The 118,703-nt window shown below is 42.1% G+C and overlaps 5 protein-coding genes and 1 long non-coding RNA gene across 11 annotated transcripts; all 6 read right to left on the reverse strand.

The window, feature by feature from the left end:
* Positions 1-2,943: 2,943 nt before the first annotated feature.
* Positions 2,944-5,320, reverse strand: LOC139615084 (uncharacterized). The gene is made up of 3 exons (XR_011687221.1): positions 4,455-5,320; positions 3,845-3,908; positions 2,944-3,657 (listed from the first exon to the last, which is right to left on the reverse strand). It is a non-coding gene; the product is annotated as an uncharacterized lncRNA (long non-coding RNA).
* Positions 5,321-6,758: 1,438 nt separating this feature from the next.
* On the reverse strand, positions 6,759-28,275 carry ankdd1a (ankyrin repeat and death domain containing 1A). 6 transcript variants are annotated; one of them, XR_011687222.1, is made up of 16 exons: positions 28,135-28,275; positions 27,178-27,281; positions 25,717-25,815; positions 24,552-24,650; positions 24,336-24,440; positions 23,406-23,504; positions 17,108-17,206; positions 15,306-15,404; positions 15,113-15,211; positions 14,396-14,494; positions 14,216-14,314; positions 13,488-13,583; positions 11,930-12,131; positions 10,821-10,952; positions 9,863-10,715; positions 6,759-7,385 (listed from the first exon to the last, which is right to left on the reverse strand). XR_011687222.1 is itself a non-coding variant. In XM_071472908.1 (16 exons), exons 1-15 carry the CDS (start codon positions 28,166-28,168, stop codon positions 10,654-10,656), a joined length of 1,527 nt encoding a protein of 508 aa, XP_071329009.1. In that variant the 5' UTR covers positions 28,169-28,275; the 3' UTR covers positions 6,759-7,385; positions 10,645-10,653. The 6 variants fall into 6 exon arrangements, 5 of the variants coding, with proteins under 5 accessions (XP_071329009.1, XP_071329008.1, XP_071329007.1 ...); XM_071472908.1 differs by having other exon boundaries at positions 10,645-10,715; XM_071472907.1 differs by having other exon boundaries at positions 6,759-10,491; positions 10,645-10,715.
* Positions 28,276-30,313: 2,038 nt separating this feature from the next.
* plekho2 (pleckstrin homology domain containing, family O member 2) lies at positions 30,314-56,403 on the reverse strand. The gene is made up of 7 exons (XM_071472905.1): positions 55,839-56,403; positions 43,058-43,207; positions 42,631-42,753; positions 33,842-33,946; positions 33,657-33,755; positions 32,872-33,189; positions 30,314-32,785 (listed from the first exon to the last, which is right to left on the reverse strand). The coding sequence occupies exons 1-7, from the start codon at positions 55,845-55,847 to the stop codon at positions 31,520-31,522; spliced, it is 2,070 nt and encodes a 689-aa protein (XP_071329006.1). The 5' UTR covers positions 55,848-56,403; the 3' UTR covers positions 30,314-31,519.
* Positions 56,404-59,895: 3,492 nt separating this feature from the next.
* On the reverse strand, positions 59,896-65,830 carry fgf19 (fibroblast growth factor 19). The gene is made up of 3 exons (XM_071472968.1): positions 65,339-65,830; positions 65,156-65,259; positions 59,896-61,665 (listed from the first exon to the last, which is right to left on the reverse strand). Exons 1-3 carry the CDS (start codon positions 65,547-65,549, stop codon positions 61,345-61,347), a joined length of 636 nt encoding a protein of 211 aa, XP_071329069.1. The 5' UTR covers positions 65,550-65,830; the 3' UTR covers positions 59,896-61,344.
* A 9,222-nt stretch (positions 65,831-75,052) lies between these two features.
* On the reverse strand, positions 75,053-82,507 carry fgf4 (fibroblast growth factor 4). Its single transcript, XM_071473000.1, has 3 exons — positions 81,715-82,507; positions 80,165-80,268; positions 75,053-78,904 (listed from the first exon to the last, which is right to left on the reverse strand). Exons 1-3 carry the CDS (start codon positions 82,109-82,111, stop codon positions 78,728-78,730), a joined length of 678 nt encoding a protein of 225 aa, XP_071329101.1. The 5' UTR covers positions 82,112-82,507; the 3' UTR covers positions 75,053-78,727.
* Positions 82,508-86,666: 4,159 nt separating this feature from the next.
* On the reverse strand, positions 86,667-92,256 carry fgf3 (fibroblast growth factor 3). Its single transcript, XM_071473001.1, has 3 exons — positions 90,360-92,256; positions 89,594-89,697; positions 86,667-89,332 (listed from the first exon to the last, which is right to left on the reverse strand). Exons 1-3 carry the CDS (start codon positions 90,601-90,603, stop codon positions 88,949-88,951), a joined length of 732 nt encoding a protein of 243 aa, XP_071329102.1. The 5' UTR covers positions 90,604-92,256; the 3' UTR covers positions 86,667-88,948.
* Between the last annotated feature and the right edge of the window lie 26,447 nt (positions 92,257-118,703).

Consider the following 118,703-nt stretch of genomic DNA (forward strand, 5'->3'; position numbering starts at 1 on the left):
AAGTTCGCCTCCAGCCATTTATTTTCTATCTGACAGGAAACGTAGAGTAATAATCCTGAATGTGATTAAGAATGAGTCCATTACTATGGTTAAATGTTAGAAATACAGTGAAATCTCAGCTTCCGCCATTCTCTTTGAACTTTCCGGAAACAGACAGACAGAGGGGGGCGCTCCACTGCAAGTTAGACAGTGTCAAACTTGCAGTGGAGCTTCCCCCTCGCTGTTTTCACATAATGGTATGATCCTATATCCTCACATCTGATTGGCCGCGCTGCTGACCAATCAAAACAAAGTTCTGCCTTGAGCAGAGCTCAGGCTGAGCACTGAGCTAATCAGCGAAAGGAAAAGAACTGGGAGCCGACTCCTCTGATTCACTACAAAGCATCGGCTCTCAGAGACGCATCTTTTCTGCATGACGCATCACTGCGGGCCACAGGCTGTGCGGGATCCGCACACGGACTCTCAGACTTTGAACCTCCTAACCTTATCAGCGTCCTTCATCATTCCACCTGCACCTCCAGCTTTTAACACACAATAAGGACACATTTTCAGCTGCTCCGTTTGTTTTACTCGGCAGCATTAACGTTAAGCTAACAGCTAGCTAGCTCCTCCAGTTAGTTTCCAGAGAGAAGTTATGGGTTAAGACAGTGGCTCCGCTGCTGTAAACATTATTGAAGCTGCTGCTCCAGCAGTGGCGGATGATGATATGGGCGATATGGTCTGCCGCAGAGGGCGGCACGAACGCTCGCAAAAAAAAACAACAAAAACGAATATGTATTATCTTTTACGTGTGCCAACATAGACTGTATATAAAAATGGACGCCGGGAATGAAGCCAATGCGGAAGTGCCTTTAAACCTGCATTCTATCAAATGACCATCAGGGGGCGACACCACTGGTTGCAAAAAGAAGTCCGATTGTATGGAAGTCTATGAGAAAATGACCCTACTTCTCACTTGGTTTATGACCCCAGTAAATGTTTTCATAACGAGTTTATGGTCTCAATCGCTAGTTTCAAGTCTTCTTCAATACAACACGATGTTCATTTTTAAAATTATATTCCCATTTAATTTAAAATAGACGATAAAGTAGTGTATGCAATAGGGCGTGGCTAACGTATGATTGACACATTGTGGCTTGTCAATCAAGAGCAGACCCTTCTCACAGAACCAACGATGCTGAATTAGCCGTGAACTTGTTTTTGGGTGAAGTGTTTTCGTCCTGGAGTTTTCCACATACAGTTACACAGACCTTCCATCGTGTTTTCAGTGCGTGAAAATTAGTTTTAACTTTTTGTTCGCCTAAAATGTCAGTGTTGTTCTGGTTGAACCAAGAGACACTCTAAGGAATCGACTGTTCATCCGGTAAGTACATTTTATTTTTAGCGTAAGCGTGTTTTCGCTAGCCAAAATTAGCATCCCAATTTCCAATTGATATCGTAGTGTAGATAAATTACAAATGCACCTTGCTAACCCAGCTGGCTAGCTAGCGCTAGCTGATTACCAAGCGTTTTCTATGCTAACAGGACCGGGCTCTGCCGGGATGGTGACCTGTGTTTACTCTAGAGGTGTTAATACATGTTTGAATATAATGTTAAAAGCCCAACTAAAATGTGCATATAACTAATGTTAAGGTACCGACGTTATTATTGTGTTTCTGGAACACGGGAACCAGTCGAAGTGAACTGTGTTAGTGTGTTGGGCTCATATTGAGCTCCATTAATGCAAGTTCTTAAAATGTCAGTTTGGATGTTGTGAAAGTTCAGGTTAACTTAACCTTAACATAATTTAAATGTGGTTAACATGTAGATTGCACATTATGCTGACTGGAACAACAGAAGCCAATACTACATCTTCTGAATAGGTCCTCAGTTCACAAGCGGCAGATAGTAACAAAAGCATTTACCGGATCTGTCCTTTTTATTCGACCCAGATATTCTTATTACTGGACAATCAAATATACTCATAATTTGAAGGACCCTAGAGATTATGTCGCCCTGAAGTCAAGTGTTAATTGTGGTGTGTTGATGTGTTGTGCACAAAAGACACACGTTAGAGTCTCTGTGTAGAAGTTCTGTTCATTCACTCCCATCATCACAATACAGTCAGAAGTTACGTATAATACACAATGTAGAAAATAACATTAGGACATAACATGTAGCAGTTCATTCATCTAATACTGAACTTCAACTGAAGTAGACATTCATGCAGTTATCCTGACAGCTGGTTTATGTATGTGATAAACTGATCCATCATGTCTGAACTAGTCTTTTACTGTGATTTGAAAGGTATCCACGCTGAAAACTGAAGGACCACTGCCAACAGAAGGAGGACCTCATGTATGGAGCACAGTATTCGTTTCCATTCATCTGGCTGTGGAGAAAGGAGGCTGCATGGACAACATCCTTAGTTCACAAATGGATGGTGATGATGATGTCGGAAAACCACTTCCAGTGGAAAGACAGACCAGTTCTGTAGAAATTTGTTTAATATTCTTTGTCCTTAGTGTTACTCTAGTCTTACTTTAGTCACCACTCTGACAAATGAAAGTATTTCCCAATTTTACATTTAAAGGATCTTCACTGGACAACAGCTGGCACTGTCCAACCAGAAGTGTAACCAGAAGCAACATGTGACTCCTGTAACAGATGTGTGCTGCTGTTACCACTTCAGCAATATTCCAAAATCTTTGGTGTGTACTGAAGATTTGACAGGGAGATTTCAGAACAGTCAAGTGAAGACAGCAGTAAAGAAATTTTTATTTTATGTCCTTTTATGGTTTTTCTTTTGTATAGTGAAGTACAGCTTATGCACATTAGTTTTACTCATATCTACTGTTACTGTCATTGAAATGTGTTGAATGTGCTTTTCTAATTTGTGATTGTAGTTTTGTTTATGGAATTTTAAATAAACCTACTGTGATTAAAGTCTTTTTATGAACTACAGAAGTATTGCCTGGGTTTTCCAGATTTACCATACACCTTGTGATGACTTTAATAATACAGTTTGGTGAATGAGTGTTCAGTGTCATTGAAATTAATAATACATAGTACATAAAGTACATAAAACACATGGAAAGCACAAACTAAAATATCTGGCTTTTGATCCTCCATTGTCAATGTTCTAGGACACTAACATTTGATCAATTTTTGTATTTATATTGTTTATTGAAGCTAACATAGAAACAGCCTTCTAATTACAAATTCTGGCAAAACCTCCATCAGTGCTTTGTTGTACAATCTGTGCATGTTGCTATTGTCAAAATCTATACCAGATATAATTCATACCATAAAACCATCAACAAACTTAGACCAAGAGATTCATAAATACTTTTATTGCACCTTTTAAAAATCATCAATTTCAACAAAATCATTAACCATCAACAATACTGGAAATGTATGTAATAACATTGACTAAATTCAATAACTTTTATAAAAATGAAATACTTTTGTTGATCAAGGTAAAGGTGAACTGTCACAAGTTTGCATAATAAATTGTTCAATCCCTCATCTTTAGTAACAAGTAGTAGAGGTGTTAGACAGCTTCCCCTTCAGACCTCCCCAGCCAAACCAGTGGATGGAGACACCATCATCACCAAGGTGGTTCCCCGTGGTCTCGGTAGCTCTCTGGGCTCCACGATGGATGTAGTAGATCCAGACCTTGGCCAGATGGAAAGAAACACTGTAATAGTGAGATATGTATGATATTCTAGCTGGAAAAAGGTCAAATAAGAAGCACTCTTATTAGATTAACTCCGCGCAGTTATCTGAAAATACAGTACTCCCTCCAGCTAGTTGTAAAAACTGCTGTACTGTTTTACAATATATAATAGAAACTAATACTCACTTCAGTGGCATTGAGTGGGTGCAGCTGCAATAATCAATCCAAGCAGACAGTGATGTAACTTATTCTGAAAGAGAAAGAATAATTCCAACAGGTGTTTTGATGCCCATTTTTAAAGATGAAATTAACGAAAAACTAAAAACACTGAACCACACTTAATGTTAACGCGCACTTACGTGACGATCGATTGCACTGCGAGAATCAACATTAATCAATAACACTGATCTGCTGGGTCTGCAGGTCTCCAGCACAGTTCACTGTAATAAAGTTATCGTTTTGTAACTTAACAACACCGACAACCTGCTGTCATCGTTAACACTCATGAAGTCAGACAATAACCTTTGATTCACAGAACCAGTTTTAAAACACAACAGTAAAGTGTTTCACCATTTACAGTCTATGGTTTTACCGCAAGATGTTACTGCTGCTACTCTACAGTTAGCTCACATACAGTTAGCTTACTCTGTGTGTAAGCTAGCACACGGTAACTTCAGTTACAAAAACATTTCATTATCTGTGTGTACATTACATTCCTATATGCCATATTTTCCAAATGTGGACTTGCATGCAGTCAGCTATTAAAAGTAAGTTATCACTTCGTACTAAAGTTTACCTTAACTTATGGAGAATGACTGATTTCGGATTCACACGGAGCAGCCTCTCACGGTCCGTCAGGTAGCCGGTGTAGGTGAGCGGGCACAGTGACCTCGGCTCTCAGGTCAGCCCCACCCCCTCGCTCCTCCCCAGCTCCACCCTCTTCTCCAAATATGGTTTCTTCTGGTTTCAAAAAAATCAAGATAGCGGCGGCCAAATTGCAAACTCAAGGCTTCAAAACGGCAGTTTGCAAACCAATGGGTGATGTCACGGTGGGTTGCCACTTGCTCACGTCACGCTGCCGCCATCTTGGCTCCTACTGACACGTCACTCACGTGACTTCGTCGCCATCTCCCGCTCTCTCTCACACACACACACACACACACACACGGTTGTTACATGTGTTTTGCCTGTAATCCTCTAGTTAGTAACCAATGTTTGTTTTAGTTATAGTTGAATTATAATTCAATTCAATTTTATTTGTATAGCGCCAAATCATAATATACATTATCTCAAGGCTCTTTACAGGGTCAGGTCAAGACCTTACTTTGTTACAGAATAAACCCAACAGTTCCCACAAAGAGCAAGCTCTTGGAGACAGGGGGGAGGAAAAACTCCCTTTTAACAGGAAGAAACCTCCAACAGAACCGGGCTCAGGGTGGGGGGGGTCTGCCTCGACCGGTTGGGTTTAGGAGAAGATAGAAAGAGGGGGAGGGGGAGGAGAGGGGAGAGAAGAGAGAGAGAGAGAGAGAGAGACCAGGAACAGCTGTGTAGGTAATGGTGTTATCAATAATAATGACAGGTAACAGTGGTTAATAGTAAAGATGAGTAGTGGTGGATCTGGATCCTGCTGCTCCAGAGGCAGAAAGACCTGCAGAATGAGGACAGAGAGAGGGAGAGAGAGGAGATAATCAGTTTAATATCAAGTAATGTTATTTTGAATAATTATTACCCTTATGAATAAATCCTGTTATAATTTAACTCGTCGTTATCTGTGATTATTGTGATTATATTTGTGATAACAGCTGGATTCAGGACAGTCAGTGCTCGAATTTACCCTTCAACCAAGACTGAGACTGTATTTTGAGCCATCAATCTGGTCATTGGTCCCTGGTGACAGGGTGGTGCCCTGAGGTTACTCCTTGTAGTAAACATTTATATATATATTGGTGATTGTCCCTGATAATCATTAATATTATATGCCAATAACCAAATTGCCCCTACCTGTGCCCCAACACTATCAACTAAATTTTTGCTGTGTTGTGTTCTGGATGTTTGTGTTAATGTCATTCAGGTGAGTTCAAATAACAAGTCTTTCTCCAGAATCGCTTACTCCACCTTTAAATGACAAGGTATGGGCAGGTAGTGTCGGCGTACAAAGGCAAACGAGGACGTGAAAGCTGTGTTGTGGGGAAAAACAAGTTTGTACTCTTCTGTACAGTTGATGTCATAAAGATCAAAATAATATAATCTGATGAACACAAAGCCCGGGTCCAGGTTTTCCCTGCGCAGGATAACTGGGTGGTAACTGGGTGGAAATGATTCACTGGGCGCTCTCTCTCTATTTCTGTCTCTCTCTCCCCCTCTCTCTCTCGATAACTTCATGCCATTAACTTTGTATTTTTTCTCTCCCGTAGTTTGTGCTTCTCCTCTCTCTCCCTCTCTCTGTCCTCATTCTGCAGGTCTCTCTGCCTCTGGAGCAGCAGGATCCAGATCCACCACTACTCATCTTTACTATTAACCACTGTTACCTGTCATTATTATTGAAAACACCATTACCGACACAGCTGTTCCTTGTCTCTCTCTCTCTCTCTTCTCTCCCCTCTCCCTCTTTCTATCTTCTCCTAAACCCAACCGGTCGAGGCAGACCCCCCCCCACCCTGAGCCCGGTTCTGTTGGAGGTTTCTTCCTGTTAAAGGGAGTTTTTCCTCCCCCGTCGCCAAGCGCTTGCTCTTTGTGGGAACTGTTGGGTTTATTCTGTAACAAAGTAAGGTCTTGACCTGACCCTGTAAAGTGCCTTGAGATAATGTATATTATGATTTGGCGCTATACAAATAAAATTGAATTGAATTGAATGGAAACCTGGAGGCAACAGGGCACACACACCCAGAGAGAGGGTGTAAGTATGTGGACTGCAGGGCAAGCTGAGAGGTTAGGAGGTTAGTCAAGACATGGATTTGTTTTCTATCTTTCTGTCAGCCTTGGCGCTCCTCTGATCGAGTGTGTTGAGTTGTGTGTGTGTGGAACACTGGAGCAGCATCACCTCTGATGGAAAAGACGAGATGACGTTCGATTTGTCCTAAGTAAACTGCAACACAGACACTTGTTTTCAAAGTGTAGTTTTTACTGATCTTATGAACAGTTACATTAAAACATTTCACATTAATTGTATAAAGACTTTTTGCATTAGTGCAGAAAAATCAAGTTATTGCATTGGAACTGTGACAGATGGTCTGAGGTGAACAACCAGCCTTTCCTTCATCTCATGCAAACACAGATCATAACTACACACGTGATTTAGAACTCAGAAAACAAAACTCCGAACGTGCTCACTGTTCATTCAAAGGGGTTTATTCACGTTGAAATTCAGAATATGACTGTGACACAACACAATTCACAGCAGGACTAAAAAAAACATTCAATCTGACACACAAATAATTACAAAAAAATTGTGTCATTTGGAAGAAATATGTTTTCACTTCATGCAAAAAGTGATTATTTACATTATTACAGTGTTAACTTTATTTATTCATAAACATGAATACACAGACACACACAGCTCCTGAAGTTCAGTTTTAATATTACTATATTTAAATTTATAATATATTTATAAGCTTGATTTTTTTTGGTCACAGTTGTGGTCATCACTTCTTGTTTCTTCCCACACCAGAGCAGACGCCCGTCATCAGTGGCCGTGTGTGTATTGGTTGTGGTGACATCAACCAAAGACCTGTTTTATTTGGATCAGGTTTAGAGATGAGAATTCAAATTATCCAGGAAGTCACCAGACAATAAAGCAATACATTTTTGGTCAAAATGTTCGAATTATTTTTTGCATCATTAAACCACCTCCGTTACATGGTCTATGGTATCTATGCACAGCTGCAGAGGAGGTAGTAGGCTAAGCTAATGCTAATGGATGTTCAGTGTGGACAGTATCAGTGATCAGCACCTTCCTTTTCCAAAATGGGCTTTAGATCATTAGTTTTAACCAGGCTAATGTTTCTTAATGGAACTAAGACTAAACATTAACAGCAGTTAGAACAGTGACAAAAACAGGAAAGATGGAGGCAGGTTTACCTGTAAATCCCCACGTGTCTTTGTGTTTATATGAAGATACCTACAGAGTATTGCTGGCTGTGAGAGCTGCTGCAGTGTGTGGCTGTCGTCACAGTCGTTTTTTTATTTTTATAATGCACAATATGAGAGGAAAGTACTTCACAACAATGGATAAGCAAAAGAGAAAAAGTAAAGTCTGCGCTTCTGGATCTTCAGCGTCCACAGATCCTCAGCGTTTAGTCTGGAGCCCAAAGTGTTCAAGAGTCAATTAATAAAAATACTGATTCACTGAGGAGCACAGACTACAGGCCACTGTGTTGACAGGACGGTGAAAGGAAAATACATCTAAAGGATTAAGAGTGACCTCTAAAACTCCAATCTGAACAGTTTCACGGTTTTCAGCTGGACATGAAAACTACAGTGTTGGTGTAAAAATGAGCTGCCAAGATGAGAACCATAAACGAGGATTTGAAGTTCTTAGAATGAAAATGTAGAACACGTCAGTGTGTCCACTGAAGCCTTTCAGCCAATCAGGACAAAGCTCTGTCATCAGAGGTGGTCCAGCCTGGTGCAACCATGCGGCTCGTCCTTGCTTAAGGTCGGACAAAATTTCTAACCAGCATGCATCATTCTGAATTTCCCCTTTGCGGTAATAAAGCATTTAAAAAAAAAATCTATCTATCCATGTATCTATGTATCTATCTATCGTTGAATTGCATAAAGTTGAACACACCTACTGTCTTGTTGGGAGTTGTGATGCCCCTCCCATCATAAGCAGCCAACCTGAGCAGGTAGCAGGCTGAATGGGAGGGTCATCAGCTGATCAGTATGACATGTTCCAGGACGAGAGAGCTTATATAATGAAACAGAGCCACTGTCGTGAGATCCAGACCGAAACAGGGACCACAGACTGACTGAAAACCTGGTCTGACATCAGAGGGAATATTTACAGAGCGAGAGCCATGGCTTAACACTTAAGTCTATGTAGCTGGTGGACGACTGGAGCAGTCAGACAACTAAAGGCTGAATGTAGCATCCTCCATGTCTGTTCATCCATCTACATAACAAAAGATGCAGATCTCTGTTTTTTTTTTCATTTCCCTTTCTCCTGCTCAATGACTTTGCTAATTGCCAGTAGGGTCGGGCGATTGGACGAATATATCATTTATTGGCAATTGGCGACTTTTTTGGGTGATTTTTTTTCATTTTATTTTGATAATTTAACAGTCTGCCTCCCTCAGAATTAAACTCAGTAAATAATTAACCTGTAAAGCACAGTTCAAAGTGTGAGCTGATAGGAACTGACAGATGGAATTGGTCTGAAGCCATCTTTATATAGGCCACTGTCCAATTGATTGGTGCAGAAAAGCAACGTCAATTCATAAATGGGGTAGACTGATTTTTTTTTTTCAGGGCTGATATCGATATCAATTATTACTTGTTAATGAGGCTGATAACTGATATTTGGAACCAATATACATTTACAGTAAAAATGAAAATCTCTCAAAATTTTGAATCTTACAAACTCCAACACAAAACTTGCCTTTAACATTTATCAATAAATATAAATTTAAAAAAATTATATGCCTGAGCTGGACGACTCAAATTAATAGATGGTTTAATACCATTAATACCTTTTGCTTAATTACATAATAGAGAATTAATAAATGTTGCTGTAAACTGTCCTCCAATTCTGGAACTGCCCTTTTATGAGCTAAGTGCAAGAAATAATGGCACAGCCTATTTATTTTCTAGTCATTTATATGGATGTTTGGTAATGCATTCAACTCCACGTTCTTGTCAGCTAACATTATATATAACACGTGAAAACACCGTCTCATAGGGATGAGTCATTTCAGTACTGTAATGTAACTAAGTAAGATAAGCAGCATGGAAGCGCAAAGAAGTCCCTGTTGCAACATAAGCTGTCTCCGCTACATAACGTTATTAACTTGGTCATTACAGGTAACACTGCAGGCTCACGTTATCACCACAACAAGGTTCGTTATTTGGACATTTTCAGCGGTGGAACTGGGAAACCGAGCAGGCTTTTCATTACAGAGGTAGCTCACATGCACTACGTGGTGTTTTGCAACTTCGTTGTGGAGGACTGTAATGTCTTTACTTGGGAAACATCAGCTGCTTTACCTTCAGTCCTCAGCGACTGCCCACGCTCAGCGGAAACTCTCCTCTCTCCTCCTCCTCACGCTGCGCTCGTGTGTGTGTCATGTGAGTGACAGCAAGACTTCAGCGTTATTGGCTGTTACTTGTGTGACATCTAGCCAATCAGAGATTGTTGTGGGCGGGACAATAAATGAAGCAGCGGCTTGAGAGCAAATGCCACAGAGAAAGAGACGGCAGCAGAGCCTCACTTTGTAATTACTTAATAATATCGGTGATCGTTAGAATAAAACGCTGATAGACGAAGGCTCATTAAGATTGGCAGTGTTAGAATCTTTTGCTTTGTTTAGGCCGCCTGGTTTGCCGGTTGTGTCAGGTTTAAAACCAAAATAATCCCAAGCCTAACTGCCAATCAAACGTTTTATTTTCAACTAGAGACCTTTTGAGCAGAACAGACGGAGCACAAAGCTGAAGTACATGACTTAGCTCAAACAAACCTTGATTGCGAGACCTTTCATAACTTCATTATATGAAGCTGAATGAAAGGTCGTAGTCATAAGTATATACAGTATGACAGTGTCAGCAGCTGTTCATCACATGCTTTAAAAAAACAGAAAAATCTTCCTTTACATTTTCACCAGCTTTGTCCCCTGACCCTAAAATCAAATTCAGAACAATCAGTGTGAATATTTAAACAGCTCATGCTATAGAGTGTTGTGATTGGCTCAGCTCAGGGTGTTTACAATTAACAGAGCCCAGTAGTGACCTGACACCTGGGGTTTGTTGTGTTGCCTTCACAGTCCACTCACAGTGTTGGATTACATTGCTGAGCACATCTTAAGGGAGCTGCTCTCTGCATTCGCCTTCTGCCGGACGCACTCTGCATCATGAACACAACAAAGAAACAGGAAGTCACTAATATAAAAGCGATCAACAGGTAAGAGCGCTGATGGACATGAACACAGAGCAAGTGTGATGGTCTCACCTGCCAGATCAGTGCGGGAGATCTCCACCAGCCCCTCGTAGAGACCTTTGATTGGGTTCTCTCCTGCCACCACCACTCCATGAAGCCAGATGAGCAGCATGCGGTGACCGTGCTCTTTGAAGCTTTTCATACCTAAAGTTCAATTATAACACGCATCTGAATCTGATCTGAGAGCAGTGGACTCTGGAAATGAAGTGGTTGAAACCTGCTCTTCTCTGTCAGAGGTGAATGAAAGCAGCTCATTGGTTGAGAGAGTAACATTCAAGAAGAGTAGGGGAAACTAAAACTCATCTAATGGTTTTAAATATAAACACAAGACCATTGACTGGCTGCAGCTGAGCCAGAAACCAGGTACGTCGTGTTGACTCTCAAACATGTACAGAACATGTTACAGGTTTTCAGGACACACCTTTAAACTGATCTGACTGCACTGTGTTACCACGGTAACTGTGACTCAATCAGCAGCTGCTGAGCTCATGTGCAGTCAGTGATGCGTTCATTTTCACTTACTGTTGTACTGTATGTAATGACTAGGCTTGGTGATACTCAATAATATTGAATACTGTGATATTTCTTGCCATGTGCTATAGCTTTATAATATTTATTGCAGTTTTGCACAGTTCACAGTTTTTACAAATATAATATCATAATAACAAGATATTTGTGCTGGACTGTATCGACATATTGCATTTTGTAATTGCCCAAGCTGAGTATTGACCTGTCTCTGAGGACCAATGTGGCATCTGAAGTTTAGATAAGAACTGTTTTTAAAGTCAGACCAACCAGCAGGACTCACCAGTGCAACTACAAGGACAGGGGCCCTCACTAGCTTCCTGCTAACAGCCAGCTGTGACCGAGCCAAAGTGACTGGAATTAAAACTACAGGTCATGGGAACTTTCCCCTGACTCACCAATAAACAGCATCTCTGTACTCATCTGCTGTGGTGTGGACATGGTCTGAATCAAATACTACATCCCTTTTTTGCTGAGAGTTAGATAAAAAGATCAATACCACTCTCATATCTGTGCATTAGCCTTCTTAGAGGGACTGGAAGCAGCCTCTCTCTCACCTGGCTGTCAGTTTTAAAGTTACAGGAAGCTAAGCTCACCTGTCCACTGCTGCTCTATAGCTCGTATATGTGCGTCGCTGAAGTCCCAGTGCTGTGCCAGAATCTTCCATTCCCCGCGGCAGAGGTGCTTGGTGGCCAGGCTCCACAGGACAGAGCGGAGGTGCTGCGTCTCCAGCTGGTGGTCCTGCCTGAAGCTCAGCGGCCTCCCTACCCAGCTGTCCTGATCCTGGCCCATGTGATCCTGACATTAACATCAGCAAAGCTCAAGGATGTTGATTAGATGCAAATGAAATCAAGTAGGGATGCACGATATCAGCAAGACATCAGTATTGGCCGATAAAAGCTTAAAAAGTTTATCATCGTTATCTGCAGATATGAAAATTTCTGCCGATGTGCCTGGCTGATGACGTCTTAACTATGCGCATGTGACAATGATAAATGGTTATTACCAGCGTATTTTGAGGTATCCCACACAGACAACAAAATTGCTATATGCAATACTTATAAAGCACCAGCGAGGAGGGACTAACCTTGCACTTGCTCGTGCAGCACGCAAATAAAATGAAAATATATGTTACTTAAAATCATATTGCATATCTTTTATTTTGTGCATTATTGAGTTCACTGTCAATGGGTGTTCCAGTGCTGTTTGCGGCTCACACAAAAGGAGCTTGGTTTTAAATTTGCTCAGTTTTAGATAGCACCAAAAAGGCCGACTAGTCTGCAGATGTTTTTTCAGCCTCATTCATTGTACTTTTAGGTCTGGATGTCAGCTACATGGTGCACTTTAATTTTGTGATTTTTCTGTAGCATGTCAATGACAGAATGGTTTTAGGGGAAGGATTTTACAAGCCTCTCTATTAATGCTAAGATTTATACTTTTTGTTGAAAATGTTATGTAAAAAAATAATTATAGCATGTATTTTATTTTGTTAATTAGAAAGTTCACTGACTGTCACCTGGCTGGCTGTTTTTGTGACAAACACAGTTTTACAGTTGCTCTTTTAAGCCAAAAATAAATGTGGCATTAATGTACATCTTATCCACACTGAAATGATTTATTTATTTATTTACCACAAGCAAATTTCTGTATTTGTAAAGGGATACATCTAGAGAAGAATTTAATGCTATGTCTTGTTTTATGTCTATATGTAGGCCATTACAAAAAATATTACTTATATATATATATATATATATGGACTTTGTGTTCAACTCCAGCGCATGACAACTGAAGCTGATGACTGTGGCTGCATGAAGAAGCATGAACCTTGTCACACAGTAACAGAGGAATCCTGCTGCAACAACTTCATGTCACACACTGAGGCTCACAATACACTCTGTGCAGGTGACAGATAACTGATTCATATTTAATTCAGACAAACCTGTTTGGCACTGAGCTGCACTGCAGTCTGCTTTAAACCTGTTATTTTTGTGCTGAGTCCTGACTCCATCTTTAGTTGGTCTGAAAAGTAACTTCGTCCTGTGACAGACTCTGGTTGGTTATCAGCGATCACAGGCTCATTCGGACCTGTCAAACACACACGACAGAAGTTGCATCTGGGCTGTGCAGGCCTACACCCACTGATGACAAACTCACCTTCTCCCATTTATAGAAGCGGTCAGCTTTGATGATCATGTCGACCAGGATTACATGGTTTCCTCTGGCTGCAACCTCCAGACAGGTTTTCCCCTGCTGCAGTCAATAAAACAGTGAAGAAGAAGGTTAGCCTTAAACCTGAGGCTGATTACATCATCACTGCAATCAACAAATATAAAGACATTTATCTATTTAATACTTTCATAACTGTAATGTAAAATGTTCAGTATAATGATATTATTTTCAGTTTGTTTTTGTTCTATTATTTAATTCTTTTGAGTTTAAAACATCAAAAGCAATTCATAACAGTAAATAAACCAAGAGACACATAAACAGTGGTGAAATGTAACTAAGAGCTTAGTGGTTGAAGGTCAAGGTCACAGTAACCTCACATCACATTCTTGTGAACACTATTTATCAGAAACAGCCGGAGGGAATTCCAGCACATCTAACACAAACATCCACTTCCTCTCAAGAGCTGAGTAGAATGTGGTGGTCAAAGGTCAAAGGTCACTGTGACCACACAAAACACAATTCATACACTAATTATGACAAAGAACGATTAATACTTTTTTATTAACTTCCCTCAAAGTCTTCACTTTGACCTTTGAATTCCACATTCGGCTCAGCTCTTGTGACAAAGTGAACGTTTGAGCCTAATTTGAAGGTGTTGCCGAGGAAGAGACAAAGCCTGTTGACTGTGTATGGAATTTAGCGCCGTGTGGTACCTTGTCAGCCACGTTGAGGTTAACACCTGAAATCAGCATCATCTCAGCCAAGTCCTGCCAGCCGTGCTCTGCTGCTATGTGCAGCACCGTCTGCTGTCTCTGTGAAGACAGGACACTGTTGTGTTGGACTGCAGCTCATGCTGAGCTCACACTTGAGCAGCTGCAGAGACTCGTACTCACGCTGTCAGTGACGTTCAGGTCACAGTCAGCGTCTATGAGCAGACGCGCAACCTGAGTGTGACTGCTGGACACAGCCACGTGGAGCGCCGTGTTGTGTTGCTGTTTTTACGCAGAGAAGAAGAATGTTTCATCAGATATGTGACTGAGTTTGTTCTTTGGTGGTGTAAAAACAACACAATGGCATCACTTTAGCATTCAGACTCATTATATACACATGTAATAAATGGGTTATATCACACTATAATGTGGTTGTTAAGAGTTAATTAATGACCAGTGGAGAGAAGAGGCTACACTCGACTGACAGAAATATGACCACACGCCCCCGCCCCACTACATCACACCCCCTCCACTGACTCATTATTATGAATTCTGATAAAAAAAACAAGTGTCTTTTTAAAGAAAATTTCCTCACTCTGTGAAATGATGTGAAACACATATCTACATCAAATTGTTGTGATGATAGCATCTTCTGAATTATTCTGATAATTTAAGAACTGAGAAAAATCTCTGTTGTGGAGGAAGAGGGTGGTGATGCTGTCTGCCACAGAAGTCTACCACAGTAAGTTAAAATCCTGCTTCCCAAACTATCCAGTCTAAAACTTCTCAAAGATGCTCTCTACAATGTAAAATAAATCATATTTACACATTCTTCCATCATCTTTTTCCCCACATCATACAAACCAAGAAGCAAATCACATGACAGTTGACGTGACTTACGCTGTCAACAGCATTGATGTTGATTCCTGACTCCAGAAGTAAACTGGCCTCTTTATCAAAGCCGTGCAGGGCGACGTAGTGGAGAGAGGTCATGTTCCTCTGCAGAGTTTACATTTTCACACCTGATTAAGAACCCTCAGCAACCTCAGTGTTTATTCAAAATGATATTTGACTTCAAATGAGCAAACCATACTTTAGTTTGTGTATTGACGTTACAGCCGGACTCCAGCAGCAGCTTGACACAGTCATAGTGACCTCCATCAGCTGCCAGGTGCAGAGCTGTGAGACCGTCCTGAAACACAAACAGGTGCAGGTGAGTCAGGAGCCGCCCACACCGAGGCAGACCGCTGCTGTTCAGAGAACATCAAACAGAAGAGACTCTTCACATGCTGCCAGCCTCATCACTGACGGGAGGACAGGAAGGACAGAGAACTGAGCCGGGACCAGTGTCAGAACCACCTCCAGATCAACGGAGCTGGTGGTGGACCTCGAGATCGTGGACTTGACTGGACTCACTACACTAATTCACTTTATAAAAGAGGACAGAGCAGGCTGGATCTGCTACGGAGACTCTGGGGCCAGTTGCACCTTAAGTTAAGATTTTCCTTAAAGTCCCAGTTTAAGATTTTCTTAAAATAAAAACTGTTGCTCAAAACACCCTTAAGTCTCTTTCCTTTAGGTTTCCTTAGAAAGTTCAATGTGTATTAAAGGTTTTCTCCTTATCTTGGTCTTACACTTAAGGAATCAGTTAAAGTCAGTTAAGAGCTGCACAGAAGACCTCAGTGACCAAACTAAGGAAAAAACTTCTGACTATCTTAACTCAACATGTCTGAGTTTCTGGTGATAAATGAAGAGGATGAACACATCCTGAGAGTTTCCTGTGACCAGAAGAACCTGATGGACCCTCAACGATGAAGAATGGATTTTGTTCTATAGTTTTGATAAACAGTCAGTTTATGATTTGTCTGATGACTCTACTTTCCACAGCTGTGCTCTTCAACTCCTTTTCTGTTAATGATTGTTCTGTGGTTTTATGCTACGGGATGTTTTTTCAGTCAGTTATTGGTATCAAACACTCAGACCTGTCTGCTGAACACTGTATTTTCTTTGTTATATTCCTCTTGAAGTTTCACCTTTTCCTCCTCTGACCAACTTGGTTTTCTTGCCTCCTTTTCTTCTGCCATTTCTTTCTACAGGCTAAATTTTGTGAGACCATAGCAAGTGAAATGATAACCAGTTGCTAAGGCCAGCAAACAAATGGTCTCCATGGAAACTGTAGAACTTTACCGCTTTAAAGTCTCTTTCATTTTTGAAACTAAGGAAATCTTTTAAGTGATTCTGTGCAACACCTAAGGAGAAATTCAACCTGTGTCATACTAAAGTAGAAAACTTTGTGCAACTGGCCCCAGGAGCTCCTGAGGATCCTCTATGACCCTGTGGTGGCATCAGCAGCATCTCCACTGCTGACAGGAACAGACTGATAGACTGAAGACCAGCTCTGCTCTTGCATCTTTGTGAAGTTCAGCCCAGTGGAGGGAGTGGTTGACAGGAGGATGATGCCTCAGCCATCACCCCTAAACTTCTATTCCACAGATGTTCATTATCTCTGCAGGAATCTCCTGCCATCAAAAGGCCCAACAACAACAAAAAAAAAACGACAAGCAATTATTTATCCCACTCTCCAGCTTTGACATCTGCAGGTCGCCCCCATTCCTATATTTTTAATACACTAAAACTTCTGTAGTGGTTCTAATAGATTCATTTTATCTAATTTTTCAGTTTGGGTCTAAATATTCACTTAGGTTTTGACCTGATTTAATGTCTCCACACAGACATGATGCTGTGACACATTTTCATCCTCTTACAGTCAACAATAAACAGTGAGTGAGAAACAACTGAAAGAAGCATCTGTGAACTGAGGGTGTGTGGAGAAAAAATTAAACACAGTCCCTATGATGATGTTAAACTGTTCTCAGACCAGTCCAGAGACCTCACCATGTTCCTCTCATCCACGTCTACTCCGGTCTCCATGATCTTCTGCAGCACCTCTGTGTGGCCACGCTTTGCTGCTAGATGCATGGCTGTGTTCTCCTCCTGCAGGCCAGAAATCACAACACTTTACAACACTTTACAACCAGAGACCCACAACTTCCTTCACACGCATCGATGAAAACTCACATCATCTCACCTGTGTGTGACACTACCTACTGCAGCTGCAGTTTGCCTTTGATAATGGTCATCAATTATAATGAGAGAGCGCACTGGAAAACTACAGCCCTTCACCTAATGCTTTATTATAGTCTACATCAGTGGTTGGCAACTGGTGGCCCGCAGGCCAAAACTTGCCTGCCAGCAATAATGAAGCTCTAGCATAAGTTCAATCAGGAAGACCTATCCTCTTGCTTGCATATGCTGTATATAATCCTAATTAAGGCACACCTCTTCTCACACATTCACTCATTATTCCCTCTTTTTTCCGGCCCGTGGATGTCATTGTCCTATCAGCTGTTCAGTCAGCTGTTCACAACTAACCAATAGCAGGGCGACAAGATTTCTCGTTAGCCTATCCTCTGCTGGCACCCCCTTTTTTTAAGATGTTCCTTCTCAGTTTTAGTTTCCTGCTCTGCTGATGTGCGCCCCTCCTCCTCCCCAATGTCCACCTGGTTCCAGAGTTCATCAGCCATAATCTGTCTCAGAGGGTTCTTCAGTCTTCTTGGCATCAGAGGGTTCTTTGGCATCTCTTCGTCAGAGGTCTCTCAGCCATCCCATCGGCGAGGGATCTTCAACCTTATCAGTTTCGGAGCATTCTCAGCCATCTTCAGCATCAGAGGTTCTTCAGCCATCATCAGCAGAGGGATAGTCAGCCACCACCACCACCACCAGTGTTTGGTCTCGGGGGGATTATATTCGTATACGTTCATGTATTTTGCTGCCGCTCATCCTAAACCTAAACATCTCCCCCACGAGACCAAGCGCCAAAGTCTATAATTTCAGCACTATTCATCACATGTCTTGTCTAATTAAAATATTTACTTTCACTTCATTCACTTGTCTCTCCTGATTGAAATATCTTGGTAATCTTATTTATCTCTATCTTAGAATATTAATAAAATAGAGAATCTCCTCCCTCCTGAAGACACTTATACTTTTATCCACGTTGAGTGAATGACAGACACAACCGTGTCACATCAGGAGTAGCTCACAGCACCTGATTCTACTATAGATCTCCATCATAGCAGTAAGAGTTACCCACAGAATCACTTCCTCTTTAGCGATTTTGTCTACAAAATAAAAGCAAAAGAATGTTTTTTTTAATATAGTGCAGTTCTATAATTCAAATGAGCTTTTGGTTTTTATTGAGAAAAGTTCAGACATGAAGTTCCAAAGATTCTGTTGCTTGCTTCATAGACCTCCGAGATAGCGGACATAGCGGACATGATGTGAAATGAAAAAATAACACCAGTTCAATTAATCAGTCAAATATATATATGTGACTGTGGCCACACAATAAAGTACACTTAAGTTCCATTTTCAGTTTCTTCAAATTGGCCTTTGATTATTTTCTGGCCACCATGTAATGGGTTAGGAAAAAATTGGCCCGAAGCCAAATTTGGTAATTGTTAAAATGGTAAAAATAAATTAAATTGGACATATTTTTGTTGGTCAGTCACAAACCTTTGTATTTTATAACCTGGATGACTTTACTCCCAGATAGGGGCCTCATGTATGAACCAGTCTGGTCCTAAGAAACCAACAGAACACCAGCGGTCTAATGGTCTGTGAGGGTCACCTGGGATGGATTCTAGTTCCCAGCCTGAATTATTGTGTCAGTCCACCGCTGTACAAAGGCACAGCAGTAAGATGAGGGTTGGACTCTGCGGCAGGGACTGTGATAAACTGCAAAACACTGGATGGTAGGTGTAAAGCACTGGGTTCACATCTGACCACATGCTGGATGTAAAATGAACCCACATGTCTCAACACTTTGTGGTAAGTGTCATATTCACATATTTAAAGTGTCCTGCTCTGAGAAACTGCTCTCTTCCCCTGGAGGAGGCTCTACATGATGGTGGTGGTCCTGAGTTACCAAAGACATTTTACATTTACATTGACATCATCTGTTGAAAATGTATATTGATCAGAGAACCAACCATTAAGAAACATACTTGGATTACATGACGGATTGGATGACACAAAGGTCTCCTGGCTGACCTCAGAGTCTGGAAGTCTGGAAGAAGAACCTGGATCTGCAGAAACCACTGTACAGTACCAATCCAGATGTGACTAACCAACTCGTAAACTCTTATTGTTCTACAGTTTTGACTGTGGGTCAGTGATGTTCAGATACAATTGTTCCAAACAGTGCTGCTGTGAGCAGATGTGACAAGAACTGATGGTGTGTTCACTTACGTCCAGTATGGCAGGTAAAGGAGCAACTCTATGACCTTAAAGTGTCTAAGCATGCTGTGTGTTTCTCAGTAGAGGTGCCTAGAAATAAAAATTCTTTTATTGTGAAACACCTGTTAACACAGGTCCGTTAACTTCAGAGGAAGTTAATGGATTTCTACTTTATGCGTGATCGGCCATGGCGCCGCGGATGGCTGCCTCGGTGTTTTGGTGCGCATTTTTTTGCCTTATTTTCTTTATAAATCCAGTTTTCTGCCTTGGTTTCCGGAGCTCTTTCACCAGAGAAGAGTTCATTAATATCAGAGAAACAACTCCAGAGGATTTTTTTCCTACTTTTCTCGACTCACCTGTGGGATTATTGGACATTTTGGTCAGAGGTCACTGACCGTTGCTCTCGCAGTGAAACGCCGGAGGAGAGGAAAACGTGCTGCTGCGCTTGCGCGTCTCCGCCGGCGCGGACTCCGCACACCTCTCCCAGGTATCTTTCTCTCCAAGGTGCGTTCACTGCCCAACAAGCTGGATGAACTTCAGCTACTGGTGCAGAAGAACAGAGACTTTTCCTCATCTGCCGTCCTGTGCTTCACGGAGACGTGGCTGTGTGGATCGATCCCGGACTCTGCGCTGGAGCTGGCCGGCTTCCAGCTCTTCAGAGCGGATCGCGACACAGAGCTGTCCGGCAAAACCAAAGGTGGAGGAATCTGCTTTTATGCAAACAGTGGCTGGTGCAGAGACGTGACAGTGATCCTGCAGCACTGTTCTCCTGACCTGGAGACTTTCATCATAAACTGCAGGCCCTTCTACTCCCCCCGTGAGTTCACCTCATTCATCCTGGTCGGTGTTTCCATCCCACCACAGGCCACAGCAGATACTGTGTGTGGAGCGGACCAACCCGGACTCCGTAGTTATTGTCCTTGGTGACTTTAACAAAGGTGACCTCAGCCACGAACTGCCCAAATACAGACAGTTTGTTAACTGCCCGACCAGAGAGGGGAACACTCTGGACCACTGTTACACCACAATCAGTGGTGCTTATCACGCCGTCCCCCGGGCTGCACTGGGCCACTCTGACCATGTCATGGTCCACCTGATTCCCACATACAGGCAGAAACTAAAACTGTGTAAACCTGTTGTGAGGACATCGAAGCAGTGGAGCAGTGAAGCCATAGAGGATCTGCGGCATGTTTGGACTGCACTGACTGGGAGGTGTTCAGGACTGCTTCCAACAGTCTGGATGAGTTCACAGAGGCTGTGACGTCATACATCAGCTTCTGTGAGGACTGCTGTATCCCATCACGCACCAGGGTGAGTTATAACAATGACAAACCCTGGTTCACAGCTAAGCTCAGTCAGCTCAGGAGGCAAAAGGAGGAAGCTTTCAGGAGTGGGGACAGGGACAAGTTTAAAGAGTCCAAGTACAGGTTTAGCAAGGCGGTGAGAGAAGCTAAACGTCTGTACTCTGAGAAACTTCAGCTCCAGTTCTCAGCCAATGACTCTGCTTCTGTCTGGAAAGGGCTCAGAAAGATCACAAACTACAAACCTAAACCCCCCCACTCCATTAACGACTTCCGTCTGGCCAACGATCTGAATGAGTTCTACTGCCGCTTTGAAAGACAGTGGGACAAGCCTGACACTAACCTCCACATCAGAGCCACATCAGAACCCCCCTCCTCCTCCCCTACCAAAGGAACATCTCTCTCTATCCTGGAGAGAGATGTCAGCAGGCTTTTTAAGAAGCAGAACCCCCGCAAAGCAGCCGGTCCTGACTCTGTCTCTCCATCATCCCTGAAGCACTGTGCTGATCAGCTGTCTCCAGTGAGGTGTTGAAGATGTCCGTGAACACTGGACACCTGCCACGTGCCAGCCTGCTTCAAATCCTCCACCATCATCCCTGTCCCCAAAAAACCAAGGCCCACAGGTCTAAATGACTACAGACCCATTGCCCTGACCTCTGTGGTCATGAAATCATTTGAGCGCCTTGTCCTGTCCCATCTCAAATCCATCACTGACCCACTCCTGGACCCCCTGCAGTTCGCCTACAGAGCCAACAGGTCTGTAGACGACGCCGTCAACATGGCTCTCCACTTCATCCTCCAGCACCTGGACTCCTCAGGGACCTATGCCAGGATCCTGTTTGTGGACTTCAGCTCTGCCTTCAACACCATCATCCCGGCTCTGCTGCAGGACAAGCTCTCCCAGCTGAGCGTGCCTGACTCCACCTGCAGGTGGATCACCGACTTCCTGTCTGACAGGAGGCAGCACGTGAAGCTAGGAAAGCACGTGTCTGACTCCCAGACCATCAGCACTGGATCCCCACAAGGCTGCGTTCTTTCTCCTCTGCTCTTCTCCCTGTACACCAACACCTGCACCTCCAGCCATCAGTCTGTCAAGCTCCTGAAGTTTGCAGACGACACCACTCTCATTGGACTCATCTCTGATGGCGATGAGTCTGCCTACAGGTGGGAGACTGAGCGTCTGGTGACCTGGTGCAGGCAGAACAACCTAGAGCTAAACGCTCTGAAGACAGTGGAAATGATAGTGGACTTCAGGAAGAGCCCAGCCCCACCCACCCCCATCTCCCTGTGTGACTCCCCCGTGGCTACCGTGGAGCATTTTCGCTTCTTGGGAACCACCATCACACAGGATCTCAAATGGGAGCTAAACATCAGCTCCCTCATCAAAAAAGCTCAGCAGAGGATGTATTTCCTGAGGCAATTGAAGAAGTTCAACCTGCCAAGGACTATGATGGTGAACTTCTACACCTCCATCATTGAGTCCATCCTCACCTCCTCCATCACCATCTGGTACGCTGCTGCCACGGAGAGGGACAATAACAGACTGCAGCGTATCATCCACTCTGCTGAGAAGGTGATTGGCTGCAATCTCCCATCCCTCCAGGACCTGTACGCCTCAAGGACTCTGAGGCGTGCAGGGAAGATTGTAGCTGACTCCTCCCACCCTGGACACAAACTCTTTGAGACACTCCCCTCTGGCAGGAGGCTGCGGTCCTTCAGGACCAAAACCTCTCGCCACAAAAACAGCTTCTTCCCATCTGCTATCAGCCTTATCAACAAGGCTAGAGAGCCCCACTGTTGCTGATCAATTGCACCAATCACCAGAAAAAATTCCTTGTATGTGAAAACATACTTGGCAATAAAACTGATTCTGATTCTGATACTGATTCTGATTCTGATTCTGATCAGACTGCAGTTTAATTCAGTGTTATTTTATTTGACTTTGTGTGTAAATAATTTGTAAGTGAATTAAAGAAATAATGAAACCCATTTCATTATCATAAAATTTTATTGAATTTTATTGTATTGAATATCCTTTTTATTTCATTATAACATGTTAACTTCAAAATGCCCTTTTTCTAAAGTCTGATTTTATTTCTAAATTTCACTTTCACAGTTTCATTTCCCTGATATCATTTTTCATAATGACAGATTTAAAAGTGATATCACCAGAAGTGACACTATGAAATAAAAAGTTTTTAAAAATGCCATAATGGAATATAAAAATACTTTTGAAAATGACAATTTCTTCTGATGAAATAAAAATATTAAAATAATCTCTATGGTACAGACCTCATGGTGACTGATCACCTGATCTGATCAGTGGAGTAGGCAGTGGCTCAGTGTGAGCTGTGACTCTGAGTCACCTATGTCTGACCAGTGTCTAAACAGATCCTGGGTTCACACTGTTTGTTTTTGATGGATATATTTCAGCTTGTTTTCATTTGGTGTGGTCTTGGCAAGAAATCACAAATAACATATTTAATATTATGCACTAAAACATATTTTCATGTAAAACAGCCTGTGTCTGCTTCTTATTTTGAGTACAGACCTTGTGTGTGTGTGTGTGTGTATGTGTGTGTGTGTGTGTGTACCTTATCCTTCAAGCCATGTGTACAACCCATTCCAATCAGGAACTCCACCACCTCCAGTTGTCCATGTTCAGCAGCCAGGTGAAGAGCTGTCTTCCCTGACTGGTCAGAGAGACGTTAGCAGGTTACACACAGGAGCTGCTGCGTATACACTATACTGTACCGGACTGTACACATACACATACACATAAACATACACACACACACACACACACACACACACACACACACACACACACACACACACTGCATCCTGCTCTGTTCACCTTTACAAACATCCTCATGTTTATTCAGATAAAGACCTGAAAACAGGATTTGGACTGGTATAGAAACACATTTGTACTAAATCACCTGTAAACAACGGTGTAGATTTGGTTGGTGGGGACACGAAACACAAGTTAATTGAATGGTTTATTAACATATGATCTGTATTTATATTTAAATAAAATACAGTGTACATAGTATACACAGTGACAGATCAAAGACTAAAAGAGAGTCAACTTTTGGAGATGACTTGTCAACAGAAAAGAGGGAAAAAAACATCATCATGTTTATATTCAGTCGTCCTACTCGTGCTGCAGTTTCCCTTTTCACCTTGATTTCACAGTTAAAACCAGCTCCACTTTCACCTGCCACAACAGTAACATGCTGCTGATCCAGTGATGCATCACTGTTAACGATCTAATCATGTCAGGTCACATGAAACACCACATTTACACCCAGGCTTGAGGTGTGGACTGACCGCTCTAATCTGCTCTATCCTCCTCTCTGTTTGCAGTAAGTGTGATATTTGTACATGATGTGAGCTTCCAGATAGTCCCACACCCTTTCAGCCAATAAAATGCTAGCTGCTCTGGTAGGCCACGGGTACAGACATGTCCACATCCATATGCAAACCTATGACCTTGTCTGTAAATGAGCGGAAACAGTCACCTTGTCCTCTCTGTCCAGACAGATGTCCTCCAGGTCCTCCATGATGAACTCCAGTACTCTGATGTGGCCTCGCTGAGCAGCACAGTGCAGCATTGTCAGACCATCCTGACACACACACACACACACAAACACACACACACACACACACACACACAGGTATCAGTCAGACAGTGACCTCTGACCCTGTAGTGATGCTGAGGTGAAGCCTCCTCTTACCTTGTTCTTACAGCTGAGCTGAGCTCCACAGGAGACCAGGACCTGCAGGATCTTCAGGTGACCAAACCAAGAAGCCAGAAGCAGAGCGTTCATGCCGAACTGTGGGCAAACATTTGGAACAGTGAGGACAAGAAGAGTATCAGGTTCTCCTGCAGGTCAGGACGGAGACCATGAAGTCCAGCAGACTCTCTGTAGACCTCTGAGATAGAGATCAGGACTAAAAGCTTCTGAGTATTCTCAGGAGAACAGTGGAAGAAGAACTGGAACCAGGACTCTTCTAGAGCTGGAGTCTAGACAAACTGACAGTTCACCTTTCAGCTCCACATTGACCTAAAGCAAACAGACAAGAAAAGACTGGAGGGACCTGAAGAGGACAGTTCACAGGGACTTCCTGTCCAGAGTCTGAGAGGATCTGACAGGCAGACTGAGATAAACTGGCCAGGTCCAGGTTCTGAGTCTGTAGAGACTCGAGAAGACTGAAGCTGGATCTGCTGCTCAAGGGGGTCCTACAAAGTCCTGGATTAAGGGTCTGAAAATCTTTTGCAAATTAGACATTTCAGTTTTTGGTTTTTCATACCTCTGCAAAATTTTCTTAAAACATATTTTTACTCAGTCGTGATGGTGACAGGTGAAGTGACAAAATCTTGTTCTGGATCCAGTGTCTCAGGTCCCTGAGCCAGGTCAGTGAAGAGAGGACACTTTAATAACTTTAATCATTTCACATGGTAGATATTCTACTGTCTAATAAATATTATACTCTGGTTTACTTTGTTCCTCATTTTGTTAAAAACAGAGAGCTGGAGAGTTTCTGAGAGAATCAAATCAGATCCTTAAGGGAGGTGAGGGTTGCGATCAAAATGAAATTTACAGAAAAGTAATTCTGAACATTAGCAAGAACTCAACTAAATATATGAGAGAAATGGAAAAGAGCTTAATGAATTAAAATAATGACATTTCAAATAATGATAAAAGATTCATCACACCAAGAAAAGTAAAGATATTTGGTTCAAACACTGTTGATCTGAAGTAAAAAGATCTATGATGAGGACTGAGAGGAAGGTAGCTCATACATAATAATAATTATTTTATTAATAATAGTAACAGAATAATGATTATTTTTAAGTAAAGAAATGAGGGAATCATTCATATATAACTACAAACACACAGTGTCCCTCTCATCAACGTCAGTGTCATGGTCCAGGAGGAGACGAAGAGCCTGTTCATTCCCAGCTCCTGCTGCCCAGTGTAAAGCTTTCCTGTCTATCTGTACAGAGAGAGAGAGAGAGAGAGAGAGAGAGAGAGAGAGAGAGAGAGAGAGAGAGAGAGGTCAGAGAGAGAAAGAAAGAGGTCAGAGAGAGAGAGACAGGTCACACAGAGAGAGAGAGACGTCAGAGAGAGAGGTCAGAGAGAGAGAGAGAGACAGGTCAGAGAGAGAGAGAGACAGAGAGGTCAGAGAGAGAGAGAAAGAGGTCAGAGAAAGAAAGAGGTCAGAGAGAGAGAGACAGGTCACAGAGAGAGAGAGAGACGTCAGAGAGAGAGGTCAGAGAGAGAGAGAGACGGGTCAGAGAGAGAGAGACAGGTCAGAGAGAGATAGACAAGTCAGAGAGAGAGAGAGAGAAAGGTAAGAGAGAAACAGAGGTCAGAGAGCGGTAGAGAGACAGGTCAGAGAGAGAGATAGACAAGTCAGAGAGAGAGAGAGAGAAAGGTAAGAGAGAGACAGAGGTCAGAGAGAGGTAGAGAGACAGGTCAGAGAGAGAGAGAGACAAGTCAGAGAGAGAGAGAGAGAAAGGTAAGAGAGAGAGGTCAGAGAGAGGTCAGAGAGAGAGAGAGAGAGAGAGAGAGAGAGAGAGAGAGAGAGAGAGAGAGAGAGGGGCAGGTCAGAGAGACAGAGACACACAGACAAACCACGCAGTCTGACGTCAGCAGTCACGGCTGTAGCTCCCAGTTGTGTACATTAACATGCCTCACTTCCTTTTTGTGTGCTGTTCCAGTGCTGACAACATCAAAAGTGTGTAACATCCCAAATAAAAGAAGTCTGAAGATAGGACTCTGTTGGATCTTTTTTAAATTATTTTTTAGTATGTAATGAATATTTAGTTTTATCTTATCTGATTGATTCTATTTATTTTTCTCCTTCTTTTTCTGAAGGAGATTTCAAACCTATTTTAGGGTTAGGGTTAGGGTTACATAACACATGGAGTCATACCTCATTGTTCAGGATTAACACTGTATTTACCTGAGGTGCACAGGTAAGCCTTATGTACAGAACGCTGTGGCACAGATGTTGATGGATACTGCCCACATGGGGAAGCTCTAGTTAGAAACCTTCACTTTAGGTTTACTGTGCTACTGCACTTCTATCTATATCTAATCTAGTCTTATTTTAAAATACAACTATAGAAAACATAGCATCGATCCCAGTCACTTGTTAAAACAAGAACCTTTAGTTGATATTCACTGGTCACTGAAAAGTAAAACACTTGGACTGAATACTGGAGCTGTCCATCAGTTTGATAGAAACTGAAACACAAACATGTGTCAGCTCCAGAGGGATTGTGCTCCTAAGTGGAGATATTTGAAACCAATGAACGGCCCAGAAAAGTGGCCATGTTTTGTTTGTCCTTACTTTATTCTTGGCCTTGACGTCCACACCCTTCTTGATCAGTTCCTGCATTTTTCCAGTGTCATTCCTCTTTGCAGCATCGTGGAGCTCCTTCTCTGACCACAGCACTGTAAGGGATGACAGACAGGTGTCAGTGTGTCTGAACAACAGTGAAAAGCCACAACAAAACATGGTCTGGCTTTTGTTTGATGGCTAAGACTTAGGCATTAAACCCTAGCATGAGTACTAGATAGAAAAATAAATCCAGCCCCATACACATTCTTCTGATGCAAGACCAGTTCAATGGCCCAATTCTTGCCCATATACAGCATGATTGTCAGATGCTACTTCTACATCTGGACCAGTTTTGGTGCACACACAGAAAATCTTCCAGCTGTCAGCCAATAAAGCAGAATAACAGCCGCACTCTGCCCAGACATGGAAGTACACGGGCCAGACTCGGGCCAGTGGTCCAGGCCAGAAGTTTAATTTAGCTCTGGAGGATATGTGCAGGCAGTATTGTACAGCGTTGTCTTGCAGCATGATAATGGGAGTTTAACACGACAAGTCCAGTGGTCGTCTTCCAAGAATCCTCCACCGTGAGGTCCCTGACTGACATCCTGAGGTGACGTTAAAATCTGAAATTCACGTGTCACAGCAGTTGTGGAAACTCAAATGTGGAAACTCTTCCTCACAAGTCTTTTCCCGCTTTTTTGAGGAACAATTTCGACAAGAACAGAATATTAACAGCATACGGTACGTTACTGTCCACCGTCATATACACACCACAACAGACAGAGATACGGAGTGTAACAGAAGTGAAACAGTAACGTGTGTCCCTGTGTGGTCAACACGGACATCCTGCTGATACAGATGACAGGACACACACACACACACACACACACACACACACACACACACACACACACACACACACACACACACACACACACACACACGCTGTTTGGTAACGGTACTGACAGATATCGTCCTCCGACGCCAGGTCGTCCTCCATCTTTGCAGAGTGTTAACGGTTCCTCTCTGTCATTGCGCTGTTACAGGTCGCAGGAGGCTGGACGCTTTACTGAACTGTTACAACCGCCAAGCCACACACAGTAAAACAGGAAATACCGATTTCTGGTCACAACCTTCCAAAATAAAACGACTATGTACAACTTGAAAAGACCAATGTGTGGGATTTAGTGACATCTAGCGGTGAGGTTGCCAACTGAGGACCCTTCCCTTCACCTCCCTCTTTACAAGCATATAAGAGAATCTACGGTGGCCTCAAGGTGACACAAAAAACGACAGCTCCTTTTTAGAGCCAGTGTTTTGTTTGCCTGTTCTGGCCTACAGTAGAAACAAGGTGGTGCAACATGAAGGGCTCCATGGAAGAGGACCTACTTCCTGTCTAGATATGAAAGATAACCACAACACAACAATTTTACTTACAGGTGAGTAAACACTAATGAAAACTCAGTATTACATTCAATTTTTTATATTCCACTTCTCAGTAAACCCCAGAGAATCCTACCCACAGGTCCTGTAAACAACAGCATCGACTTTAAAAGTTGAAACATGCTTTCTGAGTAACTCAAAGATGGTGAGTGCATCTATTTTAATCATCAAATAAGCTGTTATGTTCAGTGTAAAACATGTAAAATGCCTCACAATTTCCAAACTCAACTCAAATACTACTCCAAATAAATAGGGGGCAGCATATTACCAGAAAGTTGGGGCATCCACTCCTATTATATGGCATGTTTTCACTGAGCAGTACAGTTCAGTTCGGTACAGTAAAGTATGTAATTATTTGTGTTTCCATTTGTGAATGGTACAAAAACAAACGACCCATCCTGTACCATTTTTTGGCACCCTTCCATTGAGGGTGGAGCTAGACCAGGCTAGACCCAGTGCAGTCCATTGATTGGGCGACAGAGAATCGTCCCCTTCCCCTGTGGCATAGTTGGACTGGGCATTGGGCACATCAGGACACGTGCAGGGTGTCAAAAAATCCATAAAGTTTTTACTGGCTCTGTCACTCAGGCTGCGTTGAGCTAATGTTAGCTTAAGTAAATCTAACCTCAACAGTTTCGATTATGTAGCTGGTAGGTTGTTCTCTTCAGTTATTATTAGACTAATGACATCAATTTCACACCCAGTCTGCTCAGTCAGAGAGACAGGGAAGATGTAGCGGTGGCAGGAGCAAAGGGTGGAGGAAAGAGTAAAGGAACATCCTCACAGTTACTACTTCTTCCTCCTCTCATGTTGGACTGAGGGCAGACTGGACATTACAGTGACTCACTATCACCTCTAGAGATACAAAATGGTATTAGGAGACAGGGCGGGCTGGGGCAAACTGGTTAGCATGCTAACTTCAGTAGTTATCTCTACAACAGAATACATGGACGTCTCTGATTTAACATCAAATTGGTTAATTCATCACATTCTGTTGATAATCTTAATTTAAATGAACTCTAACGTGATGAGACAGCATCAGCAAAATGTTCGGCATGTTTTCTTGAAAAATTTATTGATTAGCAAACTGCTCTTAATTTTCCATCAATTAAATCAGTAAGTAATGTTTCAGCACTATCCATCCATCCATCCATCCATCCATCCATCCATCCATCCATCCATCCATCCATCCATCCATCCATCCATTTTCTATACTGTTTATCCGAACCAGGCAGGGAGGCTGGAGCCAATCCCAGCTGACATTTGGCAAGGGCGGGGTACACCCTGGACAGGTCACCAGTCTATCACAGGGCTGACATATGGAGAAAAACAATCACAGCTGTGGGCAATTTAGAGGCACCAGTCAACCTGATGTGCATGTCTTTGGACTGTGGGAGGAAGCTGGAGGACCTGGAGGGAACCCATGCAGACACAGAGAGAACATGAAAACTCCACACAGAAAAGCCCCAGCCCCCCGGGGTTCGAACCCAGAACCTTCTTGCTGCGAGGCCACAGCGTTGTTTCAGCACTAAAATTAATTAAATAAAATTATAAGTAGGCGGACTACAAAATAAAGGCAGGTTTCATCTCGGTTTGATCTATCTAAAAGACAAATAATCAAAACCCTGACACCAAGAATAGACAATATCACTGAACTGGAACAGAGGTAAATCACAATAAGACACATTAAAGACATAAAACATTAAAAGATAGCTTCCCTTTGTTTATTTGGGTGATAGCAAATTTTATCCAAGAGTACAAAATGATACCTAATGTTAGAAAATATTCTTATTCTCTAAATGGCGTGGCACATTTAAAATTGTCTTAAAAACTACCATCACATCTTTTCACAAAAAAAGGTGAAATTCTTCAGAGTTGTGTCACTGATGACACAGATCCCTGATAAAATGTAAAAGTGAATTGTAAGAGGGCTTTGTGAGGAATGCCTGCTACAAGCTCTTTGTTCTGTGCTATGTTCAATATCAGTAAAAAAAAACCATATCATTCATGAAAAGAAACTGTAATCCTGCCTGGAATAACTTCTCTGATAAAAAATATTTGCTGTAATCACATGATTAGTCTGGAAACTCCTGAGCTATTTACATCTTTCCTCATCATCAACAAACAGCATGTGCATGTGTAGTAAAGGTATGTACAGAATAAATCCCTCATATAAACTCCCAGCAAAATCATGCTTTCTGAAAGTAAACAGACATGTAATTTGTTGTTAACACTTTTTAGTACTTTTTGCATGTTCTCAATGTAACAGTGCTACTTTGTCATTATGTTATTAATACTCAAATTAACTTTCAAGTAATTATCCTTGAAAATTTCTGATGTTTCATATAGAAAAAAAAACAATGCACAGTAGAACATGAAGCGTTAGTTTCAGAGAAAGTTAAACTAGAAATAATTGCACTTAGTTAATTGTGAGCAAACAGTTGTGCTGTGCTGCATAACAATCGAAAAAAACAGCGACTTCCTGTCCATCGACTGACCGTTCACCTGTCAGGCTCTCCATTCTCTTGCAGCACAGGTGAACTTTACAGAGACAACAGAGTCAGGCGCCTTCAGACAGAGGAAGAAGCTTCTGTCAGATTTTATCAGCTAGCTAAAAAGGCTAATGTTAACTCCATAAGTGAAGAGCTTATACTGTTAAAGGGGGAAATATGTTTCAGATTAAGTTGGGCTTGTCGGAGTGTAAACTTTCCCAAATGTGACAGAGCTGCGTTCAGGACCAGCCTCCAGAAGACAGTGCTAAATCTGTTCCTTGTGCTCTTCCTCCTGTTCTTCAGTTTTTTTTTAAGGCTGTGTGGAGAAATGTAAAGTGGGGCAGGGCTGCTGTGGCTAAGCTAACTGAAGACGTTAGCAAAGGGTCAAGTCCAGATCAATCCATGATGAGCGTCATTCACCAGCTCTTCCTGTCTCTTGAGTTCCTTGCCAGTTTCAGTTTCTTGACCTCCCTGAGGACGAGGTTGGCCTTCTCCAGCTTCTCCAAGGCCTTGGCCAGCAGATCCTCAGGCGTGTGCTCCCTGTCACCTCCACCCTGTGACTGGGACACTCTGCGCAGGAGCTCACCCGTCTTTTCCCTCTCCAGAGCCACTTCAGTCTCAAGTTTCATGACATCATCAGCAGGAGACCTGTCATTTATGGCCACCGGTCTGGTCTGAGTGCAGACTGAGGAGTTGGACAGCAGGTCTCCGATGGAGGCTGACCTGGCCTTGCTGGAGGGTTTCAGAGGAGTAGTGGGCTTTGAATGTGGACTGGGAAAAGCCTTTGATCTGACTTGAGGCTTGGTGGCAGCCTCTGTCAGCCTTAAACTAATAGAGATCTGACCGTTCTCGCTGGCGTCCAACACATCCAGACCAGCATGGCTCCCTCTCAGCGCAGCAGTCGACGCTGCCAGCGTGTCCTCGCTCCCAGAGCTGTCATCATCTGAGTGCTGACCGCTGTCTACGGACTTCTCCTCTGCCTTCTTTCTCTTGTCCCCGGGCAGACAGAGCAGTGGGCTCAGGCTGATGCTGTCAGTGAGCAGGCCATTTGAAGAGACAACAACTGAGGGGATTTTGCTCTTGGGGAGGGTTTCTTCCTCTTGAAGAGAGCTGTCTGAGGTATCTGAGGCTGTCTGCAGCGATGCAGTATGCTCCTGTCTCTCACTGACAGTTACGTTGTCTTCTGTGTGCTGCATGTCAGGCTTTTTGTTAGAGGTTAGAAGAGGACCTGGACTGCTCATAGTCTCCTCTTCAGGACCGTGGTCCTCTGTGCTGGGACTCTCGTCACCTCTGACACTGGGCACAGCTTCTTCAGAACCTGAATGGTCAGCTTCATCTCCTCCTGCTCCTGTTGTCTCCTTCCTATTGTCCTCCTCCTCTTCCTCATTCTCACCAGCTGTGCCTTCAGCCCCCTGGTCTGAAGCCACAGGAGGATGTGAGGGTTTGTTCTCCTTGGATGGAGGGGTGGGAGGGTGGGGGTTTTGCCTGGACTGCGAGGCCTCTGCCAGGTTGCCGATGGAGCTGCTGGAGCTGGGTTTGTTGGGGGGGGTTGGTGGTGGACCTGTCTTTTTCCTAGTGTCAGGACTCTTCTCCTGCTCAGTGCTGGTCTCCTCTGGAACCTCTTCGACAGGTGAGATACAGGACTTGGCTTCTTTAGATGGAGGCATCGGCGGTTTCAGGACCTTAAAAACATTTGTAATATTTGAGTACAGAAACACACACAAATATGTCCTCCCTGTATGATGAGGCTTATTAGTATTATACACACCTTTTTGTCTGGTAGATCCTTAGTAGGTTCATCCTCAAATGCTGGACTGGGTTTAGCCTCTTTGGTGGGGGGCATAGGAGGTTTGATGACCTTTTTCAGGGGACTGACCGCTGGCTCAGTCTGAGGCCCCTCCTCAGCACTTGGCCCTGACTGTTTCTCTGTAGCTTTACTGACACTGGGCAGAGGTGTTGGGACTTTGACGGCCTCTTTGGGGGTCTCAGTACCATCAGTGTTGCCTAATGCCATCCCATTGGGCATCATGGCATCCTCCAGGTCAAGATCTAACCGCAGGATACCATCAGACGACACCACCGCCACCTAGAGGCCAAAAAAGACACAGTTCAGACAAAACATTTTAAAATGAAAAGGCCGATAAACCTTTAATAAAAGCTGCCATCCAAACAGTATGTTAGCTTTATATATATATATATATATATATATATATATATATATATATATATAGACAGATAGATAGATATCTATATATATGACATAATAATGTCATAATAAATGAAAATAAATAATGATATAAAATAAATAAATAATAAATAATAACATGAATTACCAAAAGAAAACACTTTAAGTTGAGCTATAAAAATATCAGTGGACATAGACATAAGACCTAATCAGGGGGCGTTTGTGTCTGTGTCATGGTTTCAGTTCCAGAGTTTTAGACTAAAATGGGTCCAGCAATGTTTCTGAAAGTCTCTGATTTTAGGGAAAAGAGTCGTGTTGGCGACAGGAGAGTGTGGACGTAGCCTGAGTGATGATTGTTACACACAAACCTCTTTCATGTGTATCCTGGTTGGTGGGCGCCGGTTGCGGTTCCCTTTGGGCCTCGTTCGAGTGACATGCTCCAAGTTGCTGCTTTCGTCAACCTTCACCTGTGAAAACATGAAAAGCGTCTTGATTTACCTGAGACCAGTAGAAACAGGAGAGAGTCACTGATGTCCCGGACTCTGATGTTTACCTCGTCGAAGACTTTGTTCTTGGCTCGACTGATGCCGTCGTTCAGGGCTTTGATCCAGGCCTCCTTCTCCTCTGCAGTCTGAACCTGGAGCTTCATGTCATGGACCTTCAGCCACAGACAAGAGTCAAAATATGCTTCATGATCAAAAACATGCAGTCCATGTTAGACAGCGTTCACCCTTTCTTTTACATTGGGAGAATTAAATATTTACTTCAGTCAACTTTACACAAGTTCTAAAATCAAAGTGGAGCAAATGAGGTTTCACAAGCACAAGTCATCATGTCTGTTTCACATTGATTCTAGGGCTGTCCCAAATGATTATTTTTTAAACGATTAATCTAGCGATTATTTTTTTCGATTATTCAATTAATCTCATGATTAATTCTTTTTATGAATTTGATTCACGATCATTTTTTTTTTAATTTATGAATTAGCAATTATTTTCCAATTACTGGATGAATAAAACAACATTCCCAAAATAAATATCATAAAGTCAATATTTATTAAAATATCTTTTAAAGAGACACTGGGCTACAGTGCATTTTTTCTCAAAAAAAAAAAAATAAATAAACAAATTCTCTCCAAAATCAAACAAGAGCTTGTTCAATTAATTCAATTCAAATTAATTTAGTGGTAGTGCAACAACAACAACAAAATAAATGAAAAATTCAAATCATTTTCAGAAGGAATACAAAAATAAAATCATCTTATAGTAAACAGAGTAAGTGCGTCTTACAGTAAAAAAAACAGTGCAATTCAAGCGACAGGTAACTTTTTATAACTTCACATAACAAACTAGTGCAAAGTAATACACTCCCGATATCTCTCCCACTCTCCTTTTCTGTTTCCCTTCTCCTTCCCTCTCCCCTCCCTCGTTGTGTCTCCAATCACTTTGTGTGTGTTGAAGAGACAGTTAGGCATTACACTGTTGGCGCGAGGGAAATATTCCCATACTTCATAGGGCCGCATGTGGGCCTTTTTTTTTTACAAGGTCTTGTTCCAGGGGATCCATGCTTGTGCTATTAAGCGTCGACGCAAGTTATACACGTTGAGGAATTTACATAAACGTTTACGATGACGCGTCGTCCCAGCCTTAGTTGATTCAGATAATTTGTTAGTTTCATGTCTTTTACATTGTTGATGTGTACAGTGTTTTCACACTGCACCTCTGACCTCCACATGCCACTTTGCCTCTTTTTGATCTAGTATAAAGAAATGATGTGTCTAAACTGCCATACAGGTATAAACACAGACACACTGACATCATCAGTCTGACCTGAATGACGTCAGGTTCACGTGAAGAAGGCAGCAGGTGACACACGCAGAGACAGACAGAGACCACACATGCATCTTTTAAGATCACTGTAATAACTGCATCATTTCAATCTTCATCTCTCTCGTGCACAGCAACAGGAACATCACTTTAATAAACCTCCATAACCACGGTAACAAGTTAAAAACCCTTGTACAACCTCAGCAACAATCTGAGCAACAGTCGCTTCCTCAATTATCACTGTTGATTGCAAAAGTGTCAACAGTGTAGAGCAGAAGACACTAACAAACAGACCATGGTCCAGATCCAGACCCAGGTCCAGACCTGGACCTGTAACCTAGAAATTATTGATATTCCTTCATTTTGACACAGTGTTTGGATTTTAACCAGCAAAGCTTTTCTGTTCACGTGATGCTACTCAGCCAATCACTGCAACACCTTTATTTCGTTTTGTAAAATAACTGTAAAAATGGACCTCTTTGAATCTGAATTGAAGAGTCCTGATGTAAACTATATGTAAACTATAATAATCCTCACAGCTGATTGAAAATGTCACTCTCTACAGATTTTAAATAGACCTTTAGTTAACATGAACTTTAAGTTACAACAAAAATCAAGGCAGTTTCAGGGTGAATATTCATCCCTCATCACAAGGTATATTCGTCTAAAACTAAATGACTTACTGGATCTTGAGAATTACAGTATAACTGCATGAAAGCTGTCACTGTAAATACATCACTGTAGATTTTTGTTCCCTGTTCACAGCATCTCCTCACTGACTTCCCCTGACTCTCACTCTGCCTCTTCAAACATGGTGGACCGTGGTAGAGACAGATGGTTTTCTGAGGGACACGATGCTGCTGCTGCTGCTTTTGTTTCGTCAGCCTCATTCAGCCACATGGAGCTGAGCAGGGTTACCCCGGAGAAACCAAGAGACCGCCAAGCAGCTCTTCACATCCTGGTCACATTCACTCACTTCATTCACACTCAGCAACACTAAGCAGCACAAACTACCAACACATTCAGGAGCTTAGAGTTTAACAAACTGAGTTGTATTAAAATGTTGGATTCAACTCACAAAACTATTGTTTATAGCAACATTTTCCATCTTTAGTGAATATATACACACACACACACACACACACACACACACACACACACACACACAAAACAAAAAAAAAAACCAAAACACATTTTTCCCTCCCTGTCCCTGTGAAGGAAACAGTTTAAGTTCTAGGAATAATGATGACAGTCAACTTCCTCTAGATCAGTGGTTCCCAACCTGGTGTCTGCACCTCCCACTGGGTTGCGCCAGAGGTGACAGGGGGTGCGCGAGGCTTTGTTTCGAGTCTTTCCTGTCACTCTCTACTGTCCTGTATAATAGGGCTAAAATGCCCAAAAAAATAATCTTAAAAAAAAAAGATCCACGGTCATCGGAAAAGCTTTTGAAAGAGGTATTGGAGAGCTGCTAATAAAACCCGCCAACCTGAAAATTGTGGACAGGCTGTGTGGACCGCAGGTGGTGGATAAAGTGAAAACTGTCCAACTCTCTGACAACACTGTCAAAGACAGAATTGATCAAATGGCTGCAGATTGCCAAAACCAGCTGCATGAGAAGCTTAGGAATGTTCCCTTTGCCATTCAACTGGATGAAATTCATCATAAACTGTAGGCCCTTCTACTCCCCCCGTGAGTTCACCTCATTCATCCTGGTCGGTGTTTACATCCCACCACAGGCCACAGCAGATACTGTGTGTGGAGCGGACCAACCCGGACTCCTTAGTTATTGTCCTTGGTGACTTTAACAAAGGGAACCTCAGCCACGAACTGCCCAAATACAGACAGTTTGTTAATTGCCCGACCAGAGAGGGGAACACTCTGGACCACTGTTACACCACAATCAGTGGTGCTTATCACGCCGTCCCCCGGGCTGCACTGATTCCCACATACAGGCAGAAACTAAAACTGTGTAAACCTGTTGTTTACAAGAACCTCCAAGAACCTCCAATTGCACCAATCACCAAAACAAATTCCTTGTATGTGGAAACATACTTGGCAATAAAACTGATTCTTAGTCTGTCTCACCCAAACTGGAAGACACAAAAACCCGTCCTACTAGTTACTGTATATCGTCCACCTGCCCCTTACTCTGAGTTCTTATCTGAGTTCTCAGACTTTTTATCTGAGTTAGCTCTCAGCACAGATAAAGTTATCATGGTGGGTGATTTTAACATTCACGTTGATGTTGAAAGTGACAGCCTGAGTATTGCATTTAATTCATTATTAGACTCAATTGGCTTCTCTCAGCATGTTAATGAACCCACTCACTCTTTTAACCATACCCTTGATCTGGTTCTGACTTATGGGATTGACATCGAATATCTAACAGTTTCTCCCAGAAACTAGAAAGAAGGTGGCGTTCTACTAACCTGGATGAATCTCTAAAGGCTTGGAAAGACAGCCTATTGGCGTATAAAAAAAGCCTCCGTAAAGCCAGAACATCCTATTATTCATCATTGATAGAAGAAAACAAGAACAATCCCAGGTTTCTGTTCAGCACTGTAGCCAGGCTGACAGACAGCTACAGCTCTGTTGACCCATCAATACCTTTAGCCCTCAGCTGTAATGACTTTATGAGCTTCTTTACAGATAAAATTGTCTCTGTTAGAGAAAAAATTCACCATCTCCTCCCCACAGCAGGCTCAGATGTACTGTCCAGTTCAGCAGCCTCAGAGTCCACTGTAACTGGCTTATATTTTGACTGTTTCTCTCCTGTACATCTCCCTGAGCTCACTTCAACAGTTTCGTCATCTAAACCATCGACTTGTCTTCTTGACCCCGTTCCAACAAGGCTGTTCAAAGAAGTTTTTCCTTTAATTGACACCTCTATATTAAGTCTGATTAACTTATCTTTATCAACTGGTTATAAGTTGCAGTAATTAAACCTCTACTTAAAAAGCCTACTCTTGATCCTGATGTTTTAGCCAATTATAGACCTATATCCAACCTCCCCTTTATTTCCAAAATCCTTGAGAAGGTTGTTGCAAACCAGTTATGTGATTATTTGCACAGGAATGGTTTGTTTGAAGATTTTCAGTCAGGTTTTAGAGTCCATCATAGCACAGAAACAGCTCTGGTTAAGGTTACCAATGATCTCCTCATAGCCTCAGACAATGGACTTGTCTCTATACTTGTCCTACTAGATCTTAGTGCCGCATTTGACACCATTGATCATAAGATTTTATTACAGAGACTAGAACATATGGTCGGCATCAAAGGAACCACACTAAGCTGGTTTAAGTCATATCTGTCAGATAGACTCCAGTTTGTTCATGTTAATAATGACTCTTCTATCAACACTAAAGTCAGTCATGGAGTTCCACAAGGTTCTGTGCTAGGACCAATGCTCTTCAGTCTATATATGCTCCCTCTGGGAAACATTATTAGGAGGCACCAGATAAATTTCCATTGTTACGCAGATGATACCCAGCTGTACTTATCCATGAAGCCAGGTGAGACTAACCAGGTAGCCAAGCTTCAGGTGTGTCTTAAGGACATAAAAATCTGGATGACCAGTAATTTCTTACTCTTAAATTCAGACAAAACTGAAGTTATTGTAATTGGCCCAAAACACCTCAGAGATACACTATGTGATAATATACTGACTCTGGATGACATCACCTTGGCCTCCAGTGCTACAGTCAGAAACCTTGGTGTCATTTTTGACCAGGACTTGTCCTTTACTTCACACATAAAGCAAGTCTCTAGGACAGCCTTCTTCCACCTGCGCAATATTGCAAAAATCAGACCCATTCTATGTCTAAAGGATGCTGAAAAACTAGTTCATGCATTTGTTACCTCAAGACTGGACTATTGTAATTCTTTATTGTCAGGATGTCCCAAAAATTCAGTAAAAAGCCTCCAACTGATCCAGAATGCGGCAGCACGAGTACTGACAGGAACTAGGAAACGAGATCACGTCTCTCCTGTGTTAGCCTCTCTGCATTGGCTCCCTGTAAAATCCAGGATAGAATTTAAAATCCTCCTCCTCACCTACAAAGCCATTCATGGTCAGGCACCATCGTACCTTGGAGAGCTTATAGTTCCCTATTTTCCCAATAGGACACTTCGCTCTCTAAATGCAGGTCAACTTGTGGTTCCCAGAGTTTGTAAGAGTAGAATGGGGGGGGCAGAGCCTTCAGCTATCAGGCTCCTCTCCTGTGGAACCAGCTCCCAGTGTGGGTTCGGGAGGCAGACACCCTCTCTACCTTTAAGATCAGGCTTAAAACTGTCCTGTTTAGTAAAGCTTATAGTTAGGGCTGGCTCGGGTATGTCCTGACCCATCCCTTAGTTATGCTGCTATAGAGCTAGACTGCTGGGGGATTCCCATGATTCACTGGGCGCTCTCTCTCTATTTTTGTCTCTCTCCCCCTCTCTCTCTCGATAACTTCATGCCATTAACTTTGTATTTTTTCTCTCCCGTAGTTTGTGCTTCTCCTCTCTCTCCCTCTCTCTGTCCTCATTCTGCAGGTATCTCTGCCTCTGGAGCAGCAGGACCCAGATCCACCACTACTCATCTTTACTATTAACCACTGTTACCTGTCATTATTATTGAAAACACCATTACCGACACAGCTGTTCCTCGTCTCTCTCTCTCTCTCTTCTCTCCCCTCTCCTCCCCCTCCCCCTCTTTCTATCTTCTCCTAAACCCAACCGGTCGAGGCAGACGGCCGCCCACCCTGAGCCCGGTTCTGTTGGAGGTTTCTTCCTGTTAAAAGGGAGTTTTTCCTCCCCCCTGTCGCCAAGCGCTTGCTCTTTGTGGGAACTGTTGGGTTTTTCTCTGTAACAAAGTAAGGTCTTGACCTTACCCTGTAAAGTGCCTTGAGATAATGTATATTATGATTTGGCGCTATACAAATAAAATTGAATTGAATTGAATTGAATTGATTCTGATTCTGATTCTGAAATGACAACAGTGTTTATCTGCAGTATACTGATGGTGATGACTTGAAACAAGGCATTCTTATGTCTACAAATCTGGCAACAACAACAGGTCAGGATATTTTTATGGCTTTGGACTCTTATTTTTCATCCAACAATCTGCCTTCTGACAACCTTGTGGCATGCTGCACTGACGGGCCCGCAGCTATGATGGGCTAAAACAAGGGATTTAAGAGCAGACTAAAGGAAAAAGCCCCGGGGTGTGCAATTTTCCACTGCATGCTACATCGCCAAGCATTAGCCAGTAAAAAACTTTCAGAAGAACTCAGTAACACCATGTCAACTGTTGTTAAAATTGTCAACTTTATTAAGGCTCATCCTTCTAACAAGAGACTTTTGCCCAGCTGTGTGAGGATAAAGCACATCAAACACTGCTGCTACACACAGAGGTATGGTGGTTGTCCCGTGGACAAGTGCTTGTTCATTTTAAGGAACTGTGTGAAAAAATAAAATAATTTTTGCAAGATCACAATCGAACACTCATGAACAGTTGACTGACGTGTTTTGGATCAAAACGGCATACCTGGTGGATACACTCGCTCTCTACAATGAAACGAGCAAGCGGATGCAGGGCCCTGAATCAAGCGTCATGCAGTGCAAAGATGCTCTGGATGCTTTTGTACGCAAACTGGAATACAGAGCTGGAAAAATGTCATATGAACCCACTCCAAGAGGAGATTAAGAGCCGCTTTGCCTATATTGATGAGTACTTATCAAAGGAAGCATGGGTGATGGACCCCTACATTTCCACCCTCAAGGACGTGGAATACCTTGGCTGTGAAGATGAGCTTTGTGACCTTCAAGCCGATTCTGTGTCCAAAAAATATTTCCAGGAGAACGGATAGAAAAAGTTTTGGATTGTCAAAGGACACACTATTGCTCCCAGACTGGCCAAACACGCCATTACAAGGGTTATTCTCCCATTTAGCACTACGTACCTGTCTGAGACAGCCTTCAATGCCCTTGTAACAATAAAAACAAAAGCCCGCAACAGACTTAATGTACACGAGGACTTTAGGCTGGCTGTCACAACCATCACACATGACATCGCATCCCTGGTCAGAGGTATGCAAGCCCAAGGTGGCCATTAGTTTATGAAAGAACAGACTGACGCAGAGTAAAAAAAACTGATGTGCATGTGGATATGCAACAGATTGCCTCTATTTCAGTTAATTGTCTGAAGGAGATCTATGACAGAGCTGTATGTATAGGTCAGAGGTATTGATTAATCTCTGAAAATTAATCTTTACTCCTTTACTTAAGGAGGTGTGTGTGTGTGTGTGTGTGTGTGTGTGTGTGTGTGTGTGTGTGTGTGTGTGTGTGTGTGTGTGTGTGTGTGTGTGTGTGTGCATGTGCCGTCTCTGTTTGGTTGTTAAGTTTAACATTGAACTCTCTTAAAAAGAGACATAGTGCTCCATGTCATTGCAATTGTTATTATTTCTGTTTGCATTTTATACACCGGGTGATAAACAAAGGGAAAGAAAATTATATTCATCCATGGGTGCTGATATATCATACTTTTTGTAAGGAGGAAGGCCTACTAATGTTAAGCTTATGTTTGAAGTTTAAATGTTTAGCTCTTGAAAAGATAAATATTTTAATGTCTTTGCAGTTATTATTTTCTGTGTGTATTTGATATACCTGGTGACATAAAAGGAGGAATGAGAAACATATTCATTAATATACATGGTAAAGCAAAGAGGAGAAGGAAAAAAAACCTAAAATTGATGTCTATTTTTGCAAATGAAGATTTGTAATTAATCACTGTATTCTTTTGGTGCATGTATGTGGGCAGGGGGTAAGGGTGGGGGGGGCTGGCTTGTCTTGGATGCAAACAAGGGGGGCTCCAAGGAAAAAAGGTTGGGAACCACTGCTCTAGATGTTCGCTGAACAAATATCACTGACTATCACAACAACTGAGAGACAGAGCGAGAGAGAGAGAGAGAGTATTACTGCAGAGCACAGGAACATGAACACTGTATGACATAGCTGTAACCATGGTAACTGTACAGACCAAACATGTACAGTAACAGCTGTAACACCATTGTGACACAACATCAAGACAGCTGTAACCATCTTAACTGTACACAACAAACTTAAACAGCTCTAGCCATGGTAACCATGGTAATTGTGTGCAACAAAATTGGAAAATCCTTCAACCATGGTAACGTAACTGTACACAACAAACAGAGACATAGAGACTGCTGTCACCAAACTTGTACAGTAACAGCTGTAACCATGCTAACCATGGTAGCTGTACACAATAAACATGGAGACAGCTGTAACCATATTAATGTTACAAAACAAAAATGGACAGCCATAACCATGGTAATTGTACACAACAAACAGAATCAGCTGTAACCATGGCAACTGTGTACAACACAGGCAGCTGTAACCATGGTAAAGTGATATTGAAGAATCAGTTCTCATGACAGGACTTTGCTGTGTTAAATGTGTTGGAGCTGTTGTATAAATATGTCAAAATACAGGACATGCTGCAGTTTCCTGCTCTCACCTTATTTCCAGACCTGGCTGATCGAATCAGCATCAGTCTGTGCTTCTTCTTGAACGGGCTCTTTAATTCATGACATTTGTCATAGTTTTCCAGGTCAAGCCTCTCTAAGCAGTTCTTCAGGTCCTGAAACACAAAGTGTGGGTTCAGTAACTGAAAGTACATCACTCCAATTAAAGGATAAAACTGCTTGTCAATCATCAGCCTGTGAGCCTTGTTTCATATAGTAAAAGCTTCTTCTCTACATTATCCAGGTCTTCTCTGTCTGTGCTGCTGTTCATTCATTTACATCAACCAAACCCAGGAGGCAAAGCCAATAGCTGATGAGTTGTATGTTTTCTGTGCAGCCACAGTCTGGTTTGGATGTTTATTCTGAACATTGGAGAGCTTGTGCTGCATGAGGAGGAGGACACGACAGTCAGAAGTGTACCTCATTTTCATACACCACGATCTCTGTCTTTTCCACATGGATGTAGCGGTCCTTGTAGCTCGCCAACAGCCTGCCAGGAGCTTTCTTCACCCAGCCGGCCTTACCCAGGAACTTCGGCTCTTTACACTGGGCTGGGTCCTCTTTTACACCCTGCAGTGACACAGAGGAAGGAAATCACACTCAATACACACAGCAGTGTAGGAGCAGGGTGCAGATAGTTATTGTCACTTTCATTTTGCCACTGTTATGTGTATTTTATGTCATAAAACTGCAGACTAAATCAGAGAAGATGAGTCCAGCATTTTTGTGCTGCCACAGTGACAAAGTGGAGGGAGTTTACTGATATGAGGCTGCATGAGTGCAAAAGGTGCAGGGAGGGCATTTATAGAGTTTGAACCCAAATACCGATGGAGAAGATGTGACAATGATCCCAAATGCACAAAATCAAGTGAAAAGACTGAACCCGCTCCAGTGAAGAGCAGCTGAACAGAAACATGTGAAGAACGACAGAACATCTCCACAGGTTTGATTTCATCCATGTCCTGGAGCATCAAAAATAAAAAAGTTATTTGTCACGAATGGTGCAGCAACTTCTGCTGCAGTCAGTTCTTTTGTTATGAGTCAGACATTTCTGTTTTTCAAATGAATTAAAACATGTGCATGTAACTCATGAGCACACAGACAAAGAGACAGATGTTGTGATGGCACAGTAGCCTGGATGTGCCAATCCAGCAGCCACACTTCAACACAATGAAACAAAAACATCGGTGTGGGTGACAGCGATTTGGGGGCTGACTGTCAGAACCAGTGTGTGTGTGTGTGTGTGTGTGTGTGTGTGTGTGTGTGGCTTTATGCTGACAGCAGTGACAGATGTAATGTTGTGTGACACAGGACTGAAACTCTAATGTACTTATTAGTAAGACATCAGCTGATAATATCTCATGACCTTTTCCTGTTTGATGATTTGAATTATTTCCATAAAAGGATCCTCGACAGTTTTTCACCTCTCTATTAATATCTGCCCTGAAGGTCTGGAGAACTGTGAGCAATCACTTCCCAAATTTTAAGCAGAAGTTGCTCTTTACAAAATCCCTCATGTTCTATAACGTACCCAATGCTGATGTTCCTACAAGACCCTCAGGGACAGAGTCGAGGTCGGGGACCAAACGTGCACGTGTGACCAGTTCAACTCTACTGCTGTGCAGCAAAACGAGGAAAACCCCCAAGTTCAGCTAGAAACTCTGATGTCACTACAGAAATAGTTTGGTGTTAGAGAACTTGAAGTTGAAGCCGCTCTCACTTCTGATACGAGTTTTTCATTTCTGCTGTCCTCTCTGACGTCTCCTCTCACCTCACACTGCAGCACATCTGCCCTGCACGTTAGTTGTGTACATGATTCACTTGTTGGTGGGAGGTGATACCAAGTTTAGGAACTCAAACTATGTCTAACACAACAGTGCTGCAGTAAATTCCAGTAAATGCTCTAAAGTTCAGTTTGTGTTAAAATTGTGTGACTGCTTCAGTTTCAGCATGTATGAAGGAACTGAAAACGTGAGAGTCATAATGAACGTTCCAAGGGTACATTCTGCTTCCTGACAGAACCATGTCACTGTGGGAATGAAGCAAAGACCGTCTTAAAACAGTTCACAGCAGATACTGAAGGTTTGACAGTTCAGTTCATTCCCCTGAGTGTTCCTAAAGACTTCTTCACACCAACGACTCGTTCAAACAAAGCTCCCAGATCACCGAACCCCACAAAACCAACCTGGTTCTTTTGGGGGATTTTAATGTCTTTGTGGGACAGGACAGTGAAAAGAGACACAGTAGGGGTATGACGGCCGGCTAGGATTCGAACGGGCAACTCGCTGCTCAGGGAAATGGCACCCATGACGCATACACCCTAACCACCCAGCTATCAGGTCACCCCCTATCTGGGACAGAGTTTTAATCATCAACAACACCTGCGCCTCACACACTGCAACAACAGGTGGTGCTATCAAAATGATCACACACATATGAACACTGGCCAGGTGTCATCAAATGCAGCACGAGTCGTGGTGATGACATCACTGGTAAAACTTAACACTGTCCTACCTATTATATTTTCTAAAGACAACACTCCATGATCAAAACAAATAATAATGTTATAACACATAGACACAAACACACATATACACTAACACAAATACACTAACACATATACACACTAACACATATACACGCTAACATATACACACTAATATATACACACTAACACATATACACGCTAACACATATACACGCTAACATATACACACTAATATATACACACTAACACATATACACACTAACTAACATGTGTTAGTGTGTATAATATACACACTGTACACACTAACACATATACACACTAATATATACACACTAACACATATACACACTAACTAACATGTGTTAGTGTGTATAATATACACACTGTACACACTAACACATATACACACTAATATATACACACTAACACATATACACACTAACTAACATGTGTTAGTGTGTATAATATACACACTAACACACTGTACACACTAATATATACACACTAACACATATACACTAACACATACACACTAACACGTATACACACTAACACATATACACTAATGCATACATACACCAACAGTACCAGGCTCCGTGGTCACTAACAGACAGTTTGACAAACACTAAATTTAAAACAAGATATTTAACAAATTTACTCCCAGACCACAAGGTGTCAATTGTGGACCTCTGGTGGTCCACGGTCCACTCTTTGAGAAAGGCTGAACTGAAGGATTCTTTTCTTTTTTTTATCAAACCTGAGCCCTGACCTAAACCTGGTTCTCACCTAAACCCTAAAAGCAGGTCCTAACCGTCAAACAGTATTGCCTCTGCAGACATCTCAGACCCTCGTAGAGACTTTATTTCTGTCTGACATGTTCAGACCATCAGGAGGAAACAGAGATGAACACAGATACACTATATTTATCATATTCATTTTCTTGCTGCTGCTGTGAGTCACCTCAGCTCTTCAGGCAGCAGAAACACACTGTGTCTGTCTGATCAGTGTAATTAACCATCTGTTAAAAAAAGGAGGTTCACAGATGTATTGCTGATGCACACACACACAGTGAAACATTCTCGGTCTTTGGGTGGTTTTTTTTGGCCCTTGCTTCCTGTTTCTGTTAGCACCTATGAAAATACTTCATGGGTTATTCTATAGTGTAAATGAGTGTGTCCTGTGTCCTGACCATCTGTACTACAGGGAGGAAAAGTGTGCTGCATCTGACAAAAGACACTAGTGGGAATTTGGCAATTGACCATATTGGTTGTACATGCCAACCGCAGAAATGTACTTTGGCCCTGAGAGCTCAAACACTGCAACTGAAGAAAACACAAGCAAACAGACAAAACACAAACACACTTTTGGGTCTGTGGCGTTTCTGTCTTTCAGCGCAAGTATAATGCATGATGGGATATATTGTTTGGTTAATTTGCATCGGTTGTACACAACTTTTCATGATTCATTCTGGGATACCATAAGCCCACTAGATACATTATAACATAGATCCTCTATACAGAATACAACACATTACAGGCAGCGCCAATGAAATGAATGAATTCCTGTCTCCACACAGGTGGGTGTGGTCATGTTTGTTCATGTCAGAAGATAACAACAATACAACACTAGATACAGTTTGTAATCAGCCTGATTTTGTGTTGTGTTGCGTGTCTTTGCATGTGTTGTCAAATTGATGAGGTGTTCTATTAAGTTACAGTGTGTTGAGCTCTCAGGGCCTCCACAGAAATGTCTTTTCTGCTTTTTTGTAATTGTAAGTCAAAGGTGAAAAGGTCATGGTGACCTCACAAAATATGATAAGATGATGAAATTTTATATCCAAAAGGTCAAAGGTCAACTTCACTGTGGCATCATAATACTGCTAAAAATGCTCTGTCATAGTCTAATAATGCTCTATAATTTGTAGGTTATAGGTCTAGGTCCGGATATGATGGGGTCTGGGTCTGGATCCAGACTGTGGTCTGGCTCTATTGGCGTGTTTCCACCGAGTGTACTGGTTCAGTACAGTACAGTAAGGCACAGTTCGCCCTGACCTGGCTTGCGTTCCGACTGCGAACAGTACCCTTACTTGGTAAGCAGGGTGTACAGTCTATGGGTGTATGCTGGATGGTGACATCATAAAGGTGCGATGACAAATGAAACAAGTGAATTTCCATTCACAAATGGAAATGCAAATAATTGCATACCGTACTGTACCGAAATGAACTGTACCATTCGGTGGAAACTCAATATGTGACCTCTGTGCTATATTAATACTGTGAAAGTATCAAAGCCACAGTCCACAGAGAAATGCTCACAGCCTGTATTCAGAAACTGAGCCTTAAAACCAGCTATCAGGACTTCTGGAACTTTGTGATGTCATATCTGCATTATCCTTCACAGGAAGAAGCTCCAGCTCTAGATCAGAGTCACTAACAGGTGGACCACAGTCCAGATCTGGACCCAGACATTGTCCTATCCAAACCCAGACCCGGTCCTGTAATCTATACATTATTTAGAAAAATCAAATTTAGTGTTTGTATTTCGACTGGTGCAGCTTTTCTAGCCTTTAGTCACATGATGCTACTCAACCAATCACAGAGAGGGAGGAGTTAAAGCTGTTCAGTTGTGTTAACTGTTTGTTAACCGTTAACTGGTTAACAGATGGTTAACTGTTGGAGTTAACCATAGAGAACAAACATTAAGCTACACTTTTTATTTCATTTTGTAAAATTATACATTTTATTATAATGTGAAACATTATAATAAAGCCCTGTTCTGTAGTTATTACTTCTTACAGCTGTCATTGGCCCTGAAATGATAAAAGAAATTATTACTATATTTATATTATAGTAAAGACGTGAGGGGAATGATTCAACTGTCGAGTCAGAAAAAACACAAAACACTTCTGTCAGTTCAGTTTGTTCATAACACTCAGAAATATAGTGAAAATCAAAGCTTTCATTATATACTTAAACAAACATAAGCTAATGTAGCTGAGAGCAGTGAATATGAACATGTGTTAGAGGAGGTGTCAGGAGCTTTTTCCCTGTGAAACTGGGTCACCACTGTGACCTATTGTAACTGCCAACCTCCATAAGACTGGTCTCAGCATACAGATCTACTGTGTAAGCCCAGACACTCCTTTATCATTCTGACTAATACTGACAAGTGCAGTTGTCTGCAAAACTCAGAGCCTTTGTTTGTGTTGGAGGAACTTCCACAGGATATCTTTTTTTTCTTTCTGGGATTAGGTGGGAGGTCATCTAACTGTTTTTCAACTTTTACTGTAACTTGCAAGCGTCTGGGCTCAGTAAACAGCCAAGCAGCTGCAGAGAGAGGAAGGCTGAGCAGGGAGGAGAGACACAGGCGGGCAGAGTGAGAGAGGAAAAAACACTGCTTTAAAATACAGTGATAGTTGTAGTAACAACCATTAGTTCCACAGCCTCACTGTGCAGCCCAGAAAACACCCTCAGGCCTCGGCATGTCTCCGACATGGTGGACATGGAAAAAGTGGGATGGGGCTGGGTGGAGGATTCAGCACAGTTGCAGGGCTGACCACATGCCTGCAGCCGAACAGGAGGAAGGGAGGAGTGGGAGGTTTCCATTACTCAGGCCTCAGCTGACTACTATAGATCTATGCTGTGATATCATATAGTCAGCTGAAACTCACACAGGAAGTCTGCTATGCACTAAAGCACAGACCTTTTACCCAACGCTGCCCACAGATCTATTCACGGTCCGATCTGTGGTGCTGTGGTGAACACTGAAACAGATCAACGCTCACAGATAAAAATAATTAGCAGTGACCAACTGTAGCTGACACTGTGCTGAAGCTGAGGAGGAAGAGAGCAGAGACACACCTCAGCACATGTGTTTTAGGTCAGGGAGCATCTGGCATTCATTGATTTTTCCATGCTGACCTGCTCAGCCTGAACTCAGCACAGGCCTCGCTTCAGCTCACACTTCACCCCACTAACCCGCTCTGCTCAGAGGAGACAGAGATGAATGAGAGGATCCACTTTCTGTATTGTGTCATTGTAACAGTGTCACAGCCGAGTGCGCTGCAATAAATGACACAACTGTCCACGCCCTCTGGCCCACGACAGATCCAGGCTGATTCTTTTTTCTCACTTTATTTTATTTTTTTCAGTGCACACATCATTCAACAGGCAAGATACACAATCGGCAATAAATGGTAAATAAAAAATAACAGAAAGAAGAAACACCAATAGATAATAATAATGATAATAAATTAATAGTCTCCTGAGTCAGTTTTACATTGTGATTTCTCTGGAAGTCAGTCGTTGTACATTAAGGATGCGGTCCCTGAACTAGGACCCAGCAGTTGTGTTCAGAGTCGGTCCGGAGACCTGCTTCTCACTAAACCTTCGTGCTCACTCATATCAGTAAACCTCTGTCCTACATATCACACCGCAGAACACAGAGGAACTGAAAGCTCTGATGTGTTTGCTAACAATAGGATAAAACCACTGACATGATTAAATCCACCATCATCCTCATCTTTATTCGACTGATGCACAGCACAGAGACTCAGACATAAAGACACAGACAGGATCTGGGTTAGGGTTAGGACCTGGATCAACTTTGTGCTTCTGTCTGTTAAACCAAATATCAGTGTTTAAAGGTGAAAAGAGAAACTTGAGCTGGTTGCTGAGACTCATGAGGATCAAATCTCATTTTGACTGATATATAATATAGAATCTGGTGAGTAGAATGGTAGATATTTTATATTTAATGTTTCATGTGTTTTTATAATAATATCTAATTATATTATATAATTACATAATATGAATTATTATATATTATGTTACAGCAGGACAAACTGAAAAAAATGCAACAAAAAAAGGGTATTATATTGAAAAATATTACATATGGTGAGAAATGTTGAGATTATTTGAGAATATGACCTGTGTGGAACAGCTGTCAGTCATGGTCTGTACTTTCCCTCCTCTCTTAAAGGAATAATTGGTTAAAATATTTCCAGCTATGGATCATTTTGTCAAATATGTTTAGAAACAGCATCTTTATATAACTACATATATGAGTATAAATGGTGTGGTTAACGAGGAGGTCCAGTCCTCATCCTGGTCTCCTCAAGTCCTGTCTCCAGCCTTTTTCTGTAAATGTCTCTCTCACACATTACCTTCATCATCCTCACTGACACCAAGACAGTGGAGGACATCACTCTGGTCCTTAAATCTGATTTACTGTGTGTCAGAGGACAGATTTTATTTATTTCTATTTTTCTAGAAAAAGCTCTCAATGTTCTGAACACACCTCTGATCTACTTGAGGCATCCGGACCCTCAGGTGATCTAGGACAGGTGCTCCCAGAACCAAAACCAGAACCAAGTGAAGCAGCTTTTAGTTTCTCTGATCCTCACCTGTGGCACCAGCTTCCTGAACACCTGAGATCTGCTGAACCTGTCAGCTCATTTAGATCAGGCCTTAAAACATCCCTGTTGCTAATTATCAATAGATTACATCTTTGTAAACTGGTTTAAACTTGTTTTGGATGCATTTGCATATCCACTGCAGCTTCTTTAAAAAATGTTTCCGACCTGATTTTACACAATCTTGATATAACTGAATTAAATATTTTAATTTATTCAAGTTCATTTTTACTGTTTTTAAATTACATTTTAATCTCATAAATAAGAGCATCTCTTAATGCTCTATTTTAATGTATTTCCATGCCTTCAGATGAATGGTGCTACAGAAATAAACTAACCTTCAGTCTAGTTCATTGACTTGGATGGAAACTGTTTGTAAGCAGGAGTGTGTTGCAATCTGTAGATTTCATGTACTGATCACAAGTCAGTCTGCTACCACTTCAACAGCACAGATATGCTACTCTTATTACTGTAAAGACAAAGTTCTTCAAGTCATCTCATGATAAGGTTTGTGCAGCTTGGTGCCATTTTGTACTCACTTCTTTTTGTAGATAGTCATTCTTCTTTTTAACTTCTCTCAGTCTCTGAGACTTGTTGATGTGGCATATTGTTGTACTACAATGTTTATGTCCAATATGCACTAAGACAGTATCTGCTGTTAAAGGTGGAGGTTTAGGTGCAGCTGTTTGTCCAAAAAACAAACAAACAAAAAAACAAACAAAAAAAAACAAAAAAAAAAGGAATATATATATATATATTTATATATACACACACACACACACACACAAGAAGTGTAATGGAACCTCAAAATATATGTTCTTCTTCAAAATAATACAACAACCCAACAGAGATTGTGTTTTTTTATAATATATAGTTATATTATTGTACTTTATGTTTCAGGTGTTTTTTTAAATTATTAATTATATATAATTAATGCTGCAGCAGCATTGCTAGCAGTTCAAAGTTTTATTTGGTACAATGTAACAAGAATATATTTTTCGATATTATCAGAATCAGAATCAGAATCAGAATCAATTTTATTGCCAAGTATGTTTCACATACAAGGAATTTGTTCTGGTGATTGGTGCAGTTAGAGGTTCTTGGAGGTTCTTGGAGCTTCTTGTAAACAACATATTTACACAGTTTTAGTTTATGAATTGTGGGAAATATTGTGATGTTTGATATTACCACACCTATGTCACAGCCAAACAAAGAAAATAATTTAAAAAAGCCACAGAATAAAAGTAACATCCAGAAGATGTTTCCTGTAACTTCTGAACATCTGGACAGACTTCTTCTTCATCGACACTCAGACATCAGCAACTGGATCCAGTTGAGAACTGGTTCCAAATTGTTCAAACCATCACAATCGTATTGATATTGATGCCTGCAGGTTTTTCTGAGCTGGGCGGACATATACCCTCACTACACAGGTAGTGAAGGGCTCCACAAATAACACAAAGACCCTGAATTGTGTCACAGCAGGTGTCAGTGTTTACAACTTTGCTGAGAAGATGAAGCAGAACTAAAAGAGAAAATAAAAACCATGAGAGTGTACTGCACAAATCAGGCAAACTGTTTCTCTCTAAGTTTGACGTCAGCAACTAACAGCAGGTCAAGGTGCTCATGCACCAAATGAAACTCATGCTTCAGCCTCTGTGGGACCAGTCCAGACTATGTGTGATGCACATCATTTTAAAACAAGACAGTGATTATTATGTAGTCCCTCAGTCAAGGTTTAGTTACAACTCTGAACTAAAGACAAAGACTGACATTGACTATTGATTCTATCAATAAAGAATTGGACCGTATGAAGAATGACATTGGTACCAATAAAATCTCATCATATCCTATCCCTGTCTATGTGTGTGTAAGACTAATGTTCTCACGATACCAAAATTATGCCTTTGATATATAATAAATATGTTGATACCCGATACTGAAACAATACCATGGCATGGAATAATAAAAGCTAGGGTTCCCTCTGTCACTAGTTTGCTCCTGTCCTGCTAGAGCACTGAGCAGAAAGTGTGAACAGAAACCTGAGCTTTCTTTGATAACTTTAGCCTATATTTACTACCACATAATTATTGCTGCTTTTAATGTGACTCAACAGGCTAAACGTCGGTATTCTGGGCATCCTACGTCTAAGAAATAATTATTGACAAATTGTAGGCTACATGCCATGATAAACATTACCAGTACTGTTTGAATACTCAATAGATCATTTGCAAGTTATGATAAAATTAACATTATCAGCGAGACTATTGCGTTTGTATCACGTTAATGAGAATGGAGGCTAAACTAACTCATTGTTGTAGGCTAATTGCTTCATCAGAACTCAGTGATTAAAAAAAGTTTGCTTATCACAGATAACTTGTTTCACTTCGAGCCTACAACTGAGGTCATGAGCTTGGGGGTGATGTAATTATGTTTTCTGTCACATTCACTAACCTGTCGGCCCTTGAAAGCTTTGTAAAGGTTGGCATGTTTGTCTGCCAGATGTTTAGCCAAGTTCCCCGTGTTACCTCCCTTTGTTTGAATGGCTCTGCAACATGTTTTACAGACGGGCCTCATGGTGTCTGTGGGCTTTCCTTCACTGTCCACCCTGTATTCAAAGCACTTCCAGCTTTCACTTCGCCCATCAGTTTTATCAACAAGCCGAGGACTATCGGCAAGGGATCCTGCGCTGGTACTCATGTCTGCTGTCTCTGTCTCCAACCTCACTCACTGGTACCTGTGAGAGGTGCCTGCCCGCTGCCTGACAGAAAAACGAACCTACGCGTGCGATGAGCATGACAGAGAGTGGAACCAATGCGCTGCAGGTATATAGAGGACGTGTGTCTCTTACTTTAATAAAGTACTGATACTAAAAAAATGGGATATCGTACAGTTTTTTGCATCAGGGTATCACGATACCTTTCTGGTATCGGTACACCATGCAACACTATATAAGACACTTCTGGTCAGAGACTAGTCCTGATAATAAAACTGATAAAGAGTGAGAAACATTTACCAAAGACTATTTCTATTTCATCCTGAATTAACCCTTTCAGCAGGAAATTCTGATCATTTGAGAACTTTTTGTCCTGCGAGGACACACACACATGCATTCACTGTTGAGAACTCTTTCTTTTTCATAAAGGATTTTTTTTCCCAGAAGTTGTGAGCGGTGCCCCAGTAAGACACATTCAGGCAGAGGCCATGATTATGAGAGAGGGCTGATTGTTTTCTGCATGACACATAATGTGGCAGTCTGTTTGGTCTTGATGAGCGGGTCAGGCAGACATGTCACACTGTGCACTCTGGGTGAGATGAGTCACAAGGCTGAGACACATGATCACCACCAGCTGAGGGTGAAAGTGAAGCTGGAAATGACAAATTACAAGAGTGAAGGGTCAGGCTCTCCTCTGGCTCAGAATTCGAGTTAAATAAGCCATTTTCTGTGGTGTGGCAAACTCATATGTTTTTCTGCTTTACAGAATCTTAAATACAGGCTTTATTCAACCCGCATTCACATGTACTGCAGTTTAAGACCTCTGTCCCTTTACACTGCCTATCAACTCAAGAGATACTACAGACTAGTTTTAGTCTTTATAACAAATAAAACTCAAAGGGTAAGGGTGGAGATTTCTAAGCAAGAATGAATTTAATTTCAGTGCAACTTTAAAAACTACATCCACAAACTTCATCTAGCCTGACAGACTATAATTAGCAGTGTTGACACACTCGGGGAAACCCGATATAAAATGAGTTAAATGCAAATGATTGAATCTATCTTATTAAAATAAGACAAATAATCCCACACACTGTAACTGTTTCCATCATGTCCTTCCTGCCTGTGCAGAGAAAAATTGAACTGTTTGTATGATTTAAGTCTCGCAGCAGAATCTAAACATGTCCCACTTCAAGACAGCTGTTGCCAGGTGTTATACTGATGTTTACAGTGTACGTGTTCATTTGGTTAAATGACCACCACTACCTGCTGCACACACCGACTCAAACTCAGTTCATGAAGCACACACACAGAACTGACACAAGCAAAACTCCACCACCCATGGCAATGATGGTGACATACAATCAGTGTACTGTTGTGAACCTGGGAGAAATTTTATTTGTAACTTGGGCTCTGTTCACACCTTCAGCACTTAATTCTGATTATGTCTCTGCTATGATTGGTTCACCGAGATCACAACTTGCCAACACATGTATTTCTCAGGGAGAGGATGTGATCTTACAGTTCAGACATGGGCTGTTTCATGGTGTGTAGCCTACATAGTCTAGAATGGAGGTTGATTCTAAGCAAGAAAGAAAAGCTGCATTTAATTCTGATTCTGGAGGCAGCTACAGTAGAGTTTTTGATGAGTGTTACGGTTTAAGGGTGGGGTACCGCATGCTTGAAAATGTTCGCAACAACTTCCCTGAGTACTGTAAGTAACACAGTTTGTGTCTGACTTCCTTTTTTCTCATCAGTTGCTTCCTCAAAACACCAAACTTTCATTGAAGTATGCAGCTCATCTGTAGCTTGGTATCATTACTGTAGGTACAAGTTGCCGTCTTTTAAGCAGATGCCACAAATCTCATCTCATCAGCTTAATGATGAGCATTAGTTAACACTGTTTTCCTGCCCTGCAGCAGAGCATCTTCACACATAGATCACAATTCACTTAGTTGAGCCTTTGATAACACTTTCTCTAACACCTCTCACTGTGGAAAATCACCTTTTATATGTGACATGTCAAACTTGATGTTATTTCCTCTCCTCCTCCCGAGTACGAGTTACACCTTACACTTAAATTTCACTCACGTAAGAGCTTTATTGGGATTATAATGGCGCCGAATTTAACGGAGGACATATCTGACGTAGACAAGGTCCGAATGTCTGTTTTATAAGCTCTGTCTTTACATCCACACGTCGCGCTACATTAAAATGGCAGATTTTTAAACGGAGTTCGCAGCTTTCGCTTCAGTCCCCATCGCCGGTTGTTTCTTATGGAATCTGACCAACCAGTTGATGCGACAGACTGACAGTTGGGCAGGTGCGGCTGTGCCAAACAAAGATGCCTGTAGCTGACTGCAGCAGAGAGACTGGCATCTCCATCAACCCCCACTAACTTGTTCCTCCGATGACTGCTTCATAGCCCCAGTCTGTGGGCCCTGGCTCTACTCTGATGAGCCGCACAGGATTTAAAGCACCGCACAGTCAAAGTCTACTGAAGAGTTCAGCCTCGTGAAACATCTCCAAACGACGAGAGGAAAAGCGAAGCGGCGCTCACACAGAGGCTGAAGCCACTACTCACATCTTCCATGATAAAGGACCAGGATCCGTTATGAGAGCGCTGACCAGCCTGGAATCACTCGACGTCGCCGTATCCCCGCCACAAACGGTTATCTTCTTCTCCCCTGGTGGTGTGCAGCTGACACATTTCCCCCAGCAAACGTCAGTGAAGAAAATGAGGAACTGAGTGTGAGTTTAATGTCGTCTCGTTTTCCTCTTCTGCCTCAGAGAGAAAAAAAGTTCGAAGAAAAAAAGTTTGGTTTCCGGTTGAAGCGCCTTTGCGCTCTTCAGTCGGAGAGTCTGTCGAGGAGGAGCAACGCGAGCCGCGTTCAGCTGAGCAGCCGTGACATCAGAACACAGCTTGAGAAAGTTTCAGAAGAACGGGAGGGGCTGCAGCATCCTCAGAGGACAGGCAGAGTCCTCCCATCACAGAGCTGCTGACCCTAACCCGGCCCAGCACGACACGCTGGACCCGGACCCGGACCCGGACTAGACCCCTTCACACTTCTCTTTTGAAGCCTTGATGAGGACACAGTGACTGATGAACATTACGGTGCTGTGGCCTCTCGTGTTGCCAGGCTCAACACTTCCTGGTGCTGTAGGTGTGGCTGATCATGGGTCAGTCGGTTTGTGAGGAGACGTCAGAGTCACAAACAGACTTTTATTGTGTTTGAATAAAATACAGTAAAGTGATGCTGCCCCTTTCTAACACGTTTTAACGTTTTAACTCATGGTTTTATCAGTGGTTAATAATCATATACTCATGTTTATTGGATCAGATTTTAGGTATGAGCAGAAGTGGGGTTGCCAGGTTGAGAAAAAAAAACAACGACATATCTGTGTTTGAAATGTTTGAAAAGTTTTAGTCTAGAGGATGAGTGGTCCAATCAGTAAAAAGGATGAATGGATCATACTTCATGTGGGAAACATTAACTATGTGATGTCATTACTTATTGTATGTATTAGAGAGAGGAACCGCAGTGGTTACTATTACATTAAAAACAATACAGAAATGTAATATATGACATATAGCTATGTCTTTATATCAAGAGTGATGTTGCCATATATGTCACCTATGGGGAAATATGTTATTATGACATATATTCATCCTCTGGATATATGAACATGTAAGTTTATAATATATATGAATTACTCATAGTAGAATTGTGTTTATGTACCTATATTTAAAATATAGTATGATGAATTTTTAAATGGAAGAGCATGTTGCAACTATACTGATATATATTTAATTTATATATACAAGTTTCTTTAAACAATAAATATTCTATGTGTTTATTATTTCTTATTAATTATACATTTCTTTCGTTTATGTTTATATGTAATGGCGCCGCAGATGGCTGCCTCGGTGTTTTGGTGCGCTCTGCATCGATTACCAGAAAAAATTCCTTGTACGTGAAAACATATTTGATTCTGATATCAACATATACTGACAGGCTTTGATATATATATATATATATATATATATATATATATATATATATATATACACACACACACACATATATATATATATACATACATACATACATATATACATACATACATATATATGTGTGTGTGTGTGTAACATATGTCACAATATAGGCATACGTACATATTTGTATGGGCTCGACATATATGTCAATACATTAAATTGTTCCATTTTCAAACAGGTACAGTGCCATTCAAAAGTTTGGGATTGCTTGGAAATTTCCCTGTTTTCCATGAAAACACACATGAAATTAGTTTGAATAAGAAATATAGCAAATGAACAGGATATGCAGTCATTGTCAGAGTTAGAAATAATGATATTAATTGAAATGATGAATATGTTCTTCAAATTTAGTTTTCATCAAAAAAAGCCACCTTTTGCAGCAATTACAGCCTGGCAGACCTTTGGCATTCTAGCTGTCAATTTTTCAAGGTAACTTGATGAGATTTCACCCCATGCTTCTTGGAGCATCTCTCACGAGATGGATTGGCTTGATGGACTCTTCCTCCGTATCATACAGTCAAGCTGCTCCCACAGCTTAATAGGGTTTAGAGCCGGAGACTGTGCTGGCCTCTCCATTACAGTCAGAATTCCAGCTCCCAACTCCCATTTTACCACCTCCAAAGCCCCCTCAGACCATCACACTGCCTCCACCGTGCTTGACTGATGGTGTTAAGCACTGTTCTTGCATCTTTTCATTTGCTCTGCATCTCACAAATGTTCTTCTGTTTGATCTGAAGACCTCAAACTTCAACATCTGTGCACAATACATGTTTCCAGTGTTCCGGTGTCCAATGTCTGTGCTCTTTGGCCCATCTCAATCTTTTCTTTTTATTGGCCAACCTGAGATATGGTTTTTCTTTGTAATTCTGCCATTCATTAAATTATTAACTTGAATCAGCAAACATAACATACGGCAGTGTATGTTGTTACTTCATATGTAGATACATTTCATATATGAAATTCAGTATATTTACATATATGACATTTATGGGTAAGCACAAAAAAATTTGTAATAATCATTAATCAATCAGCAAAACAAGATTTAAAATCCTGTGTGACATAGGTAAGAAGCATGCTCACCTCATTTTGTCTCAAATATGAAATAATAATAAACTTTAATTAAAAAAAAACAGTTCAAACATTAAATACATTTAAAGAGGAGAAATGCAAATAAACAAATATAGTATTCATTATTATATAATTAGCAGGTAAAAGATTCAGTCTTTTTGAAGCAGTTAGTAATTAATCTTTATGTGTGTGTGTGTCTGTGTGTGTGTGTATGTGCGTGCGTGTGTGTGTGGATGCAAAGCTGACTAAACTTAGCCTCAAACTCAGGAAAGAAGGGGCTGATCTGAGCTTTTCATAGGTGGAGAGCAAACAACACAATTTTTTTCTGTGTGACTGAACAACAAGTAGCTCAGTGGGACAGAAAACAGAGTCTGGAAACACTGATGGTCTGTCTAAGCCCCCAAACTGGATTAATATTATTTCTTTTTCATCCTTGTTAACATTAACTACAGAAGCCCTGAGAGTCAACTGAGTTTTTTTTATCTGTGATTTTTTGTCACTTTTTTCAGGGTCTGTTCTTGTAATAATCATTTCAGCCACAAGGGTCTGAAGCGAGCCACTACCTTTTTAATTTCTCTTTATACTCTAAACACAAGCCACATACAGTGTGACTCTTTATCATGACAACTTTATTCCAAAATTTCCAACACAGTTAACAGTAAATACAAACATACATTCAATAAACATACAAAGCATTACAGTTGTGCTCCTGCAAGAAGACAACACTCTTTGTAGTCATCTTTTTAACTCACCATCCCATTGCAGATAAATCTACTAAGATCCTGATCCTCATCTTCAGGTAGCAAAGTCTGTTTCCTGGGCCTGTTTCCCTGAGGCAGTAGACCCTGAGGTTCTCATCGTGTTAAAGCAACACTTCTAACCAGAGAGAGAGAAGTCCTGCTCTTTGATCATTGTCTCTTTATCCCAAACAAACTAGAATGTCAAACGCAACCCTCCCTGTGTGTGTGGGAGGAATGATGAGCAAACTGAGACTGTCCTCCAGAGGCTGTTTTCGCAGCAGCTGATTACAACCATAGTTATGTCTTAGTGTTAAGTGACTTCTGGCTGTGTGTGTATGAGACAACATCTGTCTTTTCAGCAAATGCCCCAAAATGACATAATTATGTTCATGTGATGGTGCCCTCTGGTGCGAGGAGAAAGTCAGGCGATGTTAAAGCGTGATAAAGATGGGTGAATGGATGGATCAATGAAACACCTCGTTCATTTCCCATTTTGAACTGACCTTAACTATGTGTTTAGTGTTGTAACCATAATAACAAAGGTCCCATAACCTTAAAGCTTCAGTAGGCAACCTTTTTTTTTGTCTTATTTGCTGAATCTGTAACTATATTCTGACAATACCACCAATCAGACGCGGGGGGAATTTGGCTGACTGTCAATTACAGCTCGTGCACACACTGCAGACCAGGGTCGGACTGGGAACAAAATTCGGCCCTGGCAATTTTCCCTCTGGACCGGCCCACCACTGGACCCACCCCCCCCCCCCCCTCCATAAATATCACACAATATGGTACCCCCCGACCTGACACAATATCCTTCTTCTTCGGTTGGCCCTGGGTCCGGGATGACATCTCCAGCAACATTTTTGTCATAGCTGTTGCTTGTTCTACTTGTACTAGCACTAACGCTAGCAGCACTACTACTGGGCCGATCCACTAAAGGGGTGGGGGTAGGGGGCACGATTGTAATAAGCACCTGCTTCTAAACCTGACCTGAACAGGCAAATAAGGTATATTGGCCTGTGCAACCCCCTAAGCCAAATGGATACAACTGAATTTGACGGGCCGTGGGGCCATTCATGGGCCGCTGAACATAGCCTATGTAGCCTACAGAAATAAATAACTTTAAAATTTTGCATTTGCATAAAAAAAATCAGAGGCTACCGGCCCAAATGTGGACCGGCCCACCGGGCATTTGCCCGGTTGCACAGATTATCAGTACGAGCCTGCTGCAGACAGATTTACCTCCCACCTCCCTCGTGCATGCTGCCAGATGTGCCTACTACACGGCTCTGGGTTGTACCTGTCTGTCGGCGTGTAGAAGCAGCTGAGGGGATGTGCTCTTCCTGTGAGGCCTGTGCCTCAGTCTCAAAACTCGATCCACATCAACAGGTAAAAATGTCAAATTTATCAAAGTGCCAGTGAGTAAAACGCTGCAGTGAATGCTACATGTTACTTATCGGTAACCTAGGCTATGTAAACAAGCTGTTCTTTCAGAAACATTGCAACCTTACTTTTATCCCAAAGTTTACTATTGCTAAATAAACAGAAGCACTTAATCTTACCTTAAGTATAAAGTCAATATCTAACGTTATCTGACAGTGTGGATACTTTGCTCGTGCACCCGAGCTAAGATGTGGCGCGCACTACTTCCTCTCTAGTTGGGAGGCAGATCTGGAGCTCGGCGGAAAGTGGGGAAGGGACCTGAAACTTGTATCTGTTCAAATTTTCTACCTAAATCCTGGATTTTCGCAAGCCTGCCAACTGCTGCTTTAACAGTGAACTGATTTTAACCCAAACCAAGATCTTTCTATAACCAAACCAGGTGGTAACGTTCACTGCAGCATCATAAACTGGTAAATTAATAGTTTTCAGCAGTGATTTCAGTTTATCTGAACAGTAACAGTTTATCTGTGGTATATCTGTTTCTGGGTGAGGACCAAACACCTGTGGACAACTGGTCACAGCAGATATAAAGGTTGTTACTGAAAACAACTGGATGGAGTACTGTACTCAGTGCAGGTGTCATTCTCTGCTTTGTTCTCATGTTCTATTTGTCGTATCTGATGGGACTGTTTCGACAGGATTTCACAACAGATTTTCTTGGTGCAGGCTGGACATGCAGTCAGTCCGTGGTTCTGCAACATGCAGGGAGGAGTGCTCGGTCTCAGACAAAGCGAACACTCCTGGACACATCTGTTTACAGGTGTCTCAGAGCTGCTGCCTCATCTCTTGTGGAAGCTGGGACTGTGGATGATCTGAGACAGTTTCCCAAAGGAGTCCATTGTGTCCACAGGTTCTTCTGTTTGTGCTGTGCTCTGCCCCGGCTTGTCAAGGATGTCCAGTGCAGAGGATGAGGTGTGATCCAAGGTGCTGATCCTGGGGAGGAACTGGGCCAAAGCGGGGACACCTCGGTCTCGACCCTGCAGCCTTTGCCGCTGGTTTCCCAGACTGAGCAGGGCTCCGTGTCTGTCAGAGATGTAGATGTTGTACCCGTCTGGCAAGATCTGCTCTCTGAAGCTGCAGTCGTCTCTGATGTAGGTGTGCTGGAAAAGACAGAGACGTTCACATGTAAAACATGATGTCCTACAAATAACTGAGTTGTTTGGTAAAGACTGGATTACTGACAAAACGTGCACAAATAACATATTCTTGTGTTTGTGTTTAGACAACATTAAAACAAGCATTAACAGGTAAGAATTTGGTTGTGTTAAGATGGAGTACAATCCAGACCTACTGCAGGTAATGAGCGTAGGCACCAATTTATGTTTAAGCAGTTGATTGTACCATCACCACGCCCAAGATAAACCGTCGGCAAAAACCACAGCCTTACATGACTTGTTGCCGTACAGGTTTGGAAAAGGTGGTCAAAAGCACACATCTCAGCACCGTAGGAACACACATGCACACACACAGGGATCGTAAATGAAAGGTTTAACTAATGCTACACAAATGAAACACAAGGAAAACGCTATGCCGTGCATGCGCAGCATCAGGGTCAGGTGCTTAGTGATTGGTGGTTACAGTTAGTGAATATTCAGTCCTTTTTAAAACCCCTACTAGACAAGAATGGAACAGCCTTGCTCTCTCAGTTGGCTGAGATGCAATGTCTCCTTAAATAGCGCCCCTACGGTGTCAGGCATACCAGACCATGATTGTCATGGTTACAATAGATAGATAGATAGATAGATAGATACTTTACTTATCCCCATAGGGAAATTATTGTGTAGAGCAGCTCATACACATAAAAATCTAATAAAAAACACATACAAACACCCTAGAAACTGATAATAAATAATTATAATAAAACAATAATAAACACGACTGTACTGAGAGCGGCATACATACCTTCATCACCATGATTAATATAATAACAGTCATGGCTTGGTTAGGTTTAGGAAAATATGGTGATTTGGGTTAAAATAAGTATTTCCTCAACATTAGACGATCTTTGTTGTCATGGTTACAATAATAACAATGAACGGTCGTGGGTAATAGAAACAACATACACTGCTACTTTCACATGGGACTATACGACCTATGGGCTCATTTGTTACTTGAGGACAGTCTCACAATTTAAAGTTGAAGTGTCTTGGATGTTACGTATTCCTACATTATTATCCTACTACATTACATTAAATTACAAATAATCAGCTATCAGTCATTCGTTACAGCCCAAAAATTTAATTACACCACAGTAAACCTGGAGCCATGTCATATTCCAGCGCAAGAGGTCTGTCCACATGTTGCACAATGAGGGGTAGACATGTTTAATTAATGGGGGCCCAGCAGCTCATTTTCACCCCAGGTTCACCTCAGGTTAGTTTAGCCATGGTCTTTGTAACAGCAAAGCTATTAGTTAGTAAAATATTTGCTACTGTTTTTTCCCCTGTATTTTCCAGTATAAATTGCATGAATGGTGTTTAAAGATACCAAAAAAAAAAAAAAAACATACGTAAATGTTGCTGCAAGTTCTTCGATGGCTGTTTACTTTGGCCAGAGACAGCCAGCCAGAGGCCAAGGTTGTTGTTGCTGCTGATGGATCTTTTCATTCAGGTTTTTCACTTTGCAAACACATCCTACCCTGCACCACACTGAACAAAGGTTGATGAACCAGTCGACTGTTTGAATGAATGACTGACTGCAATGTTTTCTGAACATGGAAGCTGACGATCAGCATATGAAAAGCAGCAGGATACTTCAGGTCAGTGCTACCTGCAGAAATCTCTCTGGAAGATTCTCTGAAATGTTTCTGGATAAAGTTACATCCATCTGGGAGAAGAGGTGAAGGTTAAAAAGAGATCACAGATCATCACCTTTATTTAACACTCTCTTTTTGTCAGCAGGATTACGCAAAAAGCCCTGAACTGATTTGCACTGAACATGGTAGAGGGATGGGGCCTGAACCAGAGAAGAACCCATTAAATTCTGGGGGAGATCTAGATCATTTAGTAAGATTTTTTTTCTCTGAGGTCTGGTGTGTGTTGTTTGACATTGGCCTCAGGGGGGTCCTGAACTGAATTATACTGAACGTGTTGGAAGGTTGGGGGCTGGGCCAGGGAAGAGCTCATTACATTTTGGTGCAGATCCAATTAAAGAGGTAGATCCAGATAATAATCCATAAAATAATCTGGATAATAATCCAGATCTGGGGGAAGAAAATGCTGAATGTACATTAAGTTGTTCTGACAATGCATATGGCTGCTGCAGCATTTAGGAATGACTATGTCAATATTCAACATGCAAGTAATGAAATCACACACTAACAACAGCAGTTCCAACACAGCAATGAGACAATTCATACAGCTGTAAGTATCAAAGACAACAGGTTTGGTGGATGTTTCAGCTGACTGCTGAATATTCCCAGTTACAACATCTGAAATATCTGAAAAATAATAGCTGGTGGCTGTTGAAAGGCAGCTGAATTTGAGCTCGAAGCTCCGAGAGGAGGTGACGTGAAAGTTGAAGAGTGAGATATAAAAGCAGACTACAGGGAAGTTGGAAATTCCCCAATACAGCCACTGACAAATTTGATTTTCAGTGACGTTCCAGAGTCACTTTGGATTTCCGATCAAATTTAGAATACAGAGTGAGCTGCTGCAGTAAATAAATACTGTGATGGGACCGTTCAGTCACAGGCAGACACCCTGACCAGATCTAGATCTAAATCTGTTGTGCTGTGATTTCAAAGAAGTCCCCCAGGCAAAACACAGTGTGCCCCCTTTTCTCTGGCTGTTCTGACGGACGGGAGCAAGGCTGGAGGAATGTGATTGGCTGAAAGGTGAGGAGGCAGGAGAGACAAGGAAATAAAACTGATCTATAGCCCAAAAACTGAAATCCAACCAAACTGTTACAATAGGAACAGTGAAGTCACAGTAATCATTAGTTATTAATTTAGTCATTAGAAATCAAGCTATATATATTTTAATGTATATATTCATTATTTATTTAAAGCTCCCATATTGTATAAAGTAAGAAGTCACTGACAAGAAGCCTGAGAGAGGAGATGCAAAACTATGCTGAGATGGTTTTTGGTTTGGTTTTTGGTTCACAAAAATATCTTCTGATGGATATCAACACTTCAAATAAACCACAGAAGAAGATAAAATATAGGACCTTTAATTTAAATTGATCATATTGGCCATGTTGGCCTTCCATACAGTCTGACTATATTTTATGGTTTGATCAATTTATTCTGAAATAATAGATCATGTTTTTTAATTTAATTATTTGGCTTTGTCTCTTTCTGTCTGAAAGCATCTGAATGTGCTGGATTTTTCTTTTCACTTTTCACAGCATAAATGTCATTAAATTCAGATTTGACTGAGTTTATGATAGATTTTACTTTATTATATAATTTTACCAATGTGATTAATATCTAGCTTGATTATTATTAAAATACTATCAACTATTTTTTTTCACCTCGTATTTAAGACTTGAGGAACTTAAAACTGAATGTCTGTCATTGATAAACAGCAAATTCAGAACTGAACTGGCCGCAGGTGCCAACACGTCCTGCAGGACCTGGATCCTCACCGAGGAGTACAGAGTCCCGTCCTCTTCTATGCACAGAAACCGTGCGGTTTCTACGCCTCTGATGGCGACACAGCCCGGATCCACAGGTCGGATCTCCAGCAGACCTGCGGGTCAAATGCTCTTTAGCATGAAGCATCACGGTTTACAGCTGGTGAGGTCTGTGCTTTAAAGTGCTATACTTACTGTGCACAGTCTGGACCGCGGAGCCGCGGATCTGTCCATCCCCACTGATCAACAGGTGAAGTCCCGGCCTGGCGGCGTACAGGTGCCTGAGGCGGACCACCTGGTCCCAGCCGTGGTCGATGTGGGGCCCCTGGTCCGACAGGGGCATGCAAACAACACCAGCAACAAAAAGCGCATTGACAGCGTATACGGTGACCACAGGCAGAAGCATGATTCATCAAGTCGTCCGTGCACGCCGTGTTCCCGCTCCCTCCAGCTGTGTGAAGTGCGCCAGTCTCATCCTAACCCAGCCTTTTAAATGTGGCCCTTATCAGTTGCAGATAACCCTCTTTCCCAAATCCAGTTCCCAGAAACAGACCACAACACACCCCTGCACGACGGCCAACGGAATCATAGCTCTCCGCTGGCCCCCGACGAGCCCCGAGCAGAGCCCCTGGTGTGTCTCTGAACCCCATCCGCAGCTCCGTCAAATCGTTTATGAAGCACGACTCCTGCGGTTTTCTGAGTACACACCACTTCCTCAAGTGGCTCTGAACCAGTCACATCACAAATGAAAACAGGTACAAATATGAAGTTTTGTGGAGATGACAACCACTGTACTGCTGCTATAGGGCTACTCTTCAAAAGAATGAAAACAGGTCCATCAGCAGTTCCTCTAATACTGTAGGCTATCTATTAATTATTATTATTATTATTATTATTATTATTATTATTAGCAGTGGTGGTAGTATAGGCTTTTAGTTGCAGCCTACTTGAAGCCCATTGGGACAATGCATGAGTATTATTCATAATCCAATATTATAACATAATAGTTGCATTGAGTACTTTTGAGTATTTTTCCTAATAATACCTACTTACTTACTTTTTAAAAGTATATATTGAGTAATATTTTCAGTGCAGGACTGTAGTGCAGTATTGTGCCTTAATATTGTTGTTTTGGTAATTTTACTTAACTAACTGATCCATCCACTGATACATGCTTCCTCTACCAATGTAGCAGTGACACTAGATTGTATTTAATATACAGGCTCATAACAATGTGCTTTAACAAGTCACATAACATGAATAGTCGGAATAACATTTTTTAAATAATGCAGCAGCTGTAGTACTAACAGTAATGGTAGCAGTAGTAGTAAAACAGTAGTAGGCTAATGGTTGCAGCAGAATATGTGCAGAGTTGTGCAGTAGTTGTTTTTGTTGTTGTGAGTTGAGGTTAAGAGCAGCAGGATCAGTTCCAGTATGGGTAAACCTTGGCTCCCACCTATAGATTGCATGTGTCTTACATTGATGATCATGTTGCATAATTATGTTACATAAAGTGCTACCAAATGTACTCTGTCAAATTGCACGTTTTTTATTTGTGGACAGGGTAAAGTCTACAGATTGGTCTGATTCTGGTGGAGCTGTGAGACTGGGTCACTGCACATTCAAATGACAGACTTCTTTCCGCTCTTATCACGTTCTGGCCTGAGCTTCCGCTGCTCAGCCTGCAAGTTAAACTGTAATGGAGAGTAAACATGGCTCACCATCATCCACCAACATGCAACCCCAGCCCACATTTCAAAGCCTTATCTTCTGGAAAGTTTTTAGATTTGCAGATTGATCCTCTCTGAGGAGAGATGGTGTCACTGCCTGTGTGTGCTATGGCAATTTGACAAGTGTTTTTTTTTTTTTTTTTTTTTGCAGGTTGATGCCTGCAGGCTTTCACTTTTACTCAAACTGTCTTCACAGCTTCTGTCACTAGATGGCCATGTACAACATGACTTGGTCAAGAGGACGCTAAGAGTCCGTCCCCCCCACCCCCCCCACCCCCGATGCTGCTGTGTGAGTGTGAGTCAGAGCTGGCCTGAGCTGTTTATTGGCTCAAAGATTCTTTTGGATTTATTGAGACGATTTCAGGCCACACAACAGGGGTTTTGCATGCGGTGGATGTTACCATGCAACCCACTGACCAACAGTATGTTGTCACACACCTAGACTGATTTCATCAGATCATTAGAAGGTCGGCAGATGTGTATAAAATATATTTGAAGAATATTTTGAACCACAGTGACTGTAACATAAACACTTTTATTTTAAACTTAAGTATAAATATAGAGACTGATCTGTTGTGATCCATTAGAATGGTCACGTAATTGACTCAAAATAATTTCTGACCAGTATGGGTCAAACAGTTCAAGTTTGCAGTACCTACTTTTTCCAGCAGAGGGCAGTGGTGATGCTTCATGGGAAATACTGCACCACACAGGGTGACAAAAACAGTGGTGTGTGGGTTTTCTAAAGTCTTTGTTAATAAGATTCATGAAGAACAAACAAGTGAGTAATGAATAAAGTAAAGAATTACAATGAGAAATATTTTATTTTTCCGTTTTGGGATAATCTTTGGTGATTGTTAAAGTTAACTGTTGATGTCTGATGTGCGACCACAACAAAATGAAGTGTACAGAAGTGTAGTACAGCAGAAAGCTAATCATAATAGCAACAAGAGCTCCTGATGGTATTGGAAAAGTGACAAGACGGTCCAACCAAGCTGGGCCTTGCTGGTTAGCCTGCTAACTTCAGTAGAAGAAAAGAAGTGATAGAAATTGAGGCAAAACAAGAGTGTTTGTCTCCACCTCTGGAGACAGCTGTTTGTGAGTAAAGGAATGAAGTTTGATGTTGAGCTCACAACGTTTCTTCTAGACTGTTAAGTAAACAGTTGCTAATGCTAATGTTAGCTATGTAGAAATAGCAAAACTTACAAGTAGCTCCTTTAAGTGATTTGTAGACAAGTAACAAAATTTTGAAGTCAATTCTTTGAGACACTGATAGCCAGAACTGATGAGTGCTTTTTTAGGACAGCCTGAGAAAAGACAATTATTTTGATTTATTATATTATTATAAATCAATTACATAATTATATCTCAGTTTTGTCTTTGTTTAACATGATAGTAAATTTTGGCAAATTCACTCATTCATTTGGTCAATGCACAGATGCAGTGAGTCAAGGGGAGCAGAGTTGCTTGTTGAAATCAAGTGTCATAAGTGTTGTCTGCCTAATTGTGAAGTGACATTGTTCTAGTGGGAGCATTTCGATGTTAAAAAGGTCCTAGTATTGACCCTAGAGGTACTCCTCACATCATATTAACCTGCTCAGTTGACAGCAAAAACAAAATAGTCTCTGTTTCGCAAATTTGGACCTGAACCAATCTGAGAACCTGTCACAGAGTCCAGCCCAGTTTTCCAGTCTGTCTAGAACTGAATGGCTAGTAATGTCAGAAACAGCACTCAGATCCAGTAACATAGGACTGAAATTTTGCCAGTGTCAGTGTTCATGTGGATGTCATTTAGACTCTTAAAAGCAGTGCAGCATGGGAGAAGGCCCTGGCACACCAATGTTCTGAGATTGATGGGTGGTAGTGTTGGTAGACCTGCTGATGAAGACTGTAGGGAACAGGAGTGACACAGGGAGCCAGTGTAATTGAATCAACAGTAGTGTAGTAATCAATACTACAGAGTTCTGGATGAGTTGAAGTCAGTGAATAAGCTTGTTGGGGGTGCATGCCAGGATTACATTGAAGTAGTCAATTCATGATGTACTACAGCATTGACCAGGACATGGAGTGAGGTGTTAAGGCAGGGTGTAATCTGAAGATGTTCCACAGATGGAAAAAAGCAATCAAAAAGAAAGGGTTCTGTCTGTGATAACACCTTCACAGCAATTGAACTTCTGTTGAGTTTTAGGTATAGCTTGTCATCCATGTCTAGTATAGATAGGTAGCATGGAGAAGATCTTTGCTGATCTTAACCAGGACTGTTTCTGTGTTATGTTTGGGTAGGGTTGGGTGTTGTTCAAAATTTTTCAATACCAGTACAGGAACTGATACCTTGACTTCAATACCTGTTCAATTCCTGAACGATACTTTTTTCGATACCAATGTTTTTAAATCAATTTCAACAACAACAAAAATACATTACAGACAAAAGAAAAAAACAAAAGATAACTGCTGTTTAACCAGGACAAGTCAACGGACAAGCACAAGCTAACAACCGTATGTTAGATAAAGTTGGTCACTGTTACTGTCAATCTTAATGCATTTCACCTTTTGATTTTCTAGCTAGCTATATAGCCATATAATGAGCTAAATGAGCTATACGCAAACAATATTCCAGATAAAGTTACATCCCAGTTTGTGATTGGCGCTGCATCCATGTTAATTTCAGTAGCCTAAACAACAAAGTACAAGTTAGCTGAATTTGTTTGCTAAATGTTAGCTTGCCTGCTACAAACACAGCCACTGCGCTGTCTTCAGTAATATCAGATGATGAGGAATCCAGTGGCGATGAAGGAGGCAGACTTGACTGAGAGGAGAAAGGCTTTGGTTCCGTCTTCTTTCAGTCGAACACGGAGCAACTTTCTGCTTTTAGATTGATGCTATGCAAAGTTAAGTGCTTCATCAAATTCGTCCTGTTGCCGTCTTTTGCTGCAACATCCTTTGCACATATGTTGCATTGCAAATAACGTGGTGGAAAAAAACACACACACACAAGCCAGTTCACAAGTTTGTTTCTGAGCATTTTTTTTTCCTTCAGGGCAAGGCTCTATGACATGTTTGTGTAACGTTACATTAGACAGCCAATCACCAGTGACTAATGATCATGACACATGTATACTGCATGCTTTTTGGCTCACAGAAACTGAAATTTACTGTTTTGGTAATGAAATCTAGCACTGAAAGAAAATTAATTTTTCAATATTTGGTAGGATCAAAGCATTTTGGTCAGTGCCACAAATATATTGAAGCTTGGTACCCAGCCCTGTGTTTGGGGTGAAAGCCAGATTGGAATTGTTCAAAGGTTGATATCAAGGTAGATCTGGAGCTGGGATGCAACTACCCTCTCTCTTCCCTCTCGTCACTAAGGTATTTTCACAGTTGGTCTGATGAGTCAGAGCAAAACTGGAAAAACTCAGGGAATTAAACAGAAGCAGGAGGTAACACAAGAGAACTGACAGGAGACAGAGCAGAGAGGAGACACAGGTGCAACACATTAGGAGGAGCAGGTAATCAAGAGGTGAGAGACAGCAAGTAAAGTAACAGTAAGACACATAAGGAAAGTAATGTCAAAATAAAACAGGAAATAACTAAACAGAGTCCAGGCATGATCATGAACAGTATTCCCTTCAGGAGGTTTTAGCTGTTGAGAGAACATCTCGTAGTGGAGTGTGTGATCAAAATACATTTTTATGAACAGGCAACAGCCTGGAGCTGAGTTAGTTTAGGTGTGTACCAGGCAGCACTGGGGCAAATGAGTGCAGAAGATTACAATTTATAATAATTTAGCTATAAATAAAACAATGTAAAATGAACTTAAAGTATCTCAGTAAAGTAATGAAGTACTTCATTGTGTAGTTAAGTTATTTCGCTGCTGTAGCTGCTGCAGGTGGAGCTGCTTTAATTATCTTATACACAGTTTAGTTCAGTGGTTCTCAACCAGGGGATTGGGCCCCTCCAAAGGGTCACAGGATAAATCTGAGGGGTCGTCACATGATAAGGAGTAAGAGTCAAATTTTTATTGTATTGTTTTTTGTTTGAAATGAAACCATCTGAGAGAGAGAATAGAAATATAAATAAATATAAAACCTTAATCTGAAGTGTAACCAGAGTAGAAAAATACATTCTCAAGTACAAATACCTGAGATACATTGTAAAAGTGGTAAACTGTTGATTTAAATGAAACGGTCAGATGAAAGAACAAAGACTCCATCCACATACATGTACACAACCTAAAGGTGTGTCTCAGTTTGTACAATTAACCCCATTAGACTGCTGTGTTATTGTCTGAAACTGTGTGCAACATTAAAACAGACACACACAGCAGTGTTGTTTTCTGTGTTGATGGTGACAGTGTCAGTGGGATGTGAGCTGTAGATTTCAGTCTCGTCCAGGTCATTTCCTTAAGTCACACATACACATGACAACCGAGGACACCGGAGATAAAAGTGAGAGATGGGCTGGGGAGGGAGTCTTTAAAAGTACCCTCAATTTTACAGCTCAGCATCTGGAGTATCTCACACAGACAGACGTTTCCTGCCCTGACAGACAGAGGAGGGTTTGTCCACTGAGAAATACAGTTTGAAATATTTCTGGATACAGAGGCAGCAGGTTTGTTGGTTTGATTTGATTTGGTTTTGAGTTATTGTCGTATAGAAATATGGGGGCTTCCCCTTACAGTGGTCATTCTCCCTTGGGGGGAGGCTGGCCTCCAGGTGAGAGGAACCTGTCTCCCAATCTGAATTGCTCCCAGACCCTCAAGGAGGGAGCTAGTCCTTTGTGGGGTGTTTTCTAAACGTTTTTATTTTTTAATTCTCAGTAGGCATGCCTTCCCTGGCCATTTACCTCTACCAGCTTACCTCTCCCAGAGGAAATTAAAAAAAGATAAAAAAAATAAAAAAATAAAAATAAAACAATAAAGTAATAAGTCAGTGAATATATTCTATGACCTGCATGATACACCTGACCAGGCTCAGTGATGTCACAATGTGGGAGGAGAAAAATGCGCATTCCTTCATATGAAATAGTAGTTTTGTCTAGTGTGTGTGTGTGTGTGTGTGTGTGTGTGTGTGTGTGAGAGAGAGAGAGAGAGATTGAGGTATCCTGTCACACAGACTGAAGTCATTTGAATGCACCTGATTTGTTTGGACCATCCAGAAACCAGGCGGCTGGAAACACCAGTGTGACCTTGTTAACTTCACAAAATGATGTTTTTGAAACACATTGACTGGTCTGAAATATAATAAAGACAAACTCATCTGATCCACACACTGTACCTGCTGTCTGGGAGCAGAATCCAAACACAGCTTCAATTTGAAAGATTTCAAAGTCATTCAAATGGGCCAGCCTCACCCCACCACACACACACACACACACACACAGACACACGGACACACACACACACACACACACACACACACACACACACACACACACAAACATATGTGTTTTGATGTTTTATTAGATGAAAAAGAACAGTAAAGTCCACTTCACAGCAAAGCAACATTGGTGTGTGTGCGTGTGTGTCTCCTCACCTGTGTGTACTCAGACTCCAGTAAGTGGCTGTCAAATCATACAGACGCTGTTGTTAACTCTCAATTTGAAAGCCTATCTCTCAGGTGTGTGTGTTTGACGTTGGCATGCTGTGTGTACCGTGAAACAGCTTGGAGACAACGAGAGAGAGGATGCAGCAGGCCGGGCTCTATGTTTTGTCTGGTTTACAGCCCCGGTCTGGGACTGCAGGAAGCTGTCGTTGTATAGTTCTTCAGGCAATGACGAGGCCTGTTTTATCCCCGGGCTGCAGCTGAGCGCAGGGACAGAAATACATATGTTGAGGAGCTACGTGAAAACCTGTCCTGCTCTGGGCCCTAGTGCAGCAGATACAAAGAACCAGGCAGCGACACAGCTACAGAAACATGAAGAAGGGGGCACCTCGTGGCTCACCTGGTAGAGCACATATCATAAAGGCTTAGTCCTTACCGTAGTGGCCTGGGGTTTGAATCCAACCTGCGGCCCTTTGCTGCATGTCATCCTCTATTTCCCGCTGTAACTTTAAATAAAGCCTGAAAAAAATAATTAAGAAAAGAAAGAAGTCATCTGATGTTTGGATCACATGTTCACAGCAGAGAGAACATCATCGTTATGTCATTGTGACATCATTACTCACTCATCAATAACAAGTATTATTTTTTGTCACCACTAATGAATACTGTCTGATGATTGGTTGAAAACCTTTGATTTATGTCATATAGATTCAACAGACATGATGATTAGCTAGCTGATTAGCTTCAGGTGATGCTAGCAGCTCTAAAAGGCTGTATTCAGACATTAGCTGTGTCCCGAAGGATCCACCCAAAATTTATCCCAAGACGAGTAATGAAAGTGAACAACCTTTGTGGTTTATGATGGCCATGAAAAAGCCACACCATCGTAGACCCTGTCCTCTGAAGGATGTGGCCCCTGAATTGGGACACAACTGCAGTGTGCTGTGAACTAAATGCTAATGCTAACATGCCAACATGTTTATATCGTTTAGCATGTTCACTATCTTAGATTAGCATGCTAGCATGCTAATTTTGTTAAGCACTGAGCGTTAAGTCCCCTGAGGCTGATGTCCAATGTCATTACATTTGCAGGTATATTAATTATTCAAACAGGTAACATGTCGACCTGATGATGGAGGGTTCATCCTGAGGGGAACATGAATGAACCACATTTAGTCTCAGTCCATCCAATGGTATTTCAGTAGAGTACAGATATTTAAGATGGGGCTACAGGAGAAGTCAGCAGGATTAACCCTTTTGGATACAAATGTTAAAATTTTCATGTCGATCCATCCAATAGTTGTCGAGGTATTTTAGTCTGAACCAAAGTGGTGAACCGACTGACCGACACCGTCTTCCCTGCAGCCAGGATGGTCGACATGGAGCAGAGCTGAGATATTCTGACTTTTAATCCCAAGTATCAAAGTTTGAAAACCCTGGATCCCACATTTCCTGTAAACACAACTCATTAGTGTCTTTAATTACACCTATGCTCATCCTTTAAACTCTTCATCTCCAGCTTATAACTGGAGGTTTTACTGATGTTTTCACAGGCTGAGTTGACTTTATGTTTAAATGTGGTCTTGTTCCAGGTGTCTGTAGATGGTGTTTTTTATGGTGTAAGATATTTTTTGGACTTTTGTGCATTTATTCAATAGGACATTGGAGACAGGAAAGGGGCAGAGAGAGGGGGAATGACATGCAGGAAAGAGTCAGGCTGGTCAGGAGTCAAACCAGCAACTTGCCTCCTGATAGCATTTGCACTCATGTGGTATGCGCCATAACCATTCAGCTATTGGGTCGCCCCTATGTCTTCTTTGCTCTTGAAATGTGTGTTTACCAGGCAGAGAGAGTTGAATGAAAAAAAATGCATGATGAAAGTCTCCTTACTTTATGGAGGTTCAAAATTAAATTGCTGTAGCATCTTTTAAGTCTGATTTTGTCACTGTTAACTATCTGCTGATTAACTAATTCGTCTTTGTCTTTGATGTGAACAGTACGTTAAATCTCTGCCTGACACTGTTGCCATATGTTGAACTCATGTTGATTCTGTCACCAGGAAAACAACAGTGTCGCCTGCTGCAAAACCCTCAGAGACAAACTTGTTGATTTTGGACAATATAGAAGAAGAGAGAATAAACAGTTTCAGTTCACATACATCAATGTGCCTGAAACTTATTTATACCACTTTTCTAGTCTTATCAACCACTCAAAGCTTTTACACTACAACTACAATTCACTCATTCACTCACACATTCATACTGTGCTTTTTCTATCTCACACACAACAATACATTTCATTGGTTCAGTATCTTGCCCAAGGAGCACACCACTGTGTGTGTGTGTGTGTGTGTGTGTATGTCACATGCAGTGTTTTGATTCTATGTGTGTACTGTACATATACTGTGAATACACTTGCAGTCTGTGTGTAACCCTGATCCAGCACTTGTGAATCGCTGTTTCTTTATGAGATATAGAAACTTATTTGTAATCTCCAAAACCCCCAAAAAGTGAACACACTCAGGTAAAAATACACTGACACACACACACACACACACACACACACACACACACACACAGAGTTGTGTATGATAAAAGAAACTCTTATCACAAAAACACAGATACACGACACACTTTACATTCAGGGGATCATGATTTTATTGTCAACTTCCCTTAAGTTAGACTTTAGCCATGTGCACAGCACATACAGTAAGAGATTTATTAGGTCCTGTATAAAACTACAGGTCCACTGATAAACGTAGTTGATACAAAATCATCATAAGACCACAGGACTCAGAATCATCGACAGTACAGAATCACAGCAGTAGAAAACCTCTTCACTGAACACAGATGTCCAGGCAGCAGAATCCGCTGATACACAGCGGATTCACAAATCTCCACTTGGCTCACCGTTTAAAGAGTCAGTTCATGGAGCCAGGTTGTTTGGAGATTTCTCTCCACCTTTTCTCTGTTTGCTGACATGTAAATAATTCCACATTTACTGAGAGCGTTCCTGTGACTCTGGATAATTCACACAACATCCTGTTATTGGTTCACAGGCACTATTTTTTTGGTAGAAAGTAGTTCCAGTCTTGTGTGTATTATCAGGAACACTGGAGAACAGCAGGGAGCTGAGAACATGGTTTTTATAATTTGGGTGAGCTAGCCCTTTAAACAGTGATATTGCAGGAGATTTTGGGGCAGTATAACAGAACCAAGGGGTGAATCTGTCTACACAGGAGACATGGTGTGAGCTGCAGCAGGTGTGGTGCAGCTTAGAGTCTTTCTGTGTGGACAAGCTGTTATGTCCACGTGGTGAGCAGGGACGCTCATCCTGCTGTTAACCATGTGGACCTGTGTGCAGAAAGTGTGCCAACAGTCTCACACCACTGACTGGTCTTCTCTGACTGTAGCTGAATAACCAAATGAGCAGGCAGAGTAGAGGCTCAGCCCGGGTCAGTGACAGAGGGCAGAGAGGTTTTCCACTGTAAACACGAACCCGCCATGCAAAGCAGTGACACCTGAGAACACTGAGCCCAGCTGTGAGCACCAGACACACCAGTGTACCTGCGTGTCTCACTGCTGAGCAGCTGAGACTCTGGAGAGGAGATTCAAACAACTGCACTGTAAGATGAGACACTGTGGAGCCAGCAGACAGTGGTTTTAGCTCTTAATCTGACAATCTTACATGTATCTCAAAGGACTCCACCTGCAGAGCTCGGATCAGCCCCCACAGCTACGCCTGGCTGCGGGAATCACAGCCTAAGGCCACCACAGTGACAGTTTGCATGATATTTGCTTGAGCTATTTGCAATTTAATACCTAGCGTGTGTACTCAGCATGGCTGGCCTCAGTGCTAATGCATCATCACTTCTACTCTTGGTCAGAGGAGGAAACAGAACAGTCCCACACTGGGACTGCGCAGGGTACAATATACGCTACCATGTGGAATGTTGAAACTGAGATTTCAAACCTCGAAGATGAAAGACACCAGAGCACAGCAACCAAATAACAGCCTGTCTCTCACCTGTCTCACCTGTATTCTTTTTTCATAGTGAACTTATTGATTGCACCAAAGTGAACCAATCAAACGCACCTCATGCCTTGAGACCCCCACCCCCAGCTGTGTTGGTTTAAAACTGTCCTCCCCCGAAAGGAATACCAGAACCTTCAGTTACTTAGAGGTTATATTTACAAAATATATAAAGAAAAATATAGGGTTACTGGCCCTAGCATATAGTACAGTCCAGTCCAACAGCTGTCCGTAAATATTTCTCCCATGATTATCCTTTCTAAAAGTAAATCATAGGGTAAAGATAGCTGGAACGTGACAAGGCGCAACTAGGACAACATGGCCACCGGAGCTGGGCTGCAGGGGCACACAGAGAGACAGAGAGGAGACAAACACAAGAAACAAGGAGTCTGGGAAATCTGTAAACTGAGCCAGAGCAGATAGCCTTGTAGGAAGTTAGAAAAGTGGTGGTGGTTTATTAAAAGAGGGGGTTGTATCGGAACTGTGCCAAAGTTTGTATCCTCAACACAACATATCTGTAGTCTTATTTTATCCTGAGTGTGTTGTTGTTTATCACTGCACATGGAAATGAGCGGAGGGGGGAATGCACTTAGAAAATGACATTGATGTATAACCTTAGAAAGTCCTTTAAAACTGAGGGAAGAGTTTAGCTTAGCTTAGCATAAAAGCATCTTGTTTGTTGTGCAGTTACAACCAGACTACAGGACTAATTTTTATGTGGATTAAACAAACAAGATATTATGAGTTCATCAGTGAGGTTTACTGGTGCTGGTAGGTAGGTCTTAATGCTAAGCTAATCAGCTGCTGGCTGTAGCGTTATAGATAAAACAGTAGCATGAATCTTCTCATGTAAATCCAGAAGCCAGTGAATGTGTTTCTCAAAGGTTTGTTTTGAAAGCAGCTAGTTTTGCTATCGCTGCATAGCTAACATTAGCATTAACAGCTGTTTATAATCAAACATCTTTACTTTTTTTTTTTTTTTTTTACCTTTACTCACCAACAGCTGGCTCCAGCTGTGGAAACAACCTTCTTGTTTTGCTTCTATTTCTTCTTGCTAACTTCTGAAGTTAGTATGCTAACCAGCTAGCGCCGGCCCAGTTGGCCCATCCTGTCACTTTCTGACACCAAGTGACTGTGGCGTCCAGTCTCCCCTGAAGAAGAAGACGTGGGTCTTTTCTTATAACCTCTGTTCAACACAACGATCACTGAAACTCTTGGCAAAACTGGTAAGTAAACAGCTGTTAATGCTAATATTGGCTATGTAGCAACAGCAAAACTTACTAATAGCAAAGACTATGTAACTTTTGCCAACCAGGAGTTTATGGAGTTAGGGTTGTTTTGTTGCTTATGAATTAAACTGTGTTGTTTCTTCTTTCAGAAGTTACGTAGTGTTGCTTTAAGTGAAGGCGAAGATGACAAACTGTGGCACAACACAGGCTATAAAAAAAAAAATCTGTCCAGTTCACATGAACATGTCCTGAGTGATGCTGCTGTCCAGCTTCACACCCAGCAAAGCTACGGGACAATCAGAAATAACCTGACATTAAGAAAATCCTCTTCCACAGTCAGGGCTGTGGTTCCTCTGCTGCTGCTCCCTGACCTTGCCTTTAAACTTCCAAATTCCCCACTTACATAAAGTCAAGGAGGATGCCTCTCTCCATCGGCAGTCTTATAGATCTGACTGAGATTGACAGCAGAAAAGTTCAGAGTTCACCCCCCCGGCAGAGCTATAAACAGAGCAGTGGAGGTTGTGGGGGTCCTTCAGCTCCCCCACTCCTCTCTCTCTCTCTCTCTCTCTCTCTCTCTCTCTCCGGCAGTAAGATGATACTGTTTCAATTAGGCTCCAGTGCCACACAAAAGAGCTGGCGTGTTGGGCAATCATGCCCCCCAGACACCTCATGTCTTGTTTTTTAGGCTAAGACTCAGAAAGATCCTGTTCTGTTGAAAATCGTAAAAAAGCACAGTGAAGTCAGAAACATCTCCTGTGCACTGCTGCAAATCAGTGCAAAGAAAACCAACATTCCAAGACAGGATTTCATTCAGTAGCAGCAAATATCAGATAAATTAGAAAAAGAAAACATCTGTGACCCCCCCCCACAGTGAAAAGACAACCCCTCCTAAAAAATACAAAGCTGTTGTTAAACATAAATAAAAAATGAATATATACATAGCAAAAGATCAAATATGATACACTTGCATAAAACTTGTAGTGAAAGTGCATCATAGTTTGGAGCCCCCCCCCCTCCTTTTCCATATTGAGGTGAAGTCTATTTATGAGGCCACTAGATTCTTGGCAAGAAATGTGTCACCGTCATGGCGGGTGACACTCGGTTTCCTCTTTTTGTTTTGCCGTTCTTACTCAGGCCGATGTACATCCTCGGGTACGCTGCCGACTCATAGGCGTTGTAGTTGTTGGCGAGGAGCTTCTCTCTGAACTTACACTCATGATTGTAGTGTAGCTGCAGGAGAAAACAGGCAGATACAAGGGCTGTATGAAAATGCTGATTGTTTGAAAGCAGAGACAAAACAAAGATGGCGGGACATTTTTTGGGGGGGGGGGGGGTTCAAGTCTGTATTGTTCATCGTGATTACTATCAAACAATTGCTTTATTTTTGACTGAAGGGCTATTGTACAGCAGCAGTTTGAGTCAGAGATTTACACAGAAATTAGGCTGTGAGATGATGTGAGTGAAGCAGGAGTCAGTCTGATTTTGTTGTTTTCTCCTTCTGAGAGGAATCATCGCTGGTGAACTCACTCAACAATGTTGTAGGTGCTGTTTATCCTCTTGGGAGGCCCACACATTGGTGCTCAATATCCTAGAACTGGACTGAGCTGCACCAGTTATTCATAAATCTACCAGTAAGTTATTCCTTCCCAATGACTTAAAGGTCCATCCAGTCTAAAGGTAGATGTCAATGTGTTTTTGATTATAAAGCAGGTCTAGGTCTAGGTGTATATTAATAGAGTGAAAGTATCAAAGCCTCAGTCCACAGAGAAATGTGCACAGCCTGTATTCAGAAACTAAGCCTTAAAACCAGCCGTCAGGACTTCTCGAACTTTGTGATGTTACAATTATGCAGCCAAGGTCCCAGCATGTTGTTATTCTAACTTTATTAACAACACAACACCAAGTGGTCATTCTGTCACTAAGCTAGCAAGCTACAACACTGCACAACCATTGGACGACAGGAAGTCTATATATCGCTGCATGAGAAATATTAGAGACCAGTGGACAAAATACATTTTTTATAAAGTATTGGAGCATTTCTGTCTGACTCTGACCGTCTGTTCGGCTCGTTTCAGAGCATGGCCTGCATTTGGTGAGTTTTACCAATCTACAGCAGTACGCTGTACACTGGGGGGTAAGGAGGACTTGGACTCATGACCTCAGTAAATTCTGATGATCTGATAAACAGACACTTTCTGCTACGTCTGTTAACAAGATTTAATAAAAAATGTACAAAAGAAACAAGTGAAAGCAAAAGTTTTGGCTTTGTCTTCATCAAACCTTAGTTCATGGGGTCCTAAAACTGGAAACTCACCGTACTTGTGAGGTCTGACAGTTTTGTGGGGACCAACATGTTGGACTCTACAAGTTAAAATGGCCGTTTGAGTGTGAAGACTTGAGTCTGGTAAAACAGGGATGTCTGTGTGTGTGTGTGTGTGTGTGTGTGTGTGTGTGTGTGTGGTGAGTATGAGACAGTGCTTGTTCACTCACAGATCCGTACAGCTTTCCTCGTTGGTTCATGGCCACAAACAGTCCGCTGCGGACCCCAAGCAGAGTGACCACTCCTCTCTCCACTGGAGAGATCTGCAGGAGACCTTAAGGGAAAACACACATTGAAACTGGACTGATGGAGAGTCCCAGACCTGGTGATATGAGACCATGTGCCAAATAGGGATGGGACGATATATGATCTTATATGCTCACATGTGTGACTTGAAAATACTGTCTATGCCATGAGGCCAGCAGCACAGCAGCATCCTTCAGTGCCACCTGGAAATTTATGTTTGTGAAAGGATAATTCCTGTGAATTTCAGTGAGTTTTAGAGCCATTTGAAGAGTTTAAAGCATTTTCATGACTATTGCAATAATAAATTGCAATTATTTTGACCAAGATAATTGTGACATGCTTAGCGCAAAATACTTAATGCCAAATAATACAAGAAGACACTAATCAAGAGTGATGTCACTGTAAATTCACACAGTAAACAAATGAGTGAGTGTAAAAGGTGTGGACACAAACTTCCCACAGTGAAGGGAAATCCTCATGAAAACAGTCTGAACCAAACTGTTTTAACCTCTGACCTCAAATTGCATGAAGATGTAGGTAAAAATATATGCATTATTATTTAGTGTGATATGATTGTTACTAACATTTGTGGGTTTAAGGTGTCACAAAAAGAGCAATATTTCCTGTCTGTCACTGCAGACCTAATGACACTGTGTTGTCAGTGACGATTGTGTTATTGTGAAGTGTGTGGAGGTAAATGGCATGTGCAGGTTTACTGGTCTCACTGTGTGTGTCCTTTGTGTGTCCTCTCATCTGAAAATGCTTCACCGTGGCTTGAATTCCTCGCAGAGATTTTCTGTAATGTATCTGCCTGAATCTTTATGCCTTGTCTCAAAATAGTTCAGAGGCAGCACAAAGACACAACGAGCTTGGAGTTCCTGTCCCCTGCGCAGCTCTCAGTCTTTCTGTCACTTGAAGAGGGACAACCGTTCACAAACAGGGATTAGATCTGACATGTTGGACTAATAAATGTTTGTTATTCTTCGTGTCTGAATATGTGAAGGCGGTGTGTGTGAGTCTGAGCCGGACCGCCGGGGTTAATCCGTCTCAGATGGGTCTGAGCGTTGTGTCCTAACTTTAGGAGCTGGCTGGCCGCTGGCCTGGATCACAGCGAGCTCTGGTTACACACAAGGCGGAAAGCACCCGCTCTGTAGTGCCGCTGAGCACACAGCAGCGTGCTCAGCGGCACTACGGGAGAACTCCAGATGTTTTGCACTGACGCATGGATCAATATCTGTGAGCAGTAGGGTGACTGACAGGAGGAGCGGGATCAGGTGTGGATCAAGTGTCAGCAGGTGGTTGATCAGCCACTGACTGATCAGAATAATATTGATGTCGTCATTTAGAGTTTAATACAACTATTTCTCAAAACCAACTGTACACTGTACAAACTGAGAATCACTCCACAGGTGAAGGTGGAGAAAGAAACAACCAGCTGCTTTTATCTAATTAATAAACAATTGACACAACTTACTGTAACGATTTTCGTTGTGGACCCCCGTTATTCGACCGTCCGGTAACACCTGAATGTGAAAGCCGATCCCCACGTTGCAATAGAGGCGTCGCAACCTTTTAATTCCAAGAAGGTAGTCGCTGTCTCGGCTGATCTCCTCCCGCTTCTCCCCCGGGATCCGCGCAAGGGACCGCGAGTAGAGGGCCTCCCAGCGGTCCGCTGTCCGGTTCAGGCCGGGGGCGCATCCCGCCAGCCCGGTCACCAGGCCCAGGACCAGGACAGTCCGCAGGGTCGCCAGAGAGCCCATCCCGGGTCTGGCTCTGAATGCAGCCTCCCGGCGTTTGCCTTTCCAATGGAGCGAGAAGAAGAAGAAGCAGCAGCGGCGCGGCAGAGAGGAGCGTGTGGAAGTTGCGCTCATTCCCAGACCGACAGGCGCACTGGCTTCAGCGCCGGAGCGACATTGATCTGCATGAGCGCCGTGCAGCCATGCCTCTATATTTATACCTGCAGACACATTACATCACAGCTCCACACTTAGAAGAAATCTACAAACTACGTTTTCACATGCGGGCGCAGCACATGGAGCTGGGGCTTCATTCAAATCAAATAATGGCTGTCTTATCTGAGCAGTGTGGAGAAAATAAATGAATAAAGGCCTTGTTATAATAATAATAATAAAAAAAACTTCTTTGTGCGGGGCTTTCATTATCAGCAGCAGAATATCATAATTTATGTATGGGAGGATGTAAAATAGGAAACGGCCCAGTTAACAGACCGTGATGTCGAGACAGGAGACAGTTCTATAAATGAACAATAACAGGAAAAAACACAGGTCCAATTCAGCCAAATGAAAAAAAACGCTAACTTAAGACTGGTAGGCGGGAAATCATGTTCCGGGCCCTTATAGAAAACAATGGTCAAACTAAATAGAGAGTTTGCAGCATGATAAGTCGGCTGTCATTGTTGGCCGAGACTTAACACAGCGCTGACGTTCCAGCTTAAGCACACTGTGACCTGTCATAGGTGTGAACTGTGTCTATCATAAAATAAATAAACATGACACGTAAACAGGAAACTCCTCTTGACCTCACGTTTGTTTTATTTGTGCATCATTGATTTCATTCCTCTTTTTAATTCCCAGGGATGCTGCGGATGGAAGCCCCGTACTTTCTTCATCTGACCATATGATGGTGTTTGTATGAAGTAACAGATTTTTGTTGGAGTCAGGTCTTTGATGTGTCATCCCTGACAGTCTTTCAGATGCAGTAGTGCGTTGCTTTTGATGTCCATTGAAATAAACCAAACCAAAGCTCAACCTCCTTTTATTTCACTGTTTCATCACTGCTATTATCCCTGCTATAAACCTGCACTAACATTTACCCAGTCTGCTGAGAGTCCCATTGTTTATCTCTGTATTGGAACACTGAAGGTCTTCCCCGTCCATCAGCCCAGAGACAGAGACTGGGTCCTTTGATCTCTGGGGTGGCTCAGTCCTGCTCCTCACCGACCACGCATGACACGTTTTCTCACGTTCACATTCGGCTGATCCTCAATGTACGACAACATTGTTTCTTTGTGTGCTGCAAAATGGCTCCATGAAAGCAGCCAGATCTTCGAGACAGCCCTGTGGTGCTGAGGCCCCTGGTCGCTGACTACCAAGATCCAAAAATGGATGACATGCTGCAAACTAACAGGACTTTCAGGATCCATGAACCAAAAGATGGCCAGTGGTCCACCAGACCTCCGGGATGACAAGGGCCACCATAAGGGCCATCATGTCAATGAACCTATAGGAAAACTCATGGGCTACTGGGACCTACAGGAACAATGATGGGCTCGTGGACAACCTGTGGGCTGATGCACTGCTGGACTAACAGACTGCTGGACCCCAGGGCACCTGATGGATCACTAGAACTCCAGGAAACCTGATGGACCACTGGACCTCCAAAAAAACCCAATGGACCACTGGACCTCCAGAACATCTGAAGGAATACTGGACCTCCAGGACACCCGATGGACCATTTGACCTCCAGGACACCTGATGGACCACTGGATCTCCAGTGATCGGTGCTAAGCAGAAGTCTGGACTGGGGGGGACCCTTGTGGGGAGACGGTCAATGAGTAAGGTGCAGAGCATCTTGGACAACTACAACCATCCACTCCACAACATCTTGGCAGGGCAGAAAAGTAGCTGCAGTAAGCTACCCATTTCAGGGCGCTGCAGGACTGGTTGTTTTGAGAAATCCTTCATCCCCATGGCCATCAGGCTCTGAAACTCCTCAGTCAGGGGAGGGGGCTCATCTATCTGAACCAAGCTGACATAAGGAGAACTGACAGACTGTGGGACCACAGCACACCAGTATCCTGGATGGCTGAAAATCCATCAGGCCTGAACCTTCCAGACCACTGAGCCTTCCTGGTAGCTGGCAGACCCCTGGACTTCTAGGAGCCAGGGGACTGATTGACCAAAGGGTCTCCAGGATGACTGAGAACTGGACATCAAGAACAACCTGACCTGGATTCGGTTCTGAGCCGGGTAGTCCAGCAGGTCCTGTGCTGGCGCTGTCCATGGTTCTGTAATCTCCTCTTATTTCTTAAAAAAGAAAGCAGGTTGAGATATTTCTCCCCCGTCATTCTGGGATTTGTAAGTTATGTAGGACTTTATTTTTTGTTTATGTTGTAGTGAAGTCATTGTGGTTTTAGGTTGCATGTATGCGATGAATTACGCTGAGGGAAAGAGGTTTTGGATTTCACTGGGTGACAGCTGCAGTTCAGAGCTTAAAATGTCTCAACACAAGCTCACTCATTTTTCATCATTTCCAAGTCCATGTATGAGTGTCTTATAATCCGTTACAGTGGAGAGGGACAGTGGTTCATGAAAATGCATTTAATCAAACACTGTCACTGATGATAACCATGGGAACCTGCAGCCATACTAACTGAACAGCACCCTCTCCCTGTGTCTTTACAAGTAGTTTTTTCAACAAAGAAACAACATGAAAAGTTGTATGAACCTGAAAACTGAATTCATACTTTTATTTCTTTCCCTTGTTCCTTTTTCATTCCTTTTCTTTTTATGATCAGCTGGGACTAAAGAGCGTGACTCTCATATCACTGGACACTCCTCTGTTCACATATCTCCCTGGATTCATGTCACATGACTGTGTGCAGAGTGTGAGGAAGTGTCCTACCTGTTAGTGAGCGTACAGATCCAGTGTCATGTTGTGTATATTCACACAGAGGAGCGGTATTGTTGGCACAGTGCAGTTGGATGAGGGCCAGTGAGACAGCTGTCACTGAACTGCTGCCAGACTGGACTCACTGAGTGACTTGTACTGGAGACTTTATCGACGTTATGTAATTCCCTGTGAAAACCTGATGAATAAAAAAGAGAACAGCTTCCACTGAGCCTTTAGTGCCTCAGACTGACTTCATGCCAAAGACTGAATATTCAGATTTTTGGGTTTTATTTTCAATTTTTCCTCTTTGACTCAGTATGTTGGTTTATTTGGTTTTAATTTCAACTAAAGGCTAGAAAACCAAATGAATTCATTCTGTTGTTGAAAGATGATGAATGTTTGAATGTGGATGGAAACATCAGGTCTTCCTGCAGAGGACAAGGAGCTTGCTGAATCCGCTCAAATCAGACACACATTCACTGATAGCAGTGAGCCACCAGGTGTCTGGGGGTGAGGCAGCGATCGGCCTCTAGGGGTCAATGTTTACATGTGAACGCTCCCGGAGCTGAGAGCCCAGGATTAAAATACCATGTTGCTTTAAGAGTACAGCTTTACCTCTGCATGCCTCTGTCAGCTCATCTCAATAATCACACTAGCAAATAAGTAAAAAGGTGAACTGCTCTTTTTACAAAGAGGGTACAAACATTGTTCTGTCTGTTTTATTCAGAAGTGAGATGATGAGAAAATTACAACATAATAAAGATGTGGAAATGTACAAAACAAACGTCAGTGTGTTGTAATACGGCACCGTTCTTTAAGGCTTTATAGCTCGTTTTATAGACTGATAATAAGCTTTTAAACACATGTTGATCTGTGAATCCAGGTGATTATTTTGGGCAGAAATACATTTATAAATGTTGGTGATCTGTTATTAAATGCCTAATATATTATTTAGTTTTATTAAAAGATTTTTTTTAACTTTTATTTACTTTATTTCCCATACCCTTTATGAAGGCTGAGTCAGTTCGTTACCTAATCACACACTGAACACTGTGCTCATTAGAAACACCTAGCATCACCTAGCTTAGCCTAATGTTTCCCATTAAATCCTGAAGCTGTGGAGAAACAGATCCTCTGTGTTTCTAATGATTTACCTGTTATGTAAGGTCCTCACATCCCGTCGGCCCCCGGCACTGCAGGCGAATGTTGTTTTTATTGCCCAGCTGATGAATATTAGCTTCAGTGGATGTGATGATAGAGAGGAGATGCAGGGAGAGATACAGAAGGCAAATGTTGCTAAATGAAACAGAGGGGGAGGGAGCGGGGGCCACAAAAGGCCCCTGAAGTCTCTGAAGTCCTGCATTCCTGTTGGGTAATATTAGAGTTCGGCATTCATAACAAGCCATAGCAAGGTGTTACACTTTGTGTGACACAGTTTCTGCTTTCAGGAGGGCCTGAACTGTTTATTGACTCTGTGGCTTTTGGTCTGTGTTTCAAAAAAAAGCCCAAAAGTCTCAGGCGACATCGCTTCCCAGGCCCCCCTTGGGAGGAGCCATTGTCCGGACCAGGAAGCCTCCCCAGCCTGCAGGTATAGAATGACAAGGGCTTTATATGCAGCTACCTATAGGGGCCATTCTACAGAGCTGGTTCAAAGTCAGAGCTGGAAACATCTTCACATTAATGAGAAGAAACTTGACAGAAATTCTTCCTAGTAAAACTAAAACATGTTTCAAAGGTGAATCCATAACACTTTATATATTTAAGTCTAATTTTTGACATTCATTGTATTGTCACACTGTTTTAACACTGAGATACTTCAGATTCCATAAATCTGTGGTAAAATGTTGTTTATTATAGGATGAAGTGCTGCGACCCCAACAATCCTGTCACAACTGTTTCCATGGCAACAGTTGCTGCTCATCACATGGTTAGCTAGCACAGTTCTGAACAGCTGTACACACAATAACAATGAAAGTTTCTGCACTAACAGGGAAACTTCCTGATCAATAATATAGGGGTGTTGCTAAAATACTGAAATGTACTCTGTTTCCATAGTGACATGAAAATACAAAACACAAATCATTTCAGCATTTAATAAGTTGAAATTTAGAGGTTAGTGTTTGGAAATGCTGCCTTTCAACTGTTCCGAACCTGTGGTCTGGGGGCCCACTGGTGGGCTGTGAAGGTATTGCAAGTACAAATCATTTGCAAAACAGTATCCTACGGTTTTGGTGAAATTATGTGATTATAAAAAATAAAAAATAAAATTTAAATAAAATTAAAAAAAAAAAAGAAAATAATGTTTTAAATCTTTTAAAGTAAACAATTTTTAAAAACATTAAAAATGTTTTAAAACTCCTTTTATTTATGTATTTTTTCTCATGTATTAAGGCCAATCTCTGTGATAAACCAATGATAACTTTTATGCTACTGCCGCCCAGACCACATCCTCTGCTTGTTTTCTACCTCACTCTGACTGAAAGATCACATCCATGGTAAAATCAAAATCAGATTGAAAATATAAAGCTGGTCAACAACAGGAAGAGGTAAACGAATCAGAATCCTCTGTTTTTGAACATGTGATCATTAAAATAAAAAGTGCTCTGAGAGGACATAATTTAGCCTCTGTGCTGTTACGGGGTCGGATGTGGGATTTTCAAGTGGGACATGAGCAGGAAAAAGTTGTAACCACTGCCATTAATAATTATTTTATATTACTGAGCTCACTGAAAACAGAAGAATCTGAGTAAATATCTAAGATCTACATCAGCAGTTTGGAGGCTCAGTAGAACCTGAAAACCTTGAACCTCCAGCTGAGTGAATGAATTTTACATCGGTGGTCATCTTTGTAGTTTCTGCTCGGCAGCAACAGATGGTCACTTTAACAAATGAGCCGCAGAGGGAAGGGGTGGGGGAGGGTGGGCATACAGCACAACATGCACAAGTTGTAATAAACCTAGTGTAACACCCACACCTGTCTGCTACAGCCATAACCGGGAGAAATGTGGCACAGCAGCGACTCTGGGTCACATGTCATCCTCAGACCATGGCCTGTGTCAAACTGTTTACTGACTGTGTCACAGCTGTTAGTTTAAATAACTGTTAAATCTAATGTAAATCATTTGAAGCAAATCACAAAACAAAAACAAAACAAAACATCTGTATGTGATTAAGGAGACGTGGGTCTCGTCCCACTGCTCACACGTGACATCCAAAACAAAATGAAATAATTTGACGGTCATTTACCTTTGAAACAAAATCAAAAGGTATGATTCTGGAGCTGGTTTTAAGTTGATCAAATGCTGCTGTTGGATTTTTGAAAATAAATAAAACATGTTGCTGTGTGTGATGCCACAACATCATTTTCACTATGTTAACCTGGAAGATCGTGATCCCCGTTAGATCCTGTGTTAGGAAGCTGCTGAGACACACACACACACATACACACACACACACACACACACACACACACACACACACACACACACTCAACCTCAACCTCAACCTCAACCAGAAACACGAGCAGATGTGAGGTGTGAGTGGACAAACTTTGAACAACACTGGTGAAATGATGAAACAGTCTTATCAATAACTTAACACCAAATCAATAAGTCAGGGACCAAATAAATATTTTTCCTTTAGTTTACAGACAGTCAGCGATCACAGGCTGAGAACGCCGCTGTAATGCTTGCTTTGCTTCTTCATGTGAATCTGACAAAAAGTGCTTTTCCAGAGTGAAGTCCTGTCTTCACTGTTGTCACCGTCGTCAGCTAAAACATCAGTCACTCAACTTTTTACAGCACAAGATGGAACCTCAGTAAATACAAGGTTATACAGCTGATGTGTGTGTGTGTGTGTCAAAGTCGCCTGAAAGTGGACGATCTGTGTCCCAACACTTGGCCTTAGGTCTTTTCTTCTTCTTCTTTCTTCTTCTTCTCTGGATATTTTTCTTTGTGAAAAAAAAAACAAACAAAAAAAACTTCCACTGATCCAGAACGCAGAGTCCAAGCTGTTTCCACATCCTCCACGAGTCCAGGTACTGGGTCCACGTTCTGACAAGTCTCTTAACAGTCTGCTCAGTCATCTGACTGTTGGTGCCGGCCTTTCCTGGCACGATGTCGGCGTCTTCGGCGTTCGCCACGGCTGCCATGGCGACGTGTGTGGTGGTGTGCACTCTGACTATCTCTGAGCCGCCTCACCATCTCGTGGTCCTTGTTGCCCAGCACCCGGGGCAGGAAGAGCGAAGCTTTGTCTGTGCTCCTGGTTTTGAAGCCTCGCCGAGGCCGCCCTTTTCCGTTGATGGAGACATACCACTGGCGTTTGGCGCTGGCCCGCCGCTTGTTGCCGCTGTTGCCCCCTGGTGTCAGTGGCTGCTCTGTGGAGTGGTGGCGGGAGGCATAGGTGTTGTACCCCAGCTCATGGATCCGCTCCACGAACTCACACTCTTTGTTGAACACTTCCTGGGGAGATGAGAAGGACGGAAAACAGTGAGACACATTTGTCGAGCAGCTTGCAGCATGTTTTTGATTCAGACTCTAAGACACTGAGCGTTTCCGCTCTGCTCCCACAAGCCCGGCTTACACCACCACCACCACCACCACCAGCCGTACAGTCAGGGAGTCTACTCCAGATAAATATCCAGCTCACAGGAAACCAGATCTCGGCCTCCTGTGGGCTGTGTGTGACGAAGAGGAGATGAAGATGCTTGACTGTGTACATACCGATGCATAGAGCCGGCCTTTATCGTTCATGGCCAGATATCTGTCAGAGAAAAGGCCTTTTATGGCCACGACTCCCACATCCACTGCTGTGATCTCCATGATGCCTGAAACACAGAGAAACTAACTGTTACATGATGTAACACGTGGACCTACGTCATATGATCCAATTATCCTGTTGATCTTCTATAGATTTATTGATCAATTAAATGTAACCCGTCAGATTCAGCCTCAAACATCAAAAATACCAAAAACAAACCAACGTAAATGAATTCATTTCCGCTCCTGTTTGAAACCTGTTCATGTCTCATTCACTGACATTATAGTCTTTTTTTAAACAGTGATTGATTAATCGGCGGCCTATTGACAGACTCTAATGGCCCCTGATTAGATAAATACATCCGTCAGGACAGCGTCTTTGTCCCGCCAGGATGTTAATACTTCGGCTGATACTTGTAATAGCCTAGAGATTAACCTGCAGCTCCCACACACACACACACACACACACACACACACTGAGTAACTGACTGAGGATCCTGATCAATTCATCAGAAACTGTGTGTGTTTAAGTTGAAATACACGTGTTCAGTCTGAAGTGAAACTTCTCCACCAGATTACATTTAAAAAAAAAAATTTAACAATTAAAGCCACATTTTCAATTTAGAGTCTAACTGAGGCTCAACCAGAGCTCATGTTGTGTGATATTAACACAGCTCATGTTGATCAGTGATCTCTGAGCTGCAGCTCTCTGTGCGTAAAAAGGACTCACTCAGCGGGTTGTTTTCCTCCAGTGAACCGTCGATCTTCCCGTTAGGATGGATCTGTAAATGATATTTAGTGGCGCAGTAGAGTTTCCGTCTCCTCGGCGCTCCTCCGAGGTGCTCATAAACTCCTCCGCGACCCCCGGCGTCCCTCCGCTGCCGGGGGTCGCAAGGCTGGCCAGGGGCGCAGCGGGCCCAGGGACTAACGGGGTCCAACAGACTCAGCAACACCAGGAGAGGTATCACCAGCATTGTGGCATGACCGGAGAGCAACGACTGTGGCGAGAAAACCGAGAACGACTCCCGCACAACTCTCGGGGTCCCATAAAGTCTTGGGGGGGTCCCCCCAACGCTGGAGAGCTCCAGCAAATGCGCGCACACGAGCACACGAAGCACAGCCGCCCCCGAGGTGAGATCCGCTCCTCGGCTCTGCTGCTGCTGCTGCTCCAGGTCCCTCCTGCGGCTCTGACTGAGAGCCTGAGCTCACATATAAAAGAAGCTTGTGGCGACAATAGGCTGAACTCCGACCAATTGATACAAAGGAAAGGGGGAGGCAAAGGTATCAGCCCTGTGTGAAGCGAGGGACTGCGGCGTGGATAAAATTACACAGTGGCTGAGCGCCGAGCAAGGTCTGTCCTCTGAACGCCTCCTCTGAAACACCCGAAGAGAGCAATTAGACAAATTATACAGGTTCTGACAGGTAAGCAACAAGTCTGAGAGATGTCCCAATGATTAGACTGATTAAGATATATTCACTTTAATGAAAAAAAAAAACTTAGCAAACTGCTGAATTCTGATACTTTAGTGAAGTCACTTTATTCTGAGAGAGCAGAGAACGCAGAAGAAAAGATCAGAATAAAAGACTAAAGACTACACCACGACAGACAGACTAAAAACCACATCAAGTGGATCCAAACTCTATAGAATAAATTTGTATTTTGAGCGTAGACCTATATCAGACCTGAGGGTCCAGTAGTTGGATATATAATCTGAGGCCTTTACTCTGATCTCTCTCACTCATCCTTCACACTCACTCATATCTGAGCATCTGGACTAACAAAAAGAAAAAAGAACAAAAAGAAAAAGCCGTTCAGCACTTTGACTTCTGGATGAAGATAAAGTTTAATCACATTCATCCTGATCTGGCAGGTGCTAGTGCAGCGCATAGGCTGGGCTCAGCTTCAGGTTTGTGTAATCTGACTCAGAGGTCCTCGCTGGCTCACAGATCCACACGGTCCCTCCAGCGGCAGCGATCTGGCCTCTTCCCCCTGCAGTGAAAGATTCACAGCCATCTTTATTCTCAGATATTTCTCCTCCTGGTCTCCTCCAGCGCTGCCTGCTAACACCACAGGTCAATTTCAGATGAAGTTAGACTGAGATAAAAAAAATGATGAATGAACATTCAGCGCTCTGCTCTATTCTTCACCGAGCGATGGATGGTCCCAGACTTTTCCCATCCTAATGCCCTGGCTCTGGCTAGGCAGCAGCCGGTGGGCGGAAGAGCAGCAGGCTAAATGACTGAGCCTAAATTGCTTCCATCTTGGTCACATTAGGGTTTGCATTCTGGTAATTAGCACCATCATCTACAAATCTCTCTGCCCCTCGGCGCTGCCCCACTGCTGCTGCGAAGGCCTCTGCTGAGAATCCCCTAGAGGATCGACGGTTAATTTGTCTTCCCCTCCCATACATCACCCGGCTAGCTGCCTCTGTCACTTTATTTACCCCGATGATCAGGAAAAAGCAGCTCTTTTAATTACAAATGTGTGCACATTATGCCTCAGAGACCCCTCACAAGTCAGACTACACACCAAACATCAACCAACATCAGTGCGTATCTGAGGTTGTTCTGGTGGCGTTTCTAAGTGAGACGCTCTTGATGTGGTTAAATGCTGGAAGAGGGAGGGACCTCTGATGTGGTGTGCTGTTTCTCTCAGAAACTATTTTAATTACGCTCCCTTCCACGCCGCCCACATAGCATCCCAGTAATAAGCAGGGTAAACGCTCTCAATTTGTGAGCCACACGTGCACACACACTCGCACATACACACAAGGATAAGTGTGTGTTGTTTTTAATTCTTAAGGTTAAATCTTCAGCCTTCAATCCAGGCTTCAGGCCTCAGTCCAACACATTCTCACTGCCAAGTCCAGACCTGGTCTGGTCACTTCAGAGTCTCATAAAACTCAGGTTTCTATACAACTGACCCACAACATTTAGTGTGAAATGGGACTGTGACCACATCATGACTTTTAACTTCATGAGGGAATTTTAATTTACGTTTTTAACAAGTCACAAATATGTGACAGATATCACAAATATGTTGATGCCTGAATGTGTTTCCTCTAAATATCTGTTCTCACAGAACAACCTCTACCTGCAGAGATTCCAGGTAATTCTGCTGGTTTGTGGTTCTGTCCAGACTCTCATTGATCCTGCTTCAGGTTAAAGATCCTGGTCTGGCTTAACACAAAACAGTTTATTATATATACAGTTATTTAAATTGAACCTAAACCACCATCTTTACTGACCTGAACTAAAGACCTGCTGCAGTCTGAACCACAGACTCTGGATGTGAACCTGGTCTCTGGATGTGAACCTGGTCTCTGGTGTGAACCTGGTCTCTGGTGTGAACCTGGACTCTGGTGTAAACCTGGCCTCTGGATGTGAACCTGGTTTCTGGTGTGAACCTGGACTCTGCTGTGAACCTGGTCTCTGGACGTGAACCTGGACTCTGGTGTAAACCTGGCCTCTGGATGTGAACCTGGTTTCTGGTGTGAACCTGGACTCTGCTGTGAACCTGGTCTCTGGACGTGAACCTGGACTCTGGAAGTGAACCTGGACTCTGGTGTGAACCTGGTCTCTGGATGTGAACCTGGTCTCTGGTGTGAACCTTGACTCTGGATGTGAACCTGGTCTCTAGATGTGAACCTGGTCTCTGGTGTAAACCTGGACTCTGGATGCGAACCTGGTCTCTGAATGTGAAACTGGACTCTGGATGTGAACCTGCTCTCTGGTGTGAACCTGGTCTATAAATGTGAACCTGGACTTTGGTGTGAACCTGGTTCGCTGGTGTGAACCTGGTTTCTGGAAATGAACCTGGACTCTTGTGTGAACCTGGTCTCTTGTTTGAACCTGGAGTCTGGTATGAACCTGGACTCTGATGTGAACCTGGTCTCTGGTGTGAAGCTGGAGTCTGGATGTGAACCTGGACCACTGGGACCTCACATCTCAGAAAAATGTCTGAGCAAATTTCCAAAAAGGCTTTATTTGGATAAACTGACCATGTATTATGAATCTAAATGGTTATATTCTCACCTGAAAACAAAGTGATATGAAACAGTCCTAGCACCAAAATTGTAATAGCTTTGAGTCTAGATTAACTGTGGATCATGCTTTTATTTTCGTACTTCAACTGACTGGTATTTAGATTTAACATTTAACAATTACATTTAGATTCAATATCTAACATTTGTAGTTTGATTGAACATTTATATTTAACATCTAATATTTAGATTTAACATTTTGATTTTGATTCAACATTTAGATTTAACATTCAACGTTTAGATGAAACATTCAACAATAATATTTAGATTTAACACCTAATATTTAGATTAAAAATTTAACATTTAGATTTAAAATGTAACATTTAGATTAAACATTAAACAATTACATTTAGATTTAACTTCTAATATTCAGATTTAACATTTAATATTTAGATTTCGATTTAACAGTTACATTTAGATTTAACATATACATTTAACATTTCAGATTTATATTTAACGTTTAGACTTTAAGATTTAACATTTAGATTAAACATTTAACATTACATTTTTTATGAAAAATAAATGTTCACAAGCAAAGTTCACAAATATTGCTGTAAATATGGTAAAAAGAAACTAAACTTAATGTTATTTGCGCCCCATATTAATTTACATATTTGATACTGAACGCATCAGTAAATGTAAAATCCTGGTTTTCATACATATATCATGTGAAACCACATGACTTGAGCTTTCCAACAGTTGCTGTGATAAACGGTTTGCGATAAAGTTAACATCAATGAATTCACATCAAATTGTGCCCCAGTAGAGCTTTATGTCTAGCAACGCCCCTGATCTTGGATTATCTTACACACACTGTTTTCCCAGAGGAGTGCAGGCATTCTGCAAGAATACTGCAGAACCATTGAGGATGTCATCGTGTTTTACGCAGACAATGCAGTGCACATTAAGAAAGAATATAGAGCTGTGTTGCAGTCTTCCCCCAACTCACTGCATGCATGCACAACACACGAGGAACCTCAGTGGTCTTCTGCAGATCTTTTGGTCAGCTGAATGAGTTCTACCTCTAGCTCTGAAGATACCTTCAGGTCATGACAAAAAAAACAAAAAACAAAAAAACAAAACAAAAAACAAAACCACAGTGGTTCAGTGCAGCACAGTCCCATTCACAGCAGCATCTACCTGATACATGAAAATAAAACAAACATCACACACATTTCAACCTTTCTTTACCACGTAGCTGAATTACTTTTTAAAATAAACTTTGGTGCAAATAAAGAGCTCCAGTATAAAGCATGAGCCCAGAGCTTTGAGGAGCTTGACCCATCTTTTACCATCAGGACGTAAAAGTGGAGCAGAACACTGCATTAATGAAGGACAGCGTCCCCAGCTACAAATACATCCCAGGCTGCAGTGCTGGTCCTAAAGGTGAGCTGGATGATGATTTCATCCACCTGGGTCCAGCAGGGGAGACTTGGCCCAGTGATACAAAGATGTCATCATAAACTCAGCAGGTGCTAAAAACAACAACATCCAAGCTGTTGTTGTCCAACCAAATAAAACCAGTTACAACCAACAAGCTCTAAACCTTGGTCTGCGTAGACGACAGTGGTGCTGGTGTCCACAGAAATGAAAGCTGTTTGGTATTTGCTGAGTTGATATGGAATCAGATTCAGATTTACTCTTCTCATGCTGTGGAGCAAGAAGGTAAAGCAAAGCACAGTTATTCAGTTATTTATTCTCTCAACTATTTCTGCAATGTTCAGTTCATTTCCTGTAATAGTGAATCAGTAAAACCAGACCCTCGGACTGAGTAGAACCTGGCTCTTGGTTCAAGTCCTCAGAACCATGTGTACCCTTGAAGCCCTCTAGAATGCTAACATCACAAACAGGGCCAGGTTGGGGCATCAGAGTCGATGTTGAACGATTGCTCGTATTTGATTTCTGCTCCCTTTTGAACGTGGGGAAACCTGAACCGCAGCAAAACAGTAAAACCAGATTTAAGCTGAGGGCTGCAGCAGCTGTTTGATGCCAGGGCCAGTTGCACACACTCTAGAACCTCGTCCGAGTTGTTTGGCAGAGGCAAATCAGCTGCGTTTGGGATTTTTGTCCGGCTATCGACACAATACAGAGTTGACTAATTGGTCCTTGAATGTGGCCGGGGAGCCATTCGAGTTCACATTACACTGCACCCTTGCATTCCTGACTGGCTCCCAGTGTGGCTGGAGTGATCAGATCCCAGCACGCTCTCAATACACTCTCCTGCATTCACACCTGTGTGTGGAAGAAACAACACAATCAGCAATGCTTTTGCCCTGAAAGAAAAGCTCAGCCATTCCCTGGTTATTTACCCAACTGAAATATGTTCAGCTTTTCCTTTTGCCACTTGACAAATGAGTCCGAACCCGGCCGTTTGAAGGGCCTCCACACAATACCCAAAAGCATACATTTTAACTTTCCCTTTCTCTCTCCTGCAGCCATGAATGAAGGCAAGAATTTCAGGGCTCCTTTTTTAATTGACCTCCCCAAAATTCCCCCCCCCCCCCCCCCCCCCCCCCCCCCAAAAAAAAAAAAAAAACCCTCCTGGCACAAAGGGATTTCTTTTCTGCAATAATACAAAGGTTATTAGCCAGGTCCTTTTCTTGGCCCCCCCTTTTAGTGGAGGAAAAAGGAGGTACCAGTAATCCAGAGCAAATCAAAATGACCTTTGAACCCTTTCTGCTGTACTTTTTCTCATGGGCAGATTTCTTTGGTGAGGCGGTGATCAGAGGGCTGAACCCGGCTGCTGCCTCTCGTCTCCTGACAAATCGCTGCTGAGCCTCTTTTGTCCCCGTGACTTTGATCTCACCTGCTTGTCAGCCGCTTCAGAAAGAAGTCTAGTACAGTTCCAGCACACAGCAAACAAATTGGCAACTATTTTATTCTGCCTCCCTCTCTCTCCCTCTCTTTTATTCCTGCTCAGCCTGTTCCCTCTGCAGTGTGGGCACGTTGTTTGGTTAATTTTGTTTCCAAAGGGTCCAGATACAACAAAAAGTCACAGTTTAGAGAAGTTCACTTGGGACAATATCATTAAAAATCATTCTCACTTGAGGTGGAGCTTACTTCACTGACCTCTGGTGAAAAAGGAGCAGAGGATAAAACACAGCAAAGAGAAAAAAAGACAACAGTGAAACAGCAAGATGTTGAGCTACAACAGTGTTTCTAGTTTGACTACATTTCTCAGCAGCATGGTGCTAGCAGCACTGGTTCAGCTCTTTTATGTCCACACAAGATACAGTTTCATGAAATGTTTTGAAGCTCAGTCACTGCTGAAATAAAACTGAGGATCGGAGATGCCACCACCAGACATGCTGGTATCTGTAGGTACATCACGTACCAATCCCTGGGCTGATACCTGTGACAGGTGAGTGACTGAATACAGACACAGCTGCTCCAGTTCACCTGATGGAAAGAAAACAGAGGGAATGAAGCTCAGCTCACTGCACTTTACAAGTAACACCGCTTTAAGTTTAAATTTCAGGTTTTCTTGGAGGAGGGCTTGACTACGGCTCTGTTCACACTGACATAAGCAGAAACTGATCTGATGGCAGGAACAGCACAGATTCTTTTAACTTGCAATGTTATTTTTTTGTTTTTTTTAAAAAGCTAGTTGCTGTTGTGTTTGTTCATTCTTGCTTGACTCAAAATTCAACATGAAAAAAGCAACTTAAATAGAAAAGTTCAGTTGAATGTATCAGTAAACTGTTCATTGTTAGTGTATTTTGTTTTCCTGTAATATTTCCTTTATAATCAGCTAAAGATAATTCATGTTTTTATAGTATAAGGCAAATCAAAGCACGTGGTTGAGGTCGAGGTTGAGGGGAAGACTGGTCTCAGTTTAAGAGGTTTAGGGGCCTAAATCTAACAACTGATGGGAGACAGTCTTCAGGCTGACCTGCTCCCTATGAGTGGGTGTACAAGTGTCACAGAATATGATAAAACGGACTGTAACTCTGGCAGCAGGAGATGCTGTGGCAGATACAGTTGGCAGGTTCAGGACCTTTGACTGATTGTGGACAAAGTGACAACAACAACAAGAGATTCACCAACTCAACATCTGTGATTTGTGTCACTGAACTGTGCATTGCTCAAAGTACATGTTCCTTTTTTCTCTTCGCTGTGGACGAATCTCATGAAGAAACAACAGCTGTACAGTGTGTGTTGTATAAAAACAACACCTCCTCTGTAAAAACCTGCTCCAGGTTTAGTTTTCCAGGCCAAAGAAAAACTTGACTTCAGGATATTAATATAGAAATACATGGATGTAGCTATTTTTACTGATGCTTTGCAGGGATGAGGAACAATTTTTTTCTACTTGTTTTTTTCTACAGTGTTTCCATGTGTTGGACACTAACAGCCCAGCTATGCTTTATGTTTACAGCTAATTATCCAATAGTATGATAAAACAATTTAACCAGGATGGCACCATGGTGAACATTACACCTGCTAAACTGCATTAGCATTAAGCTCATTAGCATTAAGCTCAAAGAGCCACTTTGTCTGACTAAAGCTTCTGACTCACTTAAACTATCTCTGTCAAGACGAGCTCCATATCATCCACAATAACACACCTGAAAACACACATCACATGACCATTCAGTGCACTGAGCATATGTGAGTTGGTGTAAACAGGAAGCAGATTGTCTCCACTCAGCTGGTTAGTTCCAGTAAACTTTCTGAAGGACAAACAGCAAAGACAGTAGTGAAGTTAAAATATAGATCTGAACTGAACAACAGCTGCTGCAAAAACAACAAGGTCAGTAACACTTTAATTCATTATCCATGTTAGGCTGATGAACGTCAGGAGCCACCGTGTATGTCTACGTCATAGTTTTCAAAGGTCTCTGTTTCTGTCCATCCAGACCACAACACAACCTGGAGTTTTAGACTAAAACAGGTGTATCAGTGTTTCTGAAAGTCTCTGTTTTAGGGGCTGAAGAAGTTGGAGGAGAGTGGACAGAGGAGGAAACAGAGAAGAAGAGATTAGTTTAAAACTGAAACAGTAGAAGAAGAAGAGATGAGTTTAAAACTGAAACGTAGAAGAAGAGATGAGTTTAAAACTGAAAAGTAGAAGAACAGATGAGTTTAAAACTAAAACATAGAAGAGGAGGCGTTTAAAACTAAAACGCAGAAAAAGAGACGAGTGTAAAACTAAATTGTAGAAGAGACGAATTTAAACTGAAATGGAGAAGAAGAGATGAGCTTAAACTAAAACAAAGAAGAAACAAGTTTAAAACGCTAGTTTCAAGTCTTCTTCAATACAACACGATGTTCATTTTTAAAATTATATTCCCATTTAATTTAAAATAGACGATAAAGTAGTGTATGCAATAGGGCGTGGCTAACGTATGATTGACACATTGTGGCTTGTCAATCAAGAGCAGACCCTTCTCACAGAACCAACGATGCTGAATTAGCCGTGAACTTGTTTTTGGGTGAAGTGTTTTCGTCCTGGAGTTTTCCACATACAGTTACACAGACCTTCCATCGTGTTTTCAGTGCGTGAAAATTAGTTTTAACTTTTTGTTCGCCTAAAATGTCAGTGTTGTTCTGGTTGAACCAAGAGACACTCTAAGGAATCGGCTGTTCAGATCATACGGTAAGTACATTTTATTTTTAGCGTAAGCGTGTTTTCGCTAGCCAAAATTAGCATCCCAATTTCCAATTGATATCGTAGTGTAGATAAATTACAAATGCACCTTGCTAACCCAGCTGGCTAGCTAGCGCTAGCTGATTACCAAGCGTTTTCTATGCTAACAGGACCGGGCTCTGCCGGGATGGTGACCTGTGTTTACTCTAGAGGTGTTAATACATGTTTGAATATAATGTTAAAAGCCCAACTAAAATGTGCATATAACTAATGTTAAGGTACCGACGTTATTATTGTGTTTCTGGAACACGGGAACCAGTCGAAGTGAACTGTGTTAGTGTGTTGGGCTCATATTGAGCTCCATTAATGCAAGTTCTTAAAATGTCAGTTTGGATGTTGTGAAAGTTCAGGTTAACTTAACCTTAACATAATTTAAATGTGGTTAACATGTAGATTGCACATTATGCTGACTGGAACAACAGAAGCCAATACTACATCTTCTGAATAGGTCCTCAGTTCACAAGCGGCAGATAGTAACAAAAGCATTTACCGGATCTGTCCTTTTTATTCGACCCAGATATTCTTATTACTGGACAATCAAATATACTCATAATTTGAAGGACCCTAGAGATTATGTCGCCCTGAAGTCAAGTGTTAATTGTGGTGTGTTGATGTGTTGTGCACAAAAGACACACGTTAGAGTCTCTGTGTAGAAGTTCTGTTCATTCACTCCCATCATCACAATACAGTCAGAAGTTACGTATAATACACAATGTAGAAAATAACATTAGGACATAACATGTAGCAGTTCATTCATCTAATACTGAACTTCAACTGAAGTAGACATTCATGCAGTTATCCTGACAGCTGGTTTATGTATGTGATAAACTGATCCATCATGTCTGAACTAGTCTTTTACTGTGATTTGAAAGGTATCCACGCTGAAAACTGAAGGACCACTGCCAACAGAAGGAGGACCTCATGTATGGAGCACAGTATTCGTTTCCATTCATCTGGCTGTGGAGAAAGGAGGCTGCATGGACAACATCCTTAGTTCACAAATGGATGGTGATGATGATGTCGGAAAACCACTTCCAGTGGAAAGACAGACCAGTTCTGTAGAAATTTGTTTAATATTCTTTGTCCTTAGTGTTACTCTAGTCTTACTTTAGTCACCACTCTGACAAATGAAAGTATTTCCCAATTTTACATTTAAAGGATCTTCACTGGACAACAGCTGGCACTGTCCAACCAGAAGTGTAACCAGAAGCAACATGTGACTCCTGTAACAGATGTGTGCTGCTGTTACCACTTCAGCAATATTCCAAAATCTTTGGTGTGTACTGAAGATTTGACAGGGAGATTTCAGAACAGTCAAGTGAAGACAGCAGTAAAGAAATTTTTATTTTATGTCCTTTTATGGTTTTTCTTTTGTATAGTGAAGTACAGCTTATGCACATTAGTTTTACTCATATCTACTGTTACTGTCATTGAAATGTGTTTAATGTGCTTTTCTAATTTGTGATTGTAGTTTTGTTTATGGAATTTTAAATAAACCTACTGTGATTAAAGTCTTTTTATGAACTACAGAAGTATTGCCTGGGTTTTCCAGATTTACCATACACCTTGTGATGACTTTAATAATACAGTTTGGTGAATGAGTGTTCAGTGTCATTGAAATTAATAATACATAGTACATAAAGTACATAAAACACATGGAAAGCACAAACTAAAATATCTGGCTTTTGATCCTCCATTGTCAATGTTCTAGGACACTAACATTTGATCAATTTTTGTATTTATATTGTTTATTGAAGCTAACATAGAAACAGCCTTCTAATTACAAATTCTGGCAAAACCTCCATCAGTGCTTTGTTGTACAATCTGTGCATGTTGCTATTGTCAAAATCTATACCAGATATAATTCATACCATAAAACCATCAACAAACTTAGACCAAGAGATTCATAAATACTTTTATTGCACCTTTTAAAAATCATCAATTTCAACAAAATCATTAACCATCAACAATACTGGAAATGTATGTAATAACATTGACTAAATTCAATAACTTTTATAAAAATGAAATACTTTTGTTGATCAAGGTAAAGGTGAACTGTCACAAGTTTGCATAATAAATTGTTCAATCCCTCATCTTTAGTAACAAGTAGTAGAGGTGTTAGACAGCTTCCCCTTCAGACCTCCCCAGCCAAACCAGTGGATGGAGACACCATCATCACCAAGGTGGTTCCCCGTGGTCTCGGTAGCTCTCTGGGCTCCACGATGGATGTAGTAGATCCAGACCTTGGCCAGATGGAAAGAAACACTGTAATAGTGAGATATGTATGATATTCTAGCTGGAAAAAGGTCAAATAAGAAGCACTCTTATTAGATTAACTCCGCGCAGTTATCTGAAAATACAGTACTCCCTCCAGCTAGTTGTAAAAACTGCTGTACTGTTTTACAATATATAATAGAAACTAATACTCACTTCAGTGGCATTGAGTGGGTGCAGCTGCAATAATCAATCCAAGCAGACAGTGATGTAACTTATTCTGAAAGAGAAAGAATAATTCCAACAGGTGTTTTGATGCCCATTTTTAAAGATGAAATTAACGAAAAACTAAAAACACTGAACCACACTTAATGTTAACGCGCACTTACGTGACGATAGATTGCACTGCGAGAATCAACATTAATCAATAACACTGATCTGCTGGGTCTGCAGGTCTCCAGCACAGTTCACTGTAATAAAGTTATCGTTTTGTAACTTAACAACACCGACAACCTGCTGTCATCGTTAACACTCATGAAGTCAGACAATAACCTTTGATTCACAGAACCAGTTTTAAAACACAACAGTAAAGTGTTTCACCATTTACAGTCTATGGTTTTACCGCAAGATGTTACTGCTGCTACTCTACAGTTAGCTCACATACAGTTAGCTTACTCTGTGTGTAAGCTAGCACACGGTAACTTCAGTTACAAAAACATTTCATTATCTGTGTGTACATTACATTCCTATATGCCATATTTTCCAAATGTGGACTTGCATGCAGTCAGCTATTAAAAGTAAGTTATCACTTAGTACTAAAGTTTACCTAAACTTATGGAGAATGACTGATTTCGGATTCACACGGAGCAGCCTCTCACGGTCCGTCAGGTAGCCGGTGTAGGTGAGCGGGCACAGTGACCTCGGCTCTCAGGTCAGCCCCACCCCCTCGCTCCTCCCCAGCTCCACCCTCTTCTCCAAATATGGTTTCTTCTAGTTTCAAAAAAATCAAGATGGCGACAGCCAAATTGCAAACTCAAGGCTTCAAAACATGGATGTATTATAAGAAGGTTATATAATACATCCTTGCTTCAAAACGGCAGTTTGCAAACCAATTGGTGACGTCACGGTGGGTTGCCACTTGGTTTAAAACTAAAATGTAGAAGAAGAGATGAGTTTAAAACTAAAAGAGAGAAGAAGAGATGAGTTTAAAACAAAAACATAGAAGAAGAGACAAGTTTAAAACTAAAACTAAAATGTAGAAGAGATGAGTTTAAAACTAAAATGTAGAAGAAGAGTTTTCAAAATAAAACATAAAAGAAGAGGAGTTTAAAACTGAAACAGAAGAAGAGATGAGTTTAAAACTAAAATGTAGAAGAAGAGAGTTTTCAAAATAAAACATAGAAGAAGGGATGTGTTTAAAACTGAAACGTAGAAGAAGAGAGTTTTCAAACTAAAATGTCATAGTGTGGACGTAGTGTTAGTTTTTCATATCTGAACAACAGCACACAAACTTTTCTGTCACGTGTACATGGCACATCAAAGTGAGGGGACTGCCTTTATGAGGATAAGCAGAGGAACACAAACAGCCAAGCTCATCTGAGTCTCCATGTAGTCATTGTGGTATAAATTGGTTCTCATGCACAGAGGAAATGTGAGTGAGCTGACAAATGTTGAAAGAGCTGAAGATGGCCGAAGGGCAGAGGAAGCCTCATCAAGCATCTCATCAGAGGATGAAAATAACAACCTCTGCAATGTTTCCCTCCCTTTCTCTTTCTTACATGTTTTCTCTTTCTCGCTACTCTCTCTCATTCTGGCACTGTCAGTCTTTGTCTCTCATTCACTCGCTCTCCCTCTGTAACCAGATAGGTCTGTCCTATACTTCTACAGCTCTTTGATTGTTAGCTGCAGGTCTCAGATGCCTGCAGAGCGGCTGCACCTTCCAACAGGCAAATGATTGTGGAGGGATGAAACTCTAGAGGCCATCAATGGCTGTGACACACACACACACACACACACACACACACACACACACACACACACACACACACACACACACACACACACACAAAAACCACCACACAGAAGAAAAAAAAACAAAAACAAAACTGGTCACATACAAGCAAGACACACCTACATTCACACGACACACTCTTGCAGGCATATACATCCACACAGACATATGTGCACACACACACACACACACACACACACACTTGCAGTACATATATTCTCAGAGAGTTTGTGAATGTTGAGTTTACAAGTGTGTGAGTGTATGAGTTGTGTTGTTGAGTGCTGAAGTGGAGGTTTATCTGGCTGAGAAAACTGTTGATAACTTCAGTGTTATTATTAAATCAGTCATCAGTCAAAACTGTTCTTACCCCCCGGCATAGAAAAAAATATGGTCATTCAGAAAGAATGAACATAATTTTGTGAAGCAGTTATTTCTGCTTTCCTGTGTTATTGCTTCAGAACGTGACTTCACACTGGAAGAGGCTGAACTACAGCTTTTGCACATGAACTACACAACGGTCAATAGTGTGACGGTGACTTGTTGACAAATGCATTGCCTGGGCTGCCTTCACAGCGGTCAGGATGGAAGAGAGAATCAACGGTGAAATAAAATAAAAAAAATATATATTTCCTTTCCTTTTATAGCCTTAAACTGTTTGTATAGTTTCAGTTGTTAGCTACACAAAAACTGGTAAAAAAAAACAAAAAAAACCCCAAAAAACAGTCATTGAACTACTTGGATCACTATGAACACAACAGCAAGTTACTGCAAAATGTAGTTAAACTACCAGTTTGATTACATGTAGTTCACTACTACCCAACACTGCATGTAAGTTACATATAAATGATGAATGACTGAAACATAGTCAAAGTTGTGATGATGTTGTCTGCAGTATGTTAATACACATTTAAATGAAACACATAAACACTCTCACCTGTGTGTCTCCTCAGTGTGACCCACAGTTTGATGCTCCCTCCAGCTGACAAGGGGGAAGCAGCTGATTTCAAACAGGTAATGTGTTCAGTGTGAATGAATGCAAGTTTAGGTTTATTAATCAATCAGATGCACGCTAGAGGAATGCTGAGTGTGTATTTGAAAGGTGTCCTCTGGGCTCTTGGTCAATCAGAGCCAGGCCCCCATCACTCAGTGAGCCTGTTGGCAGGATGACAGACATCTGTCTTGAAGATACTTGGGGGTGGGACTTGGGAGTTGGGGGTGGGGGGATGTGTTTACTCTCATCTTTCAGCCAACATGCTGCAGCTATTTTAATGTATGTCTGACGCATCTCTGTTGTCTGATAAGGCAAGTCCAGAGGTTTTCTCAGAGAAGGTTCATGGTCAAGGTCAGAGAAGATCTCAGATACTAAGGAATTTCTTTTAGGGTTGTGGCTCTTTAATCAATATATTAACACTATGAAGTGATCGTGTATAAACAGTGTGACAGTCTGTCAGTGATGAACTGACTGAGGAGGATCAGCTGAGTCAGCAGCTCCTTCAGCCTTATATATATTTGACAAATAATTCATCTACTTTTGGAGTATCCTAAACATTTTACAAAATAACAAGAGAAGAAGCACAACATAACTCGTGCTTTTCTTAAGTTTCCCGCCAGAGGAAGTGACATCACTGGATGCAGGTCACATGCTTACGATTAGAACTCTATGCAGATTTTTATGCAGTTTTATAACAGAGGTAACAAAGTTGACCAGAACCTTTGGACAGATACAAAATATATGTTTTTAGTACTGAAATTACAGATTATACAGAAAATAGATATTGTATGCAGTTGATTTTATAACTATTCATACACTAAGCCAAGAAAAATGAGAATTGGACATAATTATTTCATGTTAATTCAAGTTGAACGTATGAATCAGGAGCAGGAGACAGTCAATAATATTAGGGATTGGAGTCATTTAGTTAATCATTTATGGATAAATTGTGCCTTAAATATACATCAAGCATTATCATTGGTGGAAGTATGTATGTGTATAATCACATGTTCTGTGATTAATTAATCTAAATTAATTGCATACATCAATTTTTGCTGTTAAAGTATTTTATTTTGAAATATTTCAATTCAAACGAATTTTGGCAAATGAGTGAATCAATGAATAATTAACATTCCAACATATTTTATCTCAGAACACACATAAAAAAGACCTAATATGTTGAGGAAATAAATTAAAAAATGCTTCAGCAAAACCAATGACAGAACTAAGTCCCATCTGTTTCTCAGTCTTTCCTTGGCATCATAATGATGGTCAATGTGTCATAATTTAGATGCAAAAAAAAAAAAAAAAAATCACTTTTTTCCTTTCCTTTTTCATTGCTGTGCGGATGATATACAACTGTTTGTCCTGATAAAGCCTGGTTCCAGTCACGTGTCAACCTGAGATATTTAATCAAGGTGAGGTCATTCCTTTTACCTGCAGAACTTTGTTCTGATATCAGCAGGGAGAGCATCTATAGACCAGTCCTTGCTGCTCTTCACTGGTTATCCATCACTGACCCACTCCTGGACCCCCTGCAGTTCGCCTACAGAGCCAACAGGTCTGTAGACGACGCCGTCAACATGGCTCTCCACTTCATCCTCCAGCACCTGGACTCCTCAGGGACCTATGCCAGGATCCTGTTTGTGGACTTCAGCTCTGCCTTCAACACCATCATCCCGGCTCTGCTGCAGGACAAGCTCTCCCAGCTGAGCGTGCCTGACTCCACCTGCAGGTGGATCACCGACTTCCTGTCTGACAGGAGGCAGCACGTGAAGCTAGGAAAGCACGTGTCTGACTCCCAGACCATCAGCACTGGATCCCCACAAGGCTGCGTTCTTTCTCCTCTGCTCTTCTCCCTGTACACTAACACCTGCACCTCCAGCCATCAGTCTGTCAAGCTCCTGAAGTTTGCAGACGACACCACTCTCATTGGACTCATCTCTGATGGCGATGAGTCTGCCTACAGGTGGGAGACTGACCGTCTGGTGACCTGGTGCAGGCAGAACAACCTAGAGCTAAACGCTCTGAAGACAGTGGAAATGATAGTGGACTTCAGGAAGAGCCCAGCCCCACCCACCCCCATCACCCTGTGTGACTCCCCCGTGGCTACCGTGGAGCATTTTCGCTTCTTGGGAACCACCATCACACAGGATCTCAAATGGGAGCTAAACATCAGCTCCCTCATCAAAAAAGCTCAGCAGAGGATGTATTTCCTGAGGCAATTGAAGAAGTTCAACCTGCCAAGGACTATGATGGTGAACTTCTACACCTCCATCATCGAGTCCATCCTCACCTCCTCCATCACCATCTGGTACGCTGCTGCCACGGAGAGGGACAATAACAGACTGCAGCGTATCATCCACTCTGCTGAGAAGGTGATTGGCTGCAATCTTCCGTCCCTCCAGGACCTGTACGCCTCAAGGGCTCTGAGGCGTGCAGGGAAGATTGTAGCTGACTCCTCCCACCCTGGACACAAACTCTTTGAGACACTCCCCTCTGGCAGGAGGCTGCGGTCCTTCAGGACCAAAACCTCTCGCCACAAAAATAGCTTCTTCCCATCTGCTATTAGCCTCATCAACAAGGCTAGAGAGCCCCACTGTTGCTGATCAATTGCACCAATCACCAGAAAAAATTCCTTGTATGTGAAAACATACTTGGCAATAAAACTGATTCTGATTCTGATTCTGATTCTGATTACCAGTGAGCTTTAGAGTTGATTTTAGGATTTTTCCTGCCTAAATCTGTGACCTGTTACCTCTCTATGAGCCTGATCAATAAATCAGATCCTCTGACAGGGTGCTGCCGATGGCTCCTACATCTCAACTTGTTGCTCTGCTGAGACACTGAAGGACTACTAACCTCACTTTGTGGTTACAGGAATGAAAAAGGAGGGGCAGGTGGTGGGGTAGGTTAGGGAGGGCAGGTTGAGGAGGAGGAGGCACAGTTTGAGGCCAGTGATGGTGAGGCTGAGGGGGATTCAAATGGGCTGGGCGGAGAGGGAGAAACAATGAGTCTGCAGAGAGAAGGCAAGCAGCGTGGGAGAAATCTTGTGGTCTGAATACAGCAATAATTAATGACAGCCTGGTCAGAGTGGCACACAGGTTCATATGCTTCAGACATGATTGCTTTTGAACTGGACCACTGTCATGTTCTCAATGTTTCCTTCATAAAACCAGCTGAAGTTAAAGCTCTGTGGTTCAGTGGTGACATGAACACCACCTTAAAATTAAGACAATGTCATATACACACTCGTATTTCCACAAATAAGAGTCGGTCTCCAGTAATGTCTGGGGGCATGGTCAACATGAACAAGAAGGCCACACCCCAAATACAGGCCAGGGAAAAAACAAAGGTATCATATGATATGCAGCCAGTTATCATAATGTAGCCTACATTTCTATCACTTTGATTTAAAAAGTTCACCAAAATAATCCTGCTGTTTTCACACACTTCTTTTCCTTTCATTCTGATCCACTTCACTTCTTTGTCCTTTAATCTTTAATGTTTCACAATAAAAGTTCTGTTAATAAATGGAGGATTATTGTCCCATGAAACGTTAGAGGGCTTTTAATTTGAAATAAAATTACAGGAAGTGTGTTTAAGAGTTTGTATTAACAGTGTAATGCTGTAACTTACCAAAATATGACCAATTCTACTGATCAAACAGAGCCCTTCCACTTCCACCTGACAGGTGTGACACATCCAGACACTGATTACACTGTGTCATTGTTGCTCAGGTGTGCCCTGGACTTTCACAATAAAAGTCACTTTAAAATGTGGAATTCTTGGAGGAAGTGGACCACGCTGAGATCCGGAGAATCTCACAAGCAGCGCATGCAATAACTGGGATGTTTTCAACTTCCAGGAAGTGTTGATTATGTATTTGCCTCATCCTGCTGCAACTTGAAGTGATGGTGGCGGATGGATGGCACAACTGTGGGCCAATGCACCTGTGTTCATTGTCTGGAGCACATCTCTGCCCATACTGAATGTGACAGCAATACTTTTTTTTATTTTTCAACATCTAGAGAGGTGGAACCACTAAACCATCTTTAACTGTGTGTGTGCAGCCACAGTAGGTGAGAGCAGGACATGTCAGAGGCAGGATAACACAACCACCCATTGGGACCGCACATGTTTCACAGCGATGTAACAACAAAAAGCTGCTTCTAGCAGCGCTAACGAGCGGAAATGACTAACGCTGTCACTGTAATGCAGAGCAACACCTCCACATATCCTCCACAGTTTGCCAAATCCAAATTCCTGTAAATCAGCTGAGCTCGTGGGAGTTTTCTTAACCTCTAACTGAGCAGAGGGAACAAAACACACAACCAACAAAACCTGTTCACCTCTGCTTCACACTGGAGAGAGACTGCAGGTGAAAAATTGCTTCAGCTCTGACTATGCAGGATTTTGTGTGTATGTGTGTGTGCAGGATTTGTGTGTGTGTTTTAGGTGAAAGTGGTTGGAGGTGATCTCAGAGGCTTGTTGGCAGACAGAAGCCACACTCAGGTTAACGAGGTCTACATGTATGGTGCAGCATGGTGGGCTGTGTAATGAAAAGCAGACCAGTGTGTGTGTGTGTGTGTGTACATACCTCAGTGAGGAGGTGTGACACTAAATTTCTCATTATTCCCCAATAAACACATGGCACTTCCTGTTTCCAGACCAACAGGAGCCAGTGAGGAGGAGCTGTCCTGTCACAGGAGCTGTCCTGTCAACTCATGATGTGAAACCACAGTGAGCTGATGCACTCACAGGGTCTGTCTGTCTACATCCTGCTTTGTGAATCTACTTACAACACATGACAGACATTGATTAAGGTGATTGGCTGAGTCAGACACAGAGACCCCTCATTATTTTTCCTTTGCTTGTTTACACTGAACCAAACAAGATGATGATGTCGCCCCCAGTGTGTTATCTTAAAGAGCAAAGACCTGCAGTGAGCTGAATGTGTCCTTCAACAGGTTCAGGAGTGGACCCCAGCTGTGCCTTCGTCACACCCTCTTGGACAAATCCTCCACCTCCCATCTCCCCCACCCCCACCCTTTCTGAGCGCTTGTGATGACACCCCCCCACTCCCCCCACCCCCAACTCCTGAAGTTGAACAGACTCCACCAAGACAAGGTTGCAGGACCAGATTGAATCAGTCCCAAGGTCCTGAGGTCCTGTGCTGCCCAGCTGTCTGGTCTCCCAAGAAGACCCCCCCATCTGGTCTCAGTGACTTCAGACCAGTTGCCCTGACATCACATGTCATGAAGGAATTGGAGAGACTGGAGGATACTGCTGTCATCTACCTTGTTGCTCAGGAGGGGTGTCAGCAGGTCGACCGTCTCAGTTGGTTCCTGTCTCCATGTCAGTTCAGGTTTCCACCATAACTCTGAATGTGGTAGGACCACATTTTGCCATGTTGACACACAAACACACACACACACACACACACACACACACACACACACACACACACACACACACACTCAGACTCACAAGGTGAAGACAACACTAGCTGCTACACTGGTAATGAACTCATCCACATGACTGGGACAATCATTGATCAGGACCTGGAGACATTTGAAGTCAGTGAGGAGCAGGAGGTCACTGAACCAGACTAGCTGACTTCCTGCCAACATGAAAGGTTAAAACAGTTTCACTCGTCTTGATTTTCCAGGGTTTGGGTTAGGCTTATGGTTAGGGTCGTGACGGAAACAAGCGGCTGAAATGAGTTTCCTCCTCATGGTGTGTGGACTCAGCCTAAGAGACATGATGAGGAGCTCTGACATCAGAGGGAGCACGGAGTCGAACTTGCTGGCGGGATTACATATCCCATCTGGTTTAGAGACGCCTGACCCCCCCAGGAGGAGCTGGAAAGTCTTGCTGGAGAGATAAACATCTGGAACACCCTGTTAGTCTGCTGGATGGCCGTCACCTGTCAGTGTGAGCATATTGCCACACTAGCATTATCGTTTAGCTCAAAGCACTGCTGAAGTGTAGCCTCAGCTGCTAGCATGGCTGTAGACATTTAGTGTTGTTTGAATTTGACACTGATGCTTCAGTATTAACCATCTAATGATGTCATATGTAATCATATATCAGTCAAAGGAACCACACCAGTACCTTTACTGTAGTACTTTAATTACCTTTTACTACTGATACTTGTGTACTTTTACTTCAGTAAGTTTTTCATGCAGGACTTTTACTTTGCTGTATTGATACTTTTACTGAAGTAAAGGATCTGAGTACTTTGACCACCGCACTTTATAAAGTGACAGTGTAATAAATCACTTCTCTGTAGTTTTGTAGCTTTGTGTTCAGGAGGTAACCAACGTGGAGTGGGAAAACAAGACGAAGTGAACCCTCCTGAAATACTAAAGAGTTAAGCTCAAACTGTGGCCTGGTAGGAACAGGAGGAAGGGGAGTACATGAGTATCCCTCCCTAGGTAACCCTACCTGTCCCTGAGGAGGGAGCTCTCGTCCTCCCTTGCCCATGCACCACACACTAGCTCCTCCATTAGCTGCAGCATTAGTCCTCCAGCACCACTCCTGCCATTTGTTGGCCCTTTTGTTGTGATACCTACTTAAAATATCAAAGCGGACAGAACCTTCAATGAGACATCTGAAAACTGAGAAACACTGGTTTTATGTGTCAATGCAGCACAATCCAACACCCCGCCCCCGTTTGGCATGTCATTCATACTCTCTCCCTCTCTCTGTGGCCCCAGCTCTCTCGCTTGGTGCAGGTAGAGAGAGGGAGAGTGAGGGAGTAAAGCAGGCTTAGGGTGGGACATGAATGGCTGACATGGTTGGGACCAGAACAATAAGTGGAGTCAGGAAATCAAAGGCTCTAAATACAGGGAACCAGGTCAAATGCATTGCCATGCTGTTGTGTGTGTGTGTGTGCCCAGGCGCCAATCATTGCTCTCAGAGCAGCTCTGTGCACCAGGTCTTCCTGACTACTTCCTCTTTGAGTGATTAGACTGATCAGACACAGCCTAGACTTAACTGTGTGTGTTTGTGTGTGTGTGTGTGAGTGTGTATGTGTGTGTATTTCATTGTGTGTGTGATTGGGGAGAAACGACTTAGGACCCGAGGCTATTCATGGTACCAGGCTGAGCTGACATTAGTTTCAAAATACAATATGTGTGTGTATGTGACCCACCATCTCAGCCTCCCCCTGCAGCCGTCTGTGAAACTTTCCTCTGCTCCCCCACCAGGCCACACAGTGGACAATTATAACACCATCACACACACACACACACACACACACACACACACACACACACACACACACACACACTGAAGACTTATTCAATTTCAAATGTATATAACCCTGCTGTCTTGCTGTGGTTTTCCTTTGGAACTACATTTTCTCAGTCGAACTACCACTCTGAGCCACAAGTGCACCTCCACTTATCTTTGTCTGACTCAAACAGCTGATCTGTTGTGTAATACAGTGTGCGCTTTAGGTGCACTTGTGCATAGTAATATGATATTTCAAAGGTTGAGATAATGTAGTTCCAAAGTAAAGCTCTGTTTGACAGTAGATAAAGAGGTGAAAAAAATCAAAATAAAGCAAACACTTTCTTCTGAAAGTGGCTAAAACCCGTCTCTGTGGATGTCCCTGTCCACAGCAGCTCATCGCTCCTGCTGCTTCTCCAAACTTTAAATGTCCTTGTTCTTTTTGTTTTTCAACAGTTATAGCCACAGACTCTCTCCACCTCCTTAAACTCATATTTGAGTCAAATTCATTTGACAAGAAAGAGACAATACACACAATAAATAACAATAAATATAATAAAAATATTTTTTTTCTTCTTCAAAATTTCTTATAGCTATTGTGATAATATTATTATTATGAATTCTTTTGGCCACGCTAATTGTATAGAGAAATTTTGTGACAGCTGTAGTTGTTGGCTGGGTTTGAATTACAGGGGAGATTGGGGTGGGGGTCTGACCCCCCTGATTAAGACAATGACCCTCCCAAAAGAAGTAAGAACAACAGTTGCTGATGAGTAAAGGAAACATGCTTGAGTAAGTAACACCTTACATTCTTGCCTTAGCTAGTTTCTAACTTTATCCTTACAGTCTAACTAATGTTAGCTAGTTTTTAGCCATACAGATTCAAATTCAAATAGCTTTATTGGCATGAACAAAAACATACTGTTGTCAAAGCAGTTTACAGAATAATAAAATACATTCATACAATGATTATAAAATATGTCACATACTGATACAGATTTAGATTTTCATAAAATACAATAAAATACAACATAATTCAACAATATAACACAATTTTATACACTTTACTACAACCATTTGACATTTTGTGTAGTGTTGTGGACGTTGTTGTGAGACAGTCCCTCACCCAGGAGAACTGAGAGTTTCTCCTCAGGTGTTAACAGCTGGAGGTTTGGTATCTTCTGGGGTTAACATTTGGATGCCTCATCTTTTGCATCCGTCTTTTGGAATAAATAAATAGCTTTTTTTATTGTCATTTTGTGTCATTGTTTTTTGTCATGACCTGAGTTATGACAATGTCCGTTGCAGCCATAGAGAACAACTTGGTGATTACATTTCGACACACCTATACCTGACTGTTCTGTGACAAAATAATCTACACTCAAAGGTCCACAAACAGGTGTTTTCATATAAGAACCGACAGAGGCAGCGACGCAGTTAAACTCTCCAACAAAACACAAATGTATTATGTTTTCAGCCCTGTCTTCTCAGACTGAAGACTGAGCCTGTGGAGCACCAGAGCAAATTTCCATTCCATTATTTGGATAAACTGAGCAGATATATAAAATCTGAACTCACCTGAACAAAACTTAATAAAGAGATATACAGTTGTGTGAAAAAGTGTTTGCCCCCTTCCTGATTTATTTTTTTGCATGTTTGTCACACTTAAATGTTTCAGATCATCAAACAAATTTAAATATTAGACAAAGATAACACAAGTAAACACAAAATGCAGTTTTTAAATGAAGGTTTTATTATTAAGGGAAAAAAAATCCAAACCTACATGGCCCTGTGTGAAAAAGTGATTGCCCCCCTCTGTTAAAACATAAATTAACTGTGGTTTATCACATCTTTGGAAAGCTGAGTTCAATTTCTCTAGCCACACCCAGGCCTGATTACTGCCACACCTTTAAATCACTTAAATAGGACCTGCCTGACAAAGTGAAGTAGACCAAAAGATCCTCAAAAGCTAGACATCATGCTGTGATCCAAAGAAATTCAGGAACAAATGAGAAACAAAGTAATTGAGATCTATCAGTCTGGAAAAGGTTACAAAGCCATTTCTAAAGCTTTGGGACTCCAGCGAACCACAGTGAGAGCCATTATCCACAAACATGGAACAGTGGTGAACCTTCCCAGGAGTGGCCGGCCGACCAAATTTACCCCAAGAGCGCAGCAACGACTCATCCAAGAGGTCACAAAAGACCCCAGAACAACATCCAAAGAACTGCAGGCCTCACTTGCCTCAATTAAGGTCAGTGTTCATGACTACACCATAAGAAAGAGACTGGGCAACAATGGCCTGCATGGCAGAGTTCCAAGACGAAAACCACTGCTGAGCAAAAAGAACATAAAGGCTCGTCTCAGTTTTGCCAGAAAACATCTTGATGAGAAAATACTTTTGGGAAAAAACTCTGTGGACTGACGAGACAAAAGTTGAACTTTTTGGAAGGTGTATGTCCCATTACATCTGGCGTAAAAGTAACACGGCGTTTCAGAAAAGGAACATCATACCAACAGTAAAATATGGTGGTGGTAGTGTGATGGTCTGGGGCTGTTTTGCTGCTTCAGGACCTGGAAGACTTGCTGTGGTAAATGGAACCATGAATTCTGCTGTCTACCAAAAAATCCTGAAGGAGAATGTCCGGCCATCTGTTCGTGACCCCAAGCTGAAGCGCACTTGGGTTCTGCAGCAGGACAATGATCCAATGGATCCAAAAGTCCAGCAAGTCCACCTCTGAATGGCTTAAGAAAAACAAAATGAAGACTTTGGAGTGGCCTAGTCAAAGTCCCAACCTGAATCCGATTGACATGCTGTGGCATGACCTTAAAAGGGCGGTTCATGCTTGAAAACCCTCCAATGTGGCTGAATTACAACAATTCTGCAAAGATGAGTGGGCCAAAATTCCTCCACAGCGCTGTAAAAGACTCATTGCCAGTTATCACAAACGCTTGATTGCAGTTGTTGCTACTAAGGGTGGCCCAACCAGTTATTAGGTTTAGGGGGCAATCACTTTTTCACACAGGGCCATGTAGGTTTGGTTTTTTTTATCCCCCTTAATAATAAAAACTTTCATTTAAAAACTGCATTTTGTGTTTACTTGTGTTATCTTTGTCTACTATTTAAATTTGTTTGATGATCTGAAACATTTAAGTGTGACAAACATGCAAAAAAAATAAGAAATCAGGAAGGGGGCAAACACTTTTTCACACAACTGTAGTAACAGACCTAAGATAGAAATCGCACTTGACTTGGAATCACAATCTCAGATGTTGCTACTGGTTGGTGTGCAATGCATTCTGGGACACTTAGCTGCCCCATGTCCACTCAAGCTTTTTCTCAGTCTGTGTTCTCCTCCACATTATTGCGAAATGTCATCAGTCACAGCTCTGTTCCACATCTGGTCAAGTACAGATCGATTATGCTTAAGTGTTCTCACTCATATCATCGAGGATACATTGGGATGTGACTTGTGTGGACTTGGGACAGGTCATTATCCCAGAATGCATTTCACATAAAGGCTAAAGCCTGGCTAGATCCTGACAGAGATTCTGATCCAGGCTCAGAGCTGAGACAGGTCTGTCATTATATCACTTTACTGAAGTTTTGATATTTTTTCAGGCGAGAAAGTCAGAGTCCTGACCCTTTGACTCCACCCTCTGATGATTTCTGCCTCCACAAAATGTTTATGGAACTGCAAATCCAGTCTTCCCTTGAAATACTCGGCCTTTCATTTAGTGTTTAAGGAAGCTTTAGTTGAGTGTGTGAATAAAGCTTTGATTACAACTCAGAGACTTAACATGAATCAGTAGATCTCCATTTGATCTAAGGTTATGAGGAAACAGCATCAAGGTATTCACTCAGCTTGTTCACTGCTAATCCCTCTGTGTTATCCTGGCTTTGTGTGTGTGTGTGTGTGTGTGTGTGTGTGTGTGTGTGTGTACGTCTATCTTTGTGAGGACTACTTTTAGTTGTAAGACCTTCGAAGTGATGGCATTTTGGCTGCTTCTCATAAGTTGTTGAACCTGTTTAAGGACATAGTTTTGGGCTTCATAAATGAATTAAACAGCAACATCTATTGGGTTTGAAGGGAGGCATGCTGGACTAACCAACTCTATATTTGAGAGAAACATATGGAAAATTTGTTTCAGTTTTAAAATAGAATCACCTCCTCATGGCAGTTTCCTCCACCAACCAGACAAGTCACAGGAAACATAGTCACAGTCTCTCTCTCCTGAGCTCCAGTGTTGAATGGTCAGTTGTCTTTTTGCAGGGCATTATGATGTCACAGTGAAGTTACCACTTAATTTTATCCTCAAAGACATTTGAGTTAAATTGTGTTATAATTAGTGTATGAGTTAATGAGTTATGGCCAAAAACATGTTTTGTGAGGTCACATTGACCTTGACCTTTGACCACCAAAATGTAACTGCTACTCAAATGCTAACTCTACTGCTAATTCTAATGCTAACTCTAATGCTAACTTTGATATTAATTCTAATGCCAGCTGTACTGCTAACTCTGACGCTAGCTCTACTTCTAACTCTAGTGCTAACTCAACCACTAACTATACTGCTAATTCTAATGCTAACTCTAGTGCTAACATTAATGCTAACTCTGATGCTAACTCTATTGCTAACCTTGGGAAGGACTGCAGATGGACATGTCTACATTGAGCATTGTTTTACATGTTGATGATAATCTTTACCTGGAGGTCCAGCACTTGGCGTGATGAAGCTGAAGGTACTGAAACCTGGACTTCAAGCTATGGTTACTATTGTCAGTCAGTGTCTCATATCAATATCTCAGCAACTGTTAAATAGAGTGATGACATTTTTTAGAACTGACTTGGTGATTTCACTGACTTTTTCTTTAGCACCACCAGCAGCTGGACAGTTGTGGTTTTGAAGGAAATGTGTGGACAGTTTCTGGATAGATCTCCAAATCCCTGCAGAACGAATGACATCCCATCAGAATCAGCCATTCTTTGTGTTTCACATGATATTGTTTATTCCATACTGGGCCATTAAAAAGGTCAGTGTACCCTTTGACTGACTTAGTTTCTGCATTAACTGGTCATAGAATGTGGAGTACAGACAAACACAGTGTGCTCAAACTAGTATCACTCAAACATTACAATCTTTTGTGTCTTTACACATATCAAACCTTCTCTGGCTCCAATAACCTGAAACCAAAGACTGCTCTCATCTGTTAACATGGAGGATGAATTCAGTTCTAGTAATATTACATATTAGTTTGATTTTCAACAGTAGTTTTGAAACATAACAACATAATTCATAAAACATTTAACTTCATCTTCTTCAGGACTGGGGCCCTTTGAGATCCTGCAGGTGGTGAGTACTGGAGGACTGATTTTGTAATTTTAGGTGTAATGTTCCTGGAGCGTGGTGTCGTCTGTTCTTGTGGAGCAGCTCTTCTTACCTTGCACACGACACCAGTTGATTTCAGTGTGCGTGTGTGTGTTTTTGTGGGTGTGGTGGCCTGTTTGAAGTTCTTGCTTGTTGCGTCTGTGTGTGGTGAGACAGATGGACAGACAGACAAGACAGGGGTGGACTGACTGACTGTGACAGGCCAAACAACAGGTGTGTCTTTTGAATGTAACCCGCCGCCATATGAACACCCTCTTTACCTTTAGCCTGCTGATTCTTGTTTTCATCAGCAGAAGAAAAGACTTCTCCTCCTCCTCGTCGCTGACTGTCTTTCATCTGTGGGAGAGACAGACAACCCCTGTATCTGAGCTTTTATGTCTCTCTGTTGTCTCTCCTCATTGATGCTCTCGTTTCTTTTCGTAGTTATGACTAGGCCTGGACACTACATCGCTTTGCCATGTTACTAAACATCAGGGGCCGGTTGCACAAGCACCTTAAGTTTTCTACTTAAGTATGACTCTTAAGGTTTAAAATTCTCCTTAGCTGAGGGAGTTACTTAAGGGTGTTGCAGAGAATCTCTTAAACGGTTTCCTTAGTTAAGGAAAAAAGTATGGGTATTTGCAGCAGTGAAAGAGATTTTACAGCAGTAAAATTCTACTGTTTCCATGGAGACCGTTGATTTGCTGCCATTAGCGCTTGTGATATCTGTTCTCACCGTTGTGAAGCTGTTAACATTAAAGGAGTCGCTGCTTCTCATCCTCCTGTTCTGACAGAAACTTCACAGAGTTTAAACTCTAAACTGAGTGACCTGGCACATCGCTTATCATGTGACCCACCACACCGCCGATCATGTGACCCATGACAAATGACCTGAAGTATCTGAGCAGCAGCCATGAGAAGAGCTGTTTGAATTCTCTAAATGATAAGGAAAGGAGTCTCAGTGCTTCCTATCTTATATCCTTTAGCACCAAAGGGGGTCCACTGGATCCAGGTCTGAGACTGAACTGGACTCACTGTCACGTTGATGATGACATGGAGCATTATCCTGCAGGAAATAGCCATTAGAAGATGGTGAACTGTGGCCATGAAGGATGAACAAGTTCATCAACAACACTCAGACAGACTGAGACATTCAGACCAGGACTGATTGGTGTTAAGACCCAAAGTAAGTTCAGAAAACATCCCCACACCATCACACCACCACAATCCAGATCCATCAGACCAGCTCTTCACTTGTCCAGTGTTGGTGAGCCTATGTCCACTGCAGCCCCAGGTGTCTGTTCTTGGTGACAGGAAGTGGAACCTGATGTGGTCTCTGCTGTTGTAGTCCATCCACCTCATGGTTGGACATGTTGTTCACTCTGAAGCTTTTCTACTCACCACAACTGTAGGAGTGGTTATCTGAGGGACCTTCCTGTCTTCTCCAACTAGTCTGTCCATTCTCTTCTGACCTCTGACCTCTGACCTCTCTCATCAACACAGAGCTGCTGTTCCTATTGTTGGCTCCATTCTGAGGAAAAGCTCACTGAGATTCTGAT

This window comes from Trachinotus anak, unplaced genomic scaffold, assembly GCF_046630095.1.
Source record: "Trachinotus anak isolate AG129_WGS33_773 ecotype Australia unplaced genomic scaffold, CSIRO_AGI_Tana_v1 ptg000042l, whole genome shotgun sequence".
Lineage (NCBI taxonomy): Eukaryota > Metazoa > Chordata > Actinopteri > Carangiformes > Carangidae > Trachinotus > Trachinotus anak.

What these genes read in the sequence shown, in the direction of transcription:
- plekho2 (XM_071472905.1), bottom strand. An exon ending in CAGCCAGGTCTGGAAATAAG is followed by an intron (nt 33,947 to 42,630) that starts GTGAGAGCAGGA and finishes CTGTGGCTGAAG; the next exon opens with GTCCATGACATGAAGCTCCA. An exon ending in AGGATCTACCAGACAAAAAG is followed by an intron (nt 32,786 to 32,871) that starts GTGTGTATAATA and finishes AATGTTTTTAAG; the next exon opens with GTCCTGAAACCGCCGATGCC.
- fgf4 (XM_071473000.1), bottom strand. Translation starts at nt 82,111, where the DNA reads ATGAGCGCAACTTCCACACGCTCCTCTCTGCCGCGCCGCTGCTGCTTC. An exon ending in CCACAACGAAAATCGTTACA is followed by an intron (nt 80,269 to 81,714) that starts GTAAGTTGTGTC and finishes TTTTCCCTTAAG; the next exon opens with GTCTCCTGCAGATCTCTCCA. An exon ending in GAGGAAAGCTGTACGGATCT is followed by an intron (nt 78,905 to 80,164) that starts GTGAGTGAACAA and finishes TTTCTCCTGCAG; the next exon opens with CTACACTACAATCATGAGTG.
- fgf3 (XM_071473001.1), bottom strand. Translation starts at nt 90,603, where the DNA reads ATGCTGGTGATACCTCTCCTGGTGTTGCTGAGTCTGTTGGACCCCGTT. An exon ending in GGAGGAAAACAACCCGCTGA is followed by an intron (nt 89,698 to 90,359) that starts GTGAGTCCTTTT and finishes TCTGTGTTTCAG; the next exon opens with GCATCATGGAGATCACAGCA. An exon ending in AAGGCCGGCTCTATGCATCG is followed by an intron (nt 89,333 to 89,593) that starts GTATGTACACAG and finishes TCATCTCCCCAG; the next exon opens with GAAGTGTTCAACAAAGAGTG.
- ankdd1a (XM_071472908.1), bottom strand. Translation starts at nt 28,168, where the DNA reads ATGGAGGACGACCTGGCGTCGGAGGACGATATCT. An exon ending in ACGTCAAGGCCAAGAATAAA is followed by an intron (nt 25,816 to 27,177) that starts GTAAGGACAAAC and finishes CTCTCTGTACAG; the next exon opens with ATAGACAGGAAAGCTTTACA. An exon ending in ACATCAATGCTGTTGACAGC is followed by an intron (nt 14,495 to 15,112) that starts GTAAGTCACGTC and finishes GCGTAAAAACAG; the next exon opens with CAACACAACACGGCGCTCCA.
- fgf19 (XM_071472968.1), bottom strand. Translation starts at nt 65,549, where the DNA reads ATGCTTCTGCCTGTGGTCACCGTATACGCTGTCAATGCGCTTTTTGTT. An exon ending in CGCGGTCCAGACTGTGCACA is followed by an intron (nt 65,260 to 65,338) that starts GTAAGTATAGCA and finishes TTTGACCCGCAG; the next exon opens with GTCTGCTGGAGATCCGACCT. An exon ending in ACGGGACTCTGTACTCCTCG is followed by an intron (nt 61,666 to 65,155) that starts GTGAGGATCCAG and finishes TGTCTTTTCCAG; the next exon opens with CACACCTACATCAGAGACGA.